At 42.2% G+C, this 101,196-nt stretch overlaps 1 protein-coding gene and 1 long non-coding RNA gene across 2 annotated transcripts; one reads left to right on the forward strand and one right to left on the reverse strand.

Annotated features, from left to right (window-relative positions):
* Positions 1-4,764: 4,764 nt before the first annotated feature.
* slc8a1a (solute carrier family 8 member 1a) lies at positions 4,765-93,995 on the forward strand (the record flags this gene model as incomplete). The annotated part of the gene is made up of 17 exons (XM_084072690.1): positions 4,765-4,865; positions 7,873-8,104; positions 35,496-35,734; positions 36,620-36,863; positions 36,972-37,238; positions 37,718-37,837; positions 69,317-69,519; positions 70,218-70,294; positions 70,558-70,679; positions 70,853-71,031; positions 72,363-72,499; positions 79,357-79,425; positions 86,059-86,192; positions 88,839-88,938; positions 89,118-89,387; positions 93,010-93,152; positions 93,762-93,995. The coding sequence occupies 17 exons, from the start codon at positions 4,765-4,767 to the stop codon at positions 93,993-93,995; spliced, it is 2,871 nt and encodes a 956-aa protein (XP_083928816.1).
* On the reverse strand, positions 9,879-10,431 carry LOC311061158. Its single transcript, XR_014602375.1, has 3 exons — positions 10,417-10,431; positions 10,107-10,267; positions 9,879-10,001 (listed from the first exon to the last, which is right to left on the reverse strand). It is a non-coding gene; the product is annotated as an uncharacterized lncRNA (long non-coding RNA).
* Positions 93,996-101,196: the final 7,201 nt, after the last annotated feature.

Genomic DNA, 101,196 nt, shown 5'->3' on the forward strand with positions numbered 1-101,196 from the left:
TGATAGGGTGATCAGTCAGCTGATAGGGTGATCAGTCAGCTGATAGGGTGATCAGTCAGCTGATAGGGTGATCAGTCAGCTGATAGGGTGATCAGTCAGCTGATAGGGTGATCAGTCAGGGAGGGGCCTTTTACTAATCTTATCTGCTGACCCATGTGACCTTTGACCTCTTACAGCCACCATGGGCCGGTCGGTGACATCATCAGTGCTTCTGGCTCTCCTATTGGCTGTCCTCTGCTCTGAGGTCCCGCTCGCCGCGGCAGGTCGCCCCTCCCCTCAGTCCCTCCCCCTCAACGGTACGTCTAGAGAAGTACTTTTACTGAAGTACAAGTTTATACTTTACATGAGTATTTCAATGAATCAGTATTACACTGGTGGGTTCTGGTGGTTATTGGTAGGACAGTGATGCGGTCAGAAGCATCACTGGGTGTAATATTGTATTATATATAGGGCTGGGACTCAATTAAAAAAATTAATCTAATTAATTAGAGGCTTTGTAATTAATTAATCGCAATTAATCGCATTTTAATCGCATATCAATATTTGACCTGAGAACAGTGAAAAGCATTTTTTTCAAATGGATTTTGGCATACGTCTTTAAGTACATGTACTCAAGAACTGTACTTAAGTACAATTTTGAGGTATTTGCATTGACTCGCACTGCAAGAAAAGAGGCATTAATGGGCATTTTTGGGCATTTACAGTTGCTCAGTAAACCTGCAGTTTGCTGGTGTTTTTGTACGTAATTGGAAATTTACAGTTGAAAATGTTTACTGTGAAATAAGTCTATATACTTTGGAAATCAGTGATTTACCGTTCCTCTGCCAGACAAAGACCCAGCAGGAGACTGGCCATTTCCTTTGACATCCAAATTCACTCTTTGTTTAAAGAGGGGGTCTCTCTCTCCCTCTCCCCATTACCAAAGCAAAAATGGAACAAAACAAAACTATACTTTTCAATGTTTTTGTTAAGGGCTTAAAAAAGGGCTTCATTTGTTAATCTTTTTTTTATATATAATCTAAGTGAATAAGAATATTTCCCATATCTGTTCACCGAATAGGTGACTGACTTAATGGTGTGTGTGTGTGTGTGTGTGTGTGTGTGTGTGTGTGTGTGTGTGTGTGTGTGTGTGTGTGTGTGTGTGTGTGTGTGTGTGTGTGTGTGTGCGTGCGTGTGTCCACCTTTGCCTGTGTGTCACGCTTGGGCCCTGGGCCAGACTTTGGACATGTCTGCTTTATGTGCTGCTGCGGGTATCTTACCTACTGTACACTGTTACGACCTGGCTCGTAGGCCATAACAAAAAGGAGGAAGACACACGGCTGGTTTAAAAGTGTATACAATACTATCATATATTTAACTTAAATATAACAAAGAATGGCATGGAGTGTGTTAGTCTGTAGAATCAGTAAGTGAGTGGATGTGTGCAAACCAAAGACTAAACTGAAGAAGACCAAATTAGTTGCTGCTATATCGCTGTTGTCGAAAAGAAACCTCTTATCTCCATATTCAAACTTATGTTTTTTATTAGATAAACGCCCTACTTCTTCATACTACAGCGTCACACAAAAGCATCAAATGCTTTTTTAAATGGAATCCTGAAAAGTAACTGTTTTGGACACAAGTTTTTCAGAAAACCCAATGCCCAGCCTGCAGGACCTGTGGGAAGACACTCAAAGACAGACAGGGGAGTAGCCTAAGCAAGCGAGCTTGCTTGAGGTGTGAAGGGGGATGGTGTGTGTGTGTGTGTGTGTGTGTGTGTGTGTGTGTGTGTGTGTGTGTGTGTGTGTGTGTGTGTGTGTGTGTGTGTGTGTGTGTGTGTGTGTGTGTGTGTGTGTGTGTGTGTGTGTGTGTGTGTGTGTGTGTGTGTGTGTGTGAGACAGAGAGAGAGAGAGAGAGAGAGAGAGAGAGAGAGAGAGAGAGAGAGAGAGAGAGAGAGAGAGACGGGTGTTCATTTACAGCAGCACAGGTTATGTTGATAAAGGCTGGTGATGTTTGCTTTTATGCATTATTGCACATTTACCTTAAGACAGGCAAGCCCATTGTATTTAGTATTCAGTTAGTATTTTATTGTTATTTATTTATTGTTTATTTGGTCAGGCATTTCTCAGGACAGCTAAAGGTCCTTATTTGGGCCCTTCCAGGACCCCATAGACGGGTTTCCGAGCGACGTCATCACAGAGCAGAATGCGCAATCTGCGCATGCCTGGGGGTGGAAGGCGCGTTCGAAAATACAGCCCTGAGCGGCAGTGAGCGCACTGGCCAATACAAACTAATAGGCGAGTGTGCTCCGGTGCGTAATTTCCAAACGCACCCATAGGCTTCCCCCCGCAGCTGCGCGGTCATATTCCTCTCAATGTTTACTAACAGGAAACCTGTCTATTGAGTCCCTTTGTTCACCAAATTCAAATCAGAAAAGGAGCCAAGCAGAGAGGAGTGAAAACTAAGAAAGTAAGTGGATTTACATGCTGTACAGATCTCTTTAAGTTATAGATTATTGTGTATTCCTTTGTTTGATTTTGATTGAATACTTTATTAGCAGTTTGCTAAAAAAAAAAAGAGCAAGTAACCTACAGTTCAATACAAGGTCTGCTAAGAGGATTTTAAACCCCAAAAAGCCTATGGCTTGTTTACATCAAGCTAAACACAAGCTAAACTTTATTTTCATGCTGTTTTATGCTGCTCAGTTTGGGTATTCTTCCTGCTTGTCTTGGTTGAATTATTATAGTATGCTAGCTAAGCTATTAGCTGAAACTTTTACATGTGCTACAACATATTTATTGATTTGTTTTATTTTATCTAAGTAGGTAATTGTGTTAGCCTTTCACATACAGTTCAAAAGCTTAAATGCTAGGTTTTGATGGAGGCTTTGAACAGGTCGGGGGTGGGGTGGAGGTGTCTACAGTCTGCAGTCTGCACTCTGAAACTGGCTTCTCTGGAATCAAGTCAACTAACATATACTGCTTTTTAGACTTTTACTGGGGCCAGTTAAACATTGCAGTCACATGTAGGTTCATGTAGGTGCTTGAGGTGTGAAGGGGGATGGTGTGTGTGTGTGTGTGTGTGTGTGTGTGTGTGTGTGTGTGTGTGTGTGTGTGTGTGTGTGTGTGTGTGTGTGTGTGTGTGTGTGTGTGTGTGTGTGTGTGTGTGTGTGTGTGTGTGTGTGTGTGTGTGTGTGTGTGAGACAGAGAGAGAGAGAGAGAGAGAGAGAGAGAGAGAGAGAGAGAGAGAGAGAGAGAGAGAGAGAGACGGGTGTTCATTTACAGCAGCACAGGTTATGTTGATAAAGGCTGGTGATGTTTGCTTTTATGCATTATTGCACATTTACCTTAAGACAGGCAAGCCCATTGTATTTAGTATTCAGTTAGTATTTTATTGTTATTTATTTATTGTTTATTTGGTCAGGCATTTCTCAGGACAGCTAAAGGTCCTTATTTGGGCCCTTCCAGGACCCCATAGACGGGTTTCCGAGCGACGTCATCACAGAGCAGAATGCGCAATCTGCGCATGCCTGGGGGTGGAAGGCGCGTTCGAAAATACAGCCCTGAGCGGCAGTGAGCGCACTGGCCAATACAAACTAATAGGCGAGTGTGCTCCGGTGCGTAATTTCCAAACGCACCCATAGGCTTCCCCCCGCAGCTGCGCGGTCATATTCCTCTCAATGTTTACTAACAGGAAACCTGTCTATTGAGTCCCTTTGTTCACCAAATTCAAATCAGAAAAGGAGCCAAGCAGAGAGGAGTGAAAACTAAGAAAGTAAGTGGATTTACATGCTGTACAGATCTCTTTAAGTTATAGATTATTGTGTATTCCTTTGTTTGATTTTGATTGAATACTTTATTAGCAGTTTGCTAAAAAAAAAAAGAGCAAGTAACCTACAGTTCAATACAAGGTCTGCTAAGAGGATTTTAAACCCCAAAAAGCCTATGGCTTGTTTACATCAAGCTAAACACAAGCTAAACTTTATTTTCATGCTGTTTTATGCTGCTCAGTTTGGGTATTCTTCCTGCTTGTCTTGGTTGAATTATTATAGTATGCTAGCTAAGCTATTAGCTGAAACTTTTACATGTGCTACAACATATTTATTGATTTGTTTTATTTTATCTAAGTAGGTAATTGTGTTAGCCTTTCACATACAGTTCAAAAGCTTAAATGCTAGGTTTTGATGGAGGCTTTGAACAGGTCGGGGGTGGGGTGGAGGTGTCTACAGTCTGCAGTCTGCACTCTGAAACTGGCTTCTCTGGAATCAAGTCAACTAACATATACTGCTTTTTAGACTTTTACTGGGGCCAGTTAAACATTGCAGTCACATGTAGGTTCTCTTTTAGAGCAGTGTAGATGTGGAATTGTGTTGTTTGTGTAGATAAACAACTAAATAGATCCTAATTGTGTTTTCCTTGTATTTCAGCGGCTTGCAGGACTCTCTTTGAGTCTCTGAGAAGAAGCCATCGCCTGGACCAACCAGAGAATGCTGACCAGAAGAAAAAGATGAATGCCTCAATGAAGAGCCGACAGAGAAGATTGAGGGTAAGTTATATGGAACTGTTTGTAAGATGTTTTTTTGTTTTACATTCTGTGTTCCTGTAATAATGGTAATGTAATACATAATTTAATTGCTATTCTATGTTTTACAGTTGATGACCACCAGGACTGCATGTCTGGAGTCTGATGGAGAAAGGGCCGTGTGGGCGCACGCAGGCCCAGATGAAGAGGACGGCATCGTAGATGGACGGGCGGTGTGGATTGTTTCATCTCCACCCGAGAGAGATGAGGAGCTTTCTGCTTTATGCCAGGTGCTTCAGGAGAGGAAAGACAACCGAAGAGACCCGCGTTCCCTTCATCACCACCGCATGCGGCGAGACACACTGGCACAGAACAGCTCATTTTTAGCTCTCTTACACAGTAACTAAGTTGTCCAGTTTGGTGGAGGGACTCCAAAGACATGAGAGGCCGTTCAGCGAGACACTGCCTGAGAGGGGTGCATTTCTCCTTTCCGACATGTCGCCTTTCCGACGTTGACGAACCCTATACCTAACCCTAACCCTAACCCTAACCGCACGCGGAAGCCACTAGTCGGAGTGGTGAGATGTCGGAATGGAGAGTGAACACCGCCTGAGAGACAGAACTACAATTTCTTTTTGTTATTATTGTCCCCTTTGTGGGAGTTTTGTACAACTTCTGGGGGTCCCTGGAAAAAAACATTTGGAGATGGGGATTTTTTTTTTACTGTTTTAGAAGATATTTGTAGAATCCCCAGAAACAAAGATTTGAGTAACAAATGTTCGCTTTAAGAAAATATATATATTCAAAGATTTGCACAAATCTTCCACGATTTTGGAGCAGATTTGGTTCCATTTGTACACTCTCAGAGTTACAGACCCGTAAGGGTCCATTTGGTTCCATTTGTACACTCTCAGAGTTACAGACCCATAAGGGTCCATTTGGTTCCTATCCATCATTTAGCTGGGGACCCCCTGGAACCCCCTCAAGGACCCCTGGGGATTTTTTGTTTTTACTGTTTTAGAAGATATTTGTAGAATCCCCAGAAACAAAGATTTGAGTAACAAATGTTCGCTTTAAGAAAATATATATATTCAAAGATTTGCACACATTTTCCACGATTTTGGAGCAGATTTGGTTCCATTTGTACACTCTCAGAGTTACAGACCCATAAGGGTCCATTTGGTTCCTATCCATCATTTAGCTGGGGACCCCCTGGAACCCCCTCAAAGACCCCGGGGGATTTTTTTTTTACTGTTTTAGAAGATATTTGTAGAATCCCCAGAAACAAAGATTTGAGTAACAAATGTTCGCTTTAAGAAAATATATATATATTCATATGTTTTTTTTTTTTATCAATAAACACAATTTACCTGACTGAGATTGTTGCCTATTTGTTTTCAGAATCATGTGTGTGTGTGTGTGTGTGTGTGTGTGTGTGTGTGTGTGTGTGTGTGTGTGTGTGTGTGTGTGTGTGTGTGTGTGTGTGTGTGTGTGTGTGTTTTGTGTGTGTGTGTGTGTGTGTGTATATAACTAAATAAATGCATACATAACATATATATATATATATATATATAAATAAACAAAATAAGGGGGCACCCCCCCCCCCCCCCCAAGATCCCTAGGAGGGGGGGTCACCTTGTGAGCCCCCCCCCCCCCCCCCCCCACACAATGTGACCCCCAAAATGAGGGCGGGATGCCCACCTACGTCACAGCCAATCATACGTGGCTTATTGCACATGCTCAGTAGCATTACTCGAGATAGGGAGGGGGGATCTCCCCCCTACCAAATTGTGGAAATCTAGGTCAGGGCTGAAGGTGTGATTTTCTGGCAGCAACCCCAGCAGGGGGTCACGCATACTTAATTTGGTACCATACAGGAGTTTACCGACCTACACAACTTTGAGTTTTCCGAGTGGAAAACTCTTGTAAATTCTTGTAAATTCTCTGAGTTTACATCTCATATTCATCGGTTTTCATAGCCGGAAACCTTGTTTTTTTTGCAGTGTCGAGTATTTCCAATTTCTAATAGTTTTACTTCTACTCCAGTAACTCCACTATATCTCAGAGGCAAATATTGTACTTTTACTCCACTACAATTATTTGAAAACTTTAGTTACTAGTTACTTTGTAGATTTCGATTATTATTATAAAACATTACAGTAGCCATGTGAAAATAGCAGATCTACAAGCGCAAGGCATTGTGAGCTTGTAGATCAGCTATTTTCCACCACTGGAGGCTGGTAGAGTGTTGTTACTGTTGTTTTATAGTAGATTCATTCATTATTATGAATAAAAATCGCGCGCATGTGATCCGCACCGCATCGTGGAACCCCCCCACCAGCGCACCCCCCTTTCTGCCAGATGTATCTGTTATGTTCAGATGGCTGTGCTTGTGCTACAACATTAACCAAACTGAACACATACAGAAACAAAACTTAACTGCTGGCTCAATCGTATTGTAATTAAGATATTTGATAGAAATTCATATTGTTTTAATGTCCAATGTCTACTACTACGTCTGGCTGCAAACTGCTAGCCTAGCCACTTGTCAAGTTGATTTTGACAATATAGAACATCACCAAACTATTTTATTTGGTCTTTCTCTTTATAAAAATGTCAAGTTCCTGTTGATTTTGTTATTTTTATTAGGAGGAAATCCCAGACTGGATCTGCGGATCGGATCCAGATCCGGATCTTAGAAAGATGAGCTTTTATTTGAAACAAAAACAGTACAGGGTTTGGTGATTGGTCTATATTTTCAGAATCAACTTGGTTTGTTTTGGTTTACAGGCTAAAAGAGCTCATCCTGAGCCTCTTGACCGTACAATGTAAGTCAACGAGGAGCATATTTACATTTTCTCATAAAAATCAAAGCACTTATTTTTCTCGCCCACCTTTGGAGTTACATCATGACAAGATAACTACACAACTCAAACCTCTACCAAAGTGGTCTAGCCCTTTAACAAACCTGCTGATAAAGTGTTCAATCAATCAATCAATCAATCAATCAATCAATCAATCAATCAATCAATCAATCAAACAATCAATCAATCAATCAATCAATCAACCAACCGGGAAACTCCCCCCTGTCAGGTGACAAGAAGGTCAGTTGGCTCTCATGCACTGAAGGAAGCATGAGCTCGGCCCTGGCCTCCCCAGGCTGTGGGGGACTGGTGTAGCGCTGGTGTAGCGCTGGTGTAGCGCTGGCGTAGCGCTGGTGTAGCGCCCAGGATCACTTAGGAAATTGGCACCGGGTGAAAAAATGGGTTACAAAATCGCAGGATAAAAAAAAAAAAAAAAAAAAAATCAACCAATCAACCAATTAATCAATCAATCAATCAATCAATCAGGTACATCATCGTCTAACGCCAGCCAATCAAAATGCGGAGGCAGCACAGACTGTTACCCAGGAGTCATCCTGCCCGTCTGGAGGCCGCTGAACCCCGACCTCGGCGACCGATGTGCCAGAGCGGTCATCTACTTTGTGGCGCTCTTCTACATGTTCCTGGGCGTGTCCATCATCGCTGACCGCTTCATGGCCTCCATAGAGGTCATCACCTCCCAGGAGAGACAGATCACTGTGAAGAAACCCAACGGAGAGAAGGTACTATAACCCAACCTTAACCCAACCCTAACCCAACCCATTCTATCCCTAACCTAACCTAACCCAATCTGGGAACCCATCGCCAAATGAAAAGGAAAAACAGCGCCCTCTGCTGTTTTTTACTATCTCACTTGGCTCTGGGAGGAAGTCGACGTAGCACACGTACGCAAGGAAACCGGGGTTTTGGTCTGCCTTCAGCCTTTCACTTCCGGTGTTGCGACCATGTTTTCATTCCCGCTAACCCCACACGGAAAGGAAATATATGAACATACATTTTTTAATATATGTCACATATATGTTCATCATATATGTGACATATTCGCAATTGGCCGCCTACATATATGTACTGTATATGTACATATATGTAATATACATATATGTACATATATTCACATATATGTAGGCGGCCAATTTTGAATATGTCACATATATGTATTCAATATATATGTTAAATATGCACATATATGTATTTAATATATATGTTAAATATATGTCATATATGTTTATTTACACATATATGTTCGGGAATACATGCATATACCTACCTACATAAATAAATAAAAAACAAATCTAAAAGTCATTAACATTCATTTATTCAGAAAAACAAAACAAATGATATACATTGTTCACGCCTCTACCACATCCTTCCTATCATGGGCATGTTTTCAATTTGTTTCAATATAAAACAAACAAAATAGCTGATCAACAACCTCACAAAACATTAGAGCACAGCTTTCTTTCCCATCATGGGCATGTTTTCAATATTTGTGTTTCAATATAAAACAAACAAAATAGCTGATCTACAAGCTCACAAAACATTGGAGTACAGCTTTCTTCACTTAGTCTGCCTTTGGCGATAACGGAGCTCTGTCAGCTTGGAATTGATGGCTGTACCCAGCTGGCCTTAACTTAATTATTCTGCCTTTCAAAGCTCTGTCAGCTTTGAATCCATGTACCCAGCCAGCCTTTGGTAGTGCCTGGCCACTTCTTCTTCTTCTGGGTTGTCTCTACAGAGAAGAGAAAAGGAGATGATGAGAAAACAGTGGACCAAAGTCTACTACAGACTCTTAAGCATTCCACGACACATTTGCTACACCGCCTGTTTTAGTGTACAGGAGCTTCCCTGTGAGTTTATTGCTGATAATGCCCTTTATTCAAACAGATTAACTATTTTAGTATTTTTTTCCCTAATTATTGTTACAATTATTTAGAACTCTATGAAAAGTCAGTGCATTTATTGAGTCTGTCCAAGAACCTGCCAAGTTTACAATTATTACTGGTTACAATTATCAAGGTAAAGTTAAAAGATGGCAGGTCTGGGGAGGTGAAGGGCAATCCAGAAACTGCCCTGTGATTACTTTAGTTGACTTTCCCTTTTCTGAACAACATCTAGTAGGCAAAGTCCTTTTGCACACCTACTTACACAGGAGATGACAGCCAACCTAGAGAAGAAAACAAGTGGTCCTGCACACCATATTTACTTACTTAGGATTTATTTGAAGAAAAATGTTTCGGTTAACTACCTGATGAAGGTCAGCTAATCGAAACCTTCTTCTTACAAATAGATAAATAAATAAAATGTAACTGAAGACAGTGTTCTGACCACTTCTTTTCTTCTGAACAACTCCTAAAATCAGAGCTTGAGATAGAGATCTAAAAAACGAAATAAATGAAAAAACTCTACTAAAATATGACCTATAAGACAGCAAAGCAACATATTAAGAATGTCATTCATATAGTGGGGAAGAGAATGGTCCAAATGTTTTGCACATAACTTACACTCAAAGCCAATCGAAGTCCATCAATCGCTTCAGGAGGGAGGAGACAGGAGGATAGACTGGCTGAGCAGCTTTGTCGTTTTGGTGCCACCGCTAATGGGTTGATCCCAACGAAACATCTGAAATCACAAATCACATATGGAAAAAGTGCACTCATAGCTGCTCTACAAGAGAGCACATTTTTCGAGTTACATATGATGGTTCTACTTCAAGCAGAAAGTTACCTTTGAATGAATTCCAGTGTGTAACAGGCGTGCTCCTGTGCACCAGAGTGAAGTTGTAATAACTGGAAAAGCTGCCAGTCCAGCCAGGAAGTTGATCTGTGGAGCCACAACGACCGGACCCTCAATGCTCATCATCCATTTTGTAGCTGTGAGAACTTCACCTAAACATAATTAGACATATTTGGTTTGCATGTTAACAGTGTTCGTCTGTTGCTTTCCACATAACAATAGATTGTTAAACTAAAACATGACCTTTGATCATGTATTTGCAATGCTTTAAAACAGATTAGAAAAAAACAGTTTACACTACCTAAGACAATTAGACAATTATTTTTTCACCTGAAAATCGTCTTTGCACTTCTTCTTGTCGTGTCCAGTCTTTGCACTGGTGATCAGTGCTCACTGCCAGCCAGGTGTTTCTTTCAGCATCTGTGATATTAGAAATAGACATAGATTTTATTTGTGCGTCAGTAATTTAAAATGCAATGTTAACTTATCAGATTGCCTCTAGAAGGCAGTGGAAAACAGAAAGGTCTTTAGTTGTGTTTTAAAATAAATAAGAGTGGCAGCAGACCTAATTAAACAATATTGTCTTTATATTATATCTGCCACAATCCACAAACCACAATCTACATTGAATGGAAATACGTACAATAATGAATACATTTTCTTATATAACTTTGGACTGATATGCAACAGTCACAGTTACCACCGGCTCTTAAAGCGTGTTAAATTAAAACAGTCACAGTTACCACCAGCTCTTAAAGGAGGAGTTCACCCAAAAAATGACTTATTTTCTATCAATTGCACACCCTATGAAGCCTTGAATCCATGGATTCTTTTTTGTTTTTGTCGCATTCCGAAGCTAATAATTTGATTGCCGTCTCCTACCGGCTAATGTATCCGGTAGGAGACACAAAGTAGATCATTTGTGTCTCCTACCGGAAATACACACGGTCATCAAGCTATTGTCTTAGGAATTCCACAAAAACAAAAATAAATCCATGAAATCAAGGCTTCATGGGGTGTGTAATTGATAGAAAATAAGTATTTTTTTTGGGTGAACTCCTCCCTTAAAGAGTGTTAAATTAAAAAAGTCACAGTTACCACCGGCTCTTAAAGACTGTTAAATTAAAACAGTCACAGTTACCACCGGCTCTTAAAGCGTGTTAAATGAAAACAGTCACAGTTACCACCGGCTCTTAAAGCGTGTTAAATTAAAACAGTCACAGTTACCACCGGCTTTTAAAGCGTGTTAAATTAAAAGTCACAGTTACCACCGGCTCTTAAAGCGTGTTAAATTAAAACAGTCACAGTTACCACCGGCTCTTAAAGCGTGTTCAATTAAAACAGTCACAGTTACCACCGGCTCTTAAAGAGTGTTAAATTAAAACAGTCACAGTTACCACCGGCTCTTAAAGAGTGTTAAATTAAAACAGTCACAGTTACCACCGGCTCTTAAAGAGTGTTAAATTAAAGCAGTCACAGTTACCACCGTCTCTTAAAAAGTGTTAAATTATAACAGTCACAGTTACCACCGGCTCTTAAAGAGTGTTAAATTAAAACAGTCACAGTTACCACCGGCTCTTAAAGCGCATTAAATGAAAACAGTCACAGTTACCATCGGCTCTTAAATTGGTTAAATTAAAACAGTCACAGTTACCACCGGCTCTTAAAGAGTGTTAAATTAAAACAGTCACAGTTACCACCGGCTCTTAAAGCGTGTTAAATTAAAAAAGTCACAGTTACCACCGGTTCTTAAAGAGTGTTAAATTAAAACAGTCACGGTTACCACCAGCTCTTAAAACGTGTTAAATTAAAACAGTCACAGTTACCACCGGCTCTAAAAGCGTGTTAAATTAAAACAGTCAGTTACCACCGGCTCTTAAAGCGTGTTAAATTAAAACAGTCACAGTTACCACCGGCTCTTAAAGCGTGTTAAATGAAAACAGTCACAGTTACCACCGGCTCTTAAAGCGTGTTAAATTAAAACAGTCACAGTTACCACCGGCTCTTAAAGCGTGTTAAATTAAAACAGTCACAGTTACCACCGGCTCTAAAAGCGTGTTAAATGAAAACAGTCACAGTTACCACCGGCTCTTAAAGCGTGTTAAATTAAAACAGTCACAGTTACCACCTGCTCTAAAAGCGTGTTAAATTAAAACAGTCAGTTACCACCGGCTCTTAAAGCGTGTTAAATTAAAACAGTCACAGTTACCAACGGCTCTTAAAGACTGTTAAATTAAAACAGTCACAGTTACCACCGGCTCTTAAAGACTGTTAAATTAAAACAGTCACAGTTACCAACGGCTCTTAAAGACTGTTAAATTAAAACAGTCACAGTTACCACCGGCTCTTAAAGAGGGGAGGCATGCGTTAATCCGACAGACCTTTTCTCCGACTATGTGGCATCCGCGTGCGGTTAGGGTTAGGGGGGTGCAATACGTTAGTCCGACTGCGCATTCCTCCGACAGCGCAGTGCTCCGACATTAAACAGTAAACCCGAACCAAACCCGCACCCTAACCCTAACCGCACGCGGATGCCACATGCCTCCCGGGTTAGGGTGCGGGTTTGGTTCGGGTTTAGTATTGGAAACGTCGGAGCGCTGCGCTGTCGGAGGAATGCGCTGTCGGACTAACGTACTGCATCCCTTAAAGAGTGTTGAATTAAAACAGTCACAGTTACCACCGGCTCTTAAAGCGTGTTAAATTGAAACAGTCACAGTTACCACCGGTTCTTAAAGAGTGTTAAATTAAAACAGTCACAGTTACCACCGGCTCTTAAAGCGTGTTAAATTAAAGCAGTCACAGTTACCACCGGCTCTTAAAGCGTGTTAAATTAAAACAGTCACAGTTACCACCGGCTTTTAAAGCGTGTTAAATTAAAACAGTCACAGTTACCACCGGCTCTTAAAGCGTGTTAAATTTAAACAGTCACAGTTACCACCGGCTCTTAAAGAGTGTTAAATTAAAACAGTCACAGTTACCACCGGCTCTTAAAGAGTGTTAAATTAAAACAGTCACAGTTACCACCGGCTCTTAAAGAGTGTTAAATTAAAACAGTCACAGTTACCACCGGCTCTTAAAGAGTGTTAAATTAAAACAGTCACAGTTACCACCGTCTCTTAAAAAGTGTTAAATTAAAACAGTCACAGTTACCACCGGCTCTTAAAGAGTGTTAAATTAAAACAGTCACAGTTACCACCGGCTCTTAAAGCGTATTAAATGAAAACAGTCACAGTTACCACCGGTTCTTAAAGAGTGTTAAATTAAAACAGTCACAGTTACCATCGGCTCTTAAATTGGTTAAATTAAAACAGTCACAGTTACCACCGGCTCTTAAAGCGTGTTAAATTAAAACAGTCACAGTTACCACCGGTTCTTAAAGAGTGTTAAATTAAAACAGTCACGGTTACCACCAGCTCTTAAATTAAAACAGTCACAGTTACCACCGGCTCTTAAAGCGTGTTAAATTAAAACAGTCACAGTTACCACCGGCTCTTAAAGCGTGTTAAATTAAAACAGTCACAGTTACCACCGGCTCTAAAAGCGTGTTAAATGAAAACAGTCACAGTTACCACCGGCTCTTAAAGCGTGTTAAATTAAAACAGTCACAGTTACCACCTGCTCTTAAAGCGTGTTAAATTAAAACAGTCACAGTTACCACCGGCTCTATAAGCGTGTTAAATGAAAACAGTCACAGTTACCACCGGCTCTTAAAGCGTGTTAAATTAAAACAGTCACAGTTACCACCTGCTCTAAAAGCGTGTTAAATTAAAACAGTCAGTTACCACCGGCTCTTAAAGCGTGTTAAATTAAAACAGTCACAGTTACCAACGGCTCTTAAAGACTGTTAAATTAAAACAGTCACAGTTACCACCGGCTCTTAAAGACTGTTAAATTAAAACAGTCACAGTTACCAACGGCTCTTAAAGACTGTTAAATTAAAACAGTCACAGTTACCACCGGCTCTTAAAGAGGGGAGGCATGCGTTAATCCGACAGACCTTTTCTCCGACTATGTGGCATCCGCGTGCGGTTAGGGTTAGGGGGGTGCAATACGTTAGTCCGACTGCGCATTCCTCCGACAGCGCAGTGCTCCGACATTAAACAGTAAACCCGAACCAAACCCGCACCCTAACCCTAACCGCACGCGGATGCCACATGCCTCCCGGGTTAGGGTGCGGGTTTGGTTCGGGTTTAGTATTGGAAACGTCGGAGCGCTGCGCTGTCGGAGGAATGCGCTGTCGGACTAACGTACTGCATCCCTTAAAGAGTGTTGAATTAAAACAGTCACAGTTACCACCGGCTCTTAAAGCGTGTTAAATTAAAATAGTCACAGTTACCACCGGCTCTTAAAGCGTGTTAAATTAAAACAGTCACAGTTACCACCAGCTCACAGTTACCACCGGCTCTTAAAGCGTGTTAAAATGAAACAGTCACAGTTACCACCGGTTCTTAAAGAGTGTTAAATTAAAACAGTCACAGTTACCACCGGCTCTTAAAGCGTGTTAAATTAAAGCAGTCACAGTTACCACCGGCTCTTAAAGCGTGTTAAATTAAAACAGTCACAGTTACCACCGGCTTTTAAAGCGTGTTAAATTAAAACAGTCACAGTTACCACCGGCTCTTAAAGCGTGTTAAATTTAAACAGTCACAGTTACCACCGGCTCTTAAAGAGTGTTAAATTAAAACAGTCACAGTTACCACCGGCTCTTAAAGAGTGTTAAATTAAAACAGTCACAGTTACCACCGTCTCTTAAAAAGTGTTAAATTAAAACAGTCACAGTTACCACCGGCTCTTAAAGAGTGTTAAATTAAAACAGTCACAGTTACCACCGGCTCTTAAAGCGTATTAAATGAAAACAGTCACAGTTACCACCGGTTCTTAAAGAGTGTTAAATTAAAACAGTCACAGTTACCATCGGCTCTTAACTTGGTTAAATTAAAACAGTCACAGTTACCACCGGCTCTTAAAGCGTGTTAAATTAAAACAGTCACAGTTACCACCGGTTCTTAAAGAGTGTTAAATTAAAACAGTCACGGTTACCACCAGCTCTTAAATTAAAACAGTCACAGTTACCACCGGCTCTAAAAGCGTGTTAAATTAAAACAGTCAGTTACCACCGGCTCTTAAAGCGTGTTAAATTAAAACAGTCACAGTTACCACCGGCTCTTAAAGCGTGTTAAATTAAAACAGTCACAGTTACCACCGGCTCTTAAAGCGTGTTAAATTAAAACAGTCACAGTTACCACCGGCTCTAAAAGCGTGTTAAATGAAAACAGTCACAGTTACCACCGGCTCTTAAAGCGTGTTAAATTAAAACAGTCACAGTTACCACCTGCTCTAAAAGCGTGTTAAATTAAAACAGTCAGTTACCACCGGCTCTTAAAGCGTGTTAGATTAAAACAGTCACAGTTACCACCGGCTCTTAAAGAGTGTTAAATTAAAACAGTCACAGTTACCACCAGCTCTTAAAGAGGGGAGGCATGCGTTAATCCGACAGACCTTTTCTCCGACTATGTGGCATCCGCGTGCGGTTAGGGTTAGGGGGGTGCAATACGTTAGTCCGACTGCGCATTCCTCCGACAGCGCAGTGCTCCGACATTAAACAGTAAACCCGAACCAAACCCGCACCCTAACCCTAACCGCACGCGGATGCCACATGCCTCCCGGGTTAGGGTGCGGGTTTGGTTCGGGTTTAGTATTGGAAACGTCGGAGCGCTGCGTTGTCGGAGGAATGCGCTGTAGGACTAACGTACTGCACCCCTTAAAGAGTGTTGAATTAAAACAGTCACAGTTACCACCGGCTCTTAAAGCGTGTTAAATTAAAATAGTCACAGTTACCACCGGCTCTTAAAGCGTGTTAAATTAAAACAGTCACAGTTACCACCAGCTCACAGTTACCACCGGCTCTTAAAGCGTGTTAAATTAAAACAGTCACAGTTACCACCGGTTCTTAAAGAGTGTTAAATTAAAACAGTCACAGTTACCACCGGCTCTTAAAGCGTGTTAAATTAAAACAGTCACAGTTACCACCGGCTCTTAAAGCGTGTTAAATTAAAACAGTCACAGTTACCACCGGCTTTTAAAGCGTGTTAAGTTAAAACAGTCACAGTTACCACCGGCTCTTAAAGCGTGTTAAATTAAAACAGTCACAGTTACCACCAGCTCTTAAAGGAGGAGTTCACCCAAAAAATGACTTATTTTCTATCAATTGCACACCCTATGAAGCCTTGAATCCATGGATTCTTTTTTGTTTTTGTCGCATTCCGAAGCTAATAATTTGATTGCCGTCCGTCTCCTACCGGCTAATGTATCCGGTAGGAGACACAAAGTAGATCATTTGTGTCTCCTACCGGAAATACACACGGTCATCAAGCTATTGTCTTAGGAATTCCACAAAAACAAAAATAAATCCATGAAATCAAGGCTTCATGGGGTGTGTAATTGATAGAAAATAAGTATTTTTTTTGGGTGAACTCCTCCCTTAAAGAGTGTTAAATTAAAAAAGTCACAGTTACCACCGGCTCTTAAAGACTGTTAAATTAAAACAGTCACAGTTACCACCGGCTCTTAAAGCGTGTTAAATTAAAACAGTCACAGTTACCACCGGCTCTTAATGCGTGTTAAATTAAAACAGTCACGGTTACCACCGGCTTTTAAAGCGTGTTAAATTAAAACAGTCACAGTTACCACCGGCTCTTAAAGCGTGTTAAATTAAAACAGTCACAGTTACCACCGGCTCTTAAAGCGTGTTAAATTAAAACAGTCACAGTTACCACTGGCTCTTAAAGCGTGTTAAATTAAAACAGTCACAGTTACCACCGGCTCTTAAAGAGTGTTAAATTAAAACAGTCACAGTTACCACCGGCTCTTAAAGCGTGTTAAATTAAAGCAGTCACAGTTACCACCGGCTCTTAAAGCGTGTTAAATTAAAAAAGTCACAGTTACCACCGGCTCTTAAAGACTGTTAAATTAAAACAGTCACAGTTACCACCGGCTCTTAAAGCGTGTTAAATTAAAACAGTCACAGTTACCACCGGCTCTTAAAGCGTGTTAAATTAAAACAGTCACAGTTACCACCGGCTCTTAATGCGTGTTAAATTAAAACAGTCACGGTTACCACCGGCTTTTAAAGCGTGTTAAATTAAAACAGTCACAGTTACCACCGGCTCTTAAAGCGTGTTAAATTAAAACAGTCACAGTTACCACCGGCTCTTAAAGCGTGTTAAATTAAAACAGTCACAGTTACCACTGGCTCTTAAAGCGTGTTAAATTAAAACAGTCACAGTTACCACCGGCTCTTAAAGAGTGTTAAATTAAAACAGTCACAGTTACCACCGGTTCTTAAAGAGTGTTAAATTAAAACAGTCACGGTTACCACCAGCTCTTAAATTAAAACAGTCACAGTTACCACCGGCTCTAAAAGCGTGTTAAATTAAAACAGTCAGTTACCACCGGCTCTTAAAGCGTGTTAAATTAAAACAGTCACAGTTACCACCGGCTCTTAAAGCGTGTTAAATTAAAACAGTCACAGTTACCACCGGCTCTTAAAGCGTGTTAAATTAAAACAGTCACAGTTACCACCGGCTCTAAAAGCGTGTTAAATGAAAACAGTCACAGTTACCACCGGCTCTTAAAGCGTGTTAAATTAAAACAGTCACAGTTACCACCTGCTCTAAAAGCGTGTTAAATTAAAACAGTCAGTTACCACCGGCTCTTAAAGCGTGTTAGATTAAAACAGTCACAGTTACCACCGGCTCTTAAAGAGTGTTAAATTAAAACAGTCACAGTTACCACCAGCTCTTAAAGAGGGGAGGCATGCGTTAATCCGACAGACCTTTTCTCCGACTATGTGGCATCCGCGTGCGGTTAGGGTTAGGGGGGTGCAATACGTTAGTCCGACTGCGCATTCCTCCGACAGCGCAGTGCTCCGACATTAAACAGTAAACCCGAACCAAACCCGCACCCTAACCCTAACCGCACGCGGATGCCACATGCCTCCCGGGTTAGGGTGCGGGTTTGGTTCGGGTTTAGTATTGGAAACGTCGGAGCGCTGCGTTGTCGGAGGAATGCGCTGTAGGACTAACGTACTGCACCCCTTAAAGAGTGTTGAATTAAAACAGTCACAGTTACCACCGGCTCTTAAAGCGTGTTAAATTAAAATAGTCACAGTTACCACCGGCTCTTAAAGCGTGTTAAATTAAAACAGTCACAGTTACCACCAGCTCACAGTTACCACCGGCTCTTAAAGCGTGTTAAATTAAAACAGTCACAGTTACCACCGGTTCTTAAAGAGTGTTAAATTAAAACAGTCACAGTTACCACCGGCTCTTAAAGCGTGTTAAATTAAAACAGTCACAGTTACCACCGGCTCTTAAAGCGTGTTAAATTAAAACAGTCACAGTTACCACCGGCTTTTAAAGCGTGTTAAGTTAAAACAGTCACAGTTACCACCGGCTCTTAAAGCGTGTTAAATTAAAACAGTCACAGTTACCACCAGCTCTTAAAGGAGGAGTTCACCCAAAAAATGACTTATTTTCTATCAATTGCACACCCTATGAAGCCTTGAATCCATGGATTCTTTTTTGTTTTTGTCGCATTCCGAAGCTAATAATTTGATTGCCGTCCGTCTCCTACCGGCTAATGTATCCGGTAGGAGACACAAAGTAGATCATTTGTGTCTCCTACCGGAAATACACACGGTCATCAAGCTATTGTCTTAGGAATTCCACAAAAACAAAAATAAATCCATGAAATCAAGGCTTCATGGGGTGTGTAATTGATAGAAAATAAGTATTTTTTTTGGGTGAACTCCTCCCTTAAAGAGTGTTAAATTAAAAAAGTCACAGTTACCACCGGCTCTTAAAGACTGTTAAATTAAAACAGTCACAGTTACCACCGGCTCTTAAAGCGTGTTAAATTAAAACAGTCACAGTTACCACCGGCTCTTAATGCGTGTTAAATTAAAACAGTCACGGTTACCACCGGCTTTTAAAGCGTGTTAAATTAAAACAGTCACAGTTACCACCGGCTCTTAAAGCGTGTTAAATTAAAACAGTCACAGTTACCACCGGCTCTTAAAGCGTGTTAAATTAAAACAGTCACAGTTACCACTGGCTCTTAAAGCGTGTTAAATTAAAACAGTCACAGTTACCACCGGCTCTTAAAGAGTGTTAAATTAAAACAGTCACAGTTACCACCGGCTCTTAAAGCGTGTTAAATTAAAGCAGTCACAGTTACCACCGGCTCTTAAAGCGTGTTAAATTAAAAAAGTCACAGTTACCACCGGCTCTTAAAGACTGTTAAATTAAAACAGTCACAGTTACCACCGGCTCTTAAAGCGTGTTAAATTAAAACAGTCACAGTTACCACCGGCTCTTAAAGCGTGTTAAATTAAAACAGTCACAGTTACCACCGGCTCTTAATGCGTGTTAAATTAAAACAGTCACGGTTACCACCGGCTTTTAAAGCGTGTTAAATTAAAACAGTCACAGTTACCACCGGCTCTTAAAGCGTGTTAAATTAAAACAGTCACAGTTACCACCGGCTCTTAAAGCGTGTTAAATTAAAACAGTCACAGTTACCACTGGCTCTTAAAGCGTGTTAAATTAAAACAGTCACAGTTACCACCGGCTCTTAAAGAGTGTTAAATTAAAACAGTCACAGTTACCACCGGTTCTTAAAGAGTGTTAAATTAAAACAGTCACGGTTACCACCAGCTCTTAAATTAAAACAGTCACAGTTACCACCGGCTCTAAAAGCGTGTTAAATTAAAACAGTCAGTTACCACCGGCTCTTAAAGCGTGTTAAATTAAAACAGTCACAGTTACCACCGGCTCTTAAAGCGTGTTAAATTAAAACAGTCACAGTTACCACCGGCTCTTAAAGCGTGTTAAATTAAAACAGTCACAGTTACCACCGGCTCTAAAAGCGTGTTAAATGAAAACAGTCACAGTTACCACCGGCTCTTAAAGCGTGTTAAATTAAAACAGTCACAGTTACCACCTGCTCTAAAAGCGTGTTAAATTAAAACAGTCAGTTACCACCGGCTCTTAAAGCGTGTTAGATTAAAACAGTCACAGTTACCACCGGCTCTTAAAGAGTGTTAAATTAAAACAGTCACAGTTACCACCAGCTCTTAAAGAGGGGAGGCATGCGTTAATCCGACAGACCTTTTCTCCGACTATGTGGCATCCGCGTGCGGTTAGGGTTAGGGGGGTGCAATACGTTAGTCCGACTGCGCATTCCTCCGACAGCGCAGTGCTCCGACATTAAACAGTAAACCCGAACCAAACCCGCACCCTAACCCTAACCGCACGCGGATGCCACATGCCTCCCGGGTTAGGGTGCGGGTTTGGTTCGGGTTTAGTATTGGAAACGTCGGAGCGCTGCGTTGTCGGAGGAATGCGCTGTAGGACTAACGTACTGCACCCCTTAAAGAGTGTTGAATTAAAACAGTCACAGTTACCACCGGCTCTTAAAGCGTGTTAAATTAAAATAGTCACAGTTACCACCGGCTCTTAAAGCGTGTTAAATTAAAACAGTCACAGTTACCACCAGCTCACAGTTACCACCGGCTCTTAAAGCGTGTTAAATTAAAACAGTCACAGTTACCACCGGTTCTTAAAGAGTGTTAAATTAAAACAGTCACAGTTACCACCGGCTCTTAAAGCGTGTTAAATTAAAACAGTCACAGTTACCACCGGCTCTTAAAGCGTGTTAAATTAAAACAGTCACAGTTACCACCGGCTTTTAAAGCGTGTTAAGTTAAAACAGTCACAGTTACCACCGGCTCTTAAAGCGTGTTAAATTAAAACAGTCACAGTTACCACCAGCTCTTAAAGGAGGAGTTCACCCAAAAAATGACTTATTTTCTATCAATTGCACACCCTATGAAGCCTTGAATCCATGGATTCTTTTTTGTTTTTGTCGCATTCCGAAGCTAATAATTTGATTGCCGTCCGTCTCCTACCGGCTAATGTATCCGGTAGGAGACACAAAGTAGATCATTTGTGTCTCCTACCGGAAATACACACGGTCATCAAGCTATTGTCTTAGGAATTCCACAAAAACAAAAATAAATCCATGAAATCAAGGCTTCATGGGGTGTGTAATTGATAGAAAATAAGTATTTTTTTTGGGTGAACTCCTCCCTTAAAGAGTGTTAAATTAAAAAAGTCACAGTTACCACCGGCTCTTAAAGACTGTTAAATTAAAACAGTCACAGTTACCACCGGCTCTTAAAGCGTGTTAAATTAAAACAGTCACAGTTACCACCGGCTCTTAATGCGTGTTAAATTAAAACAGTCACGGTTACCACCGGCTTTTAAAGCGTGTTAAATTAAAACAGTCACAGTTACCACCGGCTCTTAAAGCGTGTTAAATTAAAACAGTCACAGTTACCACCGGCTCTTAAAGCGTGTTAAATTAAAACAGTCACAGTTACCACTGGCTCTTAAAGCGTGTTAAATTAAAACAGTCACAGTTACCACCGGCTCTTAAAGAGTGTTAAATTAAAACAGTCACAGTTACCACCGGCTCTTAAAGCGTGTTAAATTAAAGCAGTCACAGTTACCACCGGCTCTTAAAGCGTGTTAAATTAAAAAAGTCACAGTTACCACCGGCTCTTAAAGACTGTTAAATTAAAACAGTCACAGTTACCACCGGCTCTTAAAGCGTGTTAAATTAAAACAGTCACAGTTACCACCGGCTCTTAAAGCGTGTTAAATTAAAACAGTCACGGTTACCACCGGCTTTTAAAGCGTGTTAAATTAAAACAGTCACAGTTACCACCGGCTCTTAAAGCGTGTTAAATTAAAACAGTCACAGTTACCACCGGCTCTTAAAGCGTGTTAAATTAAAACAGTCACAGTTACCACTGGCTCTTAAAGCGTGTTAAATTAAAACAGTCACAGTTACCACCGGCTCTTAAAGAGTGTTAAATTAAAACAGTCACAGTTACCACCGGCTCTTAAAGAGGGGAGGCATGCGTTAATACTAAACCCGAACCAAACCCGCACCCTAACCCTAACCGCACGCGGATGCCACTTAGTCAGAGGAAAGGTCTGTCGGATTAACGCATGCCTCCCCCCTTTAAGAACCGGTGGTAACTTTGACTGTTTTCATTTAACACGCTTTAAGAGCCGGTGGTAACTGTGAATGTTTTAATTTAACACGCTTTAAGAGCCGGTGGTAACTGTGACTGTTTTAATTTAACACGCTTTAAGAGCCGGTGGTAACTGTGAATGTTTTAATGTAACACTCTTTAAGAGCCGGTGGTAATTGTGAATGTTTTAATTTAACACGCTTTAAGAGCCGGTGGTAACTGTGAATGTTTTAATTTAACACTCTTTAAGAGCCGGTGGTAACTGTGAATGTTTTAATTTAACACGCTTTAAGAGCCGGTGGTAACTGTGACTGTTTTAATTTAACACGCTTTAAGAGCCGGTGGTAACTGTGACTGTTTTAATTTAACACGCTTTAAGAGCCGGTGGTAACTGTGACTGTTTTCATTTAACACGCTTTAAGAGCCGGTGGTAACTGACTGTTTTAATTTAACACGCTTTTAGAGCCGGTGGTAACTGTGACTGTTTTAATTTAACACGCTTTTAGAGCCGGTGGTAACTGTAACTGATTTAATTTAACACACTTTAAGAGCCGGTGGTAACTGTGACTGTTTTAATTTAACACGCTTTAAGAGCCGGTGGTAACTGTGACTGTTTTAATTTAACACGCTTTAAGAGCCGGTGGTAACTGTGACTGTTTTAATTTAACACGCTTTAAGAGCCGGTGGTAACTGTGACTGTTTTAATTTAACACTCTTTAAGGGGTGCAGTACGTTAGTCCGACAGCGCATTCCTCCGACAGCGCAGCGCTCCGACGTTTCCAATACTAAACCCGAACCAAACCCGCACCCTAACCCTAACCGCACGCGGATGCCACTTAGTCAGAGGAAAGGTCTGTCGGATTAACGCATGCCTCCCCCCTTTAAGAACCGGTGGTAACTTTGACTGTTTTCATTTAACACGCTTTAAGAGCCGGTGGTAACTGTGAATGTTTTAATTTAACACGCTTTAAGAGCCGGTGGTAACTGTGACTGTTTTAATTTAACACGCTTTAAGAGCCGGTGGTAACTGTGAATGTTTTAATGTAACACTCTTTAAGAGCCGGTGGTAACTGTGAATGTTTTAATTTAACACGCTTTAAGAGCCGGTGGTAACTGTGAATGTTTTAATTTAACACTCTTTAAGAGCCGGTGGTAACTGTGAATGTTTTAATTTAACACGCTTTAAGAGCCGGTGGTAACTGTGACTGTTTTAATTTAACACGCTTTAAGAGCCGGTGGTAACTGTGACTGTTTTAATTTAACACGCTTTAAGAGCCGGTGGTAACTGTGACTGTTTTCATTTAACACGCTTTAAGAGCCGGTGGTAACTGACTGTTTTAATTTAACACGCTTTTAGAGCCGGTGGTAACTGTGACTGTTTTAATTTAACACGCTTTAAGAACCGGTGGTAACCGTGACTGTTTTAATTTAACACTCTTTAAGAACCGTTGGTAACTGTGACTGTTTTAATTTAACACTCTTTAAGAGGCGGTGGTAACTGTGACTGTTTTAATTTAACACGCTTTAAGAGCCAGTGGTAACTGTGAATGTTTTAATTTAACACGCTTTAAGAGCCGGTGGTAACTGTGAATGTTTTAATTTAACACTCTTTAAGAGCCGGTGGTAACTGTGGGTGCAGTACGTTAGTCCGACAGCGCATTCCTCCGACAGCGCAGCGCTCCGACGTTTCAAATACTAAACCCGAACCAAACCCGCACCCTAACCGCACGTGGATGCCACATAGTCGGAGAAAAGGTCTGTCGGATTAACGCATGCCTCCCGGTAACTGTGACTGTTTTCATTTAACATGCTTTTAGAGCCGGTGGTAACTGTGACTGTTTTCATTTAACACGCTTTAAGAGCCGGTGGTAACTGTGACTGTTTTCATTTAACACGCTTTAAGAGCCGGTGGTAACTGACTGTTTTAATTTAACACGCTTTTAGAGCCAGTGGTAACTGTGACTTTTTTAATTTAACACGCTTTAAGAACCGGTGGTAACTGTGACTGTTTTAATTTAACACGCTTTAAGAGCCGGTGGTAACTGACTGTTTTAATTTAACACGCTTTTAGAGCCGGTGGTAACTGTGACTGATTTAATTTAACACGCTTTAAGAGCCGGTGGTAACTGTGACTGTTTTAATTTAACACGCTTTTAGAGCCGGTAGTAACTGTGACTGTTTTAATTTAACACGCTTTAAAAGCCGGTGGTAACTGTGACTGTTTTAATTTAACACGCTTTAAGAGCCGGTGGTAACTGTGAATGTTTTAATTTAACACTCTTTAAGAACCGTTGGTAACTGTGACTGTTTTCATTTAACACGCTTTTAGAGCCGGCTGTAACTGTGACTTTTTTCATTTAACACGCTTTAAGAGCCGGTGGTAACTGTGACTGTTTTAATTTAACACGCTTTAAAGCGTGTTAAATTAAATCAGTCACAGTTACCATCGGCTCTAAAAGCGTGTTAAATTAAAACAGTCACGGTTACCACCGGCTCTTAAAGCGTGTTAAATTAAATCAGTCACAGTTACCACCGGCTCTAAAAGCGTGTTAAATTAAAACAGTCAGTTACCACCGGCTCTTAAAGCGTGTTAAATTAAAACAGTCACAGTTACCACCGGTTCTTAAAGGGGGGAGGCATGCGTTAATCCGACAGACCTTTTCTCCGACTATTTGGCATCCGCGTGCGGTTAGGGTTAGGGTGCGGGTTTGGTTCGGGTTTAGTATTGGAAACGTCGGAGCGCTGCGCTGTCGGCGGAATACGCTGTCGGACTAACGTACTGCACCCCTTAAAGCGTGTTAAATGAAAACAGTCACAGTTACCACCGGCTCTTAAAGCGTGTTAAATGAAAACAGTCACAGTTACCACCGGCTCTAAAAGCGTGTTAAATGAAAACAGTCACAGTTACCGGGAGGCATGCGTTAATCCGACAGACCTTTTCTCCGACTATGTGGCATCCGCGTGCGGTTAGCGTTAGGGTGCGGGTTTGGTTCGGGTTTAGTATTGGAAACGTTGGAGCGCTGCGCTGTCGGAGGAATGCGCTGTCGGACTAACGTACTGCACCCACAGTTACCACCGGCTCTTAAAGAGTGTTAAATTAAAACATTCACAGTTACCACCGGCTCTTAAAGCGTGTTAAATTAAAACAGTCACAGTTACCACCGGCTCTTAAAGCGTGTTAAATTAAAACAGTCACAGTTACCACCGGCTCTTATAGCGTGTTAAATTAAATAAGTCACAGTTACCACCGGCTCTTAAAGCGTGTTAAATTAAAACATTCACAGTTACCACCGGCTCTTAAAGCGTGTTAAATTAAAACAGTCACAGTTACCACCGGCTCTTAAAGCGTGTTAAATTAAATCAGTCACAGTTACCACCGGCTCCTAAAGCGTGTTAAATTAAAACAGTCACAGTTACCACCGGCTCTAAAGGCGTGTTAAATTAAAACAGTCACGGTTACCACCGGCTCTTAAAGCGTGTTAAATTAAATCAGTCACAGTTACCACCGGCTCTTAAGAGCCGGTGGTAACTGTGACTGTTTTAATTTAACCAATTTAAGAGCCGGTGGTAACTGTGACTGTTTTAATTTAATACGCTTTAAGGGGTGCATTTCTCCTTTCCGACATGTCGCCTTTCCGACGTTGATGACTATTTTAATTTAACACTCTTTAAGAGCCGGTGGTAACTGTGACTGTTTTAATTTAACCAATTTAAGAGCCGGTGGTAACTGTGACTGTTTTCATTTAATACGCATTTAGAGCTGGTGGTAACTGTGACTGTTTTAATTTAACACGCTTTTAGAGCTGGTGGTAACTGTGACTGTTTTAATTTAACCAATTTAAGAGCCGATGGTAACTGTGATTGTTTTCATTTAATACGCTTTAAGAGCCGGTGGTAACTGTGACTGTTTTAATTTAACACTTTTTAAGAGACGGTGGTAACTGTGACTGTTTTAATTTAACACTCTTTAAGAGCCGGTGGTAACTGTGACTGTTTTAATTTAACAGTCTTTAAGAGCCGGTGGTAACTGTGACTGTTTTAATTTAACACTCTTTAAGAGCCGGTGGTAACTGTGACTGTTTTAATTTAACACGCTTTAAGAGCCGGTGGTAACTGTGACTGTTTTAATTTAACACGCTTTAAGAGCCGGTGGTAACTGTGACGGACCGCACGCGGATGCCACATAGTCGGAGAAAAGGTCTGTCGGATTAACGCATGCCTCCCCTCTTTAAGAGCCGGTGGTAACTGTGACTGTTTTAATTTAACAGTCTTTAAGAGCCGTTGGTAACTGTGACTGTTTTAATTTAACACTCTTTAAGAGCCGGTGGTAACTGTGACTGTTTTAATTTAACACGCTTTAAGAGCCAGTGGTAACTGTGAATGTTTTAATTTAACACGCTTTAAGAGCCGGTGGTAACTGTGAATGTTTTAATTTAACACGCTTTTAGAGCAGGTGGTAACTGTGACTGTTTTAATTTAACACGCTTTAAGAGCCGGTGGTAACTGTGACTGTTTTCATTTAACACGCTTTAAGAGCCGGTGGTAACTGTGACTGTTTTAATTTAACACGCTTTAAAAGCCGGTGGTAACTGTGACTGTTTTAATTTAACACGCTTTAAGAGCCGGTGGTAACTGTGAATGTTTTAATTTAACACTCTTTAAGAACCGGTGGTAACTGTGACTGTTTTCATTTAACACGCTTTTAGAGTCGGCTGTAACTGTGACTTTTTTCATTTAACACGCTTTAAGAGCCGGTGGTAACTGTGACTGTTTTAATTTAACACGCTTTAAAGCGTGTTAAATTAAATCAGTCACAGTTACCATCGGCTCTAAAAGCGTGTTAAATTAAAACAGTCACGGTTACCACCGGCTCTTAAAGCGTGTTAAATTAAATCAGTCACAGTTACCACCGGCTCTAAAAGCGTGTTAAATTAAAACAGTCAGTTACCACCGGCTCTTAAAGCGTGTTAAATTAAAACAGTCACAGTTACCACCGGTTCTTAAAGGGGGGAGGCATGCGTTAATCCGACAGACCTTTTCTCCGACTATTTGGCATCCGCGTGCGGTTAGGGTGCGGGTTTGGTTCGGGTTTAGTATTGGAAACGTCGGAGCGCTGCGCTGTCGGCGGAATACGCTGTCGGACTAACGTACTGCACCCCTTAAAGCGTGTTAAATGAAAACAGTCACAGTTACCACCGGCTCTTAAAGCGTGTTAAATGAAAACAGTCACAGTTACCACCGGCTCTAAAAGCGTGTTAAATGAAAACAGTCACAGTTACCGGGAGGCATGCGTTAATCCGACAGACCTTTTCTCCAACTATGTGGCATCCGCGTGCGGTTAGGGTTAGGGTGCGGGTTTGGTTCGGGTTTAGTATTGGAAACGTTGGAGCGCTGCGCTGTCGGAGGAATGCGCTGTCGGACTAACGTACTGCACCCACAGTTACCACCGGCTCTTAAAGAGTGTTAAATTAAAACATTCACAGTTACCACCGGCTCTTAAAGCGTGTTAAATTAAAACAGTCACAGTTACCACCGGCTCTTAAAGCGTGTTAAATTAAAACAGTCACAGTTACCACTGGCTCTTAAAGACTGTTAAATTAAAACAGTCACAGTTACCACCGGCTCTTAAAGCGTGTTAAATTAAAACAGTCACAGTTACCACCGGCTCTTAAAGCGTGTTAAATTAAAACAGTCACAGTTACCACCGGCTCTTAAAGCGTGTTAAATTAAAACAGTCACAGTTACCACCGGCTCTTAAAGTGTGTTAAATTAAATCAGTTACAGTTACCACCGGCTCTAAAAGCGTGTTAAATTAAAACAGTCACGGTTACCACCGGCTCTTAAAGCGTGTTAAATTAAATCAGTCACAGTTACCACCGGCTCTAAAAGCGTGTTAAATTAAAACAGTCAGTTACCACCGGCTCTTAAAGCGTGTTAAATTAAAACAGTCACAGTTACCACCGGTTCTTAAAGCGTGTTAAATGAAAACAGTCACAGTTACCACCGGCTCTTAAAGCGTGTTAAATGAAAACAGTCACAGTTACCACCGGCTCTAAAAGCGTGTTAAATGAAAACAGTCACAGTTACCGGGAGGCATGCGTTAATCCGACAGACCTTTTCTCCGACTATGTGGCATCCGCGTGCGGTTAGGGTTAGGGTGCGGGTTTGGTTCGGGTTTAGTATTGGAAACGTCGGAGCGCTGCGCTGTCGGAGGAATGCGCTGTCGGACTAACGTACTGCACCCACAGTTACCACCGGCTCTTAAAGAGTGTTAAATTAAAACATTCACAGTTACCACCGGCTCTTAAAGCGTGTTAAATTAAAACAGTCACAGTTACCACCGGCTCTTAAAGCGTGTTAAATTAAAACAGTCACAGTTACCACCGGCTCTAAAAGCGTGTTAAATGAAAACAGTCACAGTTACCACCGGCTCTTAAAGCGTGTTAAATTAAAACAGTCACAGTTACCACCGGCTCTAAAAGCGTGTTAAATTTAAACAGTCACAGTTACCACCGGCTCTTAAAGAGTGTTAAATTAAAACAGTCACAGTTACCACCGGCTCTTAAAGAGTGTTAAATTAAAACATTCACAGTTACCACCGGCTCTTAAAGCGTGTTAAATTAAAACATTCACAGTTACCACTGGCTCTTAAAGCGTGTTAAATCAAAACAGTCACAGTTACCACCGGCTCTTAAAGAGTGTTAAATTAAAACAGTCACAGTTACCACCGGCTCTTAAAGACTGTTAAATTAAAACAGTCACAGTTACCACCGGCTCTTAAAGAGGGGAGGCATGCGTTAATCCGACAGACCTTTTCTCCGACTATGTGGCATCCGCGTGCGGTTAGGGTTAGGGTGCGGGTTTGGTTCGGGTTTAGTATTGGAAACGTCGGAGCGCTGCGCTGTCGGAGGAATGCGCTGTCGGACTAACGTACTGCAGGCTCTTAAAGAGTGTTAAATTAAAACATTCACAGTTACCACCGGCTCTTAAAGCGTGTTAAATTAAAACAGTCACAGTTACCACCGGCTCTTAAAGCGTGTTAAATGAAAACAGTCACAGTTACAACCGGCTCTTAAAGCGTGTTAAATTAAAACATTCACAGTTACCACTGGCTCTTAAAGCGTGTTAAATTAAAACAGTCACAGTTACCACCGGCTCTTAAAGAGTGTTAAATTAAAACAGTCACAGTTACCAACGGTTCTTAAAGAGTGTTAAATTAAAACAGTATCGGTTACCACCGGTTCTTAAAGCGTGTTAAATTAAAACAGTCACAGTTACCACCGGCTCTAAAAGCGTGTTAAATTAAAACAGTCAGTTACCACCGGCTCTTAAAGCGTGTTAAATGAAAACAGTCACAGTTACCACCGGCTCTTAAAGCGTGTTAAATTAAAACAGTCACAGTTACCACCGGCTCTTAAAGAGTGTTAAATTAAAACATTCACAGTTACCACCGGCTCTTAAAGCGTGTTAAATGAAAACAGTCACAGTTACCACCGGCTCTTAAAGCGTGTTAAATTAAAACATTCACAGTTACCACCGGCTCTTAAAGCGTGTTAAATGAAAACAGTCACAGTTACCACCGGTTCTTAAAGGGGGGAGGCATGCGTTAATCCGACAGACCTTTCCTCTGACTAAGTGGCATCCGCGTGCGGTTAGGGTTAGGGTGCGGGTTTGGTTCGGGTTTAGTATTGGAAACGTCGGAGCGCTGCGCTGTCGGAGGAATGCGCTGTCGGACTAACGTACTGCACCCCTTAAAGAGTGTTAAATTAAAACAGTCACAGTTACCACCGGCTCTTAAAGCGTGTTAAATTAAAACAGTCACAGTTACCACCGGCTCTTAAAGCGTGTTAAATTAAAACAGTCACAGTTACCACCGGCTCTTAAAGCGTGTTAAATTAAAACAGTCACAGTTACCACCGGCTCTTAAAGTGTGTTAAATTAAATCAGTTACAGTTACCACCGGCTCTAAAAGCGTGTTAAATTAAAACAGTCACGTTTACCACCGGCTCTTAAAGCGTGTTAAATTAAATCAGTCACAGTTACCACCGGCTCTAAAAGCGTGTTAAATTAAAACAGTCAGTTACCACCGGCTCTTAAAGCGTGTTAAATTAAAACAGTCACAGTTACCACCGGTTCTTAAAGCGTGTTAAATGAAAACAGTCACAGTTACCACCGGCTCTTAAAGCGTGTTAAATGAAAACAGTCACAGTTACCACCGGCTCTAAAAGCGTGTTAAATGAAAACAGTCACAGTTACCGGGAGGCATGCGTTAATCCGACAGACCTTTTCTCCGACTATGTGGCTTCCGCGTGCGGTTAGGGTTAGGGTGCGGGTTTGGTTCGGGTTTAGTATTGGAAACGTCGGAGCGCTGCGCTGTCGGAGGAATGCGCTGTCGGACTAACGTACTGCACCCACAGTTACCACCGGCTCTTAAAGAGTGTTAAATTAAAACATTCACAGTTACCACCGGCTCTTAAAGCGTGTTAAATTAAAACAGTCACAGTTACCACCGGCTCTTAAAGCGTGTTAAATTAAAACAGTCACAGTTACCACCGGCTCTAAAAGCGTGTTAAATGAAAACAGTCACAGTTACCACCGGCTCTTAAAGCGTGTTAAATTAAAACAGTCACAGTTACCACCGGCTCTAAAAGCGTGTTAAATTAAAACAGTCAGTTACCACCGGCTCTTAAAGCGTGTTAAATTAAAACAGTCACAGTTACCACCGGCTCTTAAAGAGTGTTAAATTAAAACATTCACAGTTACCACCGGCTCTTAAAGCGTGTTAAATTAAAACATTCACAGTTACCACTGGCTCTTAAAGCGTGTTAAATCAAAACAGTCACAGTTACCACCGGCTCTTAAAGAGTGTTAAATTAAAACAGTCACAGTTACCACCGGCTCTTAAAGACTGTTAAATTAAAACAGTCACAGTTACCACCGGCTCTTAAAGAGGGGAGGCATGCGTTAATCCGACAGACCTTTTCTCCGACTATGTGGCATCCGCGTGCGGTTAGGGTTAGGGTGCGGGTTTGGTTCGGGTTTAGTATTGGAAACGTCGGAGCGCTGCGCTGTCGGAGGAATGCGCTGTCGGACTAACGTACTGCAGGCTCTTAAAGAGTGTTAAATTAAAACATTCACAGTTACCACCGGCTCTTAAAGCGTGTTAAATTAAAACAGTCACAGTTACCACCGGCTCTTAAAGCGTGTTAAATGAAAACAGTCACAGTTACCACCGGCTCTTAAGGCGTGTTAAATTAAAACATTCACAGTTACCACTGGCTCTTAAAGCGTGTTAAATTAAAACAGTCACAGTTACCACCGGCTCTTAAAGAGTGTTAAATTAAAACAGTCACAGTTACCAACGGTTCTTAAAGAGTGTTAAATTAAAACAGTATCGGTTACCACCGGTTCTTAAAGCGTGTTAAATTAAAACAGTCACAGTTACCACCGGCTCTAAAAGCGTGTTAAATTAAAACAGTCAGTTACCACCGGCTCTTAAAGCGTGTTAAATGAAAACAGTCACAGTTACCACCGGCTCTTAAAGCGTGTTAAATTAAAACAGTCACAGTTACCACCGGCTCTTAAAGCGTGTTAAATTAAAACAGTCACAGTTACCACCGGCTCTTAAAGCGTGTTAAATTAAAACATTCACAGTTACCACCGGCTCTTAAAGAGTGTTAAATTAAAACATTCACAGTTACCACCGGCTCTTAAAGCGTGTTAAATTAAAACATTCACAGTTACCACCGGCTCTTAAAGCGTGTTAAATCAAAACATTCACAGTTACCACCGGCTCTTAAAGCGTGTTAAATTAAAACAGTCACAGTTACCACCGGCTCTTAAAGCGTGTTAAATTAAAACATTCACAGTTACCACCGGCTCTTAAAGCGTGTTAAATGAAAACAGTCACAGTTACCACCGGTTCTTAAAGGGGGGAGGCATGCGTTAATCCGACAGACCTTTTCTCTGACTAAGTGGCATCCGCGTGCGGTTAGGGTTAGGGTGCGGGTTTGGTTCGGGTTTAGTATTGGAAACGTCGGAGCGCTGCGCTGTCGGAGGAATGCGCTGTCGGACTAACGTACTGCACCCACAGTTACCACCGGCTCTTAAAGAGTGTTAAATTAAAACATTCACAGTTACCACCGGCTCTTAAAGCGTGTTAAATTAAAACAGTCACAGTTACCACCGGCTCTTAAAGCGTGTTAAATTAAAACAGTCACAGTTACCACCGGCTCTTAAAGCGTGTTAAATTAAAACAGTCACAGTTACCACCGGCTCTTAAAGCGTGTTAAATTAAAACATTCACAGTTACCACCGGCTCTTAAAGCGTGTTAAATTAAAACAGTCACAGTTACCACCGGCTCTTAAAGCGTGTTAAATTAAATCAGTCACAGTTACCACCGGCTCTAAAAGCGTGTTAAATTAAAACAGTCACGGTTACCACCGGCTCTTAAAGCGTGTTAAATTAAAACAGTCACAGTTACCACCGGCTCTTAAAGCGTGTTAAATTAAAACAGTCACAATATTTCTACACGGAACACTAACACCACTTCTCCCAGAGAACATGGATGGTTTTGGTTATAAGCCCACTTGTTTCTATGATGAAAGAGCAAGTTAAAATGTGAATATCTTTCCGTGGTTTTGTCTGCTCCGAGGACGCTATTGTTGAATGAGTTTCGCTTTGTTTCTAGTGGGGAAGGATCGGCACACATGTAAATCCCGCCCACTACATTTGATTGGGTAAAGCGCGGCCTGCTGCCTGATCTGAAAGCACGCCCACTTGTAGGCCAGTGCATACGCGATATGACGAACCCCCCCGATTCAAACGCAGCGCAGCATCTGTTCTTGAGAGATTAAACCTAACCTAACCCAACCCTAACCTAACCCTAACCTAACCTAACCCAACCCAACCCAACCCTAACCCAACCCTAACCCAACCCAACCTAACCCTAACCAGTTACGTGCTACAGTAGGTGGCCAGCGACTTTGACCAGTTTCACTTTTAAAACCTTTGCATCATGCATGTCACACAAACAGAATGCGATGTGTTTTGTTGATATAACAAGTTTGTTCATATAGTCCTATATATACACAAATCCACCATTTAACTTCCACAATCCACATTATCAAAACCATTTGTGTTGTGTGTTGGATTCTGTTTGTGTGACATGCATGATGCAAAGGTTTTGAAAGTGAAACTGGTCAAAGTAACTGGTCAAAGTAACCCAACCCTAATCCAACCCAACCTAACCTAACCTACCCTACCCTACCATAACCCAACCTAAACCAACCTTACCCTAACCCAACCATACCATAACTCAACCCAACCTAACCCAACCGTAACCCTAACCTAACCCAACCTAACTTAAGTTGAATTATCAGGTGACCCACACAGTGTGTATTATAGTATAATATACTATAATACATACATACATACATACATACATACATATAATACATATACATATTATGTACAGTGGGTACGGAAAGTATTCAGACCCCCTTACATTTTTCACTATTTGTCATATTGCAGCCATTTGCTAAAATCATTTAAGTTCATTTGTTTCCCTCATTCATGCACACACAGCACCCCATATTGACAAAAAAAACACAGAATTGTAGAAGTGTTTGCAGATTTATTAAAAAAGAAAAACTGAAATATCACATGGCCATAAGTATTCAGACCCTTTGCTGTGACACTCGTATATTTAACTGAGATGCTGTCCATTTCTTCTGATCATCCTTGAGATGGTTCTACACCTTCATTGGAATCCAGCTATGTTTAATTATATTGATTGGACTTGTTTGGGAAAGGCAAAAACCTGTCTATATAAGACCGTACAGCTCACAGTGCATGTCAGAGCAAATGAGAATCATGGGATCGAAGGAACTGCCCGAAGAGCTCAGAGACAGAATTGTGGCAAGGCACAGATCTGGCCAAGGTTACAAAATAATTTCCGCTGCACTTAAGGTTCCTAAGAGCACAGTGGCCTCCATAATCCTTAAATGGAAGATGTTTGGGACAACCAGGACTCTTCCTAGAACTGGCCGTCCGGCCAAACTGAGCAATCGGGGGAGAAGAGCCTTGGTGAGAGCGGTAAAGAAGAACCGAAAGATCACTGTGGCTGAGCTCCAGAGATGCTTTGCGGAGATGGGAGAAAGTTCTAGAAAGTCAACCATCACTGCAGCCCTCCACCAGTCGGGGCTTTATGGCAGAGTGGCCTGACGGAGGCCTCTCCTCAATGCAAGACACATGAAAGCCTACATAGAGTTTGCCAAAAAACACATGAAGGACTCCCAGAGTATGAGAAATAAGACTCTCTGGTCTGATGAGACCAAGATAGAACTTTTTGGCCTTAATTCTAAGCAAGCTTTCATGTGTCTTGCATTGAGGAGAGGCTTCCGTCGGGCCACTCTGCCATAAAGCCCCGACTGGTGGAGGGCTGCAGTGATGGTTGACTTTCTAGAACTTTCTCCCATCTCCACACTGCATCTCTGGAGCTCAGCCACAGTGATCTTTCGGTTCTTCTTTATCGCTCTCACCAAGGCTCTTCTCCCCCGATTGCTCAGTTTGGCCGGACGGCCAGTTCTAGGAAGAGTCCTGGTTGTCCCAAACGTCTTCCATTTAAGGATTATGGAGGCCACTGTGCTCTTAGGAACCTTAAGTGCAGCGGAAATTATTTTGTAACCTTGGCCAGATCTGTGCCTTGCCACAATTCTGTCTCTGAGCTCTTTGGGCAGTTCCTTCGATCTCATGATTCTCATTTGCTCTGACATGCACTGTGAGCTGTACGGTCTTATATAGACAGGTTTTTGCCTTTCCCAAACAAGTCCAATCAATATAATTAAACATAGCTGGATTCCAATGAAGGTGTAGAACCATCTCAAGGATGATCAGAAGAAATGGACAGCATCTCAGTTAAATATACGAGTGTCACAGCAAAGGGTCTGAATACTTATGGCCATGTGATATTTCAGTTTTTCTTTTTTAATAAATCTGCAAACATTTCTACAATTCTGTGTTTTTTTGTCAATATGGGGTGCTGTGTGTACATGAATGAGGAAAAAAAATGAACTTAAATGATTTTAGCAAATGGCTGCAATATGACAAATAGTGAAAAATGTAAGGGGGTCTGAATACTTTCCGTACCCACTGTATATTATTTTGTTATCAGGTGACCCACACAGTGTGTATTATAGTATTATGTATATTATGTTGTTATCAGGTGACTCATACGGTGTGTATTATAGTATTATGTATATTATGTTGTTATCAGGTGACTCATACGGTGCGTATCTGGAACGAGACGGTCTCCAACCTGACCCTCATGGCTCTGGGCTCCAGCGCTCCAGAGATCCTCCTCTCCGTGGTGGAGGTGTGTGGCCACGGGTTCGATGCCGGGGAGCTGGGTCCCAACACCATCGTAGGGAGCGCCGCTTTCAACATGTTCGTCATCATCGGCCTGTGTGTGTCAGTCATACCTGATGGAGAACACAGGAAGATCAAACACCTCAGGTAAGATAAGCATCTCTACTGCCACATTGTGGCCTGAAGATCAAACACCTCAGGTAAGATATGTGTCTGTACTGCCACCCAGTGGCCTGAAGATCATACACCTCGGGTTAGATACATATATGACATTCCAAAGTTTCACAGAGCGGTACCTCAGTGGTATACCTTTTATTTCCCTTGTTCTGTGAAGCATTTGTAACGTTGTTTGGAAACATGTACTAATACATTTATTGTCTCCGCCAGGAGACTATGTTTTCGTTCTCGTCCTTCCGTGTGTCCACCAAGCTAACATTGGTCAAGCTTCATGTGACACGTACACAATATGTTGAAAGGGTGTGCTTAGCTTGGCTAGCGAGACGCATGATGAAATAGAGCCCTATAAATAGGTGTGTCACTTCAAAAGATCATTTATATCTTTTGAAGTGAGGTAAGACATTGTCATACCTCAGGTTGTTCTCGTTGTCATACCTCAGGTTGTTCTTGTTGTCATACCTCAGGTTGTTCTCGTTGTCATACCTCAGGTTGTTCTTGTTGTCATACCTCAGGTTGTTCTCATTGTCATACCTCAGGTTGTTCTCATTGTCATACCTCAGGTTGTCCTCGTTGTCATACCTCAGGTTGTTCTCATTGTCATACCTCAGGTTGTTCTCATTGTCATACCTCAGGTTGTTCTCATTGTCGTACCTCAGGTTGTTCTTGTTGTCATACCTCAGGTTGTTCTCATTGTCGTACCTCAGGTTGTTCTCATTGTCGTACCTCAGGTTGTTCTCATTGTCGTACCTCAGGTTGTTCTCATTGTCATACCTCAGGTTGTCCTCGGTGTCATACCTCAGGTTCTCGTTGTCGTCCTCCTCAGGGTGTTCTTTGTGTCGTTGTCGTCCTCCTCAGGGTGTTCTTTGTAACGGCATCGTGGAGCATCCTGGCGTACACGTGGCTCTACCTCATCCTGGCCGTCATCTCGCCCTCCGAGGTGGAGGTGTGGGAGGGGCTTCTGACGCTGATGTTCTTCCCGCTGTGCGTGGGCTTCGCCTACGTGGCCGACCGCCGCCTGCTCTTCTACAAGTACGTCTACAAGCGCTACCGCGCCGGCAAGAGGAAGGGCGTCATCATAGAGGTCGAGGGGGAGCCTGAGGTACAGTTTAACATTTACTATGTACAATGTATTCATTTATCAGACGCTCTTTATCCAGAGTGACTTAAAGTAAACAAAGTATATATATTTCGGGCGTTTTTTCCACAGATCTCGTCCAAAGAACTGGAGATGATTGATGGGAAGAGGAGGAGAGAGGAGCTGGGTGGAGGGATGAGGATGGAGGAGAGGGGAGAGGAGGAGAAGGCAGAGCAGGAGGAGGATGAGGATGAGGAGGAGGTGAGGAGGGAGACGGCCAGCCTCCTGAAGGAGCTGAAACTCAAACATCCAGAGAAAGACACAGAACAGCTTGTAGAGATGGTGAACTACCAGTTACTGAGCCAACAGCAGAAGAGCAGAGCCTTCTACCGCTGTCAGGTATTATTATTATTATTATTCTAACTATTCATATTATTATTATTATTGAGAAAGAAGACCATGCAATTAACACATTTTGTTAATTGCATGGTCTTCTTTCTCTCAAGTTCAGTCTATTATATTTCTATGGTGTATTGTGCATATTGGCCCCCGTATTGCTGTTGTGTTGTTGTTGTTGTTGCTGTTGTTGTCAGGTAGGGTTAGAAAATGTGAGAACTTAAAACCTGGCATCCCAATTTTTTGGGTTTGTCATTAGTGTCAAATATGTCAACATTTTCCCCCCAAAATTCCAACAATCTACTTATGTACAAAATATTGTTTAAAAATAAACAAATAGCTAAAATAGCAGATCTACAAGCCTACACTGTGTGTGTGTGTGTGTGTGTGTGTGTGTGTGTGTGTGTGTGTGTGTGTGTGTGTGTGTGTGTGTGTGTGTGTGTGTGTGTGTGTGTGTGTGTGTGTGTGTGCGTGGTTGCCAGGCGACCAGGATGATGACGGGAGCAGGAAACATCATGAAGAAGCACGCTGCAGACCAGGCTAGACGAGCACAGAGCAACCACGTCTGTTCAGAGGTCACCAACGAGCACCTATCCACCAAGGTACTAATCTCTCAAGAACAGATTCTGCTCTGCGTTACAATCTGACGGTAGCCGTGTTGACAACCCGTGCGAACTGGTTTCAAGTGGGTGTGCCTTCAGATCAGGAAGCAGGCCGCGCTTTACCCAATCAAATGTAGTGGGCGGGATTCACGTGTCCGTCCACCCTTCCCCCCTCGAAACTAATCGAAACTAATTTAACAATAGCGTCCTCGGAGCAGACAAAACCACGGAAAGATATTCACATTTTAACTTACTCTTTCATCATAGAAACAAGTGGGCTTATAACCAAAACCATCCATGTTCTCTGGGACAGTGGCGTCGTTAGGGGTGGGCTTCGGTGGCTATAGCCACCAATGTTTTGTCCAAAGCCACCAATAAAAAAAAATTAAAAATTAAAAAATTAAAAGTTTTTTTTTTTGTTTTTGAATTATATATCTATCACCCTAACCTAACCCTACCCCTAACCCTAAAACCGAAATAAAGTAACAAAAAACGGGGAAAAAAGCACCCTAATCCGCGAAATCCGCGCGGGAGGAGGGGCACATGCACGCGCGCTGCGCGCGCGTGCATGTGCCCGTTGCCTGCGGAGCTAAGCCCCCGACCTAGTAGAGACCTAGCGACGCGTCTGCTCTGGGAGAAGTGGTGTTAGTGTTGCGTGTAGAAATATTGTTAGTGGGAATGAAAACATAGTCGCACCAACCGGAAGTGATGCGCTGAAGGCAGACACAAACCCCGGTTTCCTTGCTCACTGGTGTTACGTTTGCTTCCTGCCAGACCCAACAGACATAGAACAAACAGCAGAGGTTGCTGTTTTTCATTTTCAGTTGAGTCTGGCTACGTGAGACTACCAAGGTACCTGTCTATCTGTCTGTCTATCTGTCTGTCTGCCTGCCTGTCTGCCTGCCTGCCTGTCTGTCTGCCTGTCTGCCTGTATGTCTTCCCTTACCCGAACACGAGCCAATTGTGTTCTTATACTTTGACACTCGACAAAGCCGGATGCACCGCGGTGGATTTGAACCCACAACCTCTGTGGTGGTGGGCTACGCCACCCGAGTGCGCGCCACACCATGTTTTAAATATTTAGTTCTTCTTCCAGGTATAAAGTGGTTACATAGTAGTTCTTCTTCCAAGTATAAAGTGGTTACATTGTGGTTCTACTTCCAGGTATAAAGTGGTTACATTATGGTTCTTCTTCCAGGTATAAAGTGGTTACATTGTAGTTCTTCATCCAGGTATAAAGTGGTTACATTGTGGTTCTACTTCCAGGTATAAAGTGTGTAGGAGCCAGTTCTTTATATTCAATATTATTTATTTATTGGCCTTGTATTGTGGTGTGTATGGCTGCAGTGTGCTCAGTCCCCAGCCGGTCTCCCTTATAAGGGCATGTGCGTCATGCTAGGGGCGTGACAGACTGAAAAGCTTTCATATATTTCTTCGGACTCATTTAGCAGCTTGTGATAACACAAGTGAGCCTCTTTAAAATCGTCCAACAGTGATTTGTACTTGGCCATGTTTTCATCCAATTCCTCTGCATTCGTATTGTCCTTCATTAGTTCCTTTATAATGTTCTTTCTCCGCGTTAGCCATGAGAGTTTGTATTTGCGGGCAGAGCTCCCCGTCCCTTTGGGAAACGTCGGGTTCACCCGCGGTGATCTCCGCCGCATTTGATTCGGTTCCATTCATTTTTTGATCCGTTTGATTTGCATCATGCAGTTCCAGTTTGTAGTCAACGCAGTGGTGTGTTCTACCGTCAGATGCTGTGTACGGCGTATACCTTGAGATTTTTTTTCGTCGCTACCGTACACCTCCAAAAACTGTTTCATCCATTGAAAACGCGAGAGCGTATACCCACGACCACGCGCATCGTATCGTAGCGTATACCTTCCGTAAAAAACTAGAACACAACACTGAGTCAACGTGAATACACAAGGCAGTACAAGCACAATCAGATGCTGTTATGTGTCCAGTCCAATCCATTCCATTCCAAGACATTCATTGATTCAGGTAGAGAGGGCGTGGGTTTTTAGCGCACATTTTGTTATTCAGTGGAAATGAAATAAATTAATGTCAATGACAATGCGCATCAAAAGTCACTTTTCTTTGCTCCTAAATTAACTTCAGGTCCTCCTTTATCGAATTCATCCACACATGTTGAGTGTCAGGTCATAGTTTCTTCTTTATGATTTGTTTTAAAAAGTTTGTATCTACCGCTGCTGCGTTGCAAGAGCACCGCGCCGACTTTCTTTGTCCTCCTTTGTTCTCTCAGCCACGCTGTCCTCCACTCAAACAGATGGCTATATCTTCCAATTAGAGGTCGTCGGGTTAGGCATGTAACCCGAAATACCCGGGACCCGTACCCGGCTCGGTCACGGGTCCATTCACAGTGACTCCGGGTCCGGGTCGGAGCCGGTACAGTCCGTCTCGGGTCTCGGTTCTCAGACTGTGAAATGCACGGTTCCACTAATACCCGAGTTGACCCGGCGAGCGGGTTTCTCGGGGCTCAGACTGTGAAATGCACGGTTCCACTAATACCCGAGTGGACCCGGCGAGCGGTGGGTCTCGGGGCTCAGACTGTGAGATGGACGGTTCCATTAATACCCGAGTGGAGGGAGGGAGGTCGCTCAGAAGAAGACAGACTGGCAGCGACGCAGTCAATGACTGGCTGCTATTTATATTATCATATCACTACATAATGTTATATCATTGACCTAAATGGCGATATATTAACAAAGATAGGATGATTAAAACATATGTCTGTATTAGCCTTGATGATCGTCTTTCTTGACCGAAGGCTCTGTCTGTAAATAACTTTGGACAGGTGGAAAACTTTAGTTAAACTTGCAGAGTGGCGCATTACTTTACCTGAGTTACATCTTCTGATAGTTGTACTTGAATGTTGACATGAAATAATGATCCTGTTTAGTGTTTCACAACCACGAGCAAAGACTACAGCGCAATATTAACGGCGCTGATCATCAACACACACGTTGAAAGTCTAGGACAAAGATAGCAAGGATTCGACAGTGACGTCACTATGCAACAAGGAAGTAGCGACGGACGCTATGCCATGTTGTTTTAAAAATAGCAAGGATTCTTCGGCGATCTGATATGACATCACCGACCAATCCTTGGACATATTTTACCCACTCATTTATATACACCAGTTATATCAAATATTGTCGATTAACGTAACGCTTTGGTTAATGGTTAAAATGGTAAAATAGTCGAGTTAATATCATAGCATGTTGTTACCGGTATACTCTGCAAAGCACAATGGAAACTCCAAAGCCAATTATAATGTTAAACAACATTAAATGTGGTTTAACATTAGACATTTACGTGGATTATAGTTGGCAAAGAAGAAGGATTACAAACATCTAGAACGTGGATTTATTTTTGTATAGCTGTCCAATGAGCATTGACTGGGATTATACATCACAACCACGGAGGCTACGTTAACATTTAGGTAAGAAAGTATGAAACAAATCTTATTTAATGCTGGACAACTTGTACTAATGACATTGGCAAACAATTTTGCGTTCGGGTTTTTCGGAGGCTCGGGTTATGTACGGGTTCGGTTCTTGTATATCACGGTTCTATACGGGTCGGTTTCCGACAGCTCTAGGTGCTGTTCGGGTCCGGTTCTCAATTTCTAATAATGGCCCGGGTCCATTCGGTGGGGACAATACGTAAGTCCGACATCCCATTACTCCGACTACGTGGCTTCCGCGTGCGGTTAGGGTTAGGGTTAGGGTTTGGTATAGGGTTAGTATAGTAAACGTCGGAGGCATGCGCTGTCGGAGGAATGGTCTGTCGGACTAACGTATTGCACCCCCATTCGGTCACGGGTATTTTTTTCGCGGGTCCATTCGGGTATCGGTCCTTCATATTTGGACCATAGGCCGGGTCCATTCGGTTCCGGGTAAAAATTTCACGGGTCCATTTGGGTTCGGGTATTTATATTTGACCCGTGAAGACCTCTACTTCCAATCCATTCGTTCAAAATGTATCAATCCAAAGCGAGTCTTTAGACTATTGTAGTGACCACATATCCTTTTGTTCAAAATCAACCTTTTCCATTTGTGTGAGTCACTCTTGGACAGACTGAAGTAATAGACGCTTGTTTGTTGAAGAAATAGAAAGTCCACTCCAGGTTTGGTTAAGTTTCAAATTAAAGATTTTCTTTCTTGCAGAGATGCAACACATGAAAAGAAAACTAAAACTGGTTGTAGAATAAAATAATAGATTTAAATCTCCCGCACGCCAACAAGGTCTAAAGACTGTGTGCTTTGTGAGACTTGGTTTCAAGCAAAAATGTGCAACAGTAATGACTTTATTGATCTTGTAACAAAATGGAAGGCTGACCCCACAACCAAGCCTGATGATGGCATCGCGCTTGGTGACAGTGCGTCTGGTGTCTGGAGATCCAGGCGCAACTCAAGTTCAAGTGCGTCAAGCAGGACTAAAGGGAGCGTGCACTCATCTGTATCTTCTGCTCGCATACATGCAGAAGCCGAAAAGGCTGCTGCAATTGCAAAATTAAAGGCACTACAAAGTAAACATGTGCTGGAGGAGGAAGAGGACAGACTCAATACACCAGTGGTGTCCAAAGTGTTCTCACCATTGTGGAAAAAGAAAGTCCTGTTCAAATTGAAAGTGCACCTCCACCAACAACGGATGGAATGAATGAATATTGTGACAAAGGGGGTGACACACTACCTGAAAAGGAAAAAGATGACACACAAAAGGAACCAGTGCATAGGAGCACTACAAGTATACAAAGTGTGCGCCCAAAGGAACCACAATACCGCTCATATCCACAGGGACCACCACCTAAACCACGAGAATATTATATTCAAAAACAATATGGTGAAGCACAGCCTGACAAACCACTTTACTCCATACAGGACAAAACCTCTAAACAACCCCAATCACATGGATCACAATTAAACAACTTGTTGCTGCTGTTGTGCACGCTGGTTTGCACGAGAATTGCTGGAGGGTTCGGACTGGGTTCGGCTGCTGCGCTCCATATATGGGCGTTCCTTATAAGGGCGCACCTTATATGGGCGCTCCTTATATGGCTCTGCTGCGCTCGTACCACTGTGTGCTCTTGCTGTGTTGAATTGTAAATGGCATTGACAAGGTTGAACTGTGAATGCACTTTATCTGGGGTGATGTTCAGGTGCTTGCTGTGTATTCTTGATGAATCGTACATGTTGTAAATGTCAAAATGAGTGATATTATAAACAAGCTCTCTGTCAAAGCCTGGCTTATAACATTGAAAAGGTTCAGAAGGACCGCCACTCATGTGTGAAACAAATGAAATGAAAGAGCTGATGAGAAATGAGAAATGCAGAGGATGTGCAAAGCACAATGGAGGAACTGATACATGTGTATGAAAATGCAAAAGCAGCTCATGATTCATGATTCACTTATTGTATGGATTCCACAGGAGGAACTGGAAGCTCAAAATGTATGGTTATCACATGTTACCAGTGGTGGAAAAAGTACTCAAATGTTTTACTTAAGTAAAAGTATCTATACTGCAATGTAGAAGTACTCTGTTACAAGTAAAAGTCCCACATTCTAAATTTACTTGAGTAAAAGTACAATGTATTGGTATCAAAATGTACTTAAAGTACCAAAAGTAAAAGTACTAAAATGTTTGAAAATAGCAGATCTACAAGCTCGCGTTGTGAGCTTGTAGATCTGCTATTTTCAAATAGCCGAGGTATAAAATAGTTCTAACGTGGTTAATGTATGTTTTATAATATAATAATGTATATCTACAAAGTAACTAGTAACTAAAGTTTTCAAATAATTGTAGTGGAGTAAAAGTACAATATTTGCCACTGAGGTGTAGTGGAGTAGAAGTAAAAGTACTGAAAATTGGAAATACTCCAGTAAAGTAAAAAATATACCTCAAAATTGTACTTAAGTACAGTACTTGAGTAAATGTACTGATTATTATCTAATGCAATGTGTGCACTTCTAGTTTAACTATACTTGGCTGAACCACCAGAGGGCACCATTGTATTGTATTTTTTTCTTTAACACACTGGCTGCTTCTGACCTCTGACCCCCAGGTCTGCCAACAGCCCCCCCCCCTCTCCACTGGGCGGACTTCAGTGTTCCAGCCGTGTGATAATAATAATAATAATAATAATAATAATAATAATACATTTCATATTGCATTTTACATTTGATACAACCCTCAACGTGCTACAGTACAGAATGTTTTGTACAGGGACGTGCACAGATAGACTCTAGGTGGTGCTAGAGCACCTGCCCTTTGCCCTCTTGACCAGAAGTGCCCTTTTGAAAAAAAGAAAAAAAAGTTTTTTTTTCTTTTTCCCAGTTTACAGCAGGGGTCTTCAACAGGGGGTCCGGGACCCCTAGGGGGTCCTCAGAGTTACTACAGGGGGTCCGCCAAATCTTTATGTGATATGATTTTTCTTTTTACCATAACCACTCGAAACATAGCATCCCTTTTCTGAGGAGAACTTTAGCCAAAAATAGCAGATCTACAAGCTCACAACGCCTCGCGCTGCGAGGCGTTGTGAGCTTGTAGATCTGCTATTTTTGGCAAAGAGGTATAGGTGTAGAGGGAAAAAAGAGCAGACCAAGTAAACAAAAAAAAGTATAATTTACTTGAGCACCTGCCCCTCAAAAAATGTCTGTGCACGCCACTGGTTTTGTTTTCTTGTTTGTTTGGCCCAGCCATGTGTATCCAGACGCTCTGCTTTCAGTTTCAACAGTGTGGCAGAATCAAGAGTTAAATTGACTTTGAGGTGTTCTACCTTCCAGACAAGTTGCTAGCTCTCTACTGGGTTGGGTTGTTACTTTATTTTGGTTTTAGGTTTAGGGGTTAGGTTAGGGTTATAGATATATATATTTTTTTAAAAACTTGTTTTTCACTCTCTGTGGCAACACAGAGGATGCACACTATAGACAGGTTCCTTGTTTACAAACATGTGTGTGTGTGTGTGTGTGTGTGTGTGTGTGTGTGTGTGTGTGTGTGTGTGTGTGTGTGTGTGTGTGTGTGTGTGTGTGTGTGTGTGTGTGTGTGTGTGTGTGTGTGTAATCGGGGGGAAAAAAAATGTGTCCGGTCGTGATCCTCCATCATTCCATAGCTATGGCACCTCCCCCCACCAGAAAAAAAAAACATGTCAACTCGTCAGTGGCAGGCTGCGTCTTAACAGAATCTGACGAGGTGGCAGGAAAAAAGGTCTTAAAAGTCCTTAAATTGTCACTTCACTGTCATCAATAGCCAATAGAAAATGATGTCATATGGTTAGGAGTGAGAAGTGAGGGATGGTCATCTCCACTCAATCAGCTATGGTGGCGCTCAAAGCTAATTCCTCCTAGTGCAGCCAGATGTGTAGTCACTAGCGTCCAGCAGGGCTGTGTAGTCACTAGCGTCCAGCAGGGCTGTGTAGTCACTAGCGTCCAGCAGGGCTGTGTAGTCACTAGCGTCCAGCAGGGCTGTGTGGGTACGCCGACACTCTCCTCGTCGTTCTTTCTTCAGCATCTGGCAGGTCAGGTGGGGGCAGAAGGTAGAAGAAGTGACGCTCTACTGCCTGATTCGTCCCTAATCATGGTCCCACGCTCCAAATGCGTTCCACCGCAATAAACTGGTTGTGGACTGTAACCAGGTCACTACAAAGATCAATGTTCTGGGGGAGGACAAAGTTTGGACTCTGATATCCTGGATTAGTATAATCAGCAGCAATGTGGTTAGGATCGTTATCGCGGGCGTTTATAGTTGCATAGCAATACTGACAAGGGTTGTTGCCGATATCTTCGCGGATCTCGTCAGGAGGAAAGCCTGTTTTTGGTTTGACACTCTCCATGAGCTTGTCCAACAGCACCTGTATTGTGTCATTCGGATTATATCCGGCAAAGTTCTTCCTCGTCTGTAACTTTGAGATATTACGATTAGCTGGCTCAGGCGTATTCCTAGTCTCTTTGCCTTGACCCCAATAATAGTCAGTGACAGCAATCCAAGGCGTTTGTCCAGCCATGTTCTACAAATATCACAAGCTACTCAGTCTCAGGTTGGCCGGTCTGTCTTTATAAAAGATGAAATGACATCACCATGATGTCATCATGATGTACATCAGAGCATCAGCCAATGTTTTTTAATACTTTTATTGCAAGATTTATTATTTTTTGCAAGATTTATTATTATTCAGCCAATGTGACGTCATTTTCACACCCAAATATGGAGTTCCACACGGCTCCATATTGGGAATTGTGGTCGTTTGGTCGTTTGGTCGTGCACTGCCCCTTCTGGCGGTGTGGAGAAATGTGACGCTGACACACATGCTGACTGACTGACTGACTGAAGTGCTTGTACATACAGTAGGGACACCATGGTGTGTGGTGTTGCTGGGGTCAGAGCCAGACCATTCAATAACTTAGGGTAGGGGTGTTATGTTCTTGCACATACTGTAGGGACACCTCATTCTACAGTATCACTGGTTTACTTTGTTCACTAATGTTGCTTTGTCCTGTGTTTAGTGTCTATCCTGCCTTGCTGGCTCTGCTGCCCTGGTCTTGGCTATCCACCTGTTTCCTAGGCTTTTCACTGTGTTCCACTTCCTGTCTTTTGATCCAATGAAATCCAATGAAACCGGTCAGATGACTAATAATATCCAATGAAATCCGACAGGAAGTGGAAAACACAGCCAAGAAACAGGTGAATAGACACCTCACAGCTCACCTGTCACTCACCTGGGAGGGCTCTGGCTGCCCCTCCCCTTCTCAGCTGTGATTAGGTCCTGAGAATATAAAGAGGAGCTGTTGCCAGTTTTCTAATCACCATCTGAACTTAACTGCGAAGCCCGTTTCTCAATTTCATCAAATCTCAGCTTTTTATTAGCCATTATGTGTCAAACAATGGGAGATAACGTTGCCAGGTTTCGCGCGAGAAACAAGCAGCAAGGTCTGTACTTCCGCCTACGCCATTCACCGGGGCTTGGGTGCTCATATCCCCCTACGGGTATGGTAGTTAGGGGGTTAATCCTATAGTAACTGTTATCTGTACACACTGTTGTACACACTGTTGTACACACTGTTTGACTTATGGTTGTGCAGTTCATTTCAGTCAAATTAGTTTTTTTTACAATGACTAGACTGTGTTAAAACAATATTAAAGTTGTCATTATCTGCTGGTTGGCTACAGGAGGGGAAACTGCTGTTTGTAATAAGCCTGTCAACGTGACAACAGACAAGAGTTAGAGATATATATCCCTCATTACATTGATCCTATAATCATTCCATGTGGTTTGTCTTCATATACAGGAGCTGGAGTTGTATTGTGTTGATGCAGATATTATCATATTTTATCTCCATCAGTTACCAGCAATATGTTAGTGATCAGAGACCCAGCAGTGTGTTGTTCTTCTGAGCAGCAGTCAGGAAAGAGGGGTTTACACTAAAGACAAGTCATTTAAAGGTATTGTAGGGAACATTAAGCCTAAATTTAAAAAAAAAATATATATATATATATTTTGCATTTTTTCCCCTCTATCAGCCACTACATAATGATGCTGGGGTGTTTAAATGCATTGAAACACAGTCCTCCTTCTGAAATCCGTATTTTCCCTAATGTTTATGTGTTCTATGTTTATGTCCGGTACGTAAATTAACGCACGCATGTGCGCGTCCGTGCGCGTCCGTGTCCGTATGAACGTTTACTTTCGGTTTTAAAACGCTCTCAAACTTCGTTTTTGAGGCACAGAATTTACTTTTAAGATAGCGTGTGGGTAGAATGTAGTTGTTTAACTTCATATATGTGGTCAATTTATCATGAAAGAGCCTATTTAAAAATAAAAATTCAGAGAACCAGCAGGGCGGGAATTTCCGCATATTGTATCCCAATAAAGCAACCTGTTTTCAGGCACCATTCCCTTCAAAAGTACCTCTCTATGGAAGTCCCTCTTGCGTCACCCCCTGGTGGTCGGGGAAAAGTACTGCTGGTGTTTATTTACCTCTGAACTCCTGTGTATCCCTTTAATGCTTGGCTGTGTGTGGGTGTCGCGCTCCAAAAATAGCCGATCTACAAGCTGCTTGTAGATCGTCTATTTTCGGTTATTTTTGTGCAGCGATTTCCGTGCAGCTAAGCATAAAGCAGGCATCAGGGCACCACCAAAACATTTTTTTTGTCTAACTAATCAACTAATCAAACTAAAACTAGACTAGTAAGCCTGTCAGAATTATTTATCGCAATTATTTGAGATAATTGCAATTTATTTTTTGCATGATCGTCATAATCGTCAATCATTTCCCATGTTGAAAATGTTTCATTATTTTCAAACATTTTTCAATAAATGTGCTCCACCACAGTGATATTCGCTTTACATCAGAAATCCCAGATGTTGAATTGGCACTGGATTTTTTAAACAAAACCCTTATTGCCATTATTGACAAGCATGTCCCATGGAAGAAACTAAGAATGAAAAATAGGTCTTCACCTTGGTTTACACCAGAGTTATCTTCTCTATTCAAAGAGAAAAACAGAACCTGGTTACATGCCAGGAAAACTAAAGATCCATCACATTTTGTTCGTTTTTTCCCACTTAATTCCCACAGTGATTGACTGATTAGCTCCTGCTGTGTGTCTGTTCATTACCTTTAGTTTATTACAGGTGTGTCTCAGGCATTCAGTGAGAGAATGGAGGTGAGCTGCTAGGCTCAATATTAGTCCAGGGGCCAACACTGATATTTTCACAAATTGGTACCACCTAAGGTGACCGTAAAGTTTTTGTATTTTTGTCTTCCTACATGTCTCTAGTTTATATTTTGGTATGATAACCCTTCCAATCTTGTAGCTTAATGGCAGTTATCACTACCCTCCGGCTAATGTATCCGGTAGGAGACACAAAGTAGAATCTTTGTGTCTCCTACCCCGGGCATCAAATTATTGCGACAAAAAACAAAATATATCCATGTATTCAAGGCTTCATGGGGTGTGCAATTGATAGAAAATAAATATTTTTTTGGGTGAACTCCTCCTTTAAGTTTTTCAGGGGGACTCTCTACCCATTCAGCTATGACCACCCTAGACCGAAGGAGGGTCAACTTTTACAAGCTTATGGAAAGCAGTCTTTTTTTAAGCAAACACCAAAAATCTGAGAAGTTATCAATTGCACACCCCATGAAGCCTTGAATACATGGATATATTTTGTTTTTTGTCGCAATAATTTGATGCCCGGGGTAGGAGACACAAAGATTCTACTTTGTGTCTCCTACCGGATACATTAGCCGGTAGGTAGTGATAACTGCCATTAAGCTACAAGATTGGAAGGGTTATCATACCAAAATATAAACTAGAGACATGTAGGAAGACAAAAATACAAAAACTTTACGGTCACCTTAGGTGGTACCAAAATATGGCTTGGCCCCTGGACTATATGTTCTGTTGACCGTGTGGGCGTTTTAATAGCGTTTAATTCTTTGTCTTCGGTGTCATTCACCTAATCATCAGCACAACATGTTTTAGACATTATTATTTAGTGTTAATAAATCACCTTAACATAAAGAAGTGTTATGGTTTTTGTCTGGAAACGTGTCACACAGTTCCTGCTGAAGCTCAGCCTCATAGCACCTACTGTAGGCCTACTTCTAAATGGTTTTGAATATTAAGAAGTAGTCACTAGAATATTGTCAACAGAAAATACCCCTCACCCACGACTCATCTATGGAGCGGATTCTATGGATTGTAAATGAAATGAATGGACATTTGATAGTGGCGCCTTTGGGTTTAAATGGACAGTGGATGAAGTTGTGTAATGAATGAATGTGGATGTAAACGTTGGAACATGATGTAAATGGACTTTATGTTGCTCCTCTGTGACTCTAATTGAAGCCACAGTGACCACGGGCTGCGGTGGAAATGTTTGAGTGACAGGAGCAGCAGCGTATCACAGCCTTCAGAAGCGGTGAGAAATACATTTACGTTGCAGGTTCTTCTGTGTGTTTGTTGTTCCTTGTTCGAACTCAGTGGGAAGTTCTGCGGACCGTTGTTGCTGTCATTGCCAGATTCTGTGAGAGAAACAAGCAACCGGGTCTAGGAAAACAAGCCCAAAACGAGCCAAATGAGCACTTTAAACATATGCATCAGCTATTCGAAAATAGCCGATCTACAAGCTCACAACGCGTTGCATCGCCACGTGTTGTGAGCTTGTAGATCGGCTATTTTAAAATCTTGGGGGGGAATTATAATAAGCAGATCTGGCAACACTGGGGTGAGGAAGAGGAGGACCAAGTTGCATTTTTCGGGTGGGTGACTTCAGATGACACCTATAATGCTTGGTTTGCCACAGTGAAAGTAAATGACCTTGGCTGCCAGTTCAAAATAGACACAGGAGCAGACGTTACTGTCTTGTCAGAAAGCGAGTATAAAGCCCTAGTGCAGGGACCAGAGTTACAGCCTACCAAGCTTAAGCTATATGGCTACAAAAGTGTAGTGTAGTGAACCCAGTGTATGTTGTGGCAGGTCTGACACAAGGGTTACTTAGCCGTTCAGCGAGTGTCGCTCTCGGACTAGTAGCGAGAGTGGAGACGATGTCATTGACCTGACCTCAGTGGAGTCAGTAAAACAGCAGTTTACAAAACTATTCTATGGCCTATAGGTAGAATGGAGGGGGAGTACAACATTGAGCTAAAAACAGATGCTAAACCATTTCACTACTTGAAACAGGGGGTAAGTGGTTCGGTCACACAACTTGTTGCTGCTGTTGTGTGCGCTGGTTTGCCACGAGAATTGCTGGAGGGTTCGGACTGGGTTCGGCTGCTGCGCTCCATATATGGGCGTTCCTTATATGGCTCTGCTGCGCTCGTACCACTGTGTGCTCTTGCTGTGTTGAATTGTAAATGGCATTGACAAGGTTGAACTGTGAATGCACATTATCTGGGGTGATGTTCAGGTGCTTGCTGTGAGAGCGACAGGGAGCGACAGGTCATTCAGGCATGTCACTGTGGCCTTTTTGGGAATGGGCACAATGGTTGACATTTTGAACCCTGCAGGTACCACAGCCTGGGAGAGTGTTACGCCCCGGCCTAGGGGAACCGAGACATAACATATGGTGTGGAAGACCGCCCTTCCCAACTCCCAAGAACCGCCGTCCAAACAGTTTGCTTTTTCGATCTTTTCTTTTTATTCTCCAAAAGGGTTTACAAACTCTATTCAGGGGCGGAGGAATGTACAACAAAACAAAACTAGAACACAAACTTCTTACCTACCCACGACAGAAAGCAAAATACAAAAATACTAACCTCCCTATCAGAAAACAAAGAGCAAACGAAATCATAATAATAATTCCCCCCCCCTTCGTAGCTGAGAACACTAGATCACAAGATGATGACAGTAATCGGCCAAGGCCGAGTTAGGATCGAGTTGTAAGCATCAAGATCTATGGTGTAGATCAAGTGTTTGCAGAGATCAAGGATTACATATCTGTTCGGCTTCACAATGCACAAAATGGCTACTACAGAACACAGAAGGACGGACGGTTTGGAAGTTGAGAAGGAACGGGTTCGCTGTCGCCGGCCCGCTGACAGCCTTTCAAAGTTGAATCCGCCCCCTGGCCACCAATCAGGAACGGATGCGTCTGCTGCTGGCACGCCCTTCTCCTACAATCATCCAATCACACCCGACACTCTCCCCACACACACACACACACACACACACACACCGACACAGGAGAGAAACCTAACCTACACTCAGCCTCCTAATACCCTTCATAATCATAACACCCCCCTTCCCAAAAATCAAACATTTTCCCCCAAAAAAATGTTTGATCTCAGGATAGCCTCCTAATGAGCCCTAGACAGAGCATCGGCCATAATATTTTCACTTCCTTTCTTGTGTTGAATATCTATATAGAAATCTTGTAACAACAAGGACCACCGCATAAGGCGTTGGTTGTTGTTGCGCATCTGAGATAAAAATGTTAACGGGTTGTGATCTGTATACACTGCAATAGGTAGTGGGCTAGAACCTACGTAAACCTCAAAATGTTGTAACGCAAGCAGCATTGCGAGGGCCTCTTTCTCAATAGTGCTATAATTCACTTGATGACGCAGGAATTTTTTTGAAAAATAACAGACTGGATGATCAATACCATTATCGTCTTCTTGCACCAGCACTGCCCCTGCTCCCCGGTCACTCGCATCAACCTCAAGTTTGAATGATCGTGAAAAATCTGGTGCTGCAAGGACAGGCGCGCTGCACAGAAGAGCCTTAGCACCCTCAAATGCTATCTGACAAGAAGGTGACCAGTTAAACGGAACCTTAGGACTAACCATGCTTGTCAACGGCGTTACCACCTCCGCAAAATTCCTGCAGAATCCGCGGTAATACCCGGCCATTCCCAAATACCGGCGAAGTTCGCGTTTACTTTTGGGTACTGGAAAATCCAGAATCGCCTGCACTTTTGATGCAATCGTGCGCACATGCCCCTGACCCACCTCCTTGCCCAAATAGGTAACGGTAGCCTTTCCAAACTCACATTTTGCCAAATTAACTGTCAAATTAGCTTCACGCAGTCGGCCGAAAATTTCATACAGGGTTTGGATATGTTCCTCCCAAGTGGACGAGTATGCCACCACGTCATCCAAATAAGCATCGCAGTTTTTAATACCAGCTAATGTTTTGTTCATTAGCCTTTGAAACGTTGCTGGAGCGTTTCTTAATCCAAACGGCATAACGGTATATTGCAAAAAATTATCGGGAGTGACAAAAGCGGAGATCTCTGACGCACGGGGTGTTAACGGTACTTGCCAGTAACCCTTCAAAAGGTCAAGTTTCGTAACATATTGTGCAGATCCTACTCGATCAACGCAATCCTCCATACGAGGCAGTGGAAAAGAATCTGGTTTTGTTACGGCATTTACTTTTCTGTAATCAGTGCAAAAGCGAGTGGTCTGATCAGGTTTGGGCACCAACAAACAGGGCGAACTCCACGAACTAGCACTAGGGACCGCATAACCATGTTCCAAAAGATATTCCACCTCCTGTTGCATTAAGGCCCTTTTTGTCGGATTAACTCTGTAGGCATGTTGTTTTATTGGGTTCCGTTCCCCCACGTCAACATCGTGTTGGAGTACATTAGTTTGAGTGGGGTGATCCCCGAATAGTTCCAAATGACTATAAATTAGCGCACTAATATCATTACGAGCCACCTCTGGTAAAGTAGACAACTGAGCATCTACATTTTTCAAAATCTCAGAATTCTTTAGTCTGGCGCATGGCACCGGCGCACTGCCTGTATGCAGTCCGTCCTCTTCAGGACTATATGGAACAGGCACCACATTAACACTCATCACCGGCATCACCACAGGTGGGCACGGGACATTACCCCCATCCCGATCTATGTACCTTTTTAACATGTTAATGTGACACAAACGAGATTTCTTTCTTCTATCGGGAGTGCTAACCACATAGTTGGTATCACTCACTTTACGTTGCACTAAATAAGGTCCGCAGAATTTTGCTTGCATACAGGAGCCCGGCATAGGCAACAACACGAGCACCTGCTCGCCTGTTTGGAAGGTTCTGGTTATTGCATTACTGTCATATTTTACTTTCATTTTTTCTTGAGCCCCTTCAAGGTTCTCACAAGCCTTTTCACAGGCATCATGCAACCGCTCTTTAAATGCACTAACATAGTCCAGAATGTTATGACTGGGACTAGGTTTGTCAGTACACCATTTCTCTTGCAACAGTCGCAAGGGACCCCGCACTGTGTGGCCAAAAACCAACTCGGCTGGGCTAAATCCCAAGGACTCCTGAGTAGTCTCCCTCACTGCAAACAATAATAAAGGTAATCCCTCATCCCATTCTCGTTTGTGTTCCAAACAATATTTACGCATCATTGATTTTAGGGTCTGGTGGAACCGTTCCAGCGCACCCTGTGACTCTGGATGATAAGCACTGGATACATTATGTGTGACAGACAACTCTACCATCACTTGAGCAAACACCTTAGACATGAAATTAGACCCACGGTCACTTTGGATGCGCTTGGGTAGGCCAAACGTGGAAAAAAACTTTACCAACGCTTTTATTATGGCCCGTGCATTGATTTTACGCATTGGGATAGCTTCAGGGAAACGAGTTGCGGCACACATAATGGTAAAAATAAATTCATGACCAGATTTCGTTTTTGGTAATGGCCCAACACAATCTATAATTACATGTTCAAACGGTTCTCCAATCACTGGAATGGGTTGTAGTGGAGCCGGGGGAATAATCTGATTGGGCTTGCCTACAACCTGACATGTGTGACATGACCGACAAAACTGAACTACGTCGGTTTTTAACCCAGGCCAAAAAAAATAACGGAGAATTCGATTATGGGTTTTTCTGATTCCTAAATGTCCAGAGAAAACATGATCATGAGCTAAACTCAGAACCTGACTACGGAATGGCTTAGGCACAACTATTTGATACACAGAATCAAAATCGTTTTTTGACCATCTACGAACAAGTACACCATCATCTAACAAGTATATTGCAGAGTGTGGGATTTCTTTTGATGCCCCAACACTAGATAAACATGTACTCAAGGTATCATCAGACTGTTGCGCTTGAATGAATTGTGGTTTATCCACTGACAAACTTAACTCAGCATCACTAGGCAACAAATTGACAATTGCGCCTGAGTGCTGAGTGGGTGATACATCATCTACCAAACCCATAAATGTGTTGGTGAGATCCACCGCCTCACCATTTCTTCGAGACTGCGCGCGCGTAATTGCGCACACAGGGAACACCGTTGACGAATCACACACCATTGGGGTAGGAGTGCATGGAACCTTCAAAAGGGTTCCAACGACCTCGAGGGGCGGAAAAACTTTTTCACCAGCCAAATCATTTCCTAAAATTAGTGTTACTCCAGGCACGGGTAATTCGGCTCGCACCCCCACTTTAACGGGACCGGAAAAAAGAGCGCAATTTAGGTACATATGGTGCATGGGGATACGAAAAACACTCATTTCTATCCCCCAGACCAACGCGTCAAAACCACTGTAAGACTCATCAGAAAAAGGCAAAACACTGCCCAAAACGACAGATTGTTTCGCCCCCGTGTCGCGCAAAATACTGATAGGAATTTCATCATCCTTCCTGCCAGAGAGAGAGACAAACCCAGTGGACACAAAAGGTTCAAAATCTTTATCCACTACCGGCTCACCCTCAGGTAAAGCTATAGGTTGGGTATGGATTAAAGTAATCGTGGCTGGCACTCTGTTATCCTGTCTTGTCTCTCTCCTTCTAGGACACATGGCAATGAGGTGACCAAATTCATGACAGTAATAACACTCACGCGTCTCTCCCGGAGACTGATTAGTGTTAGCGCGCCACGGGTTGTTTGGTGGCCGTGTTCTATTTTCCGATGGCTGTCTGAAAGAATTATTTCCGCGGGGTGCAGATGAAAAAAACACCCCTTTGTGTGTTAAGACAAATTCATCAGCCAAAACCGCCGCGTCCGATACCGAACTGACTTTTTGTTCATTTAAATACACAACAATATTATCGGGTGTACGGTTTTTGAACTCTTCCAACAAAAATAATTGTCGCAAATCCTCCTGATTTTTCACTTTACTCGCCTGACACCACTTGTCAAACAATACCTCCTTCTCACGCGCAAACTCGACGTATGTCTGACTGGCAGTTTTCTCCCTATTCCTAAATTTTTGTCTATATGCTTCTGGAACCAATTCGTAGGCCCGTAACACAGTAGCTTTCACCACTTCATATTTTAAACCCTCTTCCATTGGTAAACTAGCATATACCTCCTGCGCCCTCCCCACCAATTTGCATTGTAATAATAATGCCCACATCTCTTTTGGCCAGTTTAAAGCAGTCGCTATGCGTTCAAACGCATTAAAATAAGAGTCTACCTCACTCTCTCTAAATGGTGGTACTAGTGCAATGTGCTTGTTAATCTCGAATTTAGGCTTACTAGTAGAAGTGGATTGCTGGGATTGTGCATCACTGGTAACAACGGGTGGTGACCGTTCCACTTCCAACGCTTTCAACCGTAATTTCATCACCTCTATCTCTAGTTCTCTGCTGCGATTCTCTGTCTCTTTGATGCGCAACGTCAACAAGAGATCATCCCGTGATGTTTCAGGTGTTACCTGTATCATTTCACTGGGTGCATTTTGGTGCTCCGGTGACGCAATGTTGGGTGAAACAGAGGCAGGCGGTATGATATTACGCGGCGCCTCCGCTCCAGCGTATATCTCCCTATCCGTCTCTTTGGCCCCCCCAGTCCCAGTAAATACACCTCCCTCCTCCAACTTCTCACTTAGTAGTTGTTTCAGTTCATCTTTGTTAGCATTAATAGGCACCTCCACACCAAAGAATTTTACCAACAACAACAAATTGTCCTTTGTGCACCTTTCTAATTTCTCTCGTGAGGGACCCTTCTTAAACTCCTTTATAACTTCTTCGTCCATTCTAACCTTATCACAACTGCCAATCAGAAATACGAAAGTACAAAAAAGAAAAAACGCACTTACCCAACAAAAGAAAATAGACGAGCCCCCATATATGTTACGCCCCGGCCTAGGGGAACCGAGACATAACATATGGTGTGGAAGACCGCCCTTCCCAACTCCCAAGAACCGCCGTCCAAACAGTTTGCTTTTTCGATCTTTTCTTTTTATTCTCCAAAAGGGTTTACAAACTCTATTCAGGGGCGGAGGAATGTACAACAAAACAAAACTAGAACACAAACTTCTTACCTACCCACGACAGAAAGCAAAATACAAAAATACTAACCTCCCTATCAGAAAACAAAGAGCAAACGAAATCATAATAATAATTCCCCCCCCCTTCGTAGCTGAGAACACTAGATCACAAGATGATGACAGTAATCGGCCAAGGCCGAGTTAGGATCGAGTTGTAAGCATCAAGATCTATGGTGTAGATCAAGTAGAGATCAAGGATTACATATCTGTTCGGCTTCACAATGCACAAAATGGCTACTACAGAACACAGAAGGACGGACGGTTTGGAAGTTGAGAAGGAACGGGTTCGCTGTCGCCGGCCCGCTGACAGCCTTTTAAAGTTGAATCCGCCCCCTGGCCACCAATCAGGAACGGATGCGTCTGCTGCTGGCACGCCCTTCTCCTACAATCATCCAATCACACCCGACACTCTCCCCACACACACACACACACACACACACACCGACACAGGAGAGAAACCTAACCTACACTCAGCCTCCTAATACCCTTCATAATCATAACAGAGAGGGAGAGGTTAAAGATGTCAGCGAAGACACCCGCCAGCTGGTCTGCACATGCCTTAAGGACCCGGCCTGGGATCCCATCAGGTCCGGCTGCCTTGTGGATGTTGACCCGTGCGAAGGCTGTACGCACTTCTCTCTCCGAGATGGTTAGAGGGTTCTCCTCTGCTGGTACTGCTGATGACCCCGCTTGGCTGCCGCGGTTGGAACTGATCTCAAACCGGCCATAGAAAGTGTTCAGTTTGTTGGGGAGGGAGGCAGGCGGGTTCACCTCGCTTCTGGTTCTTGTTTTGCAGTCTGTCAAGGTGTGTACCGCCTGCCACGTGCTCCTGATGTCGCCATTGCGGAGTTGGTCTTGCATCTTTTCAGTGTAGGCCTCTTTCGCCTTCCTGATGGCGCTGTTTAGGGCCGCGCGTGTCGTGTTACGCGTTTCCACGTCGCCAGATTTGAAACCAGCATCCTGTGTGTGCATGTGTACACGTACTTCGCTGTCCATCCATGGTTTCTGATTGGGATGGATCCGAACTGTCTTTTTTGGGACTATGTCGTCTATGCACTTACTGATAAAGCAGTGACTGAGTCTGAGAGTTCGTTGATGTTATTCCCAGCGGCGTTCTTAAACATCCCCCAGTCAGTCTGGTAGAAGCAGGATTGCATAGCGTCTGTGTCCTCAAACCAGACTCGGATCTCCTTCTCAACATACTAGGCTCAAAAATACTAAAAAGAGGGAAAAACATTGCGATGCTACGGAGCTCGTACAAGCGCGGCCGTCCTCCTCCATGGCGCGCCTATCATGATCCGAAAACCAGGCATTGGTTTATCGATTTCCATGATTGGCCAACCAAAACCCATTGGCTGCAGGGATTGGCTGAGCTTCATGTGATGTTTGTATTGCTGTACCAATACAAGTGATACAGGAAGACATGACCACTCTACTTTAATCTATTCTTTAATGCACTTTATTCTACTTTGATCTACTCTACTTTATTCTACAGAGTTGTTGTTACGAGATGTTCCGCTGGACGGCACGCCTGAAAGGAGCACCGGCCATGCAGAACTATTTTGCGGTGTCAGTAGGACACGAGCTCTACTCCTTTGAAGGTTCCCACAAGAACCACAGCGATCAGATGTGCGTCCACGTCTTCAACACAGTGTCTTTACGCTGGAGGGACTTGCCTCCAGTGACAACAACAACCGGAAGAGGAAGTTCCTTTGAGTCCCCCCCCAGGCTGTGGAGACACACGGCGGTGCTGATGGAAGGCACCATCTATATCTGTAGGCATCCGGCTTTGTCAGGCGTCTTCACACAATTGGCCCGTGTTCGGGGGAGGGAAGCCGGGCAGGGAGGAGGGTGATATCGGTCATTGCACGTACTCCTATGGGCTGGGGCGGCACCTGTCAGCGGGAGTGTTGGGCGGGAGGAGTAGGACGAAGGCTCTACGTCCTCCTGGTGGGGGCTCCTCACTGGCAGGTGAGTCAGTAGGATACAAGAGCAGTGACAACACAGACATGTGTGTGGGGAGGAATTAATTGGCATAACGACTACATTGGGGAGAAAAAGGGGTAAAGAAGGATTGGCTACTGTAAAGTAAAACAATAAAAAGTCAAAGGTTTCCGTTGGTCTGATTTGACACACACTAAGCTTTGCTGACCACAGATGTCAGTACTGCACTGTTTAGCCCCACTTTTAACCATTATCTTATACTTTGGCTATTAAAAAAAGGGATGTAGCATTAGCTTGGGTAATATCCTCATCTACGTCATTAACACAATGTTCCGAGGTTGAGTGAGACAGATTGCATCCCAGATGTCTGATGGATTTTGATTGAAAAGGTGAACGTGTCATCGTCAGAATTACAAAGGATTGACCTGGCCAATGTCTTGCTGTGACTGTGCTAAAGCTTTACAAAATATATGTACATACTATGAAAAATTAAATCACATGATATATTATTGAAAATAAAACAATACTGCAAAAGAAGAAAAGAAAAAAGAATGCATGCTGTTGAAGGCAATCTGTTCACATCTGTACCTGTGTTGTGTTTTCTTCATGGTCTTGCTGTGTTCCTGTCATGACCGCCAGTTCCCACCTGATGTTGTGTGGGAGGTCAGACCGCTCCAGACCGCACTGAATAACTGCTAGCTTACATAACGTCTTAAGACTAGGACGTAAGTCTAGGATGTATAGGTCATCAGAAAAGTTTTTCTGATGACTTGCTCCTCCGAAGACAACGACACGATCTCCCAGCAGGCAACAGCGGGGCTCATACAACCAGCCGGGGCTTTCCCCTCTGAGCTCAACCTTCTTCCAGCTGAAGGTCTGTGGGTCCAGTTTCAACAGATCGCTGAAGTACTCAAATCCGCACGGCTGCTGTTCCTCTTCCTTTTGATGGAGGTCTATGCGACGAAACACGTACAGCTCTCCGTTGTAGGGAAAGGCCGAATGATAGTATCCTCTGGGAAGCTCTCCCGGCTCACTGCTGCTCAGCCAGCCGGTCTCTGTGTCAAACACTCGGATGAGCGGGTAATCGCTTATCATCGTTTCGCCCTCAATCACGAACATCTTTGTCCCAATGATGGTGGCAGAGTTCCATAAGGTAAGCGGTGGGGGTGTAGTGTCTCTGGCGTTAATCAAAGACCAGACCATTGCGGCGGTGTCCAACTTGTAGAGGTCATACGTGTGTCTCATCTCCTGGTCATATCCTCCGCAGATATACATGACTTTCCCCGAGACGCAGGCTGAGTGCCGCTCCCTCCCCTCCGGGACACTCCCGGAAACCTCGGGACTGAGCCACCTGTGAGTGTCCACGTCAAACGTGTACAGATCGCCGAAGGTGCACGCCTTTCCATCGCAACCCCCCCAGATATATATGGTATCTTCTATCAGCACCGCTGTGTGTCCCCACAGCCTGGGGGGGGGGGACTCAAAGGAACTTCCTTTTCCGGTTGTTGTTGTCACTGAAGGCAACTCCCTCCAGCGTAAAGACACTGTGTTGAAGATGTGGACGCAAATCTGATCGCTGTGGTTCTTGTGGGAACCTTCGAAGGAGTAGACCTTGTGTCCTACTGACACCACAGGGAAACGGTACTGCGTGGCCGGTTCTCCTTTCAGGCGTGCCGTCCAGCGGAACATCTCGTAACAACAACTCTGTAGAATAAATTAGAGTAGATCAAAGTAGAATAAGTGTGTTAAAGTATAGATTAAAGAAGATTGGTCTTCCTGTATCACTTGTATTGGTACAGCAATACAAACATCACATGAAGCTCAGCCAATCCCTGCAGCCAATGGGTTTTGGTTGGCCAATCATCCATCCATCCATCTTCAACCGCTTATCCGGAGTCGGGTCGCGGGGGCAACAGTTCCAGAAGAGAGCTCCAGACTTTCCTCTCTTGAGCAACATTAGCAACTTCCTCCTGGGGGATCCCGAGGCGTTCCCAGGCCAGTGTGGAGATGTAATCCGCCCATCTGGTCCTTGCTCTGCCCCGGGGTCTCCTCCCAGTGGGACGTGTAGCGAGGACCTCCCTAGGGAGACGCTTGCGAGGCATCCGTACTAGATGCCCGAACCACCTAAGCTAGCTCCTTTCCAAGCGAAGGAACAGCGACTCTACTCCGAGTCTCTCCCGGGTGACCGAACTTCTCACCCTATCTCTAAGGGAGAAGCCAGCCACCCGTCTGAGAAAACTCATTTTGGCCGCTTGTACCCGCGACCTTATTGTTTCGGTCATGACCCACACTTCACTTCATGATGATAGGTGACAGCTGAAGGTCCCGGACCGATGGTGCCATCAGGACCACATTATCCGCAAAAATCAGTGACGCAACCCTTGCTGTGGCAACCCTTGCCCCTGGCAAAAAGCCCAAATCCACTAGCAGCAGCTTTGCCACCAGCATAACAAATGTTGACTACAATTCCCAGGCACCCCAGTCACAAGACAGCTCCCAGGATGCAAGCAAGCTTTTCTGTCTGTTCTGTTCAGGTGCCCATATAATGGATGGATGTCAACAATTCAAGAGGAAATTGCACAGAGACAAAATCACCTTTTTGAAAGAAAGGGGAATATGTTTTGGATGTTTTGTTCAAGGACACATGAGCAACAACTGCCATAAACGCTTGTCATGTAAAGAGTGTAAACTAAACCATCCAACTGTGCTTCATATAGGAAAGATGGAACAGCGTCAGAAACAACTGAAATGTCTGAAACCTCACAGGCCAGTGCATCTCCGAAAGCATGTGGGCATATTGGGGCCGGTGAAGAGGAGTGTGTGCTATCTATTGTGCCTGTTAAAATAAAATCCAACAAAGGAAATCAAATTATACAAACCTATGCATTCCTTGACCCTGGCAGTTCAGCCTCATTTTGCACAAACAGTCTCATGCATCAACTGAACATAAGAGGAAAAAGAACCAACATCCTTCTCCGTACCATGGGTCAAGAAAAGACTGTCAGTAGTCACATAGTAACAGGTTTGGAGGTGAGCGAGCTTCATGGCAACACCTTTATAGCCCTCCCGGAATTTTACACCCAGAAAAGCATGCCTGTTACAAAACACAACATTCCCAACCAGGCTGATATATCCAATTGGCCGTACCTCAAAAACATCACACTCCCCACCATAGATGCAGACATTGGCCTGCTCATTGGCACAAATGCACCCAAGGTAATGGAACCACAACAGGTCATTAACAGCCAAGGAGAAGGCCCATATGCAGTAAGGACACTGCTAGGATGGGTGGTCAATGGTCCATTGAGAGGAGGAGGTACAAAAGCCAATAATGCAGCTGCAGTCAACAGGATCTCAGTAGTTGACCTTCATGATTTACTGGTCACACAGTACAACACTGACTTTGTTGAAAAACCTATGAAGACAAAAGGGAAATGTCAATAGAGGACAAACAGTTTTTGAAAATTGTTGAAGATTCAACCATGATTGTGGATGGACACTACAGTTTTAAATTACCATTCAGGAGCCATGATGTTTCACTGCCAAACAATCGGCAGGTTGCAGAACAGCGACTTTGGAGCTTAAAAAGGAAGTTCTTAAAAAATGCATCATACCACGAGGAGTACACCCGTTTCCTCAGTGATGTCATTGATCAAGGATACGCGGAGGCGGTGCCACAGGGGCAGCTGAAGCAAAAGGATGGGACAGTGTGGTACATACCTCATCATGGGGTGTACCACCCCAAAAAAAGAAAGCTCAGAGTGTTTTTTGACTGTGGAGCATCCTTCAAAGGCACCTCACTCAACTCAGAGCTACTCCAGGGTCCTGACTTAATTAAACCTCTCATAGGAGTGCTCACCAGGTTCCGACAGGAGCCTATTGCAATAATGGGAGACATTCAAGCAATGTTTCATCAAGTGAAAGTTGCAAAGCAAGATGTCAACTTTCTGAGATTCCTGTGGTGGCCAGGGGGTGATATAGGTGTTGACCCTCTTGAATACCGTATGGTTGTGCACCTTTTTGGTGCTGTGTCATCACCCAGCTGCGCAAACTATGCGCTCCGAAGGACAGCTGAGGACAGGAATCATTTCAGACCTGAAGTAATTGACACTATCCTAAACAACATCTATGTGGATGATTGCTTAAAATCTGTAGCCACGGAGGATGAAGCAATACTTCTTATCAAAGAACTCACAGCTGCCTGTCATAGTGGAGGTTTCCATTTTCCAAATGGATAACCAACAGCCGCAGAGTACTGTTCTCAGTCCCTGAAGCAGACCGAGCTAAAGAGGTGAAAGAGCTCAACCTGGACAAAGATTGACTCCCAACAGAAAGAGTACTTGGTGTGCAGTGGTGCGTGGAGGATGACAATTTTACATTCAATGTCACCACCAAGACGCAGCCACACACAAGGAGAGGGATCCTGTCTGTTGTTAGCTCCATTTATGACCCTTTAGGGTTTCTTGCACCTTTCACTCTGCCTGCCAAACTGCTATTGCAAGAGCTATGTAGCTTAAACCTTGGCTGGGATGAGGAAATACCCAAGATGTTCTCTGAGTGGTGGGTTAAATGGAAATTAGATCACTGACTTCAAAGTTAGAAGATGCCTCAAACCCAATGACTTTGGCAAACCCATACAGGCACAACTTCATCATTTTGCAGACGCAAGTGAATTAGGGTATGATACAGTGAGCTATTTGAGAGACTGACAAAAACACCATTCACGTCACATTCATGATGGGGAAGGCAAGAGTTGCCCCCCTCAAAAAGATTACAATCCCTAGGATGGAGCTTTCTGCTGCAGTGCTGGCCACTAAAGTGGATAAAGTTCTCAGAAGAGAGTTGCAGCTGCAGCTTGAAAGCTCAATGTTTTGGACTGATAGCCAATCAGTGCTCAAATATATAGCAAACCAACACACAAGATTCCACACATTTGTGGCTAACAGAGTCTCCACCATTAGGGAAGCCACAAAAATGACCCAGTGGAGATATGTCAACACAAAGGTGAACCCTGCTGATGTTGCCTCCAGCGGACAGAATGCAGACACATTCATGGAGAATTAGACAGGAGGGATTTCAGAAAAAAGGCCTTCTATAAGGAGGTTAGAGGCATTTGGGGGTAAAAGTTGGGAACAAGGCCATTTTACATAATTCAAGGGTGCTGAATCAGAAAAACACTGTTCCCAAGCAAAATTCTTAGTGCTTAACCTCCTAATTTGCATATCAAAATGGCTGCCGATTTTGAAGTATTTCTTAAATAACTCTATAACAAAGCAATCAAATCTGACAAATAAAGTGTATATATTTATATTCTGAGGGTCAGACAATGTGTGGAAGGTATTTATAATGTAATAGATGTAAATAAATGTAAATAATGTAAATAAATATGCAAATTAGAGGCCACTATTACAGAAAACGGTTTCGTACTTAAAGTGATCCATCCGCATCCCCCTTAATTTATTTTATTTCTACTTATCTGTATTTTTACCATCCTTAGGACATCTAAAATAAATATTTAGATGATGTAAAAATCCTGGTACATTTGGCCCCTGATGACCAAAAAATAAATGTGACGTTCCATAAATACGCTATCATGGGGATTTCTGCCTTGAATAACTCACCCCCAGGAGGAGTTAGAGCCACAGAACTGGTACTGATAACTGAACACAAACTACTTTCAACACAACTATATAGAGTGGGATGGGGATGGCTATAGGTACACTTAGATGGCCAACAGGTAAAAAAAACTATTGGTCGTGCACACACAAACTATTGCCCGTGTACACAGTGGTTAATCCCAATGGTCTGAGTATCTACAGGGCTGACAAGGGACTAGTACAGCCTAGTACAACCTAATAGAGCCTAGTACAACCTAGTCTTAACTAGTCCAGTCTGTTCCATGCTAGTATAGCCTATATCGCCGTCCCCTAGTCTGTTCCATCAAAAGGCTGGACTAGGCTATGGGTGTACTAGGCTTTACTGTTGTAGACTCTACTGGTCTCTAATAGACTGTTTTAACTTCCAGTATGCTGTGCTGGTCTGTACATCTGTACTATGGTCTACAAAGGTTCATGCAAAACTATTGCTCGTGCACACACAAGCTATTGCCCGTGTACACAGTGGTTAGTCCCAATGGTCTGAGTATCTACAGGGCTGACAAGAGCCTAGCACAGCCTAATAGAGCCTATTAGAGTCTAGTACAGCCTAGTACAGCCTAATCTATCCTAGTCCAGCCTTATCAGTCCTAGCATAGCCTTGTACCCCCTCCCCTATTCTGTTCTCTCAAAAGGCTGGACTAGTCATGGGTGTACTAGGCTGTACTATACTAGACTTTACTGGTCTATAATAGGCTGTTTTAAGCTCTAGTAGGCTGTGCTAGGCTGTACTAGGCTCTATTAGGCTGTGCAAGGCAGATCTGTACTATGGTCTACAAAGGTTCATGCAAAACTATTGCTCGTGCACACACAAGCTATTGCCCGTGTACACAGTGGTTAGTCCCTATGGGTTGAGGATCTACAGGGCTGACAAGAGCATAGTACAGCCTAATAGAGCCTATTAGAGTCTAGCACAGCCTAGTACAGCCTCATCTATCCTAGTCCAGCCTTATCAGTCCTAGCATAGCCTGGTACCCCCTCCCTATTATGTTCTCCCACCAGGCTGGACTAGGCTAGACCTGGGTGTACTAGGTTTTACTGTACTAGTCTCTGCTGGGCTCTAATAGTCTGCATTCAGCTCTAGCAGCCTTTGCTAGGCTTTACTGGGCTCTATTAGGCTATAGGAGGCAGTACTTTACTTTGGCCTACAAATGTTCATGCAAAACTATTGCTCGTGCACACACAAGCTATTGCCTGTGTACACAGTGGTTAGTCCCTATGGGTTGAGGATCTACAGGGTGGACAAGAGCCTAGTACAGCCTAATAGAGCCTATTATAGTCTAGTACAGCCTAGTACAACCTAGTCTAGCCTAGTCCAGCCTGTTCCATGCTAGTATAGCCTATACCACCCTCCCCTAGTCTGTTCTCCCAAAAGGCTGGACTACTCTTGGATGTACTAGGCTGTACTGTACTAGACTCTACTGGTCTCTAATAGGCTGTTTTAATCTCTAGTAGGCTTTGCTAGGCTGTACTAGGCTATATTAGGCTTTACAAGGCAGATCTGTACTATGGTCTACAAAGGTTCATGCAAAACTATTGCTTGTGCACACACAAGCTATGGCCCGTGTACACAGTGGTTAGTCCCTATGGTCTGAGTATCTACAGGGCTGACAAGGGACTAGTAAAGCCTAATAGAGACTATTAGAGTCTGGTACAACCTAGTACAACCTATTCTAGCCTAGTCCAGCCTGTTCCATGCTAGTATAGCCTATAGAAATGATTTCATGTGCATGCCATAAGCACTGCACAACACGTCATTGCAAATGCCGGAAATCTGGGTTACGATGCACAGCCATGTGTGCATGTCAGCAACGAAGTGATGATCAACCTCCTTGTATGAATGTGGTCTAGTGTCTAGACTTTCGTTCAACAATGGCCAATACAGTATCTTTAGAGTACTAAACCGTTATCTGTTATGGGGGCCGCTATTTGCATATTTCGGAGTAGGCTGATTATTATATTATATTATATTATATTATCATATTATATTACTTACAAATTCTTTACTCACATTGTAGAAAATGTAGACACTTCATTTGTCAATTTTGCTTGCCTGGCCACAGAGTTATTGAAGATAAAGGTGCGAATTTGCCAATTTGGCAGCCATTCAGATATGCAGATTAGAAGGTCAAAAACTAAACATTTAGCATGGGGAAAAAGTATGTATTTTAGATGTCCTAAGGATGGCAAAAATACAGATAATTACAAACAAAATAAGGGGGATGCACATGGACCCGTTTGAGTACTACGGTAAATCGTTTTATGTAATGGTGGCCTATAATTTGCATATTTATTTACATTATTTACATTTATTTACATTTATTACATTACAACTACCTCCCACACATTGTATGACCCTCAGAACATAAATATATACACTTTATTTGTCAGATTTGCTTGCTTTGTTATAGAGTTGTTTAAGAAATACTTCAAAATCGGCAGCCATTTTGATATGCAAATTAGGAGGTTAAGCACTAAGAATTTTGCTTGGGAACAGTGTTTTTCTGATTCAGCACCCTTGAATTATGTAAAATGGCCTTGTTCCCAACTTTTACCCCCAAATGCCTCTAACAATCACATACTTCAGAAATCCCTCCTGTCTAAATTGGAACTGGATCCATGGCCCAGACATACTCTGGAAGTCAGAAAGGGACTGGCCACAGTTTCCATTAGAATTGGTCTCACACTCCTTTGATGACCCAGAGGTCAAGAGAAATCCTGCTGTGAGTACAATCATTGTAAAAGACAATGGAAATCCAACTGACACATTTCTCACACACTTTTCCAGCTGGAGAAAGCTGAAAGTTGCAGTAGCATGGATTTTAAAACTCAAAGAAACTTTGAAACTACTGGTTCATAGGAAAAATGAATTTCATTCCACTGTGAGTGCCTCAAACATAACCACTCGAAGCACTACGAAAGTGATGGACCAGAAGATGACAAATGTCAAAACCACATTGGGTGGACAGACAGTTACTCTGGAAGATCTAGAGAAGGCAGAAAACGCAATCATCTGTCAAACGCAAAAGCAATACTTTCCAGAAGAAATGACAACCTTGCAAATGGGGACATCTGGCGTCAAAAAGACAAGTAACATCTACAAGCTTGACCCAGTGTTCAAGGATGGTGTGCTCAGAGTGGGAGGACGTCTGAGTAGGCCAGCTATGCCAGAAGAGAGCAAATTCCCTGTCATACTCCCCAAATATTCTCACGTATCCACACTCATTCTCAGGCACATACATGACAAAACTGGACATGGAGGAAGAAACCACATCCTCTCTGAACTCAGGAAAAAATATTGGATAATCAAGGCCAACTCTGCAGCAAGAAAAATAATAGGAGAATGTGTTGTATGCAGACGGCACAGGGCCAGAATTGGAGAGCAAAAGATGGCCGATTTGCCACAGGAAAGGCTCGAGCCAGACTTGCCTCCATTTTCCAATGTTGGCGTAGATTATTTTGGCCCAATTGAAACTGAAAGAGGACGAACCATCTTGAAGAGGTATGGAGTGCTATTCACTTGCATGACTAGTAGAGCTGTGCACATTGAAGTGGCCAACTCCCTCGACACAGACTCATGCCTCAATGCACAGACTCATGCCTCAATGCCTTGAGACGTTTCATTTGTAGAAGAGGACAAGTGAAACATATCAGATCCGATAATGGAACTAATTTTGTTGGGGCTCAGAGAGAATTGAAGGAAGCCCTAGCTGCACTGAACCAGCAAAGGATTCAAGGAGCTTTGCTTCAAAAAGGCATACAGTGGAGTTTCAACCCCCCAGGAGCATCCCACCATGGAGGAGTATGGGAGCGACTCATAAAGTCTGTAAGGCAAGTGCTCCATTCTGTTTTGAAACAGCAGGCTCTAGATGATGAGGGACTACAGACTCTGTTATGCGAAGTGGAGGCCATCTTAAACAGCCGCCCAATCACTACTGTCTCTAATGACCCACAAGACCTAGAGCCTCTTACCCCCAACCACATCTTACTTCTGAACACCAAGCCCATTCTGCCACCTGGAGTCTTTGACAAGAATGATCTGTACGTGAGACGCCGATGGAAACAGGTGCAGTACATGTCCGATTTATTTTGGAAGCGCTGGTGCCAGGAATACCTGCCCCTCTTGCAAGAAAGGCAGAAATGGTGCAAACGGAGGAGAAGCTTCACAACTGGAGATGTGGTTATGATAGTGGACCCCTCTGCTCCACGTGGCTCTTGGATCTTGGGAAGAGTGCTGGAAGTTATGGCGGATTCTAAAGGATTGGTGCGAGCTGTAAAGGTCAAAACACAGACCAATGTCCTAGAGAGGCCCATAACAAAGATCTGCCTGCTGCTAGAATGTGAAGAGTGATGCTCCTTTGCTTCAGCTTGTGAATGATGGCATGATGACTTCGCCAACCTATGATGAACCCACACCACACCTAAGTTAATGAAATGTTTAGAAGCTCCTTTAAGATACAGTGTATATTGTAATTGTTTTTTGTTGCTCCAAAATACAATTAGGGGCCGGTTATGTAGGAGCCAGTTCTTTACATTCAATATTATTTATTTATTGGCCTTGTATTGTGGTGTGTATGGCTGCAGTGTGCTCAGTCCCCAGCAGGTCTCCCTTATAAGGACATGTGCGTCATGCTAGGGGCGTGACGGACTGAAAAGCACAAAGTCTTTAGACCTTGTTGGCGTGCGGGAGATTTAAATCTATTATTTTATTCTACAACCAGTTTTAGTTTTCTTTTCATGTGTTGCATCTCTGCAAGAAAGAAAATAAACATCTTTAATTTGAAACTTAACCAAACCTGGAGTGGGCATTCTATTTCTTCAACAAACAAGCGTCTATTATTTCAGTCTGTCCAAAGAGTGACTCACACAAATGGAAAAGGTTGATTTTGAACAAAAGGATATGTGGTCACTACAAAGTGGTTACCTTATGGTTCTTCTTCCAGGTATACAGTGATTACATTGTGGTTCTACTTCCAGGTATAAAGTGATTACATTATGGTTCTACTTCCAGGTATAAAGTGGTTACATTATGGTTCTTCTTCCAGGTATACAGTGGTTACATTATGGTTCTTCTTCCAGGTATACAGTGGTTACATTGTAGTTCTTCTTCCAGGTGTTTTTGGACCCCGGGTCGTACCAGTGTTTGGAGAACTGCGGTTCGGTGCGGCTGAACGTGGTGCGTCGGGGCGGGGACCTGAACGCCACGGTGTCGGTGGACTACCGCACAGAGGACGGAACGGCCAATGCAGGATCGGACTACCGCTTCACCGAGGGAACCGTGATCTTCCTGCCCGGAGAAACCGACAAGGAGATCAGGTCATTATTATTTGTTTACATGGGTTTAAAGGTTTCAATACATTCAGTTTTACCACACATTAAAAGTCTTTGTCATGGTCCTTCAAACGTGTATAAAAAGTTGTAACTGAAAATTCCACTCCAGTGAGCCATTGCAGGTGTTTTTCTCTCACATTTCTAAAGCCTTTTCAACTGCAATGAAAAAAGAAATCTTTGCCTGCGGGGGTCGCTGTTGAGGGATTTTGCCTGTCAATCATCACCCCCCCCCCCAAAGGAAAGGATAGGGGAGGGGAGGGGAGGGGCGAGGAGGAGAGTGGGCCTGGTGGAGACAATTAAAAAAGTGAAAATTAATGTCATAGAACCTTTAAGAGGTGTAACACATTTTGACCCCATGTGTGTGATCATGTGACCTAGACGCTGCTTTTGGGCTTTGTTTGTTTGTTTGTTGCCAGACCCAGGGTCTTCTCCATACATGGGCGAAAAAGACCGGCTGTATAAAAGGGACAGACAGCCTACAACTACATACATGGGCATAAAAGGGACCTCGGTCTGTCCCTTTCTTCTCCATACATGGGCATAAAAGGGACACAGGCTGACATGTCATGTGAAGTCCGGTGTGACGTAGTGCTCTGATCTTATAAAGTACTAGGAATGTATTCTGGGTCTGGCAGAACCAGGTATCCTTGAATAAATGAATAAAGTTGCCTCGCCTTGAACAGGATCGACATCATCGATGACGACATCTTCGAGGAAGACGAACACTTCCTGGTTCACCTGAGCAACGTCCAAGTCATCTGTCACGCTCACATAGGTCAGCTTTTTGTTGTTGTTGTTGTTACTATGTTTGAAAAATGATTATATGTGTCTCATTATTTATGTGGATTATTGGTCGCGGTCATTGTCACTCATTTCTTTGTCAAAGTTATTTGTCTAGAGCAGGCAAACAGATTTTTTTTTAATTCATAATTATGTTCCAATTAAATCGTTCATCACCATTATCATTATCTGATTGACCTGAATGAATCGCTGTCTTCTATTCCATGATGGTGACATCATCAGTCCTGTCCAACGGTCACTATGGTAACCGCCTGGGGGACGACGGGGGGGCGGGGCTTGGCCTGCCCTGCAGCGCCACGGTTACCATCTTTGATGACGACCACGCCGGCATCTTCTCCTTCCAGGTAACCTCGTTAACCAATCACCTTCCAGGTAACCTCGATACCCAATCACCTTCCAGGTAACCTCGTTAACCAATCACCTTCCAGGTAACCTTGTTAACCAATCACCTTCCAGGTAACCTCGTTAACCAATCACCTTCCAGGTAACCTCGTTAACCAATCACCTTGTTTCCTAGGACCCAGTGGTGACGGTGAGTGAGAGCGTGGGTGTGATGGAGGTGAACGTGGTGCGGACGTCAGGAGCGCGCGGCGTGGTTCTGGTTCCCTTTAAGACCCAGGAAGGAACGGCCCGGGGGGGAGGGGAGGACTTTGAGGACACACACGGAGTCCTGGAGTTCCACAACGATGAGATACAGTAAGTACAGTATAACACATATCCTAATATACAATTAAGAGTGGCACGCATAAGCGACGGTCGGTGTACGGTGTGCGGTGTACGGTCGGTCTCATACGGGTCCTACCGATCCGAGTGCAGCCGACTAGAGCCGAGCGGAAACGGCCATTGAAATGTGTCCAACAGCTGGCAGCTGCCTCAAGGCGGCGACACGGAGCCAGCTGAGCTCAGCTCGACGCAGCGACACGGACACAGAGAGAGGGACGCGGAGGGACCAACAAACAGAAAGCCCCGCACAGCGGATAGACGGGAGGGGCGCGCATCGCACCGAACCTCTGGTTTACTACAGATGGTACATCTCACATTCTTTTAAAATCACACCTATAGAATAAAAACGTTGAAAGCAAACACATGCACATCAATAATAAAAAGGAATACTCCGTACACTGCCGAACCGCCCGCTACAAGAGCAGATTTATTAGAAGAAGCAACGTTTCGGTCACTGAAGACCGAAATGTTGCTTCTTCTAATAAATCTGACTATTCCAAAGGCTGCGGTTGGCACTTCAGTGGGAAAGTCAGGGGGAAGTCCAAGCCTCGTTATGGAGAAAGTGGGACATTTGCCAGTTGTGAAATGGTGTCATTTCACACCTGGGTGGCAATTCAGTGGAGACAAAAAGGAAGATCAGGCACGACAATTAGGGGAAAAACGTGACTTTACAGGTAAAGGTTATGGATGCTTTTTGTGTTATCCTTTTAGCCTAAATGTCTGACTGTACCTCGTTTACATTTATGACTAATAAAGTATTCAATCAATTTACATTTACAATGTGAATTCACTATTTTGTTTGACCCATGACGCCGTTTTATTGTCCAAGCTGTTTACCTTACCTGTGTGTGTGTGTGTGTGTGTGTGTGTGTGTGTGTGTGTGTGTGTGTGTGTGTGTGTGTGTGTGTGTGTGTGTGTGTGTGAATGCACCATAGCCAGGATTGCATCATCAAACATTTCATTACGTCATCCCTTTTTTCATGTTTATTTTTACAGGTTTTACTTTACAGTTTCTGGTTCACATTTCTTCTATTCTTCCTGCTGCAACTTCTGTTTCTCTGGAAAACCATTCAGATCGATATAATTGATTATTTACAGAGTACCGAAGTCCTGACGTCACTCCCTCCTCAATAAAAAAAATACTTCTGTGACCCAGGGGTAGCGGGAGTAACGTCAGGAATTTTAAACTCTATTGATTACTTATCAATTTGTTTTTCAGATCAAAATAATTGATGACTTATTGATTTGTTTACATTAAAACCATTCAGATCAAAATAATTGATGACTTATTGATTTGTTTACAGTAAAACCATTCAGATCAATATAGTTGACGACGAGGAATATGAAAAGAACAAGAACTTCTTCGTTGACATTGGAGAGCCACGATTGGTGGAGATGAGTGAGAGGAAAGGTGTGGTCTTGGCCCCTCCCCCCTCCCTCCGTGCAGCCCCTCCCCTCCTCTCACCTCATAACCCCGCCCCCTAACCCAAACACCCACTGACCCCTGTGACCTTTCTGACCTCAAGGTGGTAGAAGGGAGAAGGTCATTCCATTGACTTTTATTTTATTCCTATAGACCCCTTAACAGACGACGTCATACTGGCTGCGTGCAGCCAGTATGCGCGCAACGAAACCCATTATATCAGGTCTCGTTAGGACGCGTCTCACTAGCCAACACACACAAGAGGGGGTTGGGGTGTGCTGAAACCAGTGCACCCCGAAACAGGTTGGGAATTGATTGCGTGAAACAATCACCTGTGCGTCCAGGCTCAATGTTAGTAAACAAATAATTGGTCTATTCTTCATTCATCTTAATGTATTTAAAGTCACAGTGTGAAACGTTCATGTTAGCAGTGTTACAACCTGACTCATTCATCTTAATGTATTTAAAGTCACAGTGTGAAACGTTCATGTTAGCAGTGTTACAACCTGACTCATTCACCTTAATGTATTTAAAGTCACAGTGTGAAACGTTCATGTTAGCAGTGTTACAACCTGACTCATTCACCTTAATGTATTTAAAGTCACAGTGTGAAACGTTCATGTTAGCAGTGTTACAACCTGACTCATTCATCTTAATGTATTTAAAGTCACAGTGTGAAACGTTCATGTTAGCAATGTTACAACCTGACTCATTCATCTTAATGTATTTAAAGTCACAGTGTGAAACGTTCATGTTAGCAGTGTTACAACCTGACTCATTCATCTTAATGTATTTAAAGTCACAGTGTGAAACGTTCATGTTAGCAGTGTTACAACCTGACTCATTCATCTTAATGTATTTAAAGTCACAGTGTGAAACGTTCATGTTAGCAGTGTTACAACCTGACTCATTCACCTTAATGTATTTAAAGTCACAGTGTGAAACGTTCATGTTAGCAGTGTTACAACCTGACTCATCTTGTATATATGTGCAGTTCATGTAGTTGACCACATTACAGTAAATTAAACCACATGAACATCGTCATAGTTTTAGTCGACAAAATGAACACTGATAGACAGACGCTGTAATCGCAACGGAGCTACCAGAAGGTGTTGCCAAAAACACTACTAAAATGAAGGACTTTATTACACGCTGTATGTGGTATCACAACAAGATGAACATTTTAATTTATTTTACTGTAATGTCGTTAGAATGACCTTCTCTCTGTGACTCCGCCCCCTGATCCCTGTAACCACGGTGACTGCCACTCAATATTCCAGAGATTTTTACACTAAAATGGCCTTCTTTCACAGAGACAAATCAGGAGAAAATCAACTTTATTATCAACCTTTCTCTGTGACCAATCACAGCGCGTCTTTTCTGATCTAGCTGTATAAAAATATAACGGTGTGTATTTTATACAACTAAATTCTGACAAGTCTCGGAAAAGACACACTGTGATTGGTCAGTAGTCAATCGCAGCGTGCCTTCCCGGATATGGCGGTCGTGGCCAATGAGGCATCTAGGTTTCTATATCTATGACCCTACCCTCATGCTTCCTGTCACCTGACCCCACAGGAAGCCAATCAGAGTGCGTGTTGTGGACCAGGTGCTCAGTAGTTCCTACTTCCTGTCACATGTTTCCTGTCACCTGACCCCGTAGGAAGCCAATCAGAGTGCGTGTTGTGGACCAGGGCTCGTACTACAGACTCAACAGTTTCTACATCCTGTTAGAAGAACCAGGATGGAAGATCCACAAAGGTCATTGATCTCTGACCTCTCACCTTTGACCTCCTGTCACCGTCCACACTCTGATGTCTGCCGTTCTTCTTCTTCTTCTCCTTCTTCTCTCGCCCCCGCTCATATTTGCATATTTAATTAGACCTATAGTATATACCATATTTGATAAACATATTTTTTGGGTGATGGTCATGGTTCACCAGGAGTCTGGATGTCTTTGCTTCCAGGCTTAAAAAAATTTATATAAATATTTTCGGGAATCTCTTTGGGACAAATGTGTGGGCTTTCTAACTGTGGAACCACAAAATGGCTGCCGCTGCTATGCCCCAAGCTCCTCCTCCCATCGAACCATAGACTGTAAAAAAATATGGCGAAGTTTTGAAGACAATTTCTCCGCGAATTAAAATCCACCATCGTGGAGCTTCCTGTTTTCTGAAAAGCAACCGGAAAACGAATGCTATTGGCTGGAATATCAGCGAGGGGCGGGGCCTCAGTAGAGCCAGTAGAAGCATCTCCCGTCTGAACTAAACGGACTGAATGAAGAGATTTAAACTCATCTGACAGCAGGGAGGAGCTATAGGATGAGGGAGGAGCTTAACGATGTGCAGGAAACAGGTTCATAATCTGTTGCCGTTCGCCGGTCTATATATCTGCCAGCACCCTAAGAAAAGAAAAAAAATAATATATATATATATATATATATATATATATATATATATATATATATATATATATATATATATATATATATATATATATATTCTATTCTATCATAATACCTAATTTAAGCCTAACTCACAACATAAATACCTACTATTAGGTCTAATATACCTTATAGTGGAGAGTGAGGCTCTAAACAGAGGTCTAGCTTAATGTTACAGTCAGGAGGTTAGGGCCAAGCACTAGTACTTTAATAATAATCATAATAATAATATTAACAACAACATATTAATATTTGGCCTGGTGTGAATCCTCACTAACGAGTAACACTAATGTATTTGAATATATTATAGTTACATAACACACACACACTGGACCGATCAGCTCCAGATGTGAGTTGTATCTCTATGCATATTGTTTTATATTCTTTGTCATATTTAAAGGTAAGGGTACATGGTGAGGATCCACATGTAGAACCACACAATCCAATGGTGAATTAAAGGGATAGTTCACCCCCAAAATGACTTATTTTTCCTATGGATTAGTCACCCCATGGAGACTTGAATTCATGGATATGTTTTAGTTTTTGTCTCATTCCTAAGACAATAACGATGACCGGCAGCGGTTCCGGTAGGAGACACAAAGAGTCTCCTTTGTGTCTCCTGCCGGAACCGCTGCCTACCGGTCTGCTGATCATCAAATCAAATGATTGTCTTAGGAATGAGACAAAAAACAAAACAAAATCCATTAATTGAAGTCTCTACGGGGTTATTATTATACTTATGGATAGAAGTATGGCGTTTTGAAGCACCCGGAAGTAAGAATAGGAACCAATATGGAACCAATATGAACCAATGGAATGGATCCATGGATCGTGACGCGTCGTGAGCAATTAGCATTAGCTAATAGCGCAGTAGCATTTAAGTGCATTCTCAGATTTGACCACCAGGCTTGGCCGCTTCACTGTTCTACCGTAGTTCAGATCCCCGCCCGGGTAGCAGCCTCATCTTCGTGTGTAACTCACCCTGTGACCTGGAGTCAGATATTATCCTCTAGTTCAGGAGTCTTCAACGTTTATAGTTCAACACGTGATAGAGGGAGAGGTTGGTAATGACTAGTTATAGTTCAACACGTGATAGAGGGAGAGGTTGGTAATGACTAGTTATAGTTCAACACGTGATAGAGGGAGAGGTTGGTAATGACTAGTTATAGTTCAACACGTGATAGAGGGAGAGGTTGGTAATGACTAGTTATAGTTCAACACGTGATAGAGGGAGAGGTTGGTAATGACTAGTTATAGTTCAACACGTGATAGAGGGAGAGGTTGGTAATGACTAGTTATAGTTCAACACGTGATAGAGGGAGAGGTTGGTAATGACTAGTTATAGTTCAACACGTGATAGAGGGAGAGGTTGGTAATGACTAGTTATAGTTCAACACGTGATAGAGGGAGAGGTTGGTAATGACTAGTTATAGTTCAACACGTGATAGAGGGAGAGGTTGGTAATGACTAGTTATAGTTCAACACGTGATAGAGGGAGAGGTTGGTAATGACTAGTTATAGTTCAACACGTGATAGAGGGAGAGGTTGGTAATGACTAGTTATAGTTCAACACGTGATAGAGGGAGAGGTTGGTAATGACTAGTTATAGTTCAACACGTGATAGAGGGAGAGGTTGGCAATGACTAGTTATAGTTCAACACGTGATAGAGGGAGAGGTTGGTAATGACTAGTTATAGTTCAACACGTGATAGAGGGAGAGGTTGGTAATGACTAGTTATAGTTCAACACGTGAGAGGTTGGAGCTGAACAGGACAGCAACATGACGTCAGAGAACCACACTGTCGTTCCTTTCCATTGGAGTCGTTATGTTCCTGCTGCTCTCTGCTGCCCCCTGCTGTGTGCTGTGTGTGTTTCATGTCTGTCCTCTTTTCTCTTCTCTCCATCAGCTGTGTTGCTTCAGGAAGCTGGTAAGAATTCACATGGCAATCATTCTGACAGCTGTCAATCACTCTGCTGTCAATCTCCATGTTTTAACTTTAAAAAAAACGCACACCTGAGTGTCTCAGAGACCCTAACCCTAAACCTGAGTGTCTCAGAGACCCTAACCCTAAACCTGAGTGTCTCAGAGACCCTAACCCTAAACCTGAGCGTCTCAGAGACCCTAACCCTAAACCTGAGTGTCTCAGAGACCCTAACCCTAAACCTGAGCGTCTCAGAGACCCTAATCTCTCAAGAACAGATTCTGCTCTGCGTTGGCATCTGTCGGTAGCCGTGTTGACAACCCGTGCGCATTGGTTTCAAGTGGGTGTGCCTTCAGATCAGGAAGCAGGCCGCGCTTTACCCAATCAAATGTAATGGGCGGGATTCACGTGTCCGTCCACCCTTCCCCCCTCGAAACTAACCGAAATTAATTTAACAATAGCGTCCTCGGAGCAGACAAAACCACGGAAAGATATTCGCATTTTAACTTGCTCTTTCATCATAGAAACAAGTGGCTTATAACCAAAACCATCCATGTTCTCTGGGAGAAGTGGTGTTTGTGTTCCTTCTAGAAATATTGTTACTGGGAATGAAAACATAGTCGCACCAACCGGAAATGATGCGCTGAAGGCAGACACAAACCCCAGTTTCCTAGCTCACTGGTGTTACGTTTGCTTCCTGCCAGACCCAACAGACATAGAACAAACAGCAGAGGTCGCTGTTTTTCATTTTCAGTTGGGTCTGGCTACACGAGACTACAGAGACCCTAACCCTAAACCTGAGCGTCTCAGAGGCGAGTGCGTAGGCAGGGATCAACGTAGATAATAAATTAAGATGACCCGCACACCGTCTGCACGTTTGGGTCACATAGACCTTCTTCAGGCGCCTGAAGAAGTTACACGTTGCTTAAATAAAAGTGTTCCTATTGTGCAGACGGTGTGCGGGTCATTTTGTTTTATTGTCAACTAAAACACATTAAAATAAATCAGTGCTATTGAACACCCTTTATGTATGTGTGTGGGTTTTACAAATTGAACCAATGAAAAGTATTAAAAAGCTCTTCTGACTAAACCTCCTATAACTCCACCTTGCGGAGAGAGTTGTTTTGTCCATCATTGATTAAAATGACCAAGTCAGACAGAAACAAATATAATATAAGCAGGCGCGTCAATCCCGGGGGGGACGGGGGGGTTTCGTCTCCCCCTAGCTTCAGATTGGACCCCCCCAAGTCAGATTGGACCCTCCCAGACCCCCCCAAGTAATTTAGAATAATAAATACTTCTTTAATAGAACCTGAACCCACTTTTGAAATCATGCACTCATAAACACGATATATTTTAAAGGATTTATTTGCCCCAAACCTTCTATTCGTTATACATTACAGTAGCTATTGATAATCGTAGATGATTGATGCTCAATTCATCTGCTCTGCTCATTATTTGAAACAGCCAGCGGGTAAAATAAAGTTTTACTCCTACTCACCCCCCAAGTCATTTAGAATAATACAAATAAATGTTAAAATAATATCTTTTTTAATATTAAATCAGTAAAATCAGGCAAAAATAAGAATTAAATAAAATAACCCTAACCTAACCCTATACCTGACCCTAAAACCGAAATAAAGTAACCAAAAACCGAAAAGAAACAATCCGCCCAAAAAAATGCACATTTTTGCGCACTTTTTCTCAACCTCACGCCAGATTTACGCACATGAATATAAGGACACATTCAAGTATCTGACGACAATCAAATAATGGCTAATTTAATAGTGGATAGTTGCATCCCTATCACACAGGTTCTGTTCAGTTATGAGTTAATTTTCATTGTTTTTCTTTCTTTCTCTTTTTTAGGTGGATTTGTGAAAACAGGTATGAGTGTGTTTTTTATTTTATTTTTTACAATGATTAGCTAAGAAAACCCTTTTTCTAATAATATCTGGATTGTAATCAACTGCTGCTCTTTGTTAATTCCTAATAGACACAAGGCAGTATGGTAAGATATTGATCAATGAATATTAATTAATTAATATTAATATTATGGTAAGATATTAATGAGTGATTAAAAAACATATAGTTTTAAATGTCAAACCACTACAAAACAAACATTGTTTTAAATGTCAAACCACTATAACCACCCTGGAAAAACCAACAAATATTAACAACACAAATATCTCGCATGCATGCACGCACACGCACACGCTAACACACACACACACACACACACACACACACACACACACACACACACACACACACACACACACACACACACACACACACACACACACACACACACACACACACACACAGGTTAGATAGTGTGTCTCATATGCTGCCCCGACTGACTTTGTGTTGAAGTTGTCTGTCTGTCTGTCTGTCTGTCTGTCTGTCTGTCTGTCTGTCTGTCTGTCTGTCTGTCTGTCTGTCTGTCTGTCTGTCTGTCTGTCTGTCTGCCTGTCCGTCTGTCTGTCTGTCTGTCTGTCTGTCTGTAGGTAAAGACATTTACAGGAAGATCCAAGGCAGAGAAAACCCTCCACCCTCCACTGTCATCAAGATCACAGGTATTATACCCTAAACCCTATACCCTATACCCTATACCCTAAACCCTATACCCTATACCTTATACCTTATACCCTATACCCTATACCCTATACCTATACCCTATACCCTATACCCTATACCTATACCCTATACCCTAAACCCTATACCCTATACCTTATACCCTATACCCTATACCCTATACCCTATACCTATACCCTATACCCTATACCCTATACCCTATACCCTATACCTATACCATATACCCTATACCCTATACCCTATACCCTAAACCCTCAATTCAATTCAATTCAATTTTATTAAAGCGTCAAATCACAACAAGTTGTCTCAAGACACTTTACATGTAGAGAAGAGACCCAACATCCCACCCTGAGCAAGCAATTTTGCGACAGTGGCAACGAAAAACTCCCTCTTAATTCAACAGGAAGAAACGTCAGGCAGACCCTAGGCTCTAGGGCGGGGGCCTTCTGCCTCGACCGTGTTGGGGGAAAGAAGAGAGAGAGAAAGGGAGAGACAGAGGAGAGACAGAAAGAGATACAGTGCAAGCAGTAACAATAACAATAATAGCAAATATAATAGTGTAAGATACTAGCATATGATAGTATAATATAGTACAGCAATAGTGTGTATGCAGTATATAATGGAATAATATAAAAATGTTTAAGATAATATAATATGCGGTATAGTGTAGTGTAGTAGAAGTCCACGGTCGTGTCCAGGTCGTGCTCCATGGAGAGAGGCCCGGTCCGGTCCGCAGTCACAGTCTTGAGCCGCAGCTGGGGGTCCGTAGTAACAGTCCATAGACTCCATGGAGAGGCCCAGGCCCGGTCCGCAGTCACAGTCTTGAGCCGCAGCTGGGGGTCCATAGTAATAGTCCATGGACCTGCGACGTGGGTGGTAGAAGAAACTCCGGGGAACGAGTCCCCGGTTGTAGAATTAGTGGCAGGCCTTACTAGAGCGTGAATCCGTACAGGGTTAATTACGATTGTACCAATGGGACACAAACCCACAAAACCAAAGGGAGGACGGGAAGAGAGAGGACGAGGGGAGAGAGGAGAAAGGGGAAGGTGGGGGAGAGAGGATGACTATAGGGGGACTGAGTCTATACACTTCGGCTATAGGCTTTATCATAGAGAAAGGTTTTTAGTCTAGTTTTAAATATACAGAGTGTGTCTGCTTTACGGACTGAGACTGGGAGAAGGTTCCACAGCTGAGGTGCTTGAAACTTAAATGCTCTACCTCCTGTTCTAGTTTTTTGGGGGTTTACTGGAACCGTAAGCATTTTTTCATACTGTGGACGCAGTGGTGTTCTGGCTGGTTTACGGGGCTCGATGAGTTCTTTGAGATATACTGGTGCCTGTCCATTGAGAGCCTTGTATGTGAGGAGGAGAACTTTAAACTCTATTCTGTATTTAACTGGGAGCCAGTGCAAAGAGGCCAATGAAGGAGTGATATGATCTCTTCTTCTGGTTCCTGTCAGTATGCGCGCAGCGGCATTCTGGACAAGCTGCAGGCTATTTAGGGACTTACTTGGGCAGCCTGATAGTAAGGCGTTGCAATAGTCCAGCCTAGAAGTAACAAATGCGTGGACAAGTTTTTCTGCATCATTTTGGGACAGAATGTGCCTAACTTTTGCAATATTACGCAGGTGAAAAAAGGCATTTCTTGAAATTTGTTTTATGTGGGACTGAAAGGACATGTCTTGGTCAAACGTGACTCCCAGATTCTTTACAGTGGCCCTGGAGGTCAAGGTAATACCATCTAGGGTAAAATTCTCATCGATTAATTTATCTCTGAGGTGCTTAGGGCCGAGTACAATAACTTCAGTTTTGTCCGAGTTGAGGAGTAGGTAATTACGGGTCATCCAACTCTTGATGTCTATAAGACATGCTTGAAGTTTAGCCAGTTGATCTGTTTCATCTGGCTTCATTGATAGATATAATTGTGTATCATCTGCATAGCAATGGAAATTTATAGAGTGTTTCCTAATTATCTCACCTAAGGGAAGCATATATAGAGTGAATAGTATTGGTCCAAGTACAGAGCCTTGTGGGACTCCGTATTTAACCTTTTCGCGTAGTGAAGGTGTATCGTTAACGTTTACAAATTGAAATCTGTCAGACAGATAGGACTCAAACCAGTTCAATGCAGCACCCTTAATGCCAACCAGATGCTCAAGTCTCTGCAACAAAATATGGTGATCAATAGTATCAAATGCAGCACTGAGGTCCAACAGAACCAGTACAGAGAGAAGGTTATTATCGGATGCAATCAGGAGGTCATTTGTGACCTTCACCAATGCCGTCTCAGTGCTATGGTGTGCTCTGAATCCTGACTGAAAAGCTTCAAATAGCTTGTTGTTATGTAAAAAATCACATAACTGCTTGGCGACTGCTTTCTCAAGGATTTTAGAGAGAAATGGGAGGTTCGATATAGGTCTATAGTTAGCCAAAATGCCTGAGTCGAGAGTAGGCTTCTTGAGGAGGGGTTTGATGACAGCTACCTTAAAGGACTGTGGTACGTAGCCCGTCACCAGAGACATATTGATCATATCGAGTAGGGGTGCACCAACCGGGGTCAGGGCCTCTTTAAGCAATTTAGTTGGGACTGGATCCAAGAGACAGGTCGTTGGTTTGGAAGATGTGATCATTAAAGTGAATTCGGAGAGCTCGACCGGGGAGAAACTGTCCAAATATACACTGTGTCGTACAGTCACTTCTGAGGATATTACGTCGGAGGGCGGTCCGGTAGGGGCTGAGAGTAGTAGGTTATCAATACTATCTCTGATAGTATTGATTTTACCATTGAAAAAAATCATGAAATCATTGCTGTTAAGGGATATAGGAATACGCGGATCAGTAGAGTCATGACTTTTTGTCAATTTGGCTAGAGTGTCAAAAAGGAACCTATGGTTGTTTTTGTTTTCCTCTATTAGAGAGGAATAATAGGTGGCTCTGGCATTGCAGAGAGCCTTCCTATATATTTTAAGGCTGTTCTGCCAGGCTATACAGGATTCTTTCTGTTTGGTTGAACGCCATATCCTTTCAAGCTTACGTGACGTTCGCTTGAGATTTTTAGTTCCAGAGTTATACCATGGGGCTAGCCTCTGTTGCTTTATTACCCTCTTTCTTAAAGGAGCAACAGAGTCAAGCGTTGTCTGAAGGGAGCCTGTGACATTATCAACAAAGTGGTCGACCTGAGAGGGGCTATAGGTATAAAGATCTTCAATTGTATTGGAATATACTGCGTTGATGGCTGATGGTATTGCTTCCTTAAATTTGCCCACAGCACTATCAGATATATTTCTACCAAATACATTTTTGTCCAATGGTGAGTAATCAATTAATGTAAAATCAAAAGTTATTAAATAGTGGTCGGAGAGGTTCTCATTATATGGGAAGACTATGAGATGTTCAATTTCAATACCATAGACCAAAACAAGGTCGAGGGTATGGTTGAACTTGTGAGTAGGTTTATCTACACACTGAGAGAAACCAATTGACTCAATTAATGTAATAAACGCTTTACTGAGGCTATCGGTTGCAACATCCACGTGGATATTCATATCGGCAGCCAGAATGATTCTGTCAGAGTCTAGGACTAGGCGTGATAGAAACTCTGAGAATTCAGATAGAAATTCAGTGTAGGCCCCAGGAGGGCGGTACACTGTAACAAACAATAGAGGCTGTAATGATTTCCAGCTTGGGTGCGAAAGAGTGAGAACCAGACTTTCAAACGTTTTGTAAGTCAGCCTGGGTCTGGGGCTGATTATTAAGCTTGAGTTGAATATGGCTGCAACGCCACCTCCAATCTGGCCGGTGTCTCGGGGAATATGAGCATTTATGTGACTTGGTGGGGTGGCTGTATTTAGGGGGACGTATTCTTGCTCACCCAGCCATGTTTCAGTAAGACAAAGTAGATCAAGATGGTTGTCTGATACGATTTCATTTACCAATACACCTTTATAGCGTAGGGATCTAATGTTCAGGAGTCCACATTTAATTATTTTATTTTGTGGCACTACTGCATTAATTTTGATCTGTGCCAAGTTTTTATGCACAACTCCTCGAGCCCTTGGTTTCACATGCCTAGGGGGTCGAGTAGTTTCAATTGTTCTGATTTGTAGGGTAGGTGGCTGCTCTGGTGGAAGCACAGAGAAGCGTGTAAGACTGCAACTCTGCTTCCTGGTCCCAACTCTGGGTGGTCATAGTTTATTGTCGATAAACTTGTCTATATTTCTAGAGATGAGCGCTGCACCATCCCAGGTTGGATGTATGCAGTCTCTCCCCATCAGACCAGTTTTCCCCTCGAAAGTTTGCCAATGGTTTATAAAGCCCACGTTATTATCTGGACACCACCTTGATAACCAGCGGTTGAATGAAGACATACGGCTGTACATCTCATCGCCAATCATATTTGGCAGGGGACCAGAGAAAACTACGGAGTCCGACATTGTCTTTGCGTATGTGCACACAGACTCAATATTTATCTTTGTGATCTCTGATCTCTTAAGTCGTGTGTCATTGCCACCGCAGTGGATTACTATTGTATCATAACGTTTGTGTTTACTTGTAGCCAGCATTTTTAAATCTGATTCGATGTCGCCCGCTCTGGCCCCAGGGATGCATTTGACTATGGTCCCTGGTGTCACTAACTTCACGTTTCTCATTATAGAACTACCAATAACCAGAGTTGTTTTCTCAGTGACATATGGAGGGGGCGTGTCACCGAGTGGGGCTAACGTCTCACTGCTAAACTCAACGGGTGTAGCAGCGAGTGGGGAAAATCTGTTTGAAACGTGAAGTGGTTGGTGTCCCGTGTGCTTTTGTTTACTAGGCCTACTACGCCTACGACCAGGAGCAGTCACCCAGCCGTCTTGGGTCGTGGGGTGCGTGTGGGGACTATGATCAGTCACGATCGGTGACCGTGACTGGTAATGTCCCCCTGTTCCCTGTTGCACGGGAGCAGAGGCTAGGCTAATGTGAGCACCGCTAGCTATAGTTTCCTCTAGCCGCCAGAGCCTCCTCTCCAGCGCTGCAAGCACACAGCACCTGTTACATACATCCGCACATTCAATAAAGGCGTCGGAGCTGTAACTATGCATGTGACATTCAGCACAGGAGCGAGGATGAGAGCGAGAAGGGAACCGGGGGGAGGAGTGAGAAGCCATCGCCCAGCAGGCCAGGGTAGCCGCTAAGCTAAAGCTAGGCTAATTGTAAAGCCAACAACCAACGGCAAAGTTAGTCCCTTAGCTAGACAATCAGCCCAAGCAGCGATAAAGTCGCCACACAGTAGAGAGATAGGGTAGTAGTTAGCAGTGGCAGTGTGTGCTCAAATCACAACAATACAATAATATCAACGTTAACGTCTTGCGCAGCTAAACGATACACGTCTCGCTAGCTCAGACAATACAGGAAGTGACGCAATACGCTTACCGTCAGGGCTACGTCAGGGTTGCCTATACCCTATACCTTATACCCTATACCCTATACCTTATACCCTATACCTTATACCCTATACCCTACTACACTGCAGTCTAAACCTAAACCCTATACACTCTATATTCTGCATGTGTTCTCCGTGTTACTACTACTAGTGGTGAACTAGCTGCTAACTAGTGGTGAACCAGCTGTTAACTAGTGGTGAACCAGCTGTTAACTAGTGGTGAACTAGCTGTTAACTAGAGGTGAACTAGCTGTTAAGAACTAGCTGTTAACTAGTGGTGAACTAGCTGTTAACTAGTGGTGAACTAGCTGTTAACTAGTGGTGAACTAGCTGTTAACTAGAGGTGAACTAGCTGTTAACTAGAGGTGAACTAGCTGTTAACTAGTAGGTGAACTAGCTGTTAACTAGAGGTGAACTAGCTGTTAACTAGTGGTGAACTAGCTGTTAACTAGTAGGTGAACTAGCTGTTAACTAGAGGTGAACTAGCTGTTAACTAGTGGTGAACTAGCTGTTAACTAGAGGTGAACTAGCTGTTAACTAGAGGTGAACTAGCTGTTAACTAGTAGGTGAACTAGCTGTTAACTAGAGGTGAACTAGCTGTTAACTAGTGGTGAACTAGCTGTTAACTAGAGGTGAACTAGTTGTTAACTAGTGGTGAACCAGCTGTTAACTAGTGGTGAACTAGCTGTTAACTAGAGGTGAACTAGCTGTCAACTAGAGGTGAACTAGCTGTTAACTAGTAGGTGAACTAGCTGTTAACTAGAGGTGAACTAGCTGTTAACTAGTGGTGAACTAGCTGTTAACTAGAGGTGAACTAGCTGTTAACTAGAGGTGAACTAGCTGTTAACTAGTGGCGAACTAGCTGTTAACTAGTGGTGAACTAGCTGTTAACTAGTGGTGAACTAGCTGTTAACTAGAGGTGAATTAGCTGTTAACTAGTGGTGAACTAGCTGTTAACTAGAGGTGAACTAGCTGTTAACTAGTGGTGAACCAGCTGTTAACTAGTGGTGAACTAGCTGTTAACTAGTGGTGAACTAGCTGTTAACTAGTGGTGAACTAGCTGTTAACTAGAGGTGAACTAGCTGTTAACTAGTGGTGAACTAGCTGTTAACTAGTGGTGAACCAGCTGTTAACTAGTGGTGAACCAGCTGTTAACTAGTGGTGAACTTGTATTATTATTGTGTCCTCAGAGGAGAGAGGAGGGGAGGAGGAGGTGCTGTCCCAGAAGGAGGAGGAGGAGAGGAGGATAGCAGAGTTAGGGCGACCCGCCCTGGGGGAGCACAGCAAGATGGAGGTGGTGATAGAGGAGTCTTACGAGTTCAAGGTAGGATTGCTTTATTATATCATATTATTATATAATACCATATTATATTATATCATATTATTATATAATATCATATTATATTATATCATATTATTATATAATACCATATTATATTATATCATATTCTATAATACCATATTATATTATATCATATTATTATATAATACCATATTATATTATATCATATTATTATATAATACCATATTATATTATATCATATTATTATATGATACCATATTATATTATATCATATTATTATATAATACCATATTATATTATATCATATTATTATATAATACCATATTATATTATATCATATTATTATATGATACCATATTATATTATATCATATTATTATATAATACCATATTATATTATATCACATTATTATATAATACCATATTATATTATATCATATTATTATATGATACCATATTATATTATATCACATTATTATATAATACCATATTATATTATATCATATTATTATATGATACCATATTATATTATATCATATTATTATATAATACCATATTATATTATATCACATTATTATATAATACCATATTATATTATATCATATTATTATATAATACCATATTATATTATATCATATTATTATATAATACCGTATTATATTATATCATATTATTATATAATACCATATTATATTATATCATATTATTATATAATACCATATTATATTATATCATATTATTATATATATCGTTGCTGTCAGGCAGAATCCAACTATATCTACAATTATGTATTGTTTTGAATAAATCAGTGCTATTAACCCTTTACGTCTGTGTGTGGGTTTTATTCAACCAATGAAAAGTATTAAAAAGCTCTTCTGACTAAACCTCCTAACTCCATTGGATCCTCAAACTGTCAGTCAAACCTCCTAACTCTAATGAATGCTGGACAAAACAACTATCTCCACATTAATGTACAAAACAACTACCTCCACATTAATGGACAAAACAACTATCTCCACATTAATGGACAAAACAACTATCTCCACATTAATGGACAAAACAACTATCTCTACATTAATGGACAAAACAACTATCTCCACATTAATGGACAAAACAACTATCTCCACATTAATGGACAAAACAACTATCGCCACATTAATGGACAAAACAACTATCTCCACAGTAATGTACAAACAAACTATCTCCACATTAATGGACAAAACAACTATCTCCACATTAATGAACAAAACAACTATCTCCACATTAATGAACAAAACAACTATCTCCACATGAATGATCAAAACAACTATCTCTACATTAATGAACAAAACAACTATCTCCACCTTAATGAACAAAACAACTATCTCTACATTAATGGACAAAACAACTATCTCTACATTAATGAACAAACAACTATCTCCACATTAATGAACAAAACAACTATCTCTACAATGTAGAGATAGTTGTTTTGAGATAGAGATAGAGATAGTTGTAATGTAGAGTCTACATTAATGAACAAAACAACTATCTCCACATTAATGGACAAAACAACTATCTCCACATTAATGAACAAAACAACTATCTCCACATGAATGGACAAAACAACTATCTCCACATGAATCGACAAAACAACTATCTCCACATTAATGGACAAAACAACTATCTCCACATTAATGAACAAAACAACTATCTCCACATTAATGAACAAAACAACTATCTCCACATTAATGAACAAAACAACTATCTCCACATGAATGAACAAAACAACTATCTCCACATTAATGAACAAAACAACTATCTCCACATGAATGATCAAAACAACTATCTCTACATTAATGAACAAAACAACTATCTCCACATTAATGAACAAAACAACTATCTCTACATTAATGGACAAAACAACTATCTCTACATTAATGAACAAAACAACTATCTCCACATTAATGAACAAAACAACTATCTCTACATTAATGAACAAAACAACTATCTCCACATTAATGTACAAAACAACTATCTCTACATTAATGAACAAAACAACTATCTCCACATTAATGAACAAAACAACTATCTCTACATTAATGAACAAAACAACTATCTCCACATTAATGAAAAAAACAACTATCTCTACATTAATGGACAAAACAACTATCTCTACATTAATGGACAAAACAACTATCTCCACATTAATGAACAAAACAACTATCTCCACATGAATGGACAAAACAACTATCTCCACATGAATGAACAAAACAACTATCTCCACATTAATGAACAAAACAACTATCTCCACATGAATGAACAAAACAACTATCTCCACATGAATGAACAAAACAACTATCTCCACATTAATGGACAAAACAACTATCTCCACATTAATGAACAAAACAACTATCTCCACATGAATGAACAAAACAACTATCTCCACATTAATGAACAAAACAACTATCTCCACATGAATGGACAAAACAACTATCTCCACATGAATGAACAAAACAACTATCTCCACATTAATGGACAAAACAACTATCTCCACATTAATGAACAAAACAACTATCTCCACATGAATGGACAAAACAACTATCTCCACATTAATGGTGAAAAACCTCCTAACTCCACTTGAGCTGAATCGTTATATTAATATTAATATTTCTATATTTCTATATTTCAGAGTACTGTAGATAAACTCATCAAGAAAACTAATCTGGCTCTGCTGGTTGGAACCAATACCTGGAGAGAACAATTTATAGAAGCTATAACTGTCAACTCTGGTAATTATTATTATTATTATTAGTAGTAGTATCCTTATTAGTATTATAATAATTATTATTATAATAATTATTATTATTATTAACATTATCAATCAATCAATGTGTGTGTGTGTGTGTGTGTGTGTGTGTGTGTGTGTGTGTGTGTGTGTGTGTGTGTGTGTGTGTGTGTGTGTGTACAGGTGATGAAGGTGAGGATGAGGCGCATGGCTCCTCCCCCTCAGGGTTTGACTACGTGATGCACTTCCTGACGGTTTTCTGGAAGCTTCTGTTCGCTCTGGTCCCGCCCACCGACTACTGCAGCGGGTGGGCGTGTTTCTGCGTCTCCATCTCTGTGATTGGTCTGCTGACCGCCTTCATCGGTGACCTGGCGTCTCACTTCGGCTGTACGGTGGGCCTGAAGGACAGCGTCACCGCTGTGGTGTTTGTGGCCCTGGGGACCTCCGTACCAGGTACTACACACTCACATAGACACCCATTATAAACATATACACACTCACATAGAAACATAACTTCATTTTAAATTTGTACACACCCTGTGAATCTTATAAATCTGAAGATGAATTCCTGCACAGGTTAGCTTTTATTAATTATTTTATTGAGGACAGTGGTTCTACTTGTATCTATGTTATTGGGGACTATAATGCAGACTTGTCTGACTGTAACTCTCTATTTGCAAAACATCTGATAGAGTTCTGTAATGACAGTTTTTTAATTGTATCTAGTAAAGATTTTCTGCCTGACAACAGCTTCACTTATGTAAGTGAAGCATGGCATACAACATCTTGGCTAGATCATTGTTTATCTACAGCAGATGCTCATGCCTCACTGGATAATATAAAGATTCTGTATGGGTTGGCCACTTCTGATCATATACCCATTGCCATAAAGATTAATGTTGAGAATGTACCCCAGCTGACTGTTACTGGTAGTGCTGTTAACAAAGGGAAGCTGGTGTGGTCAAAACTAACCAGAGAGGACATTGAGAGATATTCTATCTTGTCAGACAATTTTTTGAAAAATACAGAACTGCCCAGGGATTCACTAATGTGTTTAAATGTGAACTGTACGGACCCGCATCATGCTACTGATTTGTGTGCCATGTATGACAATATTTTATCAGCTTTAATTGACTCTAGTGAGCCATTCTGTAAAGTCAATAGCAAGGTTTTTAACCTCAAACCCGGTTGGAATGAGTTTGTGGCTGAGCAACACTCTGAAGCCAGAAAGGCCTTTAAAGTCTGGTCTGAGGCAGGCAGGCCCAGACAGGGGGACTTACTTGATCTTAAAAAAGAAACAAATGCAAAATGTATGCATGCCCTTCGTTTTATCAAGACAAAGGAGAACACAATGAGGGCAAATTCTCTTGCTAGGAAAATGCAAAAAAGCAATTATGATGACTTCTGGAAAGAGGTCAGGGTCATGAATAATTCTAAAACCTCTTCACCATCTGATATTGAGGGTGTCTGTGGCCAAGAGAAGATTGCTAAAGTGTGGCGGGAAAATTACTGTAATCTTTTTAACTGTGTTAAGAGCAATGCTGTGGTAATTGATAATGTTGATCTATCCCCAAACATGGTAGTCAAATCAGTTGATGTTTCTGATGCCATCAAGCTGCTTGACAACAACAAGGCTTGTGGACTGGACTGTATTACTGCAGAACACCTACAGTATGCCAGCTCTAGGCTCTGTCCCCTGCTTGCTATGTGTTTCACAGGGGTGCAGTACGTTAGTCCGACAGCGCATTCCTCCGACAGCGCAGCGCTCCGACGTTTCAATACTAAACTCGAACCAAACCCGCACCCTAACCCTAACCGCACGCGGATGCCACATAGTCGGAGAAAAGGTCTGTCGGATTATCGCATGCCTCCCGTTTCACAGGCCTCATGGTTCATGGTGTTCTTCCTGAATCTATTATGTCTGTTCTGCTGGTGCCTGTCTTGAAAGACAAGGCTGGGAAGCTAAATAGCATGGACAATTACAGACCGATTGCCCTTGCCAGTATCTTGTCTAAAATATTAGAAAGAATTCTCCTAACTAGGCTGGAGATGTTTGTTCTCACTACTGATAATCAGTTTGGGTTCAAAAGAAAACATAGCACTGATTTATGTATATATGCGTTAAAGGAGATAGTTGACAAATACAGAATCCAGAATTCTACTGTATTTTTATGCTTAATTGATGCATGCCTCTAGAGCTTTTGATAGAATTAACCATGCAAAGTTATTTATGAAATTATTTGATAGAGGTGTTCCAAGATATTTAGTTTAAGAATACTGGTCTTCTGGTATGCACGATATGTTTCAGGTAAAATGGGGCAATTGCATTTCTGAACCATTTCATGTCAGTAATGGGGTACGCCAAGGAGGGATTTTATCCCCCGTATTGTTTAATGTTTATATGGATGACCTATCAATACAGCTAAATGGGTGCAACACTGGCTGTCTTGTGGGTGACACTGTTGTCAATCATCTCATGTATGCAGATGATTTGGTTTTATGTAGTCCATACAGTGCTGGCCTTCAACAATTATTGAGGATCTGCACACAGTATGGTAAAGACTTTGACATCAAATATAATGCTAAAAAAAGTAACATCATGATCGTGAGAAGCAGAGAGGACAGGAAAGAATCCTTCCCTGCTTTTCAATTGTGTGAGAGTCCTCTTTTAGTATGTAAGGACATTAAATACCTTGGTCATGTCCTCACTGATGATTGGATGGACGACAGAGATATCTATAGACAATGTAAAAAAAATCTATGGACAGGCCAATATGCTGCTACGGATATTTTCTATGTGTTCTGTTGATGTTAAGTGTTCACTGTTCAGAGCCTATGTCACACCTCTGTATACGGCTCATCTCTGGTACTCTTACAGGGTGAGGAGTTTGCAGAGGCTCAGAGTGGCGTATAATGATGCCATGAGGTTGTTACCTCACATACCCAGATGGCATAGTGCCAGTCAATTGTTTGTGTCCACTGGTGTGCCTGCTTGTGATGCACTTTTAAGACAATTGATGTACAAATTTATGTGTCGGCTTGATGTGTCCGTGAACAGCATCATAGAGGCTCTAACCAACCCTATGAGAAGCAGTTATAGATACTCATCCAGGCTTAGAGAGCATTGGCGTAATAGCCTATACACTTTTTAAATTATTGACTTGGCGCTTGACAGCCGCCTTATGAATTGGTGTGAGTGGGGAGGGGTGGGGGGCGGGAGCGCTTGAGTGATGTTTTGTTTTGATTTGTATACATTGTATATTTTTATACTGCTGTCTCTTTTTATATTATGTGATGTCTTTTCTTTTTATATGGACGCATGAGTCTGGAATAAAGATTATATATATATATATATAACAAAGAGAGCCTAATTCTAAAACATTAAACACAGGATATGTAAATCCCGCTATGCATGATGGGATTGATAGCCCTGTTTTGAATGAGATCCATTCAACTGGTCTTTTCTCTACTGAAGAGTTTTAACTTGACTTCAGTTCTATAAGCTGTAGTTTCAAAACTATTCACTCAATCTTATTAACCGATATATCATTACTTTGCTATGATTCCCTGCTTTCATATGACATGAAAAAATGAAAATAAAAAAAATGCTAGATGACTGTCTTCCGGCAGTGGCGTGCACAGACATTTTGAGGGGCAGGTGCCTTTTTTTTGTTTACTTGGTCTGCTCTTTTTTCCCTCTACATCTATACCTCTTTGCCAAAAATAGCAGATCTACAAGCCCACAACGCCTCGCGCTGCGAGGCGTTGTGGGCTTGTAGTTCTGCTATTTCTGGCTAAAGTCCTCCTCAGAAAAGGGATGCTAGGTTTCGAGTGGTTATGGTAAAAAGAAAAATCATATCACATAAAGATTTGGCGGACCCCCTGTAGTAACTCTGAGGACCCCCTAGGGGTCCCGGACCCCCTGTTGAAGACCCCTGCTGTAAACTGGAAGGGCACTTCTGGTCAAGAGGTCAAAGGGCAGGTGCTCTAGCACCACCTAGAGTCTATCTGTGCACGTCCCTGGACTCTCCCGGTCATGTGGTCACATATAGTGTCTCTCGCCCCCCTCTTACAGACACCTTTGCCAGTAAGGTCTCAGCCACACAGGACCAATATGCCGACGCCTCCATCGGTAACGTAACAGGAAGCAACGCCGTCAACGTGTTCCTGGGGATAGGCGTGGCCTGGAGCATCGCCGCCATCTACCACCAATCACAGGTCAGTACGCTAGGGCCAATCAAAGGTCATTATGCTAGAGCCAATCACAGGTCAGTATACTGGAGACCAATCACAGGTCAGTATACTGTTATATTGGAGCTTCATCCAACAACCAATCACAAGTCAGTTCTGAATGTTTCAGTTTGTTTGTCTTTCGTTTGAATTGAGTTTTTATTAGTTTATTTGTTTTAAACTAATTTACTGCCGCAGTAAATAAATAAATAAAGCCCACGGTGGACGAGATCTTGTGATCTCTGTAGTGAAGAGCGCCATCTAGTGTTAACCCTAAAAACACATAACAGACGTCTTCGGCAGTTAATATTTGGGGGGAAAAGTAATTTTGTGGCTGAAGTATTCCTTTAAACACATTTAACACATTGAGTGCCAGATACTATGCATCCACTTCATCCGTGGGGTGCCAGCATTTTATTTTTGCACCCATTGTATAAAGTGTGTTACTGTGTCAGTCGTAGTCTTCTAACCATAATAACATGCTGTATAAAGTGTGTTATAAATTGTATATATGTGTATAAAGTGTGTTATAAAGTGTACATATGTGTATAAAGTGTGTTACTTCTAACCATACTCAACATGCTGCACGGTTCCCAGGGCCGGCCGTTCAAGGTGGACCCCGGCACGCTGGCGTTCTCCGTCACCGTGTTCAGCATCTTCGCCCTGGTGGCCGTGGCCGTGCTGATGTACCGCCGTCGGCCCTCCATCGGAGGGGAGCTGGGAGGTCCTAGAGTCCCCAAGATCCTGACCACCATGCTGTTCTTCAGCCTCTGGCTCATGTACATCGTCCTGTCCTCCCTGGAGGCCTACTGCCACATCAAAGGCTTCTAAATGTAACAATCTGTCACATCAAAGGCTTCTAAATGTATCAATCTGTCACATCAAAGGCTTCTAAATGTATCAATCTGTCACATCAAAGGCTTCTATATGTAACAATCTGTCACATCAAAGACTTCTAAATGTATCAATCTGCCACATCAAAGGTTTCTAAATGTAACGATCTGTCACATCAAAGGCTTTTAAATGTAACAATCTGTCACATCAAAGGCTTCAAGATGTATCGATATATATATATATATATATATATATATATATATATATATATATATATATATATATATATATATATATATCTACCTTACAATTGGAACCTGCGCCAGAACGGTTGTCAGTATGTCGGTTGTCAGTATGTACGTTGCATCACTCTTGCCAGATTGCATGTCAGTATGTCATCACAACAAACCAACCTGTTACCAAGACGACGATGACGATGAGACGGTCGTCCCGAATATGTACACAACGCCAGTGTGACGTAATCTCACGACAGCATGACATCACATCCTACCTATAAATTCTAGGATGCCGTCAGATCGCACCAGTTCGACGGCTTCCATAGTGATAAATAGTAATAATCTATAACCATAGAAAGAGTCATAAATGCTCATAATCATACTTATGAACTAGGCCCATTCATCATAACTACTTAGGTGATTCCTGCCTTCTCCTTTTCTCCCATTCTGCAGGCTCTGCCATGACAACCTGTGGACCTGACAACGTCGCCACTGTCTTTCACACCATTTCATTCTTATCCACCCTTTACACAAATAAACTGCTAACTTCATCTCCTGCGATTTCAACTATCTTTTCACATTGTACACCACTGCACACTCCCCACAGGTCTGCCATACCAGGTCTGAGTAATCACAAAGTGGGTTTTGGTCATTGGAGAGGTGATGCACGTCACCTCTTTCTGAAGTCGGTACTTTCAAAGCCTGCCGTGGATTTAGGAGAGCACAAAACTCTCTCTCACACTGTGAGGTGCCTGTAAGGTGGCACTGCAAAGTGAACGACGCGTCACGCTAGGCCCGAACTTATATACATATATATATATATATACATATATATATATATATATATATACATATATATATATATATATATATATATACATATATATATATATATATATATATACATATATATACATATATATATATACATATATATATATACATATATATACATATATATATATACATATATATATATATATATATATATATATATATATATATATATATATATATATATATATATATATATATATATATATATATATATATATATATATATATATATATATATATATATCATATGGCTTTTAGTAAATCGGCTATTTTCACTAAGAATACACCTTGAGATGTTGACTACTAAACAATCTGAAAAACACTGGACTAGACCAGGGGTCTTCATCAACAGGGGCTCCGGGTCCTCAGAGTTACTGTGTGTGTTTGTGTGTGTGTGTGTGTGTGTGTGTGTGTGTGTGTGTGTGTGTGTGTGTGTGTGTGTGTGTGTGTGTGTGTGTGTGTGTGTGTGTGTGTGTGTGTGTGTGTGTGTGTGTGTGTGTGTGTGTGTGTGTGTGTGGTGTGTGGCGTGCGTGCGTGCGCGTGTGTGTGGTGTGTGCGCGTGCGTCGCATGTTTGATCTTAATTATTTCCTTTCATTTTGTCACAAGTTTGGTTTTATTTATATGAGTGATGATGACACATTTCACTTTATGGAATGATTTAATGAATACGTGTTACTAAAGTCTTTGGACTGTTTGATATAAATGATTTGATCACGATTTGTGTTGTTATATTAGAGAATGTGTTGTTCCACATGGTTTTGTTGAAGTCAAATCACATTTTTATTGTATTGTTTTGCTTCTGGTTTTGAGTAAATCTATTTCTCAGTCCAGTTGGTTTTTTTGTGCGCCTCAGAAATGGAAGGTATACACTCTGTAATACACACTTTGTGATACACACCCTGATACACATTTGCCTGAAAATAAAGCTCCAAAATAAACCCAAAAAGTCCATGTTTTTATTTATATTATCATGGGTCCTCAACAGGGGTTCCTAGGGCCTCAGAGCTACTACAGGGGAGAATATATATATATATATATATATATATATATATATATATATATATATATATATATATATATATATATATATATGTATATATATATATATAGCCTGTCTACCTGACTTTTAATAACAAATGACTGAAAACGGGGCATCGTTACCCTGTCTGGCTTCACGTGTAAATTGTGTTTCATTTGTAAATGATATTTCACTTGTAAAGTGTTGTTTCTAGAGAAGCTGCTTTGCATCTGTATGCTGTAGTCGTTGCACGAAAACCTGTTGGTCTAGAACCTGGGTCACTCTGAAGGAGTCATTTTTGGCTTGCCAATGGCATATAATTTACACTGTTTCAAGATTCAAGAACACTTTTTTTTTTTAAGAGATTGGTAATCTGCACATTAAATCTGTTCTCCGAAAATAGCTGATTTGCAAGCGCACTGCCTGTAGATCAGCTATTTTCGGAGGAGAAAGTCACCTTTTCCAAGCTGTTTATGTACCCTCCAACGGCCGCCGGTACCATGTGACACATGTTGACGCCCCCTTTAGGATATTTTGGTGCTCAAACAAACTACTACAAACTAGCTCATTTTGGACCAGAAAATCTAGTAAATGTAACAGAATTTTGTTCTTCACAAACCATTTCTATGAAGTCACTAGAACAACACACTAAAAGTCCTAAATCCTACTTGCGGAAATATGTTTAATTGGCATCAATCCAAAATGGCCGGCAATTATTGTCCAAAAAGTCATGTAAAATGATGGTGAGTCCAATTTTCGTTGGTCTGAGATTTCAACTGACTTCCAAATACATTTTGAGGTGAGGAATTCAGATAAAATATACATTTTGTTTAAATTAGCCATTTTTTGAACCAATATAACAGAACTACAAGATTTTATTACCAGATATTCTAGCAGCATTTCACATCAACGTCATTATAACAGAATTTTTTTCCTAATCCTAGTTGTGGAAGTATGTTTAATTGACATCAATCCAAGATGTCCATCAATCATTGTCAAAAAGCCATGTCAGATGATGGTGTGTCAATGTCAATTAAACAACTAGGATTTCTTAAGACTTTTAGAATGCTGTTCTGGTGACTTCATAGACATGGTCTGTGAAGAAAGACATTCTGTTACCATCATGTTATGACTGTTTGACAATAATTGGCGGCCATTTTGGATTAATGCCAATTAAACATACTTCCGCCACTAGGATTTCTTAGGATTTCTTTTGTTACAATTACTTTGTTGTGAAACGCTGTTTGCCTATAGACTACATAGACATATGAAGGTCCTATAGACTACATAGATATATAAAGGTAGACTCCTCCTCTTCCTATAGACTACATAGACATATAAAGGTAGACTCCTCCTCATCCGACTCTGGGGCGTCTGTATCTGCGGGCGCCATTTTTGGCAAAGCAAACTGCCCATCAAAGTGACTACTGGCCAATCACAGCGGGTCTTATCCGGGACTCTAGTTGTATAAAAATATAACAGGATATTTTTATACAACAACATTCTGACAAGTCCCGGAAAAGACGCGCTGTTATTGGCCAGGAGTCAGGAAGCGTGCGAACCCTCTGAATATGACGCCCGCGATACAGGTCGCTCCAATGAACTGGAGTGGCCAATGAGGGATCCAGGTTTCTATATCTATGACTAAAACAATGCTCTGCTGTCTGCGTTTGGGTCTTCAGTATCTAGGTTTCTATATCTATGACTAAAACACGTTTGGGTCTTGAGTATCTAGGTTTCTATATCTATGACTAAAACATGTTTGGGTCTTCAGTATCTAGGTTTCTATATCTATGACTAAAACACGTTTGGGTCTTGAGTATCTAGGTTTCTATATCTATGACTAAAACATGTTTGGGTCTTGAGTATCTAGGTTTCTATATCTATGACTAAAACACGTTTGGGTCTTGAGTATCTAGGTTTCTATATCTATGACTAAAACATGTTTGGGTCGTGTTTTTTTTTATTACAAACGAATGCTGGTAATGCCCCCCCCCCCCCCCCCCCCCATGTAAAACTCAAATCATAATCATAATCATAATAATGGAAGCAGGCATATCGTCCCTTAAGGCTGGTATTTAATAAAAGAAAAGAGCAGGTTAATGAGTTAATAATGATAATTAATGAATGTCACTGGGGAAACGTTAAGGGGTCATCAAGTTCAACTGGAGGTCAGCGGCCGGGGTCACATGAGGTGGGGGCCAAGGGTCAGGGGTCAAAAGGCCACACTGGTTCACAACACGCGGTCTCCTCCCCTCCATGGGGGGCGGGGGCGAGGGGGGGAGGGGCTGTACGTTCTCATATCACTATAAAAACAGTGAAAACAGCTGTTGATCCTGTAGATCGTTGGTTCTCAAAGTGGGATCCGGGGACCCCCAGGGGTACTTGAGGGGGTTCCAGGGGGTCCCCAGCTAAATGATGGATAGGAACCAAATGGACCCTTATGGGTCTGTAACTCTGAGAGTGTACAAATGGAACCAAATGGACCCGTTAGGGTCCATTTGGTTCCATTTGTACACTCTCAGAGTTAAATTAACATTGATTTTACAATATGAATTGGGGTCCCAGAGGTATAAATACCATTAAATGGGGGTCCGTAGCCCTAATGCATGTTAAACTGGGGGTCCTTGAAATTAAAACGGTTGAGAATCACTGCTATAGAGCCGTAAAAATCTTCTCTTATTGGGGTCCCTGGGTTATCTTTTCAAATGGGGGTCTGCAGGCTAATAAGTGTCAATTTGGGGGTCCTTGACATGAAAAAGTTTGAGAACCACTGCTGTAGATCATCAAACAGCTGTTGATCCTGTAGATCATCGGCTGTTTTCACTGTTGGTGGTACGAGAACTATATACAGGGTTTATGGAGTTAAAAACACAAGTGTGTGTAGGCATCATCATGTGTCAGGGGCATCATCTTGTGTCAGATGTCAGAAGGGGGGGGGGTTGGGAGAGAGGGGGGGGGGGCCGCTGATCTGGTGAAATGAAGCTGGTTTTGGGGGAGGGGGGGGGGGTTGTCGGGATCTAGTCGGGGGGTCGCGACCTCTGTGGACCTCCTCTATCTTCTTCTGGTGTTTTGGTGGTGTTGTTGTTGTGCGTCCGTTGGCAAGCGTCCAGATCCATCGTCTTCTTCTTCATGGTCACTTCAGGTGAAGTGTGGCATCCTGCTGCACATCCTGTTAATTATACAATACATATATATAATATATATACTGTACAAATACATATATATATATATATACTGTACAAATCAGATAGGGGGTCCTTGGCCTGAAAACATTGAGAACCCCTGCTTCATGGAATCAAAAGAGTGTCTTTGGTGAAAAACAAATGCTTGCAATGGGTTCAGAATCATTAAGAAACTACTTTTACCCCTCACTCAAATGCTACTTAATAAGAATTAAACATTTTAATTGTGGGAACCACAACTTTCAGCAGTTCCTCTATGGGAGTTGAACTTCAATATGTTTTAGATGTGTTACTAGAAGCCTTTATAAACACATTGGTGGGAAATGTTTTGTCAAGGAATTTATTGACCTTTTTTTCTGATAATATTCCTGGACTGTTTTCACATAAGCAGCTTTGTACTGGACTGGTTAAAGGTGCATAACGTGATTTTTGTTAATTGTTTTGTTAACATGAGTGTTAAATAGCTAGCCTATATAACACAACTGAATTCACAATATTATTGTGATAGTAATCATTGAGCGTTTGTTCAGTAACAGGGTCTCCCCGTCTCCCCAGCTCTTTAGTAACAAAATGCCTAGATCGGGATACCAATTCTATCCAACCAGGAGGGAGAACTCAGCAATACCATTCTCGAGATACATGGGGGTAAGATATGCACATACGCAGAGATTTACGTAATTTATAGGATTGAGTACTCACTAACTACCTGGAATTTGTAGTTCTATTTATATTTACCACTAATGTCATGGAACTGAGCTGGGATTTGTAGTTCTCTCTAACTTCCTGGAACTGAGCTGGGATTTGTAGTTCTCTCCAGAGTTCCTGGGTTCAACAGAATTCATATTTACCGCTTACGTGGCCTTTGCTACTTTCGTTCTCTTCATCCTTTTCCTCCTCATGAGGGTGACCTGAGGTCTCTTCAAGCCCGCGATGAGCAGCAGCAGTCTGGGCCGCGACTTGGTGAGCCAGCTTCTCAGTAGCGTCCCCTTGGGAAACCTGCAGGTATTACACCAACAACTTATTTTATTACACCAACAACTTATTTTATTACACCAACAACTTATTTTATTACACCAGGAACTCATTTTTTACTTAGTTTTAAGAGTTTTCAAATAATGCAAACATATAAGAACATGATGTTGTTCTGCATCTCTAGAATGTTTTATGGTTTAGTTTAAACCACTGTAATAAGTGTTAAATAGACATAGTCTGTTTCTGCCAGACAACAGAGATGTAATACCAGAGAGGGTCTTTGATGGTCTGTTAGATTATTTGTAGTTCCATTTGATGTAGAAACACGACATAATTGCTTCGATGCAAGTGACGTTAAGGAGTACCAATGAGCGTGAATCACAGATAATAAGATTCGCAATTCTTACATGAATCGATTTTTTCGGCTATTGCGTAACCCTGTTTACACCAGCTTCAACCCATCTTCTACAGAGAAGAACTGTCTACACCAGCTTCAAACCATCTTCTACAGCGAGGATCTGTTTACACCAGCTTCAAACCGTCTTCTACAGAGAAGAACTGTTTACACCAGCTTCAAACCATCTTCTACAGAGAAGAACTGTCTACACCAGCTTCAAACCATCTTCTACAGCGAAGATCTGTTTACACCAGCTTCAACCCATCTTCTACAGAGAAGAACTGTTTACACCAGCTTCAAACCAACTTCTACAGAGAAGAACTGTTTACACCAGCTTCAAACCATCTTCTACAGAGAAGAACTGTCTACACCAGCTTCAAACCATCTTCTACAGCGAAGATCTGTTTACACCAGCTTCAACCCATCTTCTACAGAGAAGAACTGTTTACACCAGCTTCAAACCAACTTCTACAGAGAAGAACTGTCTACACCAGCTTCAAACCATCTTCTACAGAGAAGAACTGTTTACACCAGCTTCAAACCATCTTCTAC

This window comes from Gymnoscopelus microlampas, assembly GCF_963454915.1.
Source record: "Gymnoscopelus microlampas genome assembly, chromosome: 2".
Lineage (NCBI taxonomy): Eukaryota > Metazoa > Chordata > Actinopteri > Myctophiformes > Myctophidae > Gymnoscopelus > Gymnoscopelus microlampas.